Source organism: Molossus molossus, unplaced genomic scaffold (genome assembly GCF_014108415.1).
Source record: "Molossus molossus isolate mMolMol1 unplaced genomic scaffold, mMolMol1.p scaffold_m16_p_6, whole genome shotgun sequence".
Classification (NCBI taxonomy): Eukaryota; Metazoa; Chordata; class Mammalia; order Chiroptera; family Molossidae; genus Molossus; species Molossus molossus.
Window position 1 is genome coordinate 57358819 of NW_023425399.1, and position 144179 is coordinate 57502997.

At 40.8% G+C, this 144179-nt stretch overlaps 2 protein-coding genes across 2 annotated transcripts; one reads left to right on the plus strand and one right to left on the minus strand.

Annotated features, from left to right (window-relative positions):
- Window positions 1-24411: 24411 nt before the first annotated feature.
- Window positions 24412-72333, plus strand: SLC41A3 (solute carrier family 41 member 3). Its single transcript, XM_036245067.1, is given in 11 exon segments — window positions 24412-24487; window positions 24490-24590; window positions 32902-33009; window positions 39828-39899; window positions 43177-43321; window positions 46460-46606; window positions 48000-48144; window positions 49219-49298; window positions 51392-51526; window positions 69861-70009; window positions 71507-72333. Coding segments are annotated over 11 exon segments (1368 nt in total). The 3' UTR covers window positions 71717-72333.
- Window positions 33370-33773, minus strand: LOC118618668 (U6 snRNA-associated Sm-like protein LSm6). The gene has a single exon (XM_036245068.1). The coding sequence runs from the start codon at window positions 33745-33747 to the stop codon at window positions 33505-33507; it is 243 nt and encodes an 80-aa protein (XP_036100961.1). The 5' UTR covers window positions 33748-33773; the 3' UTR covers window positions 33370-33504.
- Window positions 72334-144179: the final 71846 nt, after the last annotated feature.

Here is a 144179-nt window from a genome sequence, read left to right on the forward strand (position 1 = left end):
GAGAGAACATCGATTGGCCGCCTCCTGCATGCACCCCACCGGGGGGTTTGATCCATGATCTGGGCATGTGCCCTGATGGGGAATCGAACCAGCGACTTCTTGGTGCATGGGTTGACGCTCAACCACTGGACCACACGGGTCAGGCCATGACCCTATAGTTGACATCTCATTGTCTGGTGCAAACAACTCTGCAGCAGCCACCATGCAGTCTTTCACAAACTCTCTCTCGACATGAGGCCTCAGCTTCTTTGCAGTTAGCTTGCTCACTACATAACTTGTTTGAATAACATTGTCTCTGTCACAGTGAAGCCTAGTGATAGCAGCTTGTTGTTATCCCAAACTCTGCTGAAGAGCATTCATTTTGTCCAGATGCATGTGGCCTCCCAATTCATTGCGTTTAGTATGTTTTGAGCTGTAATGACACTCCAGGTTGGCTTTTTTCATTACTGCTAGTACATTGCCACAAACTAGGCACACAGGTTAGACTTTGACTTCAACAAAAAAATAATTATTTATCTATTTCTCTTGGAATGATTGTCACTCTGCATCAGTTTTTCTTTTCTTTGTAGTCGCCATTTGTAGGATGTTATACCGCTTAAGTTTTTTTTTTTTTTTTAATCCTCACCTGATGACTTATTTCCTTTTTTTTTTTCAGACAGAGTGGGAGGGAGAGAGAGAGAGAGAAACATTGATGTGAAAGGGACACATCGAATGGTTGCCACCCACATGACCCAATCAGTGCTGGGGACAAACTGCAACGGAGGTACATGCCCTTAGCAGGAACTGAACCCGGGTCTTTCTGGACTGCAGGCCGATGCTCTAACCGCTGAGCCAAACCGGCCAGGGCGCATTTAAGTTTTAATAGTTATTCAGTGTGTGTGTTGCCAGCAATGTGATTATTTTGGTTTGAGTACTGTTCTAATCCTGAATCTTGGATTTGGGACATATCTAACATTCGTATCATTGACTCTTGAGGTCTTTTCTGTGTATTGTAATTTGCTTAATCTTCATCTGAGATTCAGTTCTTGTGAGGATTGTTGATTGTGGATGTGTGGATAGAGATTGGATTGGAGTTATCGTTTGTGTTGACAAAGAAGTCCACAACATTGTCGTCAATCATTGGAGACAAGGTCATCAATGTTGTGAGGAATCATCTCATAGTATCTTGGCTCATCAACTCTGGATTGCCATAGTGTCGCCACAGTGTGTTAGCACTTTCGCAACATACACACTCCCAGTCTACCTGGCACTGACTGCCCTCTAAGTCACCGAAATACAGGCAGATGGGTTGCAGGCAGCCAGCGAGAAGCATACACGTTTGTCCTGTCATGTACTTGTATGTGTCCTATTTATCCCATAATGGACATTCCTTGCTTGTCCCACAAAGTTTACATTACTATCATGATTCACTTAATATAAATTTATGTCTCTATGAAAGAACCTTCTAGATTTATGAAATTTTGAGTCACCCCTTTGGTTGCCTTGGCAGGGCCAGACCAAATGATTCTGTTGGCCTTATACGGCCCTTAGGCCACACACCCCATTCCTGTCTTACGAGTTTTTTTCTGTTCCTCTAACCTCCGTTACTGCCTTTTTTTTTTAATTGGATGGATATTTATCTAATGTATCATTTATCTAGTGTGTCATTTTTTTCTCTTGTCATTTAAAAAAAATAGGAAAAAACCATGTTCTGTTCTTAGTAGTTGCCCTGAGAATTACAATTAGCACCTTTGTTTATAACATTCTAATTGAAATTAATTGCAACTTAATTTTACTAGTATATAAAACTTTGTTTCTTTATGGCTCGGCACACTTTCCCTTGGTGCTCTTATTGTCATACAAATTGCATCTTTATAAATCTTCTGCAGATCAATGCTTATTTATAATTACTGTGTTATGCAGTTGTTTTTAAATCAGATACGAGAAAAAAAAATTAGTAACAAAAAAATCAGTTATACAGTTTTTTCCATTTGTCCATGTAGTTACTTTTATATTTCTTATGTAGATTTGAACTACTGTCTAGATTTTTTTTTTTTAATCTTCACCCAAGGATATTTTTTTCCCATTTATCTTCAGATAGGGTGGGAGGGAGGGAAGAAGGGAAATATCGATGTGAGAGAAACACATCAACTGGTTGCCTCCCACATAACCCCGATCAGGGTTGGGGACGAACTGCAACTGAGGTACGTGCCCTTGACTGGAATTGAGCTCGTGAGTCATTAGTCCGCGGACCAACACTCTAACCACTGAGTCAAACTGGCCAGGGTAGACCTTTTTATTTCAGACTGAAAGATATCTTTTGGTGTGTTAGTGGGAAATTCTCTCAGTTTTTGTTTATCTGGGAATCTCTTAATTTCTTCTTCATTTTTGAAGTGTATTTCTGCTGTTTATAGAATTTTGAGCTGACAGTATTGTTCTTTGAGCACTTTGCATATGTCATCCAACTGCCTTCTGGCCTCCATGGTTTATTATGAGAAAAGAGCTCTTAATCTTATTTAGGATCCCATGTACATTTCGAGTTATTTCTCCTTGCTTTCAAAGTTCTCTCTTTGTCTTTGCCTTTTGACAGTTAGGTAATTGAGTGTCTTATTTTGGATCTCTTTAAATTTATCCTTCTTAAAATTTGTTGGGCTTCTTGTATGTGAAAATTTTCTAATCAAATTTGGAAAGCTTTTGCCCATTATGTTTTCAAAAATGTTTTTGGACCTCTTTACTTTTCCTCTTTTGAGACTCCCATTTTGAGAGAGAGAGAAAGAGAGAAACAGTGATGTGAGAATCATCAATTGGTTGCCTTCCATATGCTCCTCAACCGGGGATTAGACCTGCATCCCAGGCATGTGCCGTGACCAGGAATCAACCAGTAACTCTCTGTGCCTAGGACAATGCTCAACCAAACCACTGAGTCATTCCGGCTGGGCAGGGCTAATTTTTATTAGTTGCCTTTTTCTTGATGTATGGGCCATACTTTAATGTTTTTTTGCCTGTCTGGACAGGCAAAAACTGGACATTTACAGGATATAATGTGACAACTCCTCTCTTAGGGTTTCTTGTTATTGCTGCTTGATATAGTTGCTATTTGTTTAGTGATGTTTCTGAACTAATTCATTAGTCTTTACTGTATGTGGTCACTGAAGTCTGCTTAGTAGTTAGGTAATGATCAGTTAGAGTTTCCTTGAACACCATACCTGGAACCAGTAAGTCTCCCAGTCTTTGCCAAGAGGCTCTGTTTGCATGTCAGGGCACACCTTTAACATTCATACAGGTAGTTACAACTCTCTATTAACCTTCACTTTCTGCCCATGCAGAGCCTCCAAATTAGCCAGGGGTGAGCATGCTTAGGGCCTTTTCAGGTATGTCCAGAACATATGCTCAGCTCAATATGGGTGGCCTTCTAGATTCCTAGAAATGTATAGGAATTTTTGAAGGTTGTATAGGCATCTCATTCCCTAGCTTTTCCTTTTAGGTTTTTGGTTAGTGTATTATTTATTCCAACTATTATCTACTGCTTTAGGCAGCCACAAAGTACCTATGATTGTTTTCAACAAATGTCCCCTAGGGAAAAGACTAAGCGAACTATAAGTCAGGTGAAATACGAACTGTCTACAAGTGGTATCTTCTAGTGAACCAACTGGTAGGTCAGGTCAAATAATGAAAATTCATCCATCAGCTTTTAGAGCTGCTGCAGAGGGAGAGCAGGGGATGGGACTAAGGCAAGTTAAAACATTATGGACATTACAAGTGTTGCTCTTCTAGTTGAGATTTCGCATTTGCTGTTGAATAAATCTCTGTTGCTGCAAGCCTTTTATTAATTTCCAGAGTTCTGAAAAAGTTACTTCTGACTTTTCCTGTTGCTTTTACAAAGGAGAAAATTTTAAGAGGTCCTTATACCACCTTATATGTGTGCATATTAAATAAAAAAGTTTGCAGTTGCAGAAGGCTATTTTGGAGCAGACACCAAGTGAAGGGCTGTGGAATGACCGGAATGATACCTGCCTCTGTTAGAAGGGCCTGAGGATTTACAGGGTATTAGCCCTACTGAGAGGTTAGGAACTCTGCCCTACCATCCCTGTTGCTTTTTGTCTCCCAGGTTAAGGTTCCCAGGGACTCAGCTGCTCACATGGATGGGACAGAGACCCGACAGCGGAGGCCAGAGGAGCTAGGGCTGCCACACACCTTCAGTACAGGAGGACTACCTGCAGCCTCAGAAGATAGACCTCTGAGTGTCCCTGAGAGCCAGTGGATGGCCACTAAACCACTGGGGACTGAACTCAATAGGGAGACTGCCTTATCCATTGGCTTTCAGGTGACAGTGCCCTTCATGTTTGCAGGCCTGGGACTGTCTGGGGCTGGCATACTTTTGAACTATTTCCAGGTAAGCAGGAACTAAATGGGGATAATGGTAAAGGGCATTGCCTAATGTCACCTTAAAGAATAGGCAGCTACATGTTGGGCCCAGCTTGAGGAATATGGGGCAGGGCTTGCTCTTCTCAAATACAACTTTTCTATAAATTGATACAGGTTCTTCTAGTTACTGGTGACAAAGACTAAATGTAACCTAGGTTAAGCTTTAAAAGTCAGTTTATTAGGTCATGTAATTGAAATATCTAAGAGGTTGTGTAATAGGCATCCCAGAGACACCAGAAAAAGTGTTACTGGACAGCCTCCTGAGTTGAAGGGAGAGGGCTGTCCCCTATTTGGTTCTTGTCAGGTTTGTATAAATGAATTTAAACAAGTGACTCCAGATGATTATGTTGTGATAAAACCAATTTATAAAAGCAATTAAAGAAAGCAAGCGAATTTATTAAAGAAGCAAGGCAAGCAAATCTATCATCCAGCATAATGTGTGGATGGGCTGTCAGCTAATCTGAATTCCTATTTTATCTTGAAAACATGGCAACTCTTGAAACATTAGACCCACATTCCCTCATTGCTGCAATCAGTAGTTGCTGCCACCCTAGGTGTCCGTGTTCTCTGGTTTGCCACAATTCCCACTACTCCCTCTTGTTAATACCACCTCACTTCACACTCTTACCTGGCTGGCCCTGTACCAACTGAGGTTCTCAGTGACCCTCCTAATACCCTAGCTGTCCAGTGCCTCATAACATCACAACACTAGTGACTGCCAGCTTCACTCCCAGGTTCCACCTGTACCTTGTCAGGCCCCAGGATGGCTGTCTCTCAAACTGGAATTCCTGTCCCAGTCTGATTTACTCCAATTCCCTATGTTTCATTTCTCTGTATCTCCAGACCCTTAGCCCTCTTCTTCCTCCTAGTGACCTGGTGCCCTCTATCCTCACACCTTTAATCTGTGGTCAGTCGTCACTATTAAACAGTGGGATGAGATAAGGCTGCAGTCAGCCTCAAGAGCACCTCAGCAACTGGCTTCCACATCCTAGGAGTTCCACATCCCAAAGATTTCCTCCCAAGGGGGTTTGTCCCTACCCCCTTGCCACTTCCCACTACCCTCACCACCAGCCTCCAGCCTGCTCACCTCCTTCCTTCTGCTCTCACTCCCTGTAGTCCATTCTCTGTACCAGTGATTTTCAAGAAATATATTTTTTTGAATTTCTATCAATATAGCACAATGAACACATAGCCTACATATGCATGTGTATCATGCACATTGATACACGTATATATCACATACATATGTACATTTACATATGCGTTGACATATGTGTTTATATGCACATTCATATATAAGTCCCCTATACACACATACATTAGTTTAGAAATCATACACACATAAGTTTATAAATTACATGTGGAGAGGTAGTATAATAGTATATTGTATTGCTTAAGAGCCCAGACTCGGGGGCTAACCTTATTGGGTTTGAGTTTGACCTTTGTCACTTAAACAGGTTGCTCTCTATTCCCCAGTTTTCTCTTCTGCAAACTAGAACTGCCCCTAAAAGGTTGTTAAGAGGACTGTAAAGTGATTGCAACAGTGCCTGGTATTAGAAAGCACCCAGTAAGGCTTAACTGCTGTTATTCTTGTTTATATTGGTATTTTATCACATGTAGTGCTGTACAGATTTTCAAGAGCTTATACAAAAGGATAAAAACTAGGCAGAAGTATCCATTCTAGTATTTCTTCCATGTGCCATTGTACTGTCTGCACCCCATTTGGGAATGGCTGCCAGAGTGCCATGTCGGGGATCTCCACGATATAAATCTCTGAGTTTTACAATCTCTGGTGATTTCTTGTACTGCCAGTGGGATAAAACACAGACTCCTAAACTTGATATCCAAGTGTCCTGGGTTCATGTCAGCTGTATCAGTTAGGATAGTTTTAGCTACAAATACCAGAATTATGAACAATAGTAGGTATTTAACCTTATTTAAAGAAGGAAATATGTCATTTCCCAAAAAGAGATTTCCAGGACAGGGTGATTCCTGGGTTGGCAAGTGATGTCTTCACTGATCAACGATACCTCCGACCCAGGATCTTTCCAAATTTCTGCCAAATCCGCTTTGTCCTCATGGCCGCATCATGTCCAGAGAGAGTGATGGACCACCTGCTCTGGTTCCTCCTTCTTCAGCATAAGGATGCTTCTCTAGGAGCTCCCAACAGAGTTCCTAACTTTTCACTGGCCAGATTTGAGGCATGTCCCACTTCAAACCCAAACACTGGCAAAAGGAATGAAATGCCACAATTGGCTTGGCCTGGTTGAGCTGAGCAGAGGAGGGGGTCACCTGTTCCACGAGAGGGTTCCTCTGTGCAGTTGGGTTCTGTTAAGAAGGATGAAAAGGAGCAGTGGTTCCCTACTGGCTCGGTGCTGGCATGGCTTCCATCCTGCAGTTTTACTCAGCCAGTGCTGGCTTTCCTCACTTGGGCTGCCCTTCCCTGGGTCTTCTTTCCTCCTAACCCTGAGTGGAGAGACCTTCTGCTGTCCTCCCTGACCCACTTCACATAGGCCTTTCATGGAGCCTTTGCTCAGATGCCAGCCCAACATTTGCATCATTTTTACAGCTGATAGGATATTTGCCATTTCCTGTGACCTTATGCATTGATCTGATGCTTTGCATGGTTTGAATGTGAACTGCCTGAGAATGGAGACTGTACTTTTGTAAAGTGTGTTTTTCTGAAAAAGGTAAAACATTCATGTGGCTTAGTGTTCAGAAGTTTCACAAGTGTGCACAGGGACAAGGCTCCCCAGTCTACCCAGAGATAACCAGTAGGCCCCAGGTGGTTGTGTTTTCTCCCGAAGATATTTTATGTATGTACCAGCCAGTATCTATCTATATCTGTTCATCTGTTCCTATATGTCTTTTCTCACCTTTCACCCAAGTGGTGGCATATACTGCTGAGTGCTATGCTTTTTTCACTTTACAACATATCTTGGAGATTATTCAGTAAAAGCTTTCTTTTTGTAATGGTTGTTCAGTATTCCATAGTATAGATATAGCAGAATGTACTTAACCATTTCCCTCTGATGTGCTTTTAAATTTAACAATGTAATTAGTTTGCTTAAGCTGCCATAACAAAGTACTACATACTTGAAGGTTTAAACACCAGAAACTTATTTTCTCACAGAGGCTGGAAGTCTAACTTGAAGGTATCAGCAGGGCTGGTTCCTTCCAAGGCCCCTCTCCATGGCATGAGATGGCTGTGTTCTCCCTGTGTCTTCCCATGGTCCTCCAAATCTATGACCGAATTCTCTTTTCTTAGAAGGACACCAAACATTTTGGATTAAGACCCACCATAATGACCTTGTTTTAATTTAATTACCTCTTTAAAGGCCTTATCTCTAGATACAGTCGTATTCTGAAGTACTGGAGGTTAGGACTTTAATTTTATGGGCAACACAATTCAGCATATAACAACAACTTAAAATAATATTTCTAACTTGCTGCAATGAATAAGCTTGACATTTTATGCACGAGTAGGATAAATTGTTGCAAATAGAATTGCTGGGTCAAAGGGTACATGCATTTGTTACTTTGATCACCTACCATGCGGGTGGGACCAGTTATACTTCCTCCAACACTATAGGGAAATGCCTGTTTCCCAGCACCCATCAGCATAGTCTATTTTCAGCCTCTTTGATCTTTAACAGTGTGATAGATGGGAAACTGAATTTCTTTGTATACTGTATTAGTTTTTATTGCTGTGTAACAAGTTATCCCCAAATTTAGCTGTATGAAACAGCACTCACTTATTATCTCCTAGTTGCAGTGGGGCCAAATCCAACTTAGCTGGGTTTTCTGATTCATTGTCTCTCATGAGGCTGCAGTCCTGGTGTTGCCATGGATTTAGTCATCCTCCCAGCTCACTCATATGGTATAGGCAGAACTCAGCTCCAGGGTGGGTTGTTGGGCTGCGCTCTCTTCACTGGTTGTTGCCCAGAGGCCACGTTCAGGTCTTTCTCCTATAGTAGATGTTTTCAATTCAACATGGCAGCTTGCTTCATCAAAATGTATGTTCTGAGAAGGAAATAGAAATCAAGACAGAAATCAGTATCTTTTGGAACTTAATCACAGAAGCAACATCTTTTTGTCTCTTGGCTAGAAGCAAGTCACTGAGCTCAGCCCACACTCAAGAGAAGAGGTTTCATAAGAGTGTCAGTACAGGAAGCAGGGATCATTGGGGCCATCGTTGAGGGCTGCCTACCTTGTCCATTACAGTGCATATTGCGGTTCTTTTATTATTATTATTATTATTTTATTTTATTTTTTATTAATTTGTTTTTGTTACAGATGTTTCTCCTTTTTTCCCCATTGCCACTCTCCTCCCCATTCCACCCACCCCATCCCCAGCTTTGTTGTCCATGTCCATCGATTATGCGTACATGCATATAAGTTCTGTGGTTTATCTCCCCCCCCCCCCGCCCCATTCTGAGGGTTGTTAGTCTGCACCCTACTTCCACTTCTCGGGGTCTACCCTGTTCCTCAGACTGTTATGTTCATTATATTCCACAAATAAATGAGATCATGTGATGTTTGTCTTTCTCTGCTTGGCTTCTTTCATTTAGCATAATACTCTCCTGGTCCCTCCATGACATCTCAAAGGATAAGAGATCTTTCTTTCTTACAGCTGCATAGTACGCCATTGTGTATATGTACCACAGCTTTCTTATCCATTCATCTACTGATGGATCCTTGAGCTGTTTCCAGATCTTAGCTATTGTAAATAGTGCTGTTATGAACATGGGGGTACATATATTCTTTCTGATTGGTGTTTCAGGCTTCTTAGGATATATTCCTAGATCACTGGGTCAAATGGCAGTTAAATTTTTAACTTTTTGAAGAAATGCCATAGTGTTTTCCACAGTGACTGCACCAGTGTGCATTTCCACCAGCAAGCAGTGTACTAGGGTCCCCTTTTCTCCACACCCCCGCCAATCATCATTATTTGATGATTTGTTGATGGCGGCCATTCTGACAGGTGTGAGGTGATACCTCATTGTTGTTTTAATTTGCATCTCTCTGATAATTAGTGATTTTAGCATTTCTTCATATGTCTCTTAGCCATTTGTATGTCCTGTTTGGAGAGATGTCTATTTAGTTCCTCTGTCCATTTTTTAATTGGGTTCTTTGTCCTTTTGTTGAGTTGTATGAGCACTCTGTATATTTTGGAAATTAACCCCTTATCTGATGTACATTGGCAATTACAGTCTCCCATATAATGGGTTCTCTTTCTATTTTAATGGTTTTTTTTTTTTTTTTCTCTCTGCAGAAGCTTTTTAGTATGAAGTAGTCCCATGTGTTTGTTCTTTTTCTTTGTTTCTGTTGCCTTAGGTGATGTATCAGTGAAAAATCTGCGGCGTATGATATCCGAAATTTTGTTGCCTACATTTTCTACTAGGATTTTTATGGATTCACGAGTCACATTTAAGTCTTTGATCCATTTTGAGTTTATTCTTGTATATGGTGTAAGTTGATGGTCTAGTATAATTTTTTAGCATGTAGCTGTCTCGTTTTCCCAACATCATTTATTAAAGAGGTTGTCTTTACTCCATTGTATGCTCTTACCATCTTTGTCAAATATTAATTGAGCATAATGTCTTGGGTCCATTTCTGAGTTCTCTGTTCTGTTCCACTGGTCTGTATGCCTGGTCTTGTGCCAGTACCAGGCTGTTTTGATAACAGTAGCTTTGTAGTATAGCCTGATATCCGGTATTGTGATCCCACCTACTTTGTCCTCTTTCAAGATTGCTGAGGCGATTTGGGGTCTTTTTTGGTCCCAAATGAACTTTTGAAGTATTTGTTCTACTTCTAAGAAATATGTTGTTGATATTTTGATGGGGATTGCATTGAATCTGTAGATTGCTTTGTGGAATATGGACATTTTAATGATGTTAATTCTTCCAATCCATGAACAAGGTTTGTGCTTCCACTTTTTTATATCTTCCTCCATTTCTTTTTTCAATGTCCTGTAGTTTTCTGCAAATAGGTACTTTACTACTTTGGTTAAGTTATTTCCTAGGTATCTTAATTTTGTTGCCCGACGGTAAATTGGATTGATTTTTTAGCTTCCCTTTTTGTGGTGTATAAGAATGCCGTTGATTTCTTGACGTTAATTTTGTATCCTACTACTTTGCCAAATTCATTTATTAAGTCTAATACATTTTTTGATGGAGTCTTTAGGGTTTTCTATGTATAATATGTCATCTGCAAATAATGACAGTTTCACTTCCTTTTTTCCAATTTGGATCACTTTTACTTTTTCTTCATATCTGATTGCTGTGGCTAAGACTTCCAGTACTATGTTAAATAAGAGTGGCGAAAGTGGACATCCATGTCTTGTTCCTGTTCTTAAGAGAAATGCTTTTAGTTTTTGTCCATTGAGTATGATGTTGGCTCTAGGTTTTTCATATATGGCCTTTAGTATGTCCAGATATGATCCCTCTATTCCCAGATTGCTGAGCGTTTTTATCAGAAATGGGTGCTGGATTTTGTCAAATGCTTATTTAGTGTCTATTGATATGATTATGTGGTTTTTATTCTTCATTTTGTTTTTGTGGTGTATCACATTTTTGATTTGTGAATATTGTACCAGCCTTGCAACCCTGGGATGAATTTCACCTGGTCATGTGAATAATTTTTTTGATGTGTTACTGGATCCGATTTGCTAGAATTTTGTTCATGATTTTGGCATCTGTGTTCATCAGGGATATTGACCTGTGGTTTTCTTTCTTTGTAGTATCTTTTTCTGGTTTTGAAATTAGAATTATGCTGGCCTCATTGAACAAGTTTGAAATTTTCCTTGTTCTGGAATTTCTTGAAATAGTTTGAGGAGAATGGGTGTTAGTTCTTTGAATGTTCGGTAAAATTCCCAAGTGAAGCCGTCCTGGCCTGGATTTTTGTTTGCTAGGAGAGTCTTGATTACATCTTCAATTTCTTTTGTTGTTATTGGTCCGTTCAAGTTTTCTGTCTCTTCCCTGTCCAGTTTTGGGAGACTATGTGTTTCTAGAAATTTGTTCATTTTGCTTAGATTATCAAATTTGTTGCCATATAATTACTCATAGTATTTGTTAATGATTTTTTGTAGTTCTGTGGTGTCAGTTGTTACTTCTTTTTCATTTCTGATTTTGTGTATTTGGGTTCTCTCTCTTTGTTCTTGGTGAGTCTAGCTGAGGGTCCATCAATCTTGTTTATCTTTTCAAAAACCAGCTCTTTGTTTTATTGATCTTGTGAATTGTAATTTTTGTCTCTATGCCATTTATTTCTGCTCTGGTCTTTACCTTTTTCCTTCCTTCTACTTGCTCTTGGGTTTTCTTTTTGTTTGCTTTCTAGTTCTTTAAGTTGTGAGGTTAGATAGTCTATTTGAAATTTTTCTTGTTTCTTGAGGTAGTCCTGTACTGCTATGAACCTACCTCTCAGAACTGCTTTTGCTGCATCCCATAGATTTTGTGTTGTTATGTGTTCATTTTCATTGGTTTCCGGGACATTTTTAATTTCTTCCTTGTTCTCGGTAACCCATCTATTGTTTAATAGCATTTCTAGTTGCATGCCATTGTTATCTGAGAAAATGCTTAATATGATTTCAATTCTCTTGAACTTGTAGAGACTTAGTTTGTGTACTAACATGTGCTCTATCTTTGAGAATGTCCCATGTGCACTTGAGAAGAATGTGAATTTTGTAGGTTTGGGGTGTAATTCTCTGTAGATATCTATTAAATCCATTTGGTCTAGCACTTCATTTAGAGTCTCTGTTTCCTTGCTAATTTTTTGTTTAGAGGATGTACCCAGTGATGTCAGTGGGGTATTGAAGTTCCTTGCTATGATTGCATTGCTGTCGATTTCTCCTTTGAAGTCCTCCAGAAGATTTTTAATATATTTTGGTGCTTGTATATTGGGTGCATGTATGTTTACCAAAGTTATATCTTCCTCTTGGATAGATCCTTTCAATATTGTGTAGTGGCCTTTTTTGTCTCTAGTTATGGCCTTCATTTTGAAATCTATTTGAACAAATATGAGTATTGCTACCCCAGGTTTTCTTTGCTTTCTGTTTGCTTGGAAGATTTTTTTCCTTCTCTTTACTTTCAACCTATGTGAGTCTTTTGTTTTGAGGTGGGTCTCTTGTAAACAGCATTTATATGAGTCATGCTTTCTTATCCAATCAGCTACTCTGTGTCTTTGTATCGGAGCATTCAACCCATTTACATTTAAAATGATTATTGGTATGTACTTATTTATTGCAATTTTTGTTTAATGTGGTTATATTTTATTCCTATTTCTTCTACTAATTACAGCAGTCCTTTTAACATTTCTTGCAGTACTGGTTTGGTGCTAATGTATTCCCTTAGCCTTTTTTTGTTTGGGAAGCTCTTTATTTGACCTTCTATTTTGAATGATAGCCTTGCTGGATAGAGTAGTCCTGTATTCAGATCTTTGTTTTTCATGACCTTGATTACTTCATTCCATTCCCTTCTGGCCTGTAGTGTTTCTGTTGAGAAGTCAGCTGAGAGCCTTGTGGGGTTTCTTTTGTAGGTAACCTGTTGCTTATCTCTTGCTGCCTTTAGGATTTTCTCTTTGTGTTTAATTTTTGGCATTTTAATTATGATGTGTCTTGGTGTGGGCCTGTTTGGTTTCTTCTTACTTGGGTCTCTCTGTGCTTTTTAAACTTAAATGCCTTCTTCCTTCACCAAATTAGGGAAGTTTTCTGTAACTGTTTCTTCAAATATATTCTTTAACCTTTGCTCATTTTCTTCTTCTTCGAGGACTCCTTGTGAATATTATTACATTTCCAGTTGTCCCATAGTTCTCTTAAGTTGTCTTTCTGTTTTATAATTGTTTTTTTTCTTTTCTTTTTTTGATTGGTTGATTTATTTTTGTGCCCTGTCTTCTAATTCACTCATCCGGTCCTTAGCTTCTTCTAGTCTGCTATTTAGTCCTTCAATGTGTTCTTTATTTCTGATATGTCAGTCTTCATTTCTTCTTGGTGGTTTTTCATTTCCTGTTGGTTGATTTTCAATGTTTCTATGTCTCTATTTATGGTGTTGAGGTCCTTACTCATGTTGTTGTTCTTCCTCAAGATCATGGCTCCCAATTCTGCTTCTGATAACTTGCTTAACTGCATTTAATTTATCACATCTTTGATAGAGTTCTCTTGTTCTTTCATTTGGGATTTGTTTCTTTGTTTCACCATTTTGGCTATCTCAGTGGGTTTTGGAACCTGCTACATTTTCCCTGTGGGTGTTGGTGTTCTGCTGTTTGTGCCTCCCTCTAATGGGTTTGGATGAGCATGAGGGGAACCACCTTAAACTCCACTGTCAAGTCTTACTTTCCTGGTTAGATTTGCAAGCCCAGGAAAGGTTCAGTTATCCTCTAGCTTTTTTCCTGGAAGCTATTGGTCTTGGTTATTGAAGAGCCTTGGTTTCTCAGTTGAATGAAAAATTCCCTCTGGTGTTAGGCATAAGAGGATTTCTGGAGGGTGGGACAGATGCTGGTTTTAATGAGCCTCAATTTGCATTTCAATGGCCCATCTGGGTAGGGTTTAATCTCTGAGGGAGAGGTCCCTGCCTCTCCCCAGAGCTCTGGGAAGGAATAAAATAGCCATCGCAGTGCATGGCAGCAACCCAGGGAAAGCTCTGGGCAGCTTCCAAATCCTGAGTGTTCACACACAGTTCCAGTCCTGTCCGCCCTTCTTTGCCAGAGCCCAAGGTGAGTGGCTGTGGCTATTTTAGCACTCTGTCCCAGTCCTGTGTGCTGTGGAACGGGTTTGGTATCTTAACCCCAAGGACGCTTCTCACAGCTATGACCGCTGTTGTCCGTGGGCTCCCAGCCCCCCTCTGGTGCCTCCGCAATCCTACCATGATCGATTCAGTGTCCCTGGTTATATGGTCCTCGCAAGCTGCTTTTCTGTTGCTTTTTTCTAACGATTTGTTTTTATTTTAGTTGTAATTCTAGTTTGGTCCTCGGATGGTCTGTGTAGCTTCCATTCATTCTTCTGCCATTTTGGAATCTCCCAGAAAAAAATTTTAAAAAAGAAGCAATGTTTGGAAATAAGGAAGCTGGAGACCTTCTTTATTAGATCTGGTTTAAACCTTTTACATACCTGGGTTAACAAGTATAAGTGAATCCAGGCCTCTCTACTAAAGTTGCAAATTTTTGGACTGTTTCTCCCTTTATCCTATTTGCTGAGGGTTGTTTTCTTACCTTCAGTAGGTCATCAAACCAAATTTCTATTATTCAGCAAGGATTGCAGCTAAATGTGATGTTTAGACTTCCTGATATGATTGTCCAGGAATGGGGAAACGATCTGATATCCTGGCAGGCTTTTCTAGCCTCCCTTGAGTCCATTGCAGCACAGAGGTGGCCGACTACAGTCGGGCCAGGCAAGGGTCAGGGTGCAGTGAATTCACCGGTGGTGCACCTTCCTTTCCATCGCAGGGGCCCAAAATTAGTGGCTTCTTCCCACCAGCTTCCAACAATGGTGGCTCAAGGGATCAGCGCAGCTGTTGGCTTCCAGGCCAGTGCACCAAATGTTATGGTAGAAATTCGGTCGGTGGGAAGAGACAGACTGCAGTGCACTCAGAGGATTAGAAAAGGACTGTTTCATGCGCACCGGTGCTGTCTCAGAGGAGTCACCTCCAAAGGCTGAGTCTAACTTGTGTTTCTTATCATGAGTGAGTGAGATTGAATATCTTCATATATCTCTATTTATAATCTTTGCTCATACTTCTATGGAGTGGGTATCCTTTTTCTTATCGATACCTAAATTCTCTTTATATTTTTGGGTAATTTGCCCTTTAATTGTGATATGGGTTGTAAATATGTTTCCTATTTTTTTACTTGTCTTTTGACTTTGCTTGGGTGGTTTTTTTGCTGTGCATATATTTTTAGGTAGGCAGATTAATACTCTGTCTTTTAAGGCTCTGAGCCTGTGTCCTCCTTAGAAACAGAAACTGCCTCTTCTACCATTCTCCAGCCCCTGAATGCCACACAGGCCAGCATATATTATGGGTTAGGGAATATGTTCATATGAAGATAGAACTCTACTCTGTTATGAGTCTGCTGTCCGTGTTACATATGTATACCAGACAGAACTCCACTCTGTTATGAGTCTGCTCTTTATGTTACATACGTATACCAGAAGTTTAAACTGGCAGTCCACATTGTGCTGGTCTACAGAGTGGTCAGGGTCTGATGTTGGTGGGGTGGAGATGATGTGGAGGGAGGATCCAGAGGATCACACCTTAGCAAAGATATGGAGCAGCCTAGAAAGGTAGGGAGGGCAAGTAGGCTGGCTGAGAGGAGAGGTAAGGGGATGGAGACTTATGTGAGAGAAGAAATTGTTAACTGAATTGGGTGATGCAGGGGATGAGGACAGCCTGTTGAGATTGCCTCTGCTTTACCCCTTTGTTAAGAGAGGATTCCCACCCTAGGCTTATGGGAGTAGTCTAACATATGGCATCCAACACTGGACAGTTGAAATCAATAGCAGTTATTAATCACATGTACTCACAGCCTGGAAGAGGGGAGTGCATGTCATGCAGGGCCCAAAGGAGGGTGCACTCGGGAGAAGAGTGAACCCACAGGGACTGTAGGGGGTACTATATGGTATCAAAAGGGTTGAAGAGCTCCTGGATTCTGCAGTAGAATGTGACTGGCTTGTTTATAGCCTGGCAGGTTACTAGAGCCCACTATGTACTCGGGGATAAGAAGGCAGAGTCTCCATGAAAAAAAGTGTTGTGGGAGGGGCTTTGTTCTTAGGCTATTTTCAGCTCACCTGCTTTTCCCTAGATGTCACAACAGCACAAAATATTACTGGAAAGGGGATTTGGCCCTTGGTGGGTCTACCAGGGCCAGCCAGTAATGTCTGGGTTCTTAACCTCATACAGGAAGTTTCACAACAGGGTCCAGGTGAATTTTAGAGGACATTTATTAAAGCCGGGGACAGCAAAACACAGCAGGGCTGGGGAAACGAGCCTAGGTTGGTCTGCTTCGGCTCATTAAGAAGTCAGAGAAAAGGGGACCTTGGGGACAAGTTTAGGGAGGTTGCCTGGGATGAACTGCCACTACCCATTGTTGCCCTGGTTGCAACCTTTTGGGTCCCTTAGAGTTTAGGAGATGCATGCCTGTGGGGAAAGGGGTGGGAGGTGCAGGGCGGTGGGTAGGGGAGTCATGGGCTTGTTCCTGGGAAGAAGATTGCATGCTGGACCTCTGTTTTGAGGGATTTTAAAGGCTGGGCATTTAGGGGAGGATCTCAATAGAATATTCATCAGCTTTATGCTGATGTGCCAAAATGAGATTTATTTCTTAACTTCATCTGTCTTTGGGTGTGGTTGGCAAATGGCATTGATTGGATTTCTGCTATTTATCTCCCTGCCTAGGTTTATTTAAGCTATTTACTCTCTGGTTGGGGAAGAGAAGTGCAAACCATTTACTCTTAAGTGTCCCTGGTTTAGGGAAGATAGAATTTCCTAGATGGCTGCAAAGTGCTGTTTAATTGTCTGTCTCAGTTTCCATATCCCACTTGTCTGGGCATACTGGCCTGTTTCAATAATACTAGTAGTTTTAGACCTTACAACACATTGATCCTCAATGCCATGATGCCAATTTAAACCTTGGTGGTGACTGGGACTTTAGGAAGCAGATAAAGTACCCCTTAGCAAGTGAAGCAGGCTCTTGACCAACGAGGATAGGGCTCCATGGTGAACTTACACAGGTTCTCCTTTGTGGCCAGAACTGCAGTTGAGGGACCTGTGGAGGTGGTGGTGCAAGGAGTGTGTATCTTCAGGGAGCATGAATCCACATTAATCAATGCCAGATTTATTAATTGCCTCAGTGGGGTCCACTTGCCACCTTGTAACTTAAATGAGTGCATGGACAAAAAGGGCTTCTATGGAAAGTATTTTCACAGGATGATCTGGTCCTAATTGGGCAGGTCATGGTGAGTAGTCATGCCCCAGGCATATAACTTTTAGTAAAAGGTTTATCTTTGCTTTAAGTGATCCCTGCCCACTGGTTTTGTGCATCTAGGTTAGCACACCTTTGAAATAAGCTGCAACCAACCTCAAGAGCGCACATACTCTTGTTAACTGTCCTGTAATCCAGTCTCACACCTTGCTTTCTCCCACCTTCATGTAACTTTTCTTTATTCCCTACTTAATTTATTTTCAAACTATAAGAGAAAATTTATTTAGAAAGTTACAGAGGTAGTAGAAGTGAACCGGCTGGGCTGCATAGGCTCAGGAAACAAATTTCAGAAGCAAATGAAGGGCCCTTTGAGCTAAGGAGAGACAAAGGCAAAGGTAACACAACTAGGGGGGAAAGGAGGGCGAAGGGAAAGGGAAAGGCTGGGGCCTGCTCTCAAGAGGGAGAGCAACCTGTTCCCTCCTTAATTTTAAATGAATAAAAGAAGCTGCAAAACTCTTATTCTCTGGAGCATTTGAGATCTGGCTCCCAGCATATGTGGTCAGTTTGGTTTAAATAAACTCTTAGAATAATTCTCTGCAGGTTTGGATGTTCTTATGTCGACAAAAAGGAGTTATTTGAGAAGTCCGTATGCCTCCCAATTCAGCTGGCTGCTCTGGGTGTGTGGGAGGTGGGAGTGTACTGAGTGCCTTCCTCTAGAGACCCATTGTGCATCCTGAGAAGTGAAATGGGGACCTAGGCCACTGTCGGTAATGTCAGAACTCCAAAGAAGGCAAGGAATATGCTGGTGAGGCCTTATATTGTGGCCTCAGTATATGTGGAGACATTTGTGATGACTGTGATTTGTATTTTGGGTGTCTCTGAGACAAGAGTTCCTACAGTTCCTAACCTTAAAAGGTACAACTCTTAAGCCACGGCCAAGCAGTTTGTAAAAGGAACAGACTGAGACATTTGCTGGCCACGGCTTCCAGTGCTAAGATGACTGTCTAATGTTTGGTCACCTGTGCTGACCATCAGGTGGATTGTGTCCTTTATCAGAGACGTCAACATTTCACTGCATTTCATCATGTAATACGATGGTAATACCAACCATAAAGTATACAAACTCTTGTTGCTGTGGGTGAAAAAAGGGGTTCTGTGGAAAGTAATCTCACAGGGTAATTGGATCATAAATTCCTAACTGGGCTGCCATGGTGGGTAGTCATGCCCCGGGCATACAACTTCTTTAGTGAAAGGTTTTCAGCCAGCCCTATTTATTGTTCTAGTGCATCTAGGTTAACGCACCTTTGAGATGCCCGAAGTAATAATAGCCCTGGGAGGGTGTTTTAACCCTCATGAGAGTATATAATTAATATTTTTCACACAAGACCTACTTAGTGAGGGTATGATTAGCACCACTGCTTCTCCTTTTAAAAGTCCTGACATAAACGGTACCCGAAGACACTTCACGTCAGGATATGGTCTGTTAACAATCGTTCTTGCCTTGGGAGCCAGGACAACAGTTTAGGGTGGGAGGAGATGACAGTGCCCAGGAGAGATGACCTAATGAGCAAGCAAATGCTGGCCAGCAATTAGTGGCTCCATCCCAGGTGGCCTTCATTGTGTCAGCAAAGAGCAAATAGTGAAAGCTGGTCGGTATCCTAGGTCAGGACTGGACTGTCCTGTTCACAATGCCAGCTGTTGTTTAGATCACCTCTTCTTCACGTAATTGGTGAGGGCAGGATTCCTGCCCTAGTGTTATGGAGTTGGCTGAACCCACCACTCCAGCACTGGACAGATGAGATCACTGAGCTTGCTATGTGTACTCACAGCCTGGTGGAGAAGGACAATGCCTACCATTAGAGCTACACAAGGGTTGTGCTTGGGAGCAGAGCAAATTGCCAGGGGCTATGGGAGGCAGGCTTTGTAGTAACAATAAGGTGAGGTGCCTGCTGGTTCCTGTGGGAGGGTAAGATTATCTTGTTTGAATAATTTCATGGGCTGGTGGGAACTGAAACTCACTCCAGGGATAATCAGGAACTGTGCCTGGCCACCCTGAGGAGAAGCATTGCTTAGTTAGGGTGCCTTATCCACTGGAGCAAAGAGGGGAGAGGAAGTTGCAGTTAGGCCATGGTTTCACCAGATGTCAAGGCAGCCATATTAATTTTAGGCTTTATACCACTCAGCTTTATGGAAGTCTGGCTGGGTTTCTTTTTGTTTCTATGATTCTGTTTGTTTATTCATTTACTCATTCATTCACTCATTCATGTAACATGTACATATGCCATGGGCCAGCATTGCGCTGGACGCTGTGGTGAACCCTGCTCTCATGGCCCCAAAATTGAGTGTGGAGAGAGACAGTAGATGCATAAAGTCAATTTAGATAGCAGTAAGGGGTATGAAGAAAATAAAGCTGGGTTATATGCGTTAGCCTTGGAGAGGAAGTCCAGAGAATGCCTTTTTGAGGAGGAAATGCTGGAGTGAGGTAAAGGTGCTACTTGGAGAAACTTCATGAGAGCAGATTGACAGGGGTAGGAGTGAGTAACTCAGTCTTTTTTAACTTGTGGGTGGGTTTGGCTAGCCAAATAAGAAACAGAAAATACAGAATAACTTGCCCTGTTATTGAAAATATAATTGGCCTGATTTCTGAGGATCTAACAGGAAGGGAAAGAATTCAGGCCTTTAAGAATGACCATTTGGCTCAGAATCAGCCAAGGCTCAAGGTGACCCATGAAAGGAATAGAAGGCCTGTTGGAAGGTGTACTCCTGGGAAAATAACCAGTTCCCACTGAAGAATAAGAAACGAAATCTAGGCATGGCGATATGTATTCCAGAGACCTCTGCAGACCCTCCCCTAACTGTGCTGCAATGACATACTCCCTAAAAATCAAGGGAAGTTGGAGTAGATGAGTGGTTCTGATGCCACAGGCCTGGGGATTTGATTCATTGGTCTGTGCTGGGGTTGGGCTGCATGTTTCAGGAGCTCCCAGGTAGTTCTGATGGCACTGTGGACTGAAAACTGCCGATGCAGTCCCACCACCTCTTGTTATAGGGCTGTGAGTGGGTTAGAGGCCCAAAAAGGGCAAGGGCTTGTTGCATGTCACCCAGAAAACCGCCTGATGCTTGACTCAGATTCCACTCTCTACCTGATACAGCCCTGGAATCCAGTTTAAGCTCTTTGAGATTTTCCACTTTGCTACTAAACTATTTTAAAAATCACATTCTTGATTTTTTTTGTATTATGACCCAATAAACTGTTTTGACATATTTTGTTCTCAAGTTGCAAGGAAAGTAATTTTTCTCACATAATTACATCTTTTATTTATTTTTGGTGGTTATAAAAGCAGATAATCACAATAGAATATACAGAAAATTATAAAATAAAGGTCTCTTATAATTCTACCACTCAGACGTTACCAATTTTAGCTTTTTGGTATATATCCTTCTGAACATTTTACTGCTTACTCTATGTGTGTGTGTATATGTGTGTTTATCTTAATTTCTCGTTTGACTTTTTTAAACAAAAATGAGAACCATTTTTGTAATGGTTTATAACTTGTTTAATCAGGAATCTTTCTAAATAAAATTATGCAGGTGATTATCTATTTCCATATCTTCTGTACTGATGAGAATGATTCAAGGTCCCAGTATGTATGATTACATATTGTATTATGATGTCTGATCACATTCAAAACTATAAAGAAATCGCAGGATTGCCGAAGTCAGAAGAAAGTGGTTTCTTGTTGTGGCCTCTCCAGCTGTGTGCCTTGGGAGTGGTGTGTGGTCAGTGTCTCAGGCCAGCCAAGAGGAGTTCTTCTGTTTTAAACCAGCTAGCTTCCTTAAACCAGTTAACTTCTGCAACTTTTTTCTCAGAAACACACTATTTCTCTCAGCCTCCTACTGGTTCAGACTTTTATTTGAACCAATAGACCCAAATGCAGATGGCAGACAGGAGAAGGGTTACAGGGTGTTCAGCAGGGGAGGCAGTGGAGGCAGTCTGCACTTGGAGTCCAGAGCTGAGGGAGGATCTTCGTCTCGCCTCTGATGCTAACTAGGGTGAACCTTTTAGGGCTTATGGAAGGCAGTACTTGCTGATAAACATCCTGGAAATATTTTGGGAGTCTGGTGTTTGATTTAACATGAAATAATTCCTTATTTACGGGCATTGAGAAGTACAGACTGTTACACAAAGGAAACTGAAGATCTATCATTCGTTCATTTGTTAATTCACATGCCGGTCATTGAGTGCTTCTGTGTAGTGGCCTCTGCTGTGTGCTCTCATCATTCCTTGGCTTTCCTTCAGAGCACTTGTCAAGGGTCATAATTACATTTTTGTTTTTATTATTTTCTACTGCGTTGGAAAGCTCTATACATATCTGTTCCACTAACGGATGCACCACATCTGTTAGATCAGAATCTGGCAAATACTAGGTCCTAAGTACTAATTTGTGGATTAAATTAATGACTAATTTGCTCTGCTGTGAAGATTATAGCAGTGAGTCAGCCAGACTCTATTCTCAAGAGGAGCACGGTCCGAGAAGGGAGAGTAGATTCATGTGCAGTTCATCCTTGCATTAAGTGGATTTACTTCAGACAGAAAAAGTACTTTGGGAATTCTGGGGAAGGAGATGTTAGTCTTTGGCAGGGTAGTCAGGGAAGCCTCAAAGATTAAAAGGTGCCTCAACTGACAATGAGGCCAGGCAGAAGCTTGTCCTGGGCCATGTGTGGAGCCTGCAGAAGGAGCCATGTGAACACAGGCATGGTCCATGGAAGGGTTCGCAGGAAGTTTCTTCTATAGTGTGCAGTATATGACCAGGGACTAGAAAGAAAGAAAGAGGGAACAAATGGATGCTTTTTTTCCCTCCCTCAAATTATAAAGAGCCTTGAATGCCTGGCCATACAATCTAAACTTTCTCAAGTAATAAGTTAACAGCTGATGATATTTGGGCAAGCAAGTGACTTGGAGATGTACTGTGGGATGTTAGTATGAAGAGCATGTGTACTGTCAGTGGCAGACAGGTTAGGAGGTAGTAGGGCTATGGTGAAGGTCGTGTGCATGAGCTGGAGAAGAGGGGCAGATGCAGGAGAGATTTGGGGACAGGCAGGTTGGATGTGAGGTTGAGGTAGTCAGGGAAGGGGCCATCAGAGTGAGGTTTGGATTTCTGGCAGAACTATTCATTGAGTCTGGAAGCTTGGAGAAAGATGTTTGGAAGAAATGATCATGGAAGACTGAGTTTGAAGTACTTGTCTTCATGATAGGGTTAAATACCATCTGAAAGCTCAGGGTAGAGGTCTGGGTTGGGGAGAGAGGTCTGGGAGTTGTTGGTTTATGTACAGTCAAGGGTGGGTATGAAGTACCCCAAAATGTCCCAGTTATCTACTGCTGTGCAACAAACCACACCAAAATTTTGTGGCTTATTTAAAGCCAGTCATTCAGTTTGATCATACATCTGTAGGGCTTTGGGTGGGTCTCAGTGAAAATGGCTGTCTGCTCAATGCAGCATCTGCAGGGGTGACTTGCTAGGCACTCTACCCAATTCAAGATAGTTCACATGATATGACAGTTGCAGCTGACTGTCAGCTGGAACCTCAGTTGGGGCTCTTGGCTAGAACCCCTATATGTGGCCTCTGCATGTGACTGCTTGGGCTTTCGCATAGCATGGTGGCTGGGTTTCAAGCATGAACATCTCAAGAGATGGGAAGTGGAAGCTGTCAGTTTCTCAAGATCTGATCCCAGAACCAGACTGACACAGTGTCTCTTCCACTGTGTTCTACTGGTCCAGCAGTCACAGATTGAAAAGGAGGAGACAGAACTCCAACTCTCAATGGAATGAATGCCAAAGAAATTTTGAGCTCATTATGTCTGGCTCCTGGGAGGGGCTTAAAAATATCTGTTGAATGAATGAGTAAATGAATGGTGTGAGGAAAGATTCAGTGAGAGGAGTATCTGGGACTTGAGGGAAACAATTATTGGAGATGTTTGGCTGGAATTGGTGAGGGGAGTGGATAGGCATGCAGCAGTTGCTAGGATCTAGACCTGTGAGGGCTATGAACATCAGGCTAAAGGGATGGAACTTGAGCATAGAATAGACAGGGGAACCAGTGCCCAAGAGGGCTGTGGTTTAAGAATAGGAGCAGAGGTGAGGCCTACATCAGGGTGAGGTCCCTGGGTCTGTAGTGAATGTGCACCTCATCCTTAGCTTTGGGCTTCTGTTGGCTATGGCCTTGATCTCTGATCCAGCCTGTGCTCAGCCTGGTTATTCTATCCCTGGCACCTGTGGAATGCACAGTGGACACATCCAACAATAATAGAATTCCTAGGAGTCAGAGTTGCCATCTCAGCCCCTTCTCCTGGGCTGGGTTGATCTTACCTTTGTAGCAGATGAGAATGTGGTCCCTTTGGAAGCATGTTTACAAATCTTCTGGGCCCTTGAAAGAACAGGGCTCTGATTCCTCTGAACACAGCTTCTTTGTGTGGCCATGAACCCCTGGACATCAAAATCAAGGTGACCACAGGTGTATCTTCTTTCTTGGTTACCTGCAGACCCTCAGAGGACTGTAAACCTGGACTGAGGAGTGGGTCCTTCATGCTGAGATTTCTCTGGGCCCTTATCTGCCACAAGTACAGGCTGCCCAGGGCACATTTGCAAAGGTGGGCAGGCCTCTGCATGGCACTTGCCAAGGCCTGGCGTCATGTGGCTCCATCTCTTGGTTCAGATTGAGCCAGCGTGGGCCAGAGGGCTGGATGCTGTCAAGGTCGTGCCGAGGGACAGTGAGCCTTCTTGTGGCAGGCTAGCTGAGGGAGGTGCTGGCTGACGTAGCAGCCACTCTGAAGAAAACCTTATCTGCAGAGATCAGATGGATAGCAGGAGCTGGCTTAGGCCTTGAATGACACTCTGCGTCACACTGGCCTTTTCTCTTTACTTGTTTGCTCTGGCCATCTGCTGAGGGGCATTTGGGGAACTCTTCCCAGGAGCGGGTACCTGGCCACTCTACCTGTGTGGACATCTTAGGAAATGTATCCTGGTGAAGACAAGGAGGACAGAGGACAGAGGGCTTCCTAGGCGTGGATATCTTGCCCCTGTGAATATGATCGACAGCCTGACCATGGTAGTCACCCAGCTGAATCTGGAGTTTTGCTTTCAGGGCAAGAAGCTGCGAGGCTTCAGCTGTGAGTTCACCCGGTGCCCCATGGAGTCTTCCCTGAGACTGCCTGCACCTTCACGTGGCAGATTGTGGTTCCCCCTCTGCTCTTGGGCCTGGGCCTATTGATGAACACCATCCAAGTGCGTACTGGGCATCTGAGGGGCAGTTTGGAGCCTGGGAAAGAAGGTACTGGAGTTCCAGGCATCACAAATAGGACAGGCAGGGGTGAGGGGGATGCAAGCAGCCCTGAGCCAGGTCTTGAGGTCTAGGAGTCCTGGTCTCAATGGTGCTGGCAGGTGGGTCCTCCACTGTCTGAGATTTACAGAAGCTTCTGATCACCCTCTCTGAAGGTCAGTGCACATGAGTTACATTAGCTCTGGGAGCTCAAACCTTTTTCCTTCCAGGGAATGCAGACTCATTTGGAAGGGACTGAGGGGTTCAAATCCTGGCTATGTCATTTGCTCACTTGTTAGTGTCCCCTGCTTAGTTTCCCCATCTGTAGATGGAACTAATAAACACACCCACCTCGCAGGCTTATGAGGATGGATAACCAAGTGCACCTTGTATTGTGGCCTGAGGGTGATGAGCATTAATCCCTCCAACCCCCAGAATCTTCATAGGGCTCTTCTGTGGGAAGACAAAGGACAGAGGTTGGGCTGGGGGTCTGGGCCAGCAAGGGGCTGTGGTGGTCTCCATCAGGTAGATGCAATTTGCTGGAAGCCTTGAGTGATCACATACTGGTGCTTGCTTCTCCTGGTCTGTTTATGCCCTTAGGTTGGCTCAGGTAACTGTCTGAATCACTGAAGTTTTTCTCTGTCTACTTAAACATTTCTTATACAGTTAGTGTGTTGTTTTAGAAAAATTAGAAAATGTACCTAAGTGAAGGATGGTGGATGCACATAATCTCTTCAACATTGTGCTGTGTATCTATCAAGAATATATAAACATAAATATATGGGATCATACTACATAATGTGTTTTTTACTCTGTGAAATTAGATTTAGTTTTTTAACCCATGAGACATCCCAGATAGCATTCCTTCTTCTTTAGTACACACAGCATCTCCTTATTAATGGCTACCCAACATTAATGGCAACTGTCTCTGAGTTGGAGAGGAGTGGTCAACACCCCCCCTGGCTGTTATGGTCTCTGAATGAGGCTCATGATGCCGCCAAGACAGCCTCTGCTTGCATACCTCAGTGGAGAGGACACTCACCCCTCCTGGGGTGGGGCAGCTATTGCATACTGGCCAACTTGCCATTAGAAAACTTGTGTTCATCTAGGCTTATGACCTGGATATCCACCTCTTCTGCCTTTGAGCTTCACTCCTAGAGCTGCTCCAAGATTTTGTCACCTGCCCTAAAACCCTCCTGCAGATACTGGGGAGAGAGACTGTCCATAGTCCTCTTTTTGACCTTCCATAGCGACCTCAGTTGGAGCACAGCTTGGAGCCTCTTCACCCCATTGCATGTACCTCAGTTGCTGCAGGAGAGCTTGCAGCAACTTATTTTTGGAGAGTTTGGCAGAATCTGGAAGATTTGGTGGGATGTCGGGGAGAGAGAGGGGGGCGGGGATTGTGCTTGACCATCAGCAGAGGTGGCACAGCAGGGCACACAGGAGGAAGACTAGCTGAATGGCAGAATACCTTCCTGGACTATGTGGTAATGCACCATCTGGGAGGCCAGTATGAAGAAAAAGGGGTGTCTTGGGAAGGCCATGTGCAAATTCAGTCATTGAGCCATTCATTTTTGGGAGGTTCAGCAGCTGGGAGAAACAAAATAGCTCTGGAAGTCACAGCCTGTTCCTTTTCCCCACATTGCAGACATGGTTCTATTACTCCAGTGTTCTGTGAGGCTCAAGGGCACTTGAGTTTCCCTGATTCCTGAGCCTCCACCACCACTTCTTTGCTCACTGCCTCTCAGCAGTGCAGAAAGCAGTCTTGGCAACACTACTCCTACGGGAAGCCCCGCAACGTGAGATGGGGTTCTGGCTCCTGGCTTCAACTGTACCTGGGCCGTTGCCCACCCAGAGTAACGGGAGGCTGCATGCTGGGGCCTCGGGCTTAAGAGCTTATATTAAGGATGACCTCCTGGCTTGGCAGGCACGCTTCATGGGCTGTCTCTGGTGCAGTCCTGAGACCAAGGGCACTGGTTGGGTTCTGACTTCACCTCCTCTCAATTTGGGGCCAGGGGTCTGTCTGTCTCTCTCTTTCTGTGGTCTGTGTTCAGTCTATGGTTGGGCCTGGGGATTAAGGCCTAATAAGTGGCTAGAGGACCAGTTTAGTGTTTTTCAAAAAACATTTTTCAGTTACACAAAGAAGGCATAAATATTTCTTTTTTAAAATAATATTGAGTTAAGGTTAAGCCCTTTTTGACCACAGCTCTCACTCTCAGTTTATTCCTGTATTATGAGGTTGTGCATGTCCTTCTAGACCTTTTGGGAGTTTATGTACACACATGTGTACCTGGAGACAGTAAGAGTGGTTTTTAGTGTTGTTAGAGGGTATGTGATCACTCTCCACTGAATTAGAGATAAATCAAATGGGATCCCTCTTTGAGTAGCTCATAGCCAAATGCAGAGTAGGATAAATGAATACATACATTCATCTGGTTCCTCCTTCATTCAGTCAGCACACTTTGTTGAACTCTGCATCCTACTCTTGGGCCCTGCAGGTGCAGTGGTGAGCAGAAGCAGACCAACCCCTGCCTTCCTGGCATTTGATGTCTAAGTGGGTGAGGCAGATGCTCATCAGATCATCCCACGAAGAACTGAGTGGAGGCAGACATTTGCCTGTAAAGGAAGAATGAAAAATCCATTCTTCCTAGAGGAGTCAGATATTCTAGAGTTAGCAGGACAGTTGGAGTTTGACTTTAAAGGATAATGTAGTAGTTTCCAGGACGATGTGAGGAATAGTAAACATCCCTGGCAAAGATATCAGTGTGTATATAGATATGGACAAATGAGTATGCATTTGTGAAGAGTGAGGAACATGAGTGGCCACTGTCATGGGGCTGGGGTGCTGGACAGGCAGCAAGGGGCAGTGTTAGCATTGCTTAGAAGTTTATAAACTGAGAGCAAAGGTGTTGTTGATTTTTTGTCATTCTTTTTTTTGTTAATCCTCACCTGAGGATATTTTTCCATGGATATTTTACATAGAGTGGAAGGGAGGAAGAGAGGGAAACATACATTGTTGTGAGACACATTGATTGGTTGCCTCCCCTGCGACCCTGACTGGGGCCTGGGATCGAACCTGAAACCCAGATATGTGCCCTTGACCAGAATTAGAACCCAAGACCCTTCAGACTGTGGGCTGACACTTTTATTGCTGAGCCAAACTGGCCAGAGTTTGTTGTCATTCTTCATTTTAATAGTAAAGCCTAGCCCTGTGTGGCTTAGCGGATTGAGCATCTTCTCATGGACTGAGAGAGAGGTCCCTGGACAATTCCCTGTAGGGTACATACCAGGTTTTCAGGCTCGATCCCCAGCAGGGGGCATGCAGGAGGCAGCTGATCAATGTTTCTCACATTGATGTTTCTGTCTCTCCCTTCCTCTCTAAAAAATCAATAAAAACATATTTAAAATAATAGTAATAAATATCATGTATTTGTTTTATTGAAATATAGCACAGAAGTGTAGAAAAATGTATAACTCGTGTGTACCGTTTGATGAACCATCTCAAGGTAAATGTACCTCAGTAATCACCACCTAGATCAAGAACACTCTCAGCCTTTCATGCTTGACCAAACCTAAACCACTTTTCTGACCTCTAATACTGTGTATTCTTTTTGGCTAGTCTCCAGGCATGATACTGCTAGGAACATTTTTGTATATGTTTTTTGGTCTGTGTTTTTTAGAGGGAGGCCAAAGGACTCGTATCTATTGGGTACGTGTCCAGGAGTGGAATTGGCAATGAAGGGTTATAAAGGGATGAGTGCCATAGTCATGTATGTGCAACAAAATCCTGGCAGCAGGGTCAGCGATGTCCTGGAGGGTGCAGCTCCAGGCCACAGGGGAAAGCTAGGAGGCTGTGGTAGTGATTCAGAGCCTTCCATGTGCAAGAATCAGTATTTCTGACTGATTTCAGCCTCCTCAGTGCCTTGGATAGATGTCTTTATTTTATTTTTTAGAGAGAGAGGAAGGGAGAGAGTAATAGAAACATCGATGTGAAAGGGATACATCAATCAGCTGTCTCCTCCATGCCCCTCACTGGAGATCGAGGCTGCAACCTAACCAGAAATCGAACCAGGACATCTCAGTCCGTGGGGTGATGCTCAATCCACTGAGCCACACCAGCCAGGCTGGATAGATGTCTTTAAAGTGTTGTTGGAGAGGAGAGGGCAGTGGCAGAATTTAAGACAGTCACGAAGATTTGGATGTCAGGATATTGGGGAACACAAGGAGTTCATTAAGTCCTGGTTGGCAGAGCAGGAGGGATGCTTGGAACTATGGTGGATGGAGCAGGACAAGGGGGACTGGGTGAGGAGGGTTGCATTTAGAATCCTGAGTTTGAAAGGGTTGTGGGATATCAGGGTTCAGTCAGCCATTGGGTCAGCAGGTATAAACATTCAGAAGGCAGATCTGAGCCAGTGACATCGCACACCACCAGCACAGAGCCCAAAGCATCAGTCTGGGTGCTCTGGCTGTGAGTAACAGAAAATGCAACTCAAAGCGACTAAACACATTTCTCATCCCTGCAAAGAAGTCTAGATCAGGCAGTTGTGGCGCTAGTTAACTCATTGGATTAGCAGTGTCACCCAGGATCCAGGGTCCTATTTTTCTGCTTTACCTTCCATGTTTGTTGACTTTGTTTCTGAATAGACCCCTCCTGGTTGATTGTATGATGCCTTGTGTCTAGATATGACTTCTCAAATCTCCTTGGCCATGGTGCTGTCCCAGCTGGTGCCCAGGCAACCCCTTGCAAGAAGGATGGGACAGCTGTACAGAGGTTCACATTTCCAGCTTTCACTTCCTTCGGGCTGCTTATTAATGGAGAGTGGGGTGGCTGTGGAAGGTAACTCCAGCCTTGGAAAGGAGAGAATGTGGACAGAAAGGGGAACTGAAGACAGAGTATGAAGGAAAGTCAGGATTATGTTAGTCTGCACCTTGGGTCTCCTGAACTCTGGGTTTTACTGTTGGTGGGAAGCAGACTTTGAATGGGCTAGGATGAATCCAGGGGTGGGAAAGATTGGTTAGGAGCCATGTGTGCTGGGAGTCAGCCAGTGGTTTGGTGGCAGCCTGATCTTCCCCTCAGCGTAGTTCAGTATGTCCTTTAATAGAGTTTCTCAGCTGTGGAATTAGAATCTTGACAAAGATTGACCTTGTGTTTTCTGGAGAAAGTGTGTTAGTTCTGGTCAAATCAGCCCACAAGATAGTCTTGTAACCTGAGGGCTGTCCAGAGTTGAAAGCCTGGGTTCATTTTAAATCAATGGTTGTTAGACTTGGGTGAAATTTCTAACTTTGTAACTTTCCTATCTGAAAAAAGGAAATAAAATTCTTTTTTTTTTTTTTAATCCTCACCCGAGGACATTTTTCCGTATTTTGTTCAGATAGAGTGGGAGGGGAGAGAGGGAGGGGGGGAGAGAGAGAGAGAGAGAGACATCGACGTGAAAGGGACACATCGAGTGGCTGCCATCCGCACGACCAACCAGGGCCAGGGACAAACTGCAACCGAGGTACGTGCCCTTAGCAGGAACTGAACCCGGGTCTCTCAGGACTGCAGGCCGATGCTCTAACCGCTGAGCCAAACTGGCCAGGATGGAAATAAAATTCTTTATTAATTTTTCTGTTGGTTAATCCTCACCTGAACATATTTTTCTATTGATTTTTAGATAGATTAGAAGGGACGGGAGGAGGGAGAGAGAAACACTAATTGGTTTACCCCTGAATGATCCACATGACCCTGACCAGGGCCCAAGATTGAACCTGCAACCCAGTTACATGCCCTGGACCAGGAATTGAACTGTGGCCCTTTGGTCTGCGGGCCGGCGCTCTAACTGCTGAACCAAACTGGCCAGGGCTTAATTAAATTTCTAAAAATGAAAAAAATTGTGAGGAGGAAGAGACGCAAGCCTTCAATGGAGGTCAAGATGAAATAATCAGAGAGGTCAGCATAGGGTATGTGGTTGGGGAACCAGTGTGGAGAGCTCAGGGGTGTGCCTGTCGCACAGCAGGAGTTGAGTACATGTTTAGGTGGGTGGGTGGGGGGTGGTTGAAGATGCCCTAGCACAGGGAGAGCAGCAGAATGGAGGAGAGAAGATCCAGTGGAGTCACCCATTTGTAAGTCACTGCTTCCTTTAAGGAGAGGAGTGTTGCTGTGGGGTGCAGTATTGTCAGAGCCTTGCACAGCATTTAATTTTGACAGTTGACAACAGGAACTCATTCAAAATTTAATAATGGTGAGGAAGAGAAGGGGAAGGCTTCCATGGCAGGGGAGGCTGAGAGAAGGGGTTTGTTTTTACTTTTGGGTTGGCAGGAACTCAGTGTTGTATGTAGGCAGGGAAAGAGTGTGCACAAGAGCGTGTCAACTTACAGCGCAGGTAGGAGGGAGTTTAGGGTGGGGGATGTTGCCTGCAGGCAGCCTATCCCTGTGAACTGAAGGGAGACCTCACTCTGCTGGATGGGGTGTGACAGCTTGTAGGACAGCTGCGCAGCTGCACAGGGGCCACATGCTTCGTGAGGACTGGGATCATGATAATGGCACACCTTCTTGCCTGGTGACTTGGTTTTCTCCTGAACTTTTAGGAGAGGGCAGACTCATAAATCCATCAGAGCTGGTAATGATTCTGAATTTCAATGGAGGTCATTGATGAAATAATCCTTACCTTAGCTTTGTAGATAAGGTAAAGGGAGAAACCAAGGAGTGAAGAAATCATAAACAATGGGTCTTCAAAGGGCCTGGCCCAGTCCCCTCATCTCCAGGCCTGGTGAGATGTCTTGTGCTGCCTTATAGATGACTCTCCAGGGCCTCAGAGGCCAGTGGATCCGCACACCTTTATATAGCTCTTGTCTCAGGGAATGGGGGTCCCCAGGCATCCTGTCTTCTAGCTGACAAGGTCAGATTTTTCCAGCTTTAGCATTGTAAAACCAGGGGCAGCTTCTAATATAGGGGTCACAGATATCTGTAGGGCCCATGAAGCTCAAATAAGTAAGTAGGATCATTACAAATTGATTGGGGAATAATCTAGTTGTATGTTAAACAGGTTGCAATAATTTCCACTTCACTACGTTATTTTCTCTTCTAGTTTTTTTGAAACATGTATCCCTTTAATCCTTTTTATTTATTTAAATTTAAAAATATACTTTCTTTACCATTTATCCCCTCTATGCCCTCTTTCACCTCTACCCATCCCCGTCTCCCTCTCACACTCACCACACTGTTGTCCATGTCCATTGGTTCTCTTTTATATTTCTCTCATTCTTTTTATTTTTAATTTTTATTTCTTTATGTTTGATACAGATCTGTATAGAGGCACATTCTATCTGTTTTGACATATCCAGAGCTCCCCCCCCCATGATACTCCGGGGCAACTTGTACTTGGCTTTGGTTCCTGGGAGCAGCCGAGCAGGCCTGGCACTGCCTGGGAGTCCCTGTCCCTGATAAAGCAGTGCCACTCTTCAGCACCGCTCTCCCAGTCCATGTGGATCTTCCCGCTTTGAAACTGGTGACTCATTCCTGTTTCTGCGAACACATTGTGCACACCTGACAAAGCATGTCTACAGGCTCGGCCCACTCTAGTCCCCAGTTCTCCCAGGTGCTGAGGACCAGAGAGAGAAAGGGTCTCTTCAGACCACTACTGCTATTCGCTGAATAGTATTGAGAAAATGTCAAGACTTAATCATTATTTTTTATTTAGTTTAGAGTCATTTAAGAAACTAGTTCGGTCCTGGCTAGTGTAGCTCAGTGGTTGATTGTCGACCCATGCACCAAGAGATTGCCGGTTCAATTCCTTGTCAGGGCACATACCCAGGTTGTGGGCCTGATCCCCAGTGGGGGGCATGCAGGAGGCAGCCATTCATTGTTCTCTCTCATCAATGTTTCTCTCTCTCTTTCCCTCTCCCTTCCTCTCTCTCTAAAGTCAGTAAAGAAAAAAAAAATTAAAAACCCAAATTATTTAGGCCCTGGCTGGTGTGGCTCAGTGCTTGAGTGTCATCCCATGCACCAAGAGGTCACTAGGTTGATTCCCTGTCAGGGCACATGCCAGGGTTGCAGGCTCAATCCCCAGTAGGAGGCATGCAGGAGGCAGCCGATGCATGTTTCTCTGTCATCGATGTTCCTGTCTCTCTCCTTTTCCCTTCCTCTCTCTAAAATCAATGAAAAAAAGAAACTATTTAGTCGTACTCATTTATTTTACAGGGAATGAGAAGTAACTTGTTGAAAGCTTCCCTCAAGAAAATCTGAGCTATGCCATTATGTGTGTATTATGGATTGAGCTTCTTATTCTGTCCCACCAGCACTGGCCTGTGTTTGTGGAGGTTAACGACCTGTTGACGCTGGTGCCACCCTTAGTGGGCCTGAAGGGGAACCTGGAGATGACACTGGCGTCACGACTTGCCACAGCTGTAAGTGGACATCTGGATATCTGGGCCACCTATCCCTCAGGGAGGGATATGTTTGCATCACCAAGTCTCCCCAAAGTAGCTTGTATGTGGGTGGGTTGGGCTCTCCAAAAAGAAGAGTATTGTTGAGTTTTGTTTTGTTCATGATGCTCTACTTGGTCACTCCTCCTAGCCTGTCATCTTGTTTTTCCATAGCCAAGGTGGACTGCCCAGGCCCAGCCCCTATGTGCATTGAGTTTCTCCTTTTTTTTTTTTTTTTCTTTTTCTTTTTTTATTCTCTTTGCATTCTGCACACTGACACAGAGGTAAAAGAAAATGACTGGAACTTAAATATGAAAGAACTCTTTACATTTAAATCCACAACTGTATACATTTACCTTACTCACATGTCAGTGAAACATCACCATTATGAAATTTGACAAATTATATCAAAAAACCCCAAAAAGATCTCATAAAAAAATATATCCAAGTCTGAAGAGTGCCGCAGGCTTGACTCCTTCACACCCTCCTCTTCTGCGTGCTGATGTACAACACATTGTTCCCGCGGATACATGCATCCCCATACTTATTCTTCAGTTGCCCATTTACATATTCTTCTGTCTGCTCCAAGGCTATATTCATGTAGCCATCCAGGCAAGCCAGGACCCCTCGATAATCCACTCCAGAATTTAATTTTACCACTACTGGTCGTCCAATGATTTGCTTTAAGAAGTCGCTGGGGGTTTGCTTCCGCAGACTCATTTTAACAATCCTGATCAGAAATCTCGTGGCTGGGTCCTGGAATCCCACTCTGGGTGCCCGAGTTTCTCCTTTAACCCAGTGTCATATAGGGCTCTGTGTCCCTGTGCCCATCCAGGTCTGTGTGATGCCCCTGCTCAGCTACCTGGACTTTGAGCCCAGCTCCACACATTTACACTGAAGCTATAATGAGCATGGCAGGCTCAATGGAGGATTTCATAGAGGAGACAGAGCATTAAATGCTATTAATGATGTCTGTGAGGAATTTTGTTCTCCCAAAGGGCTTCTTCAATGCCCCACAACCAGAATTGTTTTCCTGTGGGCTCTATCTAACAAGGTTCCTAGCTTTGCCCTCTTCTCACCCCTACCAACTCTCCCAGGAAGTGAAATTCTTTTCCTCTCTCTGATGCCCATTTGATATCCAGTATGTGACAAAGGCCTGTGGCAAGAGGAAGTGTGGTGTGTTCAAGAAACTGAGAGAATAGCGATAGACTTAGGTGGAGTGCAGAGGGCGAGGGGAGGGGGCAGACTTGGAATAGGAAGTGGGAAAGATAGGTAAGAGGTGGTTGGGTGAACAACAGCCCTCAAAGATGTATGGAGCCCTCGCCAGTTTGGCCCAGCAGTTAGAGCGTCACCCCGCGGATCAGAGAGTCCCGGGTTCAGTTCTGCTAGGGGCACGTACCTCGGTAGCAGTTTGTCCCTGGCCCCGGTTGGGGTCATGTGGGTGGCAACCAATTGATGTGTCACTTGCATCGATGTTTCTCTCTCTTCCTTCCTCTCTCCCTCCCATTTTATCTGAAGAGAAGGGCAAAAAAAAAATGTCCTCAGGGGAGGATAAAAAAAAAAGATGTGAGGAAAAAGTTTTGTCAGATGTAATTAAGTTAAGGACCTTAACATGGGAGAGCCACAGTGTCATCATAAGACTACTTATAAAGGGTAAGCAGAGAGAAGTTTCCGACAGAATAGAAGAAGGCCTATGAGAACAGCAGAGTCCCAGAGATGTTCTGTCACATTGAAGATGGAGCAGGAGCCACAAGCCAAAAAAATGTTGCTCTACCTGCTGGAAAAGAAAAAGGAACAGATTCTCCCCTAGAGCTTCTGCTATAACAAATTATTGCATATTTAGTGGCTTAAAACAACAGAAATTTATTCTCTTGCAGTTGTATTTTAGATTTCCTTTTACTCTGTATATCTGTGAATGCTTCCTTCTTTGGAATCTCCTCTGGTGATTGAGGGGAGAGTCAGAATGTGTTGCCTGGAGGTATATGCCACTAACTCGTCTTATGGATCTGGGGGCTCAGTGTCCCTCCAGTGGCCACTCTAGGCACTGTTCTGCCGTTTCTTATCCCAATAAACACTCTTACTACTTCCAGGTATCCCACTGTTGGCACAAATCAGTCAGGCAAGTGAAGAGACCAACCTCCTTAAACCTCCTGCTTTGCTTTCTGAACCAAATACTGTTTCAGTTTTCCCAGGCTCCCCTCTGCTCCATTGTCCCCAGGGCCACCTCTACTTTGGACCATAAGATTTTCCTGCTTTCATTTTCAGTTATGGGTTCTTCTATCAACCTAACTCAGATGAGCCTTCCATTGCTCAGAAATTCCTCTTAATCTGTGTTAAACTATAGATAACTCCTCTTGTTTTCCAGCACTCTTTTTCATTAAAAAACAAAACAAAACTGTCTCCTCAATGCTAGAATGAATCCTAGTGGATTGGAGGCAGAGATATAAGTATGAATTCATGTTTGTCTTAAAATATATTTAGACAGATAAAAAAATAAATATAAATGGGTGTGCATACATGTCCTAGCTCCATCTACTATGAGGACCTAGAAGCAATACCACCTCAATAGTGCCTAGTGCCCCTAGTGTCTAGACCTTGTTTCTGATGCCATTCTCTAATAAAAAGAACTGTCATCCTTGGGAAAATGGCTGATTCTGGGGCGGGGGCAGGGAAAATACAAGATGAATCTGGACTATCTGATAGTGCCAGAAAGTAAGGAAGCGCTAAAATGGAGATGGGGGGCATGTCAGAAAGAAGTAGGAACCAACGTGAAAAAATTCGAGTCGCCCGCAACTAGAACAATTTTAGCAACAAAATAAATAGTATTGTCTCATGACCTCAAGAATAAAATAACTACCCATGAGACCATACATACCATACAGATAAATGATTAAGTCAATAATTAAATGGGGGAGAAGGGACAACTCTATCTTAGAGGACAATTTAAATTTATAAATGTGGAAAGAAATACAAAATCACCACTAGAATACCATAGTGATCAGCCCAGCTGGTGTGGCTCAGTGGTTGAGTGGTGACCCATGCACCAAGAGGTAGCCAGTTTGATTCCCAGTCAGGGCACTTGCCCAGATTGTGGGCCTGATCCCCGGTGGGAGGCATGCAGGAGGCAGCCAGTTGATATTCTCTCTCATCGCTGTCTCTCTCTCCCTCTCCCTTCCTCTCTCTCTCTAAAATCAATAAAGAAATATTGTTAATAAGAATACCATGGTGATCACTGTAGGCAAAACTGTTGTTGAACTAGTGGGTGGTACTTTAAGGAGTAGTATCTTTACATAGCCTCAGAGTATCTCCCCACATATTTGTGAACTGCTATGGTAGTTTTAGCATATGTCCTCAAATCTTTGATATGCTGTCCTCTAGGAGCTGAAGTTCAGTTCCTCTCCCCTTGAGTATGTACTGGACTTAATGACTCACTTCCAACTAATAGAATATGGCAAAGGAAAAATAGTTAAGTTTGCACTAGAGCAGTGGTTCTCACTTGTGGGTCGCGACCCCTTTGGAGGTCGAACAACCCTTTCACAGGGGTCGCCTAAGACATAACAGTAGCAAAATTACAGTTATTAGGTAGCAACGAAAACAATTTTATGGTTGGGGGTCACCACAACATGAGGAACTGTATTAAAGGGTTGCAGCATTAGGAAGGTTGAGAACTAGAGATTCCTGTCAGATACACCTTTTCCAGTGATCAAGGTTAGCATCACCTATGATCAGCCTTGTTATCATACACCCTCAGATACCAAAGAGGAGGGCATGTCACCTCTGCAGTCTTCTCCCCCCAAACCCATAATCTCAGTTTAATCATGAGGAAACACCAGACAAAGCCAAGTTGAAGGACATTGTACAGAATATGTGATCAGTGCTCTTCAAAAGGGTCAGAGTCATGAAAGACAACAAAGGTGAGGAACTGTCACAGATTGGAGTAGACCAACGAGACAGTGATGACTAAATTCAGTGGTCGATCCTGATTAGTTACTGAAACAGAAAAAGGATATTAGTGGAAAAACTTGGGAAGTCCAAATACATTCTGTTATTTAGTCAATAGTGTCATACCAGTGTTAAGTGTTGATGTCTGTTAAGAGTTAATGATTGTCCTGTGCTATGTAAGATGTTAACATCAGGAGAAGCTGTGTGAAAGGTATTAACTTTGGAACAAATTAAAAGATTGTCTTTCCCTACTCTCTAATTTGGGCAGGGAGAATGATAGCAAAATTTACATTCAATCTCCATCTTAATCCAGTGAATATATGTATTTTTTGTGATTAGAAAAAAAATACACAAAGGAATGACAAATCATATTGTACTATGAATGGGCTAAATGTCCTTCTGAAGACATAACTTACTGAGTAAGTTAAGATCCTGATGGGAAAGAGGTGGCACACCCAGATTGGGGGTTGAGCAGAGTTTAATGAATTCATTCACCAAGTTATGGGCAGAGTTATGGGAAACCACAAAGGGATGGTGAAGCACCACAGGACTGGCAACAGTAGGAAGTAATGATTACTCAAGGCCTAAAGGGGCAGGAGATGAGGTTGTTTCCAGAACCTATGGCTATAGAAGGCCATCTTGCTGGAGTTGTGGGTCTGGGTGAAGGAACATAGCCACTGGCCAGTGGGAAAGACAGAGATATGCACACCCCAACCTCACTCTCTGCTGGCCCTCCAGTATCTTTTCATGGCTCTCTGCTGGCCAGAACCAAGCAGAAGCAGTAGAACAAGGGAGCTTGTACATGGAGCCACACAGATCAGCCTTCGAGGCACAACCCAGAGCTAGAGACTGGAGAAACTCATCACTTCATGGTACAATCAGTGAAAGTAGCCTGTTCGATGCAGACAATAAGGAAAGATTTAGACAATCTAGAATGAAAAAGGATCCCACAGGATTTCTCTTAGAAACCTATATTTATAAGATTAAAAGAGATTTAAAATATGTAAATATATGTGATCCAAATACATATTTAGGAAGGGCTTTCCCTAAACTCTTCCATTGAAGTGAATCTGGATTGGTCTCTCTAAAAGATGCTCCAACTTCACACAAATTTTCTCTTTGCAGTCTTAGCAAAAAGCTACTAAGCCTGTACTTGAGGCTGGCTTTGTTCCTCAGTCTCTTGACCTGGTTTCTCTAGGACCACCATGTCCCTCTACCTTGATGGAGACCTGCTCCCTGAGGACCTCTACCCATGGTGTATCCTGCTGGTCTGGCAGGTGTGCTGTACCCTCACCATCCTGCCCCACTTCCTTTTCTCCTTTGCCACTCAGTCAATCCCCCACAGTCCTGGAAAGTGGGCCCTCTAATGGTCTTCATCTCCACACCAAATCCCTATAGCAACCTGGATGATTTCAGCACGCACATGGATAATTCACTCAAAACCCAAGCTTCACATTTTTTGGACAGCTTTAGCTCCTGTGACCTTCACCACCATTCCACCCAACTGCCCATTCCCATCGTCTGCCCTAGAAATGCTTCTGGACATTCTGAAATCCTAATTCCTTAACATCCCACCTCTTCCCACTGTTTCTTTCCCTCTGGTACTCTTCTTCCCTCTTCTCTCCATCAGATCTCCAAGTTTCTTCAACCCTCTACTCCCTGTCCTGTAATATACCTGTGAGCACCAGCAGGCACCTTCACACAGAGAAAAATGGCTCCTGTGTGGGTTTTACAGGTAATAGATTTGTCTATTTTAATCATTTTACAGAGATGAAAATAAAATGTCTTGAGGAAGGAATACCTTTCAGAATCATATTCAAGGGTCATGGGTCAGCAGCAAGCCCCTTATTTGATAAGAGTAGCACTAGCCTTGGAATTGGTTGATTGATAGGAAACGTTGAGTCCTTGGAATGCACAGCACAGGTGTGGAGCAGAGAGGAGAGACCAGCCTGCTGGCCTTGTGTTTTGGGCATGTCTTGGGTTGTGCAGCTGTGTTCTGCTTCACCTTGTTCTCTTGTTCCCAGGAGGACCCCTGAGGTAGGTGTTTGTCTGTAGGAAGAGTTGACTGAGGCTCCATGACTGTTATGATATGTCCCAAATGTCCATCATGCTAAAGACAAAAAAGCTCCTCCCTTTATTGTACAAAGAAAAGTGATTATATATATATATTTTTTTCCCTTGGAGTTCAGGAACTTAATGAACTCAGCACAAAGGAGCTAGGAAAAGATATTTCCTTTGAAACTTTTTCTTATCTACATATTGAATTTTGCTGGCAAATGCTATGATATTCTGATCTGACTACCATTTTTAAAGGAGAAAAATCATCTTTCTGATCCTGGTTTTTTAATACTAAGAGAAGATGGACTTAACATGTGTTTCTGAAATGGGATGATTTGCAGAGAGGAAGTTGGGTGGTTGGTGGTCCTTTGAGATGTGATTCACTGGAGTGGAGATAAAGGAATTGAAGCTGTTCAGGAGAATGGGGCCAAAAATCTGGCAGAGGGCACAGGCCAGGTTCACAGAAGTGTCCTCCACTGTGGTCTGTGGGTGAACCTGGAAGTCAGGTGGCCCTAAAATTGTGGGTGACATTCATACCTGTGTATGCATATATGCATGCATACATGTGTGTGCATTTGCACACTTGGGTATGGGAGAGTTGGTTCATGACACCATCTGATTCTCCAAGGTACCTGTGTCTTTACCTTTCCACTTTTGAAAGTTGGCAAGAATAATTTGTTCTGACATCACTGAAGTGGTATTTGCTGATTTATTTCCTGAGACTACCCTTTTTCCAGGAAGGACTGACTTGGCTTTGGGCCTAGCCAGACTTACCCTTTGCCCTTTTCTCTCCATTCTAGGCCAACACTGGACAAATTGATGACCCCCGGGAGCAACACAGAGTCATTAACAGTAACCTCGCCCTCATTCAGGTGAATCTCCTCTTTGTCTGATTGATTGATCCCCTCCCCTCTTTTGAATCTGCAGCCAGGCAGGTGGGAAGAGTGATGACTAAGTGAGCCCTTGTTTCTGTGCTCTGGACTGCGCTTTGGGGAAGGAAGCCACTCATCCATTCATCCCACGCCCACCAGACCACACTCTTGCAGTAGTTGGAGGCTTCTTGAAAAGATTCCTCTGTACTTGCTTACTTCTCTCTCTCATAGAACTGGGGTGAAAACTGCCTTTTCTTCCTACTCTGTCCAAAGTGTACTTGCCAGGGTTGCTGCCATTGCCCTGTGATTGCCTTGATCATGTGATCATACTTATTCTTTCTGGGCATCTGCAGATCATTCCTACCTGGAAAGTCCTCCTTGTCCCCACTCCTGCCTCTCTGCCTATTTCTTCTTAGCCTTTGCAAAATCCTCCCTTTTGTCCCTTAAATGCTGCATGCTCTTTCAAACTTGTACCTTCTATTAGCAGACCCTAGTTGGACTAAGTGCTCGTCCTGGGATTCCCAGGGTAGGAAGCCCGAGGCTGGAGGATTCTGGGAAGAGATTGGCTTAGGGGCTTAGGAAAAGCTGGGGTGGGATCTAGACAGGAGGTGGCTCTATCCAGAACCTCCTGGGCTTCTCTGGCTGGGGGCAGACTGTTGCCACACAAAAACCTGGACTCTGAGATCAGACAGGCCTAGAGTTAAGGCCATTATTTATTAACTGGTGACACACAAACTTGATTAGCCCTATCTCCCTGTTCATCAAATTAGGAGGATACTGACTTTACCTATCACGTGGATTCCAGAACTCCTATCTGTAGCTCTCTACTGGGCCCCTTCATCTGCCTATCCCAAAAGTATCCTTGAAACAGCATAGCCAGATCTGGCCTTGTAAGCTTCCCTCCTCACTTGCACCTGCTCTGCAGTTCCCAACTCAGTCTATTTTGATGGTTGAAAGCTCACTCTGGGAGTCAACCAACTGAGGACCCTGAGGCAAGTGATTTTACCTTAACTGTAAGGTAGGATGTTGTGAAATATGGATTATAGGAGAGGCATGGAGTCTAGTTTGCACTTGATAATTAATCATGCTAGCTATGCCTAGTGAATAGTCTTATAATTTATTCAAGCTGGAAACTTAGTCACCATCAGCTTCTCTGTGTTTTATCCTTACATTCAGGTATCATCACATGGTTCTTTGACAAATGTTCAACTGTTTCCCTGGAAAATGCTTGATCATAAGGCACAGGGGTAATTTACATACACATTTTTCTCCAAAATTTTACCTCCATCAATGTATGAGACCAGTTTTCCACATATTTGTCAATATGTATTTTATATTATCAATCTTTCAAATTTTAATTTTACTTAGTCTGATGGGTAAAAATAGTGTATCCCATCTAGTCATAGATTCATTCATCCATTTATTTGGTGAGCAGAGATGAGGGTGATATCCAGCCTCTCTTCTCAGAGCTGAGGACACCAGCAGAAAATAAGGTTGTGTTTATCATGTAATAGAGGAAGACCAGCAGCAGTTACAAATACATACGATGTTTTCAAATTATGATTACATTTAAAATTTTCCTGATCATATTTTTGCATGTTTCATGGTCATTTGTATTTCTTTTTCTGTGAATTCCCTGTCCACATCTCTTGTGTATTTTTCTGTCAGGTTATCTTATTGTTGTTGATGATTTGTAAAATGGACTTCATTATTTTGGATACTAACCCATTATTATGTTGTTGGAAATATTTTCTCCAAGTATATCTTTGTCTTTGAATTTTGTGGTATGTTGTATCATATGGAAGTTATATTTGGACTTAAATAAAGTTTATCAATATTTTTCTTTATAGATTTTAAATGAAATATCTTTAGTAGAAGGACTCCCCTATCTGAAATCTGAAACATATTATTCTATATTTTTTTTATTTCACACTTTAGATTTTTTTTTTAATCCTCACCCAAGAATATTTTTCCATTTATCCTCAGATAGAGTGAGAGGGAGGGAGAGAAAGAGAAACATTGACATGAGAGGGACACATTGACTGGTTGCCTCCCACACGACCCCAGCCAGGGACTAACTGCAACCTGAGGTACATGCCCTTGACTGAAATCAAACCATGACTCATTGGTCCACAGGCTGATGCTCTAACCGCTGAGCCCAGTGGGCCAGGACCACACTTTAGATTTTTATGTTTAGGTGTGCACGTGTGTGAATGTTATAAAATAAGAATTTATTTTATTTTTCCCAAACAAATATCCAATCTCTCTTACCCTATTTATTTACTAGTCAAATATTTCATACAGATTTGCAATGCCACTTTTATCATACTAAATTTTTATATAATCATGATTTTATTCCTGGACTACATTCTGCTGCTGATCTGTTTTTCTTCCAGTACCCCCTGTTTTAATTACCATAGCTTTAAAATACATATTGATAATAAATATGCCAAAATTCTCTCTTGATTTTCTTTCTCAAAATTGTTATAGTTATTCTCACACATCTACTTATCTTTGTGAAATTTAAAGTGAGTTAAGTATTATGAAAAATCTTTTTGGGATCTTGATTGGAATTACATAGGTGAACTTGGAGAGCAATTTTCATCTTTAAAAGACTAACTCTCCTCATCCATATATATGGTAGAACTCTGTTTATTTAGCCTTCTTTAGTAACACAACATGTTTCCCTTGAGATGTTTTGGATTACTGAGAGCTTATGCTAGTATTGATACTCAGATCTGGGGTACATCCTAGCACTGGCCTGAGTGGGTACAGAGATGTGTCCTCATCTGTACGTGTCCCACTTGGATGAGATGGGAACTGCAGCTGGGGATAGGAGACAATGCAGAGAGCAGGGCACCAGCATGCAGGGCAAGTGCCAAGGGAAGAAAGGAAGAGAGAGAAATGGGAAGCGTGCTCAAAGGCCTCTGAGCTGTAGCTGCAGATCAGGGAGCATCTCTGTGAGAGGAAGTCCATGGTCTGTGCTGCTGAAGGTTATAAAACACTTGCCCAGAGCAGTGTGAGAGGAGCTGTGAACCAGAGGCTGGTACCCTTGACCAAGAGTTGAGAAGATGAACTACGTTCTGTGATTGAAGATGGCATGGAACAAGAAGCAGAGGGGAAAGTAGTAGTTTTTAGGGGAATTGAGTTGAAGGAAGGTGTTAGTCTTTGTTTTTCTCTGACCTCTCAAGGACAGAAAGGAGGTGTGGTGAAGAGCAAGGAGGAGCAGCAGTGGTCAGAGGGACCCTTCCTCATGTTTCTGATTTCTGCCCAACAGGTGCAGGCCACTGTATTGGGGCTCCTGGCTGCTGTGGTTGCCCTGCTGCTGGGAGCTGTGTCTAGGGGGGAGTTAGACTTTGCGAAAGTGGAGTTGCTGTGTGCCAGCAGTGTCATCACTGCCTTCCTTGCATCTTTTGCTCTAGGTGAGCTGTGCCTCAACCCCAGTATCCTTCCTCCTCCTGGCTGGCCACCATACTCCACTTCTCAGAGCTCCACTCTCAGCTCCTTGTGCTTTCAATTCCAAAAATCAGAGCACTAATGGTGGAGCTTTGGGCATCCTTCCAGGGAATGGGGAAGAGCCTTCCAGGTTATGACCAACTTTGTGGGCAGGTGAAGAGGACAGTGACCCCAACCTGGGTAGGATGTGTGTGCTGGGGTAGCTGCTATCTCCATTTCTCTTCTCTCAGCTTGTTTGAAGAACTGGCCTGTGCTGTGTAGATACATTCATCTGTTCATCTATTCATTCATTCATTTATTCAATCAGCCCTTAACCATTTCTTGAGCATGGCTTGCATATGAGCCTGTGGTGGGCTCTGCAGTCTGCAGTCATGGTGGAGAGCAAGGCTCCATTTTAGCTTGAAAAATTTTATCTCTTCAGAGAGGTGTTTTCTGACTACCCCTCACAAGTACTGTTTTCCTTCCTTCTCCCCTTCCCCATTGCTACCATGTTGTACTGTAATATGCCATTTTCCTTTTAGAACACTGGGGAAAATCTGAAATTATCTTGTTTCTTTGTTCATTTTCTGTCTCATCTTCCCACTATAATGTCAGCATCTCAGAGCGGGAGGCCCCCATGTCCCATTTTTCCATCTGCTGCTCCTATCATACTGCCTGCCACATAGCAGATGCTTCCTACATGTCTGTAGAAGGCAGAAAGATGGAGGCACTGGCAGATATAACCCCATACTTGGATCTCACACACGTCAATAGAGAACCAGTTGGCTGTGCAATTACAATCGAATGTCACTCATTCATTATTACTCAGTATTTACTGAGTGTTGGCTGCTGGCCAGGCACTGTTATGGTGCTAAAAATACACCAGTGAACAAAATGCACAGGGATCCTGTTTTGTGATGTTTATATTATAGTTCAGAGTGAGACATCAGTACAGGACATACAGATAATTCCAATTAAGTGTTAGTAACTCTTCCTTTCTGAGGCCTTTTCTGATCAGCTCTCTAGGGTAGCCCTGTTCCCAGTTGTGCTTTGTTTTTAGTATCCTATTTATATACTTCAAATGCTTGTTCATTTCGTTGTATACTGTCTGTTCCTACACCCGACAAGCATTTAAGTGGTGAGAGTATAGAGCCTGATAGTTACTTAAAACAGGCCCAGGCATGTAACCAGCTCCCAAATGTTTGCTGAATAAGTGAACTTTTTTTTTTTTTTTTTTTTGGTACGTGCCCCTAGCGGGAACCAAACCTGGGACTCTCTGGTCTGCAGGCTGATGCTCCAACCGCTGAGCCAAACTGGCCAGGGCGTGAATGAGTGAACTTTATTCTGGTTCTCTTGTGGGTTGTATGTTTATGTGTGTGTTGCAACATATGTAGGTGTAAGAAGCAACAAGTGATAACTTTATAAATTGGATTTGTATTTACACTTCTGTCTCGCCATCTGACTGCCTACAAAACACCTTTGAGCTCAACTCTCTGTAAATTAATGCAGCAGGTTATTTGATGATTTTTGATCCTGCCAGGCAATAGATATTTGGAATGGCTGCATTTGTATACTAGGGCCAATGATTGCGAGGAGAGGGAAGAGTGTAGAAGCCTAGGAGCAAATTCACAAGCTGTGCTTCCCAGGCAGGATGTTTGCATCTACCTGGTCACATACCTATCTATGCATGTGCATGGGGTAGGGTACAGTTAGTCTGGTCAAGGAAGGGCAGGGTGAGTATTCCAAACCTTCTGGAGAAATAGAGCCCAGGAGATACTTGGCATGAAGTCTTCTCTGAAAACAGTACAATCAAATGATTCAGAAGACCAGCCCTGTTCATCTGTGGCCTTGTACAGAATGCCATAGCTCCCCATTTTATAGATGAGAAAACTGAAGCCCAGATATGGGGTGAAGCTCAGCTGCATGGACATAATTGGGATCAACCAAAGATGTGTGGAAGGTCAGAAATGTTGCCAATGTCTCACAGTGTGGCCATAATATGACTGTGCCATAAAGCTAGGAGGTGTTGGTGGTTTTTACTAAGTGCTCTCAAACTGACGGTATCCCTCTATATGTATAGTCTCAGTGGGATTGTCACCAGACCACCAGTTTAGCCATGCCATTTAAGATTTATTTAGAACTGATATTTCAAAAGAGATTAAGTAGCTATGATCTGGTCACAAAATCAGCACAAACTGTAGCTCGAAACCTCAGGGTCAACCCAGCTTTAAGACGACATAAAGGTAAAGTGTTAAAACACCAATAGCCAAGATACAAAGTGTCTTCTTAAAGACCCACACGAGATGCTGTTGGTTAAGTCCTAAGGAGCGGATAGGGGCTAGAAGGCCACATGTGATGATCACCACAGAACAAAGTCAGAACAGAAAGTAGGATCTGGAGAGGCGAGGTGGCCACTAAAAGGTACCTCTCAGGTTTCCAGCTGCAGAGTAGGTCTTCAGTGCTGCACCCTAAAATCCATCAGTCCTGCAGTCACAGGCCAAATGCTGGCTCCACACAGTGGTAGCTGTTCAGGGCTCCTGAAATGGGCCTGTTCCCCAGAGACATGGACCCACTCTGTGTCTTTGGCTTGAGGGACAACCGTGCCAAGCTCTCCAGCACTGCACTGCAGTGTGCATGTGCTCTCCCTACTTTCCCTCTCTCCTGCTGCCGGGGCTGCCCTGTACCGCCACCCTTCCCATTTCCCTCACAGACTTTGCCCTTAACAAACTGCTCACTTGACTAATTTCACCCTGGCATCTGCTTCTCCAGGGATCCCAGCAGGCATGGGAAGCGATACTCAGCCCTTGGGCTCCCATTGCTCAGAGCAGGTTTGGAGCATCTTCCCTGCAGTGAGGGGCGTGAGCTTCATGTCTATAGTTCCTAGTTGTTTGGAAGCCCAGGAACGTCCTGTTTGCTATCTCCCCAATGGGTTTGAGTGTGTCATCAAAGCTTCCATGCTGCTTCTTAGCATCATGCCAGAAAGTCACAAAGCAGAATTCGACACTCCTGGCCTTCTCGAGTGGCCTGGCTTTAGTTCCTGAGTCCCTTCTCATCCTGTGCTGCTGAGCCTCTTTGGGGTCTGTTGAATTCCGGAGCTTTCAGTCTCTTCTCTCTCCTCTCTGCAGGACTGCTGATGGTCTGTATAGTGATTGGTGCTCGAAAGCTCGGGGTCAACCCAGACAACATTGCCACACCCATTGCAGCCAGCCTGGGAGACCTTATTACGTTGTCCATTCTGGCTTTCATTAGCAGCTTCTTCTATAAATATAAAGGTAGGGGGTCCCAAGGAGGAGGGGTCCACCAGCAGGACTGAGTTGGAATGTTTGCACCCAGCCTGCAATGTTCAAATCAGGCACCACAAGAAGGAACCTGCGAGGTCTGTCGTGGTGTCAGAGATCCTCCTTTTATAGAGGCAAAGCCTGAAGTCACTGAACAAGTCAAGGTATTATCCAGCAAGTGCCTCAAGCTCTCCCAACTGTGTTAGATGGGACATGCTCCTCAAGTCAGCAGACATATAGATTGTCCGTTTCCACCTTAGACCAGGGTATGAGAGGAGGCCAGGAAGGTCCTGAGACTGGTCTGGCCATTTTAGCACATTCTCACAGGTGACAGTGCCTCCTTGGGGAAGGTAGTTCACACTGGGCACATGTAAACTGCCCAAGAACTGACTCCTAAGGAGGAATTATCAGTCATGGGCAGCAGCAGTAGCAACACATGCTCTCCCTGTAGCTATGAGGCAGGGGAGGCCAGGGCTTCTCAGGAGGCGGCCTGGGAACCTGCTCAACAGCAGAGGGAGGAGTTCATACATCTTGTGTCAACAGGCCCTCACTCCTAATTTTATTTTTAGACCAAACCGAATGTAAATAAGATTTGTATATGGGTTAAACATGTTTGATTTGCAAAATAAATACGAGTCACAAGTGTTCCCAGACCCTTCCTCTTTGCCCCTGCAGTACCCCTACTGAAATTGTGTGTTTCAACTCGTGACTTATTAGATGTTGAGTAATTGTGGGATTGTCCATCTCTCCAATTAGACTGGGTTTCTCTTGAGTGCACTGGGCAGGAGGGTATGGGGTTGGTCACTGGGCCTGGCATGTATCACATAAATCTTCACTGACAAGATGTGAGCCATGGACTGCCACACCTGCCGATGTAGTCAGGCAGACAAGCCACGTGCAGGGGAATGGAAGTATTCACCATAAGACTGGGAGAATAGGAGGTGGAACCTCTTCTGAGGCTTATGAGAAGTTCTAGAAAAGTTGAAATAGGTGCAAAAATGTCCTGCAAGTAGGCACCCCTATAGGCTGCTGTCTCCGAGAGTGTTTGATACTTGCTTAGAGCTCACTGGGCTGAGAGGAGGCAGAGGAGGTTATGTCAGAAAAATACCAAACCAGAGAAGTGAAAGTGAAGGTGGTAGGACCTGAGGGGCAGAGAAGAGCTTTTCCAGTTGCTTAACAGGATGGAGAAAATTTTTTGGAAGGTATGGTAGGACAGTTGACCTGAAACTGATGAGGACAGAAGTGTCTCCTTAGACCTCTAGAGTCTTTAGTTCCCAGCCCACCTCTCATCTCCCTAAACCAGGCCACAGCCCACCATGCTGTGCTCTGTGCTTTGGCCCTGACCACACAGCTGCATGCATCCCTTTTTTCCTTGTTCTCTTTGCAGACAGTCGGTTTCTGACTCCCTTGGTCTGTATCGGCTTCATGGTCCTGACTCCGGTGTTGATCCTCATTGCAAAGCAGAACCCACCCATTGTGAAGATCCTAAAGTTTGGGTGGTTCCCGATTGTCCTAGCAATGGTGTTTAGCAGGTGAGCATGAGTGAGGGTCTTTGTCCTCTCTCTCCCTCCCTGTGCCATCCCCCCTGGCTTTGTGTTCAAGAGAGTGGCCTGAGAGCTAAGGAACCCCTAAGGAAAGTGAGGCTCACTGCCCTGTGCCTATGGTTGAGTGAACTGCAGCTGTGGATTCCTTCACTAATTTTCAGTGCTGATTGAGTCGTACCTCTTTACTCTTTTTTTTTTTTTTAATGTTTTTATTGATTTTTTTTTTTTAGAGAGAGAGGGGAAGGGGGAGAGATAGAAATATCAATTGGCTGCCTCCTGCATGCCCTCTACTGAGGATCAAGCCCGCAACCTGGGCATGTGTCCCGACTAGGAATCGAATGGGACTCGAACCGAGATGTCTCAGTCCATGGGATGGCGCTCAATCCACTGAGCCACACTGGCCAGACAATACCTCTTTACTCTTTATCTCTGTTTTTCTTACCAAGAACCCTACACTTGTTTGTTCTGAGAGGAAGGGAGTGCTGTTTACCTTTGCCAGAGCAACAGAGAGCCTGGAGAAGCCCAGCCTGCTTTCCTAACTTTGACTCTCAGAGAGGAGAGGTTATGGTGTAGGAATCTTTGCTCCTTGGTTCCTTATGCAAATTGATCTCACTTCTTCAGGGCTCTCGGGGTAGGACAGCCTTTGCTAAACAACAGGGACTTGTGGGAGTGAAGTCTTGTTGTAGCATCTTCCAAGAACAAGGGGCAGGAGAAGATACTCATGCAGCTTTGTTTTCTGCTAAGGAACAGCTCAGTTGCAGTTCAGGGGCTGTCATAAGATAGCCCAGCTAGCTTAGAGGCCTTGGAAAGGAGTTTGTTGTTTGTTTTTAGTGGGCAGACATTATCTAAAGGGTTTCCAGAATAGCTAAGACAAGACTAGAGATGAAAATGCATGTGTGAGGTGCAGGGTACACTGTGGAGACCAGGCGGCCCACAACAGACATATTGTATAAGGGTAAGGAAAGTGTTTGCTAAGCTGAAAAGACAGCTTGAGAAGGCAGTTTGCAAGGCCACTTAAAGCATAAACTCTAGTTATTTAACTGCCATCTGCTCTCTCCCCAGTTTTGGAGGGCTCATCTTGAACAAAACCATTTCCAAAGAGCAGTACAAAGGCATGGCCATATTTACTCCCATCATATGTGGTAGGTATTGGCAATCCCCATCACCTGGGGTCCCTGGGCTGGGTTGGCCCCCTGGGCCCGAGTGGTGGGACCTAAGCAACAGTAATGTCAGAGGTCTGGCCCCAGGCTCTCAGAGGCAGTCAGGAGGGTGAGCGGGCAGAGGCTACTGAGGCTGATTTTTCTCAGATAAAAGAAGACCTCAGGGGTTAAAGCATGCCCATTGCTCCACCAGATCACACCCTACTCCTCATAGGTGCCACTGAGATCTGATTTTCCCACAGAGCTACCTAAATTCCATGCCTTGAAGGTACTCACAATTTAACCCAGGATTTATTCATGCAGAATGAATGTGGCCTTCAGAACTAGAGTGTTGGCCTCTCATAGTTTTTCTTTTATTTTAACTTGGATTCACTCGTGACATTTAAAACTCAGACATTACACATAAAAATCTGGATTTCTGTCTTCTCATAAAGCAAGGCTATAACAATACTGGATTTACATTGAGACAGGACCTGTGTTATCCAATGTATTTCAATCCTCTCTGTTCCCTATTGTCTTTTACTCAACTCTTCACTGATTCATCTTTTAGGCTTAGACCCTGTGGGCATTTGTGTGAGGACCCCTCTTTTAACCAAAGCTTGGTATGTGTCTGGTTTCTGATAAAGCTCCATAAATGGGACCACTGGTCAGGGGAGGAACCAAATATGATAACTTATTGCAGTTTTCTTGGTGCCCATTCTCTGTCTTTCTGGGACTTCAGAAACAGGCTTCAGAGGTTCTTGGGCCAGCCTCCCATCAACACACACATTTCCATGGGAACTCAGGCCTGTGTTCCTTGAATGTCAGTATGCTACCCAGTAGGTCAGCACCTCAACAGTGTCCCATAGGGCCTTTTGCCAGCACAAGGGCTGGCCATTGTGAGTGAGGACAGCGATAGCTAAGTCAGGCCCTGATGGCCATCAGCTTGGAAAGATAGCCTTGGATAGCACTAACTCAGATACCTGTAGAAGCCAAGAAAGCAATTTGAATGAGTTAAGTAGGTAAGGCAATACCTAAGCAGTAAGGAGTGATGGGAAACAGGGCTTATGTTCCTGGTGTGAAGGGAGTAGTGCCTGTCCAGCTCTGGCCACTTACTGCCTGGTAGGAACTAAGGTATAGAGTTGCCTGAGCTGACATTAGGAGAAGCTGGGAATCTGGATTAAAGGCCTAATTTGTAAATGCTGCCAATTAATTTGAGTGATTTTATTTTTTTAATCATCTGTGGGCCAGACAAAATAGCTAGTCATCCTCTGCCCACAGACCATGTTTTGCATCTTCTGGAAGCCTGAGGCAGTTTTTCTTTGCCACTGGAGATCACTGGGACACATCTGATCCAGTGAGAGATTGTTATCTGTGGAGCTGAGGAATTAGAATGGGGGCAACCTGACTCAACCTCAAAAGGAGATGGTCACCATCGGTGGGCTCTGTTCTCTGCCAACCCTAAACTCTGCCCTGCAGAAGGAGCTCAGCTGGGCCCTCTGGCCCTGGCAGAGCTGGACACCATCAGCTCCCTGTGGAAGCCAGGAACTCAGCGTAAGCCCCAGCTCTGACATCATATGATCATCTCTCCTTCCTTACTGCTCTTACCCACTGTTCTCTTTCCTCTCCTTTGTACCTTGAGGTGAAAAAAAAAAATCCCTTTTGTTTCTCAGATATTCCAGTCTGTAGTCTGGTTCCTGTCACTTCCTATGGCTTTCAGTGGCTTTTCAAGATATCCTTTCATAGACCTCTCTGTTGACTCTCTCCTCCCTCTTTTACCCCCCCATTTCCTGAATTCCCTCTTTCCCTACCTCTCACTCTTCTAACCAACAAATATGTATTGAGAACCTACTTTGCAGCACTTCCTTTATTTTAACAGCTGTCAAGGTGATACAGTTACTACCTTGATACTTCACTAATGAGGTCCAGGCCACCCTTGTTTGGTGCTAAACAAGATCTGTGGTCAAGTTGGGAGGGAAGGAAAAGAAATCAAGTGCTGAATCAGAAGACTTCTGGAGAAAGTAAACTTAAAATAAGGGGTAGAACTCAGAAACTGGCATAAAGAAGGCGAAACCAGATTCTTTTTCTCCATACAGGTGTTGGTGGCAATCTGGTGGCCATTCAGACCAGCCGGATCTCTACCTACCTGCACATGTGGAGCACACCTGGGGTCCTACCCCTCTGGATGAAAAAATTCTGGCCTAACCCATGCTCCACTTTCTGCACATCAGGTGGGTCTGATGTCTTTCAGAGGCCATGTAGCCATTTCTTTAAACAAGGAAAAGTTAATGTCATTGGAGTCTGGTGTTTATAGCAATGATGTCTAAGATCAGTGCTGACCTCAGCACAGGTTATCTTCAAGACACCACATAGCTTCTTCTCCCAGAGACCTGACTTCCCAACCCTGCCTTTAATTGATTCATTCATTCAGTCAAATATTTATTGAACATCTACCCAGGTACTAGATGTCAGGTTACAGTGATGACAGAGAAAGCTGTTTTTTGCCCTCTGTGGTATACATGGTCTAGAACAGATAAACACACCAAAAAATGAACACATAATTACAAATTGTGATATATTCTAAAAGGCAAAAAACACAGGGTACAATGGAAAATAATTGTAGGAGATGCTCAGATTTGGGGTTAGAAAGTTCCTCTATGAAGTTGAGCATGGGTTGGTTGGGGAGGAGGCATGCTGGAGCAGGAGGAGCATTTGAGGCAGAGGGGACAGCCTGAGCAAAGGCCCAGGAAGGAGCTTGGCAAGTTTTAATAACTGAAAGGCTAGTGAGACCTGAGCAAAAGGAGCAAAGGATGGGGTGAAGGAAACTGAGGCCAGAAAGATAGGAAGGCATTGATCACATAGGGCCTGGAAGCTTGAGAAAGGAGACTTGGATTCTATTCTGGGAACCAGTGGAAATTACTGGAGGTGCTTTATCTTTTTGTTGCTTTTAAAAATTGGATCTTTTTTCCATTACATTTTCTTTTATCATTTCCTTTCTGTTTTAAGAACTACCTTTAGCCATTTTTGGGGGGGTGGATCTGCTGGCATATTCCTGAAGGATATTTTCACTGGATAGAAATTTTGGGCATAATAGTTCAACACTTGAAAAATGTGCCACTTCCTTCTGACCTTAATATTTTCTAATGAGAAATTGCTGTAATTTGAATTGCTTTTGCTGTATACATTAGGTGTCATTTCTCTTATTTTAATTAAGATTTTTTCTTTTTAAATATGTTTTTATTGATTTTCTTTTTTTAGAGAGAGAGGAAGGGAGATAGAAACATCAATGTGAGAGAGAAACACTGATCAGCTGCCTCCTGCATGCCCCCTATTGGGGATCGAGCCCAAAACCTAGGCATGTACCCTGACTGGGAATCAAACAGAGACCTCGCAGTCCATGGGACAATGCTCAGTCCACTGAGATACAGTGGCCGGACCAAGACTTTTTCTTTTTAGATTTAGGATTATGGTGTGCATTGGTGTGGGTTTCTTTGGAGTTATTCTACTTGGAGTTCACTCAGCTCCCTAGATACATAGATTAATCTTTTGCCAAATTTGGGAAATTTCCAGCCATTATTTTTTAAAGTACTTTTTCAGCCCCTTTCTCTTTTTCTTCTGGTGTTCTGATGGTGTGAATGTAGACTTTTTTTTGTTATAGTTTTACAAGTCCCTGAGATTCTCTTTAATTTTTTTCCCCCCAGTATATGCTACCCTCTGTTGTTTAGACTGGCTAATTTCTATAGTTGTTTTTTTTTTTTCCATCAAGTTCACTCATTCTTTCCTCTGTCCTCTCCATTCTGCTTTTGATTCATTCATTGAGTTGTTTAGATATTTTTGGCTATTTATATTTTCAGTTCTAAAATTCTCATATGGATTTTGTTATCTTCTACTTCTTTTCTGAGACTTTCTTTTTTCTTTTCTGAGATTTTCTATTTTTATCATTTGTTTCAAGTGCTTTATAATTGCTGGTTGAAACATTTTAAAAATAGATTCATTAAAATCTCTTTCATATAATTCTTCCATTTGTGTCATCTCAGTGTTAGTGTCTGTTGGTTGTCTTTTCTCATTAGGTTGAGATTTTTCTTACTGTAATGAGTGATTTTAGATTGAATCCTAGACATTTGGAGTATTATGTTATAAGACTCTGGATCTTATTAAAATATTCTGTTTTAGCTAGTTTCCTCTGACACTGCTTTCTTACTGCCAGGTTGGGGTAGAAGTTCAGATTCTGCCTCCTTCTCCATAACACCATAGGGGGAAAGGAGCACCTCCTTACAGTGGGCAGGGTAAGAGTCCATGTTCTTCAGACACTACTCTTGCTGGAAGGGAGAGGGGTGCCTTGTTATTGCTCTCCACATGGCCTTCACTGATACGGTATGTATGGAGGTCCTCATTGCAACTGTGCAGAGTACCACTTATTTTCCACTCAGCCGCATACCACCTCAGCCAAAAGTGATGAATACTACATTCCACCTGGATGAGAGCTGAAATCCAGGCTCCTCACTTGGCCTTTGCTGATCAAGGTGGGGCTGGTGTTTTTCCTGTGGTGTTTGACTAGAACAGAGCAGTTATTGTCTAAAAGTTTTCTGTTTTGCTATGCTGCCCCTATTCTGCACTTTTGGCTAGAGAAGCAAATTTTTGTTGAGTCTTTTTATGGTCAGTATTCATTGGCATTTCTGGGTCACTGAATTCTCCAGCACCCAATCTGGGATATATGAGGCCAGAAAAAACCAACTTGCAGAACTTACCACCATGTTGTTCCCTGGACCCTGAGGTCCCTACAGCTTGCCTTTTTCCTCCACTTTTTGAAAATCTTCTTATGGGAGAGATTCCAAAATGGTGGCAGAGTGAATGGAAGCTACACAGACCATCTCCCAGGACCAAACTGGAATTACAACTAAAATGAAGACAAATTGAAGGGAAAAAGCAACAAAAAAGCAGCTTGCGAGGATCATATAACCAGGGACACTGACTTGATCCTGGTAAGATTGCAGAGGTGTGAGAAGGGGGCTAGGAGCCCACAGACAGCAGTGGTTTTAGCTGTGAGCAGCATACTTGGGTTCAACTCTCAAGTACTCCACAGTGCAGAACCGGAACAGACGACAAAATAGCCACAGCCATTCATCTTGGGCTCTGGGAGAGGGAGGATGGACTGGATGGGGACTGTGTAGGGATACTTGGGATTTGGAGGGTGCTCAGAGCTTTTGATGAGTTGCAGCCACGCATGACAGTGGCCATCTTACCACTTCTCAGAGCTCCGGTGAGAGGCAGCAGCCCCTCCCTCAGAGACTAAACCCCACCCAGGTGGGCCATTGAAATGCAAATTGAGGTTCTCTAACAACCACCATCTGCCCTATCCTTGGGAAATCCTCTTATGCTGAGCACCTGAGGGAGTATCTCATTCAACTAAGAAGCCAAGGCTCTTCAAGTAACGGCTACTGATAGCCTCCAGGCAAAAAATTAGAGGATAACCGAACCATTCCTGGGCTAGCAACTCTAACCAGGAAAGTAAAATTTGACAGTGGTGTTTAACATGGGACCTTTCTCACTCATCCAAACCCAGGAGAGGGAGCCACAAACAGCAGAACACCAAGACCCACAGGGAAAATTTGGCAGGCTCCAAAGCCCACAGCCAAAAAACCAAATGCTAAGTGAAATAGCAGGAGACCTCTACCGAAGATGAGATAAATGTGGAGCAGTTAAGCAACGTAACAGAACAAGAAGTCAGGGCCATGATCTTGAGGAAGCTCAATAGCATGAGTAAAGACATAGAGATGTTGAAAATCAACCAGTTGGAAATTAAAAACCGCCAAGAAGAAATCAAGAATGACATATCAGAAATAAAGAACACATTGGAAGGTGTAAACAGCAGAGTAGAGGAAGTTGAGGACTGGATCAGTGTATTAGAAGATAGGGGAAAAAAAATCAACCAATCAGAAAATCAAAAGGAAAATACAATTAAAACACAGGAAGACAGCTTAAGAGAACTGTGGGACAACTGGAAACGTAACAATATTTGCATCATAGGAATCCCCGAAGAAGAAAATTAGCAAGAGTTAGAGGATATATTCGAAGAAATAGTGACAGAAAACTTACCTAATTTGGTGAAGGAAGAAGGCAATCAAGTTAAAGAAGCACAGAGAGCCCCAAGGAAGAAGAACCCAAACAGGCCCACACCAAGACACATAGTAATTAAAATGCCACAAATTAAAGACAAAGAGAGAATCCTAAAAGCAGTAAGAGATAACAGGTTGCCTACGAAGGAATCCCCATAAGGCTCTCAGCTGACTTCTCACAAGAAACACTACAGGCCAGAAGGGAATGGCATGAAGTGATCAAAGTCATGAAAAACAAGGATCTGAATCCAAGACTACTCTATCCAGCAAGGCCTTCATTCAAAATAGAAGGTGAAGTAAATAGCTTTCCAGACCAAAAAAAAAAAAAAAAAGGCTAAGGGAATATATTAGCAACAAACCAATACTGCAAGAAATGTTAAAAGGACTGCAGTGATTCGTAGAAGAAATAGGAAGAAAAATGGAACCAAACTAAACAAAAATGGCAATAAATGAGTACATATCAATAATCACCTTAAATGTAAATGGACTGAATGCTCCGATAAAAAGACACATAGTAGCTGATGGATCAGAAAGCATGACTCACATATATGTTGTTTACAAGGGACGCACCTCACAACAAAAAACTCACATGGGTTGAAAGTGAAGGGATGGAAAAAAATCTTACGAGCAAACGGAAAGGAATAAAAAGCTGGGATAGCAATACTCATATATGATAATATAGATTTCAAAATGAAGGCCATAATTAGAGACAAAGAAGGCCACTACATAATACTGAAAGGATCTATCCAACAGGAGGATATAACCTTGATAAACATATATGCACCCAGTATAGGAGAACGAGAATATATTAAAAATCTTCTGGAGGACTTCAAAAGAGAAGTTGACAGCAATATAGTCATAGCAGGGGACTTTAATACCCCACTGACACCACTGGATAGACCCTCTAGACAAAAAAATTAGCAAGGAAACAGAGACTCTAAATGAAGCACTAGACCAAATGGATTTAGTAGATATCTATAGAGAATTATACCCCAAAACTACAGAATTCACGTTCTTTTCAAGTGCACATGGGACATTCTCAAAGATAGACCACATGGTAGGACACAAACTAAGTCTCTACAAGTTCAAAAAGACTGCAATCCTATCAAGCATCTTTTCAGATCACAATGGCGTGAAACTAGAAATCAATTGCAACAAAAGCATGCAAAGACATTTGAACACATGGAGACTAAATAGCATGTTATTAAACAGTGAATGGGTTACCTAGAAGATCAAGGAAGAAATTAAAAAACTTCCTGGAAACCAATGAAAATGAACAGACAACAGAAAACCTATGGGATGCAGTGAAAGCTCTTCTGAGAGAGAATTTATAGCACTGCAGGCAAGAAACAAGAAAAATTTCTAATTGACGGACTAACGTCACAAATTAAAGAATTAGAAAGCAAACAAAAAGAAAACCCCAGAGCAAGTAGAAGGAGGGAAATAATAAAGATGAGAGCAGAAATAAATGACGTAGAGACCAAAAACACAATTCAAAGGTTAAATGAAACAGAGAGCTGGCTTTTTTGAAAAAATAAACAAAATTGATGGACCCTTAGCTAACTCACCAAGAAACAAAGAGAGAGAACCCAAATACAAAAAACCAGAAATACAAGAGAAGTAACAACTGACACCACAGAAATACAAAAGATTGTTAACAGCTACTATGAACAATTATATGGCAACAAATTCAACAATCTAAGCAAAATGGATAAATTTCTAGAAACACAGTCTCGCAAACCTGGATGGAGAAGAGATAGAAAACTTGAACAGACCAATAACAGCACAAGAAATTGAAGATGTAATCAAGACTCTCCCAGCAAACAAAACCCGAGGTCCAGATGACTTTACGGGGTAGTTTTACTGGATATTCAAAAAAGAATTAACAACCATTCTCCTCAAACTATTTCAAAAATTGTTTTATGAGGCCAGCATAATTCTAATTCCAAAACCAACAAAAGACACTACAAACAAAACTACCGGTCAATATCCCTGATGAACATAGATGCCAAAATCTTGAACAAAATACTAGCCAATAGAATCCAGCAATACATCAAAAAAATTATTCACCATGACCAAGTGGGATTCATCCCAGGGATGGAAGGCTAGTACAATATTCGCAAATCAGTAAATATGATACACCACATAAACAAAATGAATAAAAACCACATCATTATATCAATAGATGCTGAAAAAGCATTTGACAGAAGCCAGCATCCATTTCTGATAAAAACGCTCAGCAGTGTGGGAATAGAGGGATCATATCTCGACATAATAAAGGCCATATATGAAAGACCTACAGCAAACATCATACTCAATGGACAGAAACTAAAAGCATTTCCCTTAAGAAGAGGAACAATACAGGGATGCCCACTTTTGCCACTCTTATTTAACATAGTACTGGAAGTCTTATCAACAGTAATCAAACATGAAGAAAAAGTAAAAGGGATCCAAATTGGAAAGGAGGAAGTGAAACTGTCATTATTTGTACATGACATGATATTATACATAGGAAACCCTAAAAACTCCATCAAAAATCGAGTAGACTTGACCAGAAAAATGGCAGCGAAGGAACGAAAGCTACACAGACCGTATCCCAGAACCATACTGGAATTACAACTATAACACAGAAAAATTGATGAGAAAAAGCAACAGAAAAGCAGCTTGCGAGGACCATATAACTAGGGACACTGACTCGATCCTGGTAGACTTGCAAAGGCACGAGACAGGGGCTGAGAGCCCATGGTCGGCAACACGGCAGCGGCCTCAGCTGTGAGCAGCGCCCTCTGGTTACACTGCCAGGCAGCTCCACAGCCCAGAGCCGGGACAGAGGCTAAAAAAGCCACAGCCACTCACCTTGGGCTCCGGCAGAGGGAGGGCAGACTGGACTGGAACTGTGTGGGGACACTCGGGATTTGGAGGGCACTCAGAACTTTGGCTGAGTGCAGCCACGCAGGACGGTGGCCACATTGCTCCTTCCCAAGGCTCTAAGGAGTGGCACCAGCCCCTCCCTCGGAGATCCAACCCCACCCTGTGGGCCATTGAAGTGCTAATTGAGGCTCATTAACAACCAGCATCTGCCCCACCCTCATGAAAGCCCCTTGGCTGAGCATCAGAGGGAGTTTTTCAATCAACTGACAACCCAAAACTCTTCAAGTAACCTCGACTGCTAGCCTCCAGGCAAAAAGATGGAGTATAACAGTACCTTTCCTGGGCTAGCAACTTTAACTCGGAAATTAAGACTTGACAGTGGTGTTTACGGTGGGTCCTCCCTCACTCATCTAAACACAGGAGAGGGAGCCACAAACAGCAGAACACCAACACCCAAGGGAAAACTTGACAGGTTCCAAAGCCCACAGTGATAGCCAAAATGTTGAAACACAGAAACAGAAGTAAAATGAAAGAGCAAGAGCCCTCCACCGAAGATGAGATCAATGTGGAGCAATTAGGCATGTTAACAGAGCGAGAATTTAGAGCCATGATCTTGAGGAAGCTGAACAGCATGAGTAAAGACATAGAGACACTGAAAATAAGCCAATTGGAAATTAAAAACCATCAAGAAGAGATAAAAAATGACATATCAGAAATGAAAAACACATTGGAAGGTTTAAAAAGCAGAGTAGAGGAAGCTGAGGACCGCATCAGTGAAGTAGAAGACAGGGTAGAAAAAATCAACCAATCAGAAAAACAAAAGGAAAAACCTATTAAAAAACAGGAAGACAGCTTAAGAGAATTGTGGGACAACTGGAAACGTAATAATATTCGCATCATAGGAGTGCCCGAACAAGAAGAAAATGAGCAAGGGATAGAGAATATATTCAAAAAAATAGTGAGAGAAAACTTCCCTAATTTGGTGAAGGAAGAAGGCATTCAAGCTCAAGAAGCACAGAGAGTCCCAAGTAAGAAGAACCCAAACAGGCCCACACCAAGACACATAGTAATTAAAATGCCACAAATTAAAGACAAAGAGAGAATCCTAAAAGCAGCAAGAGATGAGCAACAGGTACCTACCAAGGAAACCCCATAAGGCTCTCAGCTGACTTCTCACAAGAAACACTACAGGCCAGAAGGGAATGGCATGAAGTAATCAAAGTCATGAAAAACAAGAATATGAATAAAAGACTACTCTACCCAGCAAGCCTATCATTCAAAATAGAAGGTCAAATAAAGAGCTTCCCAGACAAAAAAAGGCTAAGGGAATACATTAGCACCAAACCAGCACTGCAAGAAATGTTAATAAATAAGCACTGGAATAAATAAGTACATATCAATAATCACCTTAAATGTAAATGGATTGAATGCTCCCATAAAAAGACACAGAGTAGCTGATTGGAAAAGAAAGTATGACTCATCTATGTGTTGTTTCCAAGGGACCCACCTCACAACAAAAGACTCACATAGGTTGAAAGTGAAGGGATGGAAAAAAATTATCCAAGCAAATGGAAAGGAAAAAAAAGCTGGGGTAGCAATTCTCATATCTGATAAAATAGATTTCAAAATGAAGACCATAACTAGAGACAAAGACGGCCACTACATAATGTTGAAAGTATCTATCCAACAGGAAGATATAACCTTCATAAAAATATATGCACCCAATACAGGAGCACCAATATACATTAAAAATCTTTTGGAGGACTTCAAAGGAGAAATCAACAACAATACAATCATAGCAGGGGACTTCAACATCCCGCTCACATTAATGGATAGATCCTCTAGACAAAAAATTAGCAAGGAAACAGAGACTCTAAATGAAGCACTAGACCAAATGGATTTAATAGATATCTACAGATAATTACACCCCAAAACTACAGAATACACATTCTTCTCAAGTGCACATGGGACATTCTCAAAGACAGACCACATGTTAGGGCACAAACTAAATCTCTACAAGTTCAAGAAGATTGAAATCATATCAAGCATCTTCTCAGATCACAATGACATGAAAATAGAAATCAATTGCAAGAAGAACATGCAAATACATTTCAAAACATGGAGGCTAAATAGCATGTTATTAAACAATGAATGGGTCACCGAGGAGATCAAGGAAGAAATTAAAAACTTCCTGGAACCCAATGAAAATGAACACACAACAACACAAAATCTGTGGGATGCAGCAAAACAGTTCTGAGAGGGAAGTTCATAGCACTACAGGCCTACCTCAAAAAACAAGAAAAATTTCTAATTGACGGACTAACCTCACAACTTAAAGAATTAGAAAGCAAACAAAAGAAAACCCCAGAGCATGTAGAAGGAAGGAAATAGTAAAGATCAGAGCAGAAATAAATGACATAGAGACCAAAAAAAAAAAAAAAAAATTCGAAGGATCAATGAAACAAAGAGCTGGTTTTTCGAAAAGATAAACAAGATTGATGGATCCTTAGCTAGACTCACCAAGAACTAAAGAGAGAGAACCGAAATACACAAAATCAGAAATGAAAGAGGAGAAGTAACAACTGACACCACAGAAACACAAAAGATTGTTATCAAGTACTATGAACAACTATATGGCAACAAATTCAACAATCTAAGCGAAATTGACAAATTTCTAGAAAGACACAGTCTGCCAAAAGTGGACCGGGAAGAGATAGAAAACTTGAACAGACCAATAACAACTAAGGAAATTGAAGAGGTAATCAAGACTCTCCCAGCAAATAAAAGCCCAAGCCCAGATGGCTTCACGGGGGAGTTTTACCGAACATTCAAAAAAGAACTAAAACCCATTCTCCTCAAACTATTTCAAAAAGTTCCAGAAGAAGGAAGACTTCCAAACACGTTCTATGAGGCCAGCATAATACTAATTCCAAAACCAGAAAAAGACACTACGAAGAACGAAAACTACAGGCCAATATCCCTGATGAACATAGACTCCAAAATCCTGAATCAAAATATTAGCAAATCGGATCCAGAAATACATCAAAAAACTTATTCACCATGACCAAGTTGGATTCATTCCAGGGATGCAAGGCTGGTACAATATTCACAAATCAATAAATGTGATACACTACATAAATAAGATGAAGAATAAAAACCACATGATCACATCAATAGATGCTGAAAAAGCATTCGACAACATCCAGCATCCATTTCTGATAAAAATGCTCAGCAATGTGGGAATAGAGGGATCATATCTCGACATAATAAAGGCCATATATGAAAGACCTACAGCCAACATCATCCTCAATGGACAGAAATTAAAAACATTTCATTAAGAACAGGAACAAGACAGGGTTGTCCACTTTCGCCACTCTTATTTAACATTGTACTGGAAGTCTTAGCCACAGCAATCAGACATGATGAAAAAATAAAAGGGATCCAAATTGGAAAAGAGGAAGTGAAACTGTCATTATTTGCAGATGACATGATATTATACATAGAAAACCCTAAAGACTCAATACAAAACCTACTAGACATAATAAGTTAATTTGGCAAAGTAGCAGGATACAAAATTAACATCAAGAAATCGACGGCATTCTTGTACACCAATGATGAACTCACAGAAAGAGAAACTGAAAAAACAATCCCATTTACCATCACGCCAAAAAAATTATGATACCTAGGAATAAACTTAACCAAAGAAGTAAAGCACCTATTTGCAGAAAACTACAGGTCATTGAAAAAAGAAATATAGGAAGATATAAAAAAGTGTAAACACATTCCCTGTTCATGGTTTGGAAGAATTAACATCATTAAAATGTCCATACTACCCAAAGCAATCTATAGATTCAATGCAATCCCCATCATAGAACTAGAAAATATACTTCAAAAGTTCATATGGAACCAAAAAAGACCCCGAATAGCCACAGCAATCTTGAAAAAGAAGGACAAAGTAGGTGGGATCACAATACCAGATATCAGGTTATACTACAAAGGGATGGTAACCAAAACAGCCTGGTACTGGCACAAGAATAGGCATATAAACCAGTGGAACAGAACTGAAAACCTAGAAATGGACCCAAGGCAGTACACTCAATTAATATTTGACAAAGGTGGCAAGGGCATACAGTGGAGTAAAGACAGCCTCTTTAATAAATGGTGTTAGGAAAATTGGACAGCTACATGCAAAAAAATGAATCTAAACCATCAACTTACACCATACACAAAAATAAACTCAAAATGGACAAAAGACGTAAAAGTGACCCGTGAATCTATAAAAATTCTAGAAGAAAATATACGCAACAATATTTTGAACATCATACGGAGCAGAATTTTCACTGATACATCACCTCAGGCAACAGAAACAAAGGAGTAAATGAACACATGGGACTACATCAAACTAAAAAGCTGCACAGCAAAAGAAACAATCTTCAAAATGGAAAGGCAACCCTCTGTATGGAGAACATCATGGCCAATGATGTATCAGATAAGGGGTTAATTTCCAAAATATATAGAGTGATCATACAGCTCAACAAAAGAAGACAAAGAACCCAATTAAAAAATGGGCAGAGGAGCTGAATAGACATCTCTCCAAACAGGACATACAAATGGCCAAGAGACATATGAAGAAATGCTCAACATCACTTATCATCACAGAGATGCAAATTAAAACAACAATGAGGTATCACCTCACACCTGTCAGAATGGCCACCATCAACAAATCATCAAACAACAAGTGTTGGTGAGGGTGTGGAGAAAAGGGGACTCTAGTACACTGCTGGTGGGAATGCAGACTGGTGCAGCCACTATGGAAAACAATATGGTGTTACCTCAAAAATTAATAATTGAAATTCCATTTGACCCAGTGTTCCCACTTCTAGGAATATACCCTAAGAAGCCTGAAACACCAATCAGGAAGAATATATGTACCCCCATGTTCATAGCAGCACTATTTACAATAGCTAAAATCTGGAAACATCTCAAGTGTCCATCACTAGACAAATGGATAAAAATCTGTGATACATATACACAATGGAGTACTATGCAGCGGTCAGTAAGAAAGATCTCTTATCCTTTGAGACGACATGGAGGGACCTGGAAAGTATTATCCTATGTGATATACGCCAAGCAGAAAAAGACAAATACCACATGATCTCACTTATATTCGGAATATAATGAACATAACAGTCTGAGGAATACGGTAGACCCAGAAACATGGAAGTAGGGCACAGACTGACATCCCTCAGAAGAGGGGTTGGGGGGTGGGAAGAGATAAACCACAGAACTTATATGCATGTATGCATGACCAATGGACATGGACAACTAAGCCGGGGACGGGGCGGGAGTGGGTTTGGGTCAGGGGGTGCTAATGGGGTAAAAAAGGTGAAATATCTGTAACAAAAAAATAAATAAATAATTTAAAAAAATAATAAACTATATAAAATCCTTTTTATTTTCTAGGCAAATGTGCAAATAAAAATATTATCCCTTGGTCAAAAAAAATCTCCTAGACTTAATAAATGAATATGGCAAAGTAGCAGGATACAAAATTGTCATAAAATACACAGTATTCTTATACACCAATGATGAACTCACAGAAAGAGAAACTGAAAAAACTCTTCCATTTACCAACACAGCAAAAAAATGAAGATACCTTGGAATAAACGTAACCAAAGAAGTAAATGACCTATTTGCAGAAAACTACAGGACACTGAGAAAAGAAATAGAGGAAGATATATAAAAGTGGAAGCTCATACATACCTTGTTCATGGATTGGAAGAATTATCATTAAAACGTCCATACTACCCAAAGCAATCTATAGATTCAATGCAATCCCCATCAAAATTCTAATGACATATTTCACAGAACTAGAACAAGTACTTCAAAAGTTCATATGGAACCTAAAAAGACCTCTAATAGCCACAGCAATCTTGAAAAAGAACAAAGTAGGAGGGATCACATTACTGGACATCAGGTTATACTACAAAGTGACTGTAATCAAAACAGCCTGGTACTGGTACAAGAACTGGTATATAGACCTGTGGAACAGAATAGAGAAGCCAGAAATGGACCCAAGAAACTATACTCAATTAATATTTGACAAAGGTGGCAAGAGCATACAGTGGAGTAAAGACAGCCTTTTTAATAAATGGTGTTGGGAAAATTGGACAGCTACATACAAAAAACTGAAACTACACCATCAACTTACACCATATACAAAAATAAACTCAAAATGGATAAAAGACTTAAATGCGACCCGTGAATTCATAAAAATTCTAGAGGAATCTGTAGGCAACAAAATTTCAGACACATGCAGCAGAATTTTCAGATACATCGCGTAAGGCAACAGAAACAAAGGAAAAAAATGAACACATGGGACTACATCAAACTCAAAAGCTTCTGCACAGCAAAAGAAACAACCATCAAAATTTAAATGCAACCCACTGTATGGGAGAACATCATTGCCAATGATACATCAGATAAAGGGTTAATTTCCAAAATATATAGAGTACTCGGACAACTCAACAAAAGGAAGACAGAGAACCCAAATAAAAAATTAGCAGAGGAGCTGAATGGACACCTCTCCAAACAGGACATACAAATGACCAAGAGACATATGAAGAAATGCTCAACATCACTAATCATCACAGAGATGCAAATTAAAACAACAATGAGGTATCACCTCACACCTGTCAGAATGGTCACCATCAACAAATCTTCAAACAACAAGTGTTGGCGGGGTTGTGGAGAAAAGGTTCTCTAGTACACTACTGGTGGGAATGCAGACTGGTGCAGCCACTATGGAAAACACTATGATGTTACCTCAAACAATTAAATCTTGAACTTCCATTTGACCCAGTGTTCCCACTTCTAGGAACATATGCTAAGAAGCCTGAAACACCAATCAGAAAAAATATATGTATCCCCATGTTCATAGCAGCAGTATTTTCAATAGCTAAGATCTAGAAACAGCCCAAGTGTCCATCAGTAGACAAATGGATAAAAAAGCAGTGGTACATATACACAATGGAGTACTATGCAGCGGTAAGAAAGAAAGATCTCTTATCCTTTGAGAGGATATGGAAGGACCTGGAAAGTATTATCCTAAGTGAAACAAGCCAAGCAGAAAAAGACAAGTATCATATGATCCCACTTATTTGTGGAATATAATGAACATAACAGTATGTAGAGTAGGGTAGTCCCAGAAACATGGACAGACTGACAATCCTTAGAAGAGGGGGTGGTGGGGGGAGGGAAGAGATAAACCACAGAACTTATATGCATGTATGCATAACCAATGGGCATGGAGAACAAATCCAGGGATGTGGCGGGGGGATGGGGAGGAGGGTGTCAATGAGATAAAAAAAAAAAAAGAGAAATATCTGTGACAAAAATAAAATAGAAAAAAAAAATCTTCTTATGTTTGTTTTATATATAATGTCCAGGGTTTTTGTGTGTGTGTATTTAGTGAGAGGAATAGTAAGTATGTTTACCCCATCTTGTCTATAAGCAGAAGTCCCCATTTTCTGACTTATTTGTACATGGCAAAACTATTTACTTTCTATATAATTTATGTACCTGTCTTAATTTAAGCTGTTATAATAAAAACATAGACTGGGTGGCATATAAACAACAGAAATTTAGTTTTGATAGTTCTGGTAGCTGGAAGTCTAAGATCAAAGCACTAGAGGATCCATGTCTTGTGAGTCTTGCTTCCTGGTATATAAACAGCTATCATCCCACTGTGTCCTCATGTGGATGGAAGGGGTGAGAGAGCTCTCTGAGTTCTCTTTTATATGGGCAAAAATCCTATTCATGAAGAGAGGATACCACCCTCATTACCTAATCACTTCTCAAAGTCCGCACCTCCAAATATCATTATATTGTGGGTTAAGTTACAACATCGATTTGGGGGGAAAGCAGTTTATAGCAGCACATAAAATATTTTACTGAATTCTTTCTGTAGCTTCCTATAATTTTTTTTCAATTTTTAAATTTTTTAACTTATCCTTGTTGTTGAATGTATTACAAGTGTCCCCCCTTTTTTACCCCATTGACCCCCCTCCTCCCCAATCCTGTCCACCTCTTGCCTTCCCCACACTATTGTTTGTGTCCATTGGTTATGCATATACGCATAGAAAAGTTCTTTGGTTTATCTCTTTTCACCCTCCCTCCTCCCTTCCCTTTGATGTTCATCAGTCTAACAACCAGTTTGTACTTCTTAATTCCTTCATCTTTTTCAGCCATCCCTCCCGACACTGCCCCCCCCCCCCAATCTGGTAAACAACAAAAAGTTATCTTTATGAGTCTGATTCTATTCTGCTTGCTCATTTTGTTTGTAGGTTCGATTGTTGATAGATATCTATTAATTGCCATTTTATTGTTCATATTTTTGTTTTTCTCCTTCAAGAAGTCCCTTCAACATTTCATATAATACTGGTTTGATGGTGATGATCTCCTTTAGCTTTTTCTTGTCTGGGAAACTTTATACGTCCATCGATTCTAAATGATATCTTTGCAGTACAGAGTAAACTTGGTTGTAAGTTGTTGCTTTTCATTACTTTGGATATCTCTTGCCACTCCTTTCTGGCCTACAAAGTTTCTTTTGAGAAATCAGCTGACAGTCTTATGGAAGCTCCTTTGCAGGTAACAAACTGCTTTTCTTTTGCTGCTTTTAAGATTCTGTTTGTCTTTAACCTTTTGCATTTTGATGATGATGTGTCTTGGCGTGGACCTCTTTGGGTTCATCTTTTTTGGGACTCTGTGCTTCCTGGACTTATCTGCTTCCATCACCAAGTTGGGGAAGTTTTCTGTCATTATTTTTTCCAATAGGTTTTCAGTTTCTTGCCCTTTCTCTTCTTCTGGCACCCCCATGATGTGAATGTTGGCACACTTGAAGTTGTACCCAAAGCTCCTTACACTGTCCTCATTTTTTTTTTTATTCTTCTTTTTTTTTTTTTTTTGCTGTTCTAATTGGTTGTTTTTTGCTTCCTTACATTCCAAATCAATGGTTTGCTTCTTGCCTTTCCCTACTTTGCTATTGATTCTCTGTAAATTATTCTTTAGTTCAGTTAGTGCATCCTTCATTTCTGCCTGGTCTTTTTTTATGTTGATGTTATCACTAAGTTCCTTGAGCATTCTTATAACCAGTGTTTTGAATTCTGCATCTGATTGATTGCTTATCTCCATTTTGTTTAGTTCTTTTTCTGGAGTTTTGTTCTTTTCTTTCATTTGGGACATGTTTCTTTGTCTCCTCATTTTGGCTGTTTTCCTGTGATTGTATTAGGTAGAGTTACTTGTCTCCTAGGCTTCATAGGGTGGCCTATTGTTATAGGTGTCCTATAGGATCCAGTGGCATAGCCTCCCTGATCACACCAGCTAGGCCCTCAAGGTGCACCCCTAGTGTGGACTATACACCCTTCTGTTGTAATTGAGTCTTGATTGCTGTTGGCACATCAATGGGAGGTATTTGTTCAGGCCGATCAGCTGCAAGGAATGGCTGTGCCTACTGACCACTGGCCTCTGACTACCTTGTAGGATCAGCTATGTCGGGGCCCACCACACAGTGTAAGACTTACTTCACCAGGCCTCTGGTACCCACTGAGTCCACTCATTGAGTGTGTCATTTGTGGAGGTGTTTGGGTGATGGTGTTTTGATGTGGTCTGAAGCTGTCCACTGGATGTGCTGGTACTGGGCAAAGTCAGTCACTGCCTGTGTTCTACCCGGCATAAGCTACAAAGTAATCTGCCGATGGCTGCTTCTTACGCTGGGCTTGGAGGTGCCCAGGAAAAGCCAAGTTATGAACCAAGGCTGGCTGCTTTTATTTCCAGGCCTGGAGCCACTTAACAAGAAGTATGGGGCTTTCAGAGACCAGGTGCTGCTTGCTTGAGAGATTTTAGGAAAATCTGAAGCATGATCCAAGTCAGGCCAATCATATGGTAAAGCCATTGGGAACAGCTTGGGTGAGCCCAAAAGTTGGATGGGGCAGGGCCTCGGGGAATCACCAGGGTGGGGCAAACAGTGTGAGCTAGGTTGCTGGAGTCCGGATATGACAGCTGTCTTCTCCTCCGAGGAAGGGCTCACCAAAGGATTAATGGCCTCTGACAGCAAGTCTGTCCAAGAGAAAGCTGCCCCTCCAGCTCTTGCCCCAGTGCCAAACAACTCAGTTCTTCCTTTTCTGTCGCTGGTGCTTTTCCAGCTACCTCCCCCACAGTGGAGCCTGGAGGATGTGAGTTCAAGTAAGCAGTGCATGGGCCCTTTAAGAGGAGCTACCTGGGGCTCTAGCAGCCTCAGCCTCCCTCAGCCTCAGTTCCCCCTGGTTTTACAACCAGAAGTGATGGGGACTTCTGTTCCTGGCCCTGGAACCCTGAGCTTGGGGGCCTGGTGTGGGACGGGGACCCCTTACTCCTCAGGTAGCTAAGGTGTCCCTCCTGATTTTTATCCTTCACACATGGGTGTGGGACCAGCCAGTTGGCACCTCTGCCCATCCTACCAGTCTCCATGTGGCTTTGTTAATTTCATAATTGTAGGACTTCCATTCAGATTTATTTCAGGTGGTTCTGAATGGTGGTTGTTCTGTAATTTAGTTATAATTTTGATGTGGTTGTGGGAGCAGGTGAGTATTGCGTTTATCCACGTCGCCATCTTGACCAGAAGTTTTATAAATTTTCTTGAGTTTTTATGTCACCTTTCAGTAATAATTACTTTGCCTTCTCCTTTTTAAGTTTTTTAAAAAATAATCTAACCTTGTCTAATTTTTTATCATGAATAGGTTTTGTTGCTTTTGTATGTTTCTATTCTCTCTCTACCTGTTATTTTATAGTAGGCTTTTCATTTTCTAAGCTACATGTGATATTTCTTTTTCTTTATTAAGTTGGTAAAATACATTATATTAAGTCATATGCAAATGGAGACTTACTTTTCATTAATACTCTTTGTGTTTGAGAAGTCCATCATATTCACATTATAGTTTTAAAGAGATGGGCAGGGTAAATCACTCATAGAGCAATGGATCTTGAAGAAACTCACCAGTGTGCTGAAGGCCCCACGAGTGCACCACCCTCCCCAGTCACTAACACTGCACACTCAGCCTTTGTTTCTTGACTCCTGAGCTCTTTACACCTTAAGCCCCTTGTATATTTTCTGTCCTCTAGCCAGAATCTTTCCCCCCAGATTCAGATCTCAGCTTAAATGTTATCTCCGTGAGAGAGCTTCCAATCTCCAGTAGCTAATTTTCACTAATAAACACTTCATTCTCTACCATATTACCCTGGCTTATTTTCTTCCTACTACTTGTCACAATTTGAAATGACCTTTCTTATTTGTTTTTGCTACTTGATTCCAGTTTTTCTCTCTTCCCTAAAATGTCAGCTCCATGAATGAAGGGACAGGATTATATTCCCCTTCTGCTGAAGAATGCCTACCACATAGTCAACCAGGCCTGTATGAACTACCCTTTGGCACCTTCAGGAAGTAGTGGAATTAATGTGGATGCCTCACTAGAGACTGTCACATGCCAAAGTGGCTTCTGCTGCCAGGCAGGTCACACAACCTCTTTGGTTCTATTTCTTCCAGAAATTAATTCCATATCAGCTCGAGTTCTACTCTGTTTGGTGATTCCAAGCCATCTGATTTTCTTCTCTGTTATCTATCTGGTGGAGGGCCGTTCAGTTCCAAATGGCAAGACCTTTGTGGTATTCTATCTGCTAGCAGGCCTGATCCAGGTAAGGACAACTGTAACAGTAGCAAAGCAGCATTTATTCAATGGTTAGGCAGCCAGCAAACCTTGTTCACTGTCTTGGGAGAGATGCCGAGGAGGTGGAATTAGGGGTTCCTGGATATGCAGGGCACAGTCCCCATCTTCCAGGATTTAACTTGTTGAAGCCTAAGGACATGATACAGACCCAGCAGCACTTTCCACTCCTTACTGGACACTCCATTCTGCACTCTCCACATAGCATACCCCATGTTGCACAATGCACTGGCCACAATCCACACAGCACACTCATTACTCCACCTTTCACAAGGTACAGTCACAAGGCATACGGCTCACTCCTTACTCTTCACCAGAGGATCAGAGGAGCTGTCCTGAAAATGCAGCATGTTGTCATGAAACAAGCTGATGAACTGAGCCATCTGCATAACTCATTACAGGCAGGGTTGGTGTGCGGAGACCAGACCCCTGCTAGAGTGTTGCTAAAAGGCATGGGTGGACTTTAGTCAGAGTGGGATGGTGATATGGACATGAGATAGATTAAGCTGGTGGTTGCCTGCCCCAGGATAGTACAAAACAGACTATCCGCCAAGACTATAGCTGGCTGAAGTACTGGTGGGCCTGGCGCCTCTGCAAGGATTACTGTGGGTACTTGTGGGCAATTCTAAGGGACCAGCATTTAGGTTTTTTTTAGTTTTTTTTTCTTTGTTGATTTTAGAGAGAGATGAAGGGAAAGGGAGAAAGAGATAGAAACATCAGTGAGAGAGAACATTGATTGGCCACTCCTGCATGCCCCACACTGGGGATTTGGCCCACCACTTGGGCATGTCCCCTGACTGGGAATTGAACTGGCAACCTCTTGGTGTATGGGATAATGCTCAACCACTGATCCACACTGGCTGGGCAGGGACCAGCATTTTAAAATCTCCTTAAGATATGGCATTTGCAATCACAACATGTCCCTGACCCTGACAGATAGGCTGGGGAAGTCTGAGAAACTGCCCTGAGAAACAGCAGGAAAGGAGCTGGGGTCATCCTGCAACAAGGGACTGAGAAGCCCTGAGACCTGACCAGGGCTGTATAGAATGCTGTATGGCACCTTCAGGGAAAGCCAGCCATCCAAAGCTACCCATGAGAGGGCCTCCAGAAAACCCAAGCTGAAGTCCCAGCAAGATTCATATTCAAATTCCCAAGGATATTGAGTTGAGCTGGTGCATCAGAGAAGGTCAAGGCTAGTGAGCAGCAGCAAGTCTGTCTGGCACTTTAGGATGCCAGGAGCAGGGATCAACCACAGGGAGGGATGCTAGGCAAGTGTGGAAGAAGGTGGACTCTTTGGCCTCTGCATGAGCTCATGCTGGGCTTCAGCCCCCAAGTGAAGCTTGTGGAAGGGGACTGGGATTGACATGTCCACCTTGGTGTCTGCCCTTGAAATCTGCTAGTGTTTCTTGATAACACTTGGCTTTCTGACTTGGTCATTGTCTTTTGTGTCTGCTTGCTTTTATGACAGGTGACAATCCTGCTGTACTTGGCAGAAGTGATGGTTCGGCTGATATGGCACCAGGCCCTGGATCCTGACAATCACTGTATCCCCTACCTCACAGGGCTAGGGGACCTCCTAGGGACTGGCCTCCTAGCACTGTGCTTTCTTATCAGCTGGTTATTGAGAGAAGCAGAGCTGGATGGCATTTCAGAACCAGCATCTGGACCTCCCTACTGAGACCAGGCAGCTCCAGTTAGTCAGTAGAATGTTCCTTCACCCGAGTGAGGTACAGAATGCAGTTCCTCCCTAGCTGGGTCCTTAGGTCTCCCTGCCTCTCCAGTGACCCTTTGTCATTCTGCTAAGGAGATTCACACACACCTTGACCCTGGTATTGGAACCTGAATCCATGATGGAGCCTAAAATCAGAAGCACTGAGTGTGTGAATGTGACTGTATGTGCCCACATGCTGGATGAGTGTGTGAATGATTGCATGTATGAGTGGAAAGCAGGGTGCTCAGGCCTGAAGATTTGAAGGAGGAGGTGTGTCAGTGCACTTTGGGGATGTTTTGGCCCTCTTTCAATCCAATGCAGTGTGGATTGGGGTAGAGCAGGAAGGGGATCCGTTGTATGCCCAAGCCTCAGTACTCCCTGAGCCCTGGCTTAACTGATATATTCACTAGGTCCAGCTCCATGAGCCATTGTGTTGATGTGCAAAGCAAATGTGTACAGCCTTTCTTAGGATGAGGCCTTACACACACCCCCATCTGCTTTTGCCTTGTTTTCTTTCCTTTTCTCTCTCTCTCTCTCTTTTTTTAGTAAAAACCTCTCATCAGAGTAAAGTAAAATATAGAATATATTACATTTGGCATTTTGTGTCTTTATTTTTAAAATTTTTTCTTTATTGATTTTTAGAGAGAGAGATAGAAACATTGATGAGAGAGAACATTGATTGGCCGCCTCCTGCATGCCTCTCACTGGGGATCAGGCCCACAACCTGGGCATGTGCCCTGGCTGGGAATCAAACCAGTCACCTCTTGGTGCATGGGTTGATGCTCAACCACTGAGCCACATTGGCCGAGCTGGCTTTTGTGTTTTCAAAGATATTAATGCAACCATGAGACTTGGGGTCTATAAGTAACAAAAACAGCTGGCATTTCTCCAGTGAAATGTTTGTCATACTGGAGTCTCCAGCTTAGAAGCATCAACATCACCAGAGAACTTGTTAGAAATGCAAATTATTTATCTTCCCTTCCCCCAGGCTTGACAAATCAGAATGTCTTGGGGCCGAGCCCAACAGTCTGGGGTTTGATCAGCCCTCAACTTGGTTCTGATTCACTCTATCCAGAACCACTGCTCTAGAATTCTATCTTTAAAAAAATAAAATAAAAAATAATATATATTTCTTATTAGTTCATAACTTTAGCCATGATTTGGACTAAGAATTATTACCTCCTGTTGACCTTAAGAAGACAGTGAGGTATTTCTCCAGCAACGTGTTTTTTGGGAACAACGAATTACAATTTGGTACATGCAGTCTAATGGTGACCATGTGCAAGCCCAGGGAAACAAAGAAAAGGAATACTTTTATGGGTATGGGAAAGCTGTTATAAGTGAAGAGTCTATTGGAAGAAACTCAGAAGTTCAAAGTATAGTGAATTTTTATTGGCTGACTTATGGCAGTTTCCTATTGGCTGAGCTGTTAGTGGGCAAGAAGGGAGTCTTCCTCCTGCTGAGGTAGTCAAGTAGTATCACTGTCAGAGTTGCAAGGTATCTATCTCTCTGTTGGTGTCAGTAATATGCATTGAGTGACTTGGAATATAGTCCTCTCTTCTACCTTCCCAACTCTATTTTAAATGAGGTTTCCGTGTATTTTCATGCTTCATATGGTAAAAAAAAAAATCATTCAACACATATTGACAAAGAATCTGTTATATAAGTAGTGTCCCAGAAGGAAAGATATGGCAGCTAATAGGAGTAATGGGTAGGGTTTAAGGAGGAGACATTGACAGTTGCATTAGAACAGTGAGTGGTGAAGCCCCCAGGAACAGTGGGGACCTGCTGCCACCAGGCGTTCATTTGAACTAGAAAGAGGTTAGGAGTGGGTGCCTGAGAGCGGGTCTCTAGTTAAGAAATATAACCTCTACCAGCTGTGGCCTGGCAGCGAGAGAGCCATGAGAACAAATACCTCAACCTTATTATCTGCCCACCCTTTTACCTCCTGCCAGTGTCTTTCAACAATCAAACCCAACCAAAAGTAAAATGGTTAGGGGTGTCATTTATGGATGATTCATAGACATCTCAGTCTTCTGGGGCACAGAATCAGATGAGGGTAGAGAGTGGATCTCTAAGGACAAGTGGAGAATATCCAGCACACCTACAATGCTAAGCCCAGACTAGGTACTAGGGATGCTCTTGTGGGCAAAGTGCTCATCATTGCTATCTCAAGTGTCTACTGTGGAGATGGTTAATAATCACTACACCAATAAGTAGCAAGTTCCAGCCCCAGAAAGTCCTGCAAAAGAAGTACATAGTGCTGTAGAAGCATATAATAATGAGAACTAAGATCTGTTGAGCACTTACTGTGCCATGTTCTGAGCATTTTACATGTGTAAACTCCTTAATAACCTCACATCAATTTAATACAGTAAATACTGTTGTCCCGTTTATAGATTAGGAAAGTTGGGCATTATTGTAACAGAGAGAAAAGCTCACCTTCTCTAACTCCATCTTGTTCAAGCCTGCTTTAGTCCCATGGCCTTACATGCTAATCATCAGGAGGAATTCTGCTTACATCTTGAGTTTTACAAAAACCTCTCCTTACCAGAACTGCCTCTCCTGAGGAGATAAGGGAAGTATGTATGTACAAAAATAATGATTGTTTATCAAAGTTTGGCAGGAACCTCATGACTGGACTCATATCAACTAGAGTCAACAGACTATGAACAAATAAGTTTCACAATCTTCCTCAGACCCCTGCTGGTGCTGAGATGTATGTGGCCATCAGTCAACCTCGAACCCCTACCTTTTTCCCATCCCCTTGGCTGAATTAATAATGAAAAAAAGATTACAGGAGAAAATGGCGGCGAAGTGAATGGAGCGACACAGACCATCTCCCAAGACCAAACTGGATTTACAAGGAAAATAAAGGCAAATTGTCAGGAAAGGGCAGCCAAAGACATCTTGGAGGACCACTTAACCAGAAACACCCACTCAATCCTGGTAGGCTTGCGAGGACGCGAGAGGGGACCGAGAGCCCAGGGTCCGCAGTGGCCTGGGCAGGGGCCAGGGAACTCAGCTGGAAGTTACTGCTACCGCCTCCCTTTCCACCCTGCAAGGACCCTGGGAACTCTGTAGCCGGCTAAACTCTCCGCTGGAGCCGCACAGATTCGGGGGCCCCAGGGAACTCGGCGGGACCAGGGAACTCGGCAGGAAGTTAATCCTACAGTCTCCCTTGCCACCCTGCATGGGCCCTGATAACTCTGTAGCCGGCTAAACTCTCGGCTGGAGCCACACAGACTCGCAGAGACCAGGGGACTCGGCGGGACCAGGGAACTCGGCGGGAAGTTAATCCTACCGTCTCCCTTGCGACCGTGCATGGGCCCTGGGAACTCTGTAGCCTGCTAAGCTCTCGGCTGGAGCCGCACAGTCTACCAAAGACCAGGGGACCCGGCGGGGGCCAGGGAACTTGGCTGGAAGTTACTCCTACTGTCTCCCTTGCCACCCTGCATGGGCCCTGAGAACTCTGCAGCCTGCTAAACTCTCCGCTGGAGCTGCACAGACTCGCGGAGACCAGGGAACTCGGCGGGACCAGGGAACTCAGCGAGAAGTTAATCCTACCGCCTCCCTTGCCACCCTGCATGGGCCATGGGAACTCTGTAGCCTGATAAACTCTCCGCTGGACCCGCACAGACTCGCAGGCCTTAGGGAACTCGGCAGGACGAGGGAACTCAGCGGGAAGTTAATCCTACCGTCTCCCTTGCGACTCTGCAGGGCCCTGAGAACTCTGTAGCCTGCTAAGCTCTCGGCTGGAGCCGCACAGTCTCCCAAAGACCAGGGGACTTGGCGGGACCAGGGAACTCTGTGGGAAATTAATCCTACCGCCTCCCTTGCCACCCTGCATGGGCCCTGGGAACTCTGTAGCCTGCTAAAGTCTCGGCTGAGGCCCACAGACTCGCGGGCACCAGGGGACTCGGCGGGACCAGGGAACTCAGCGAGAAATTACTCCCACCGCCTCCCTTGCCACCCTGCATGGGCCCTGGGAACGCTGTAGCCTGCTAAGCTCTTGGCTGGAGCCACACAGATTCCCGGAGAACAGGGGACTTGGTGGGATTAAAGTGGGTCCTCCCTGGTGCATCCAAAACCAGGAGAGGGAGCCACAAACAGCAGAACACCAACACCCACTGGGAAAACTTGGCAGACTCCAAAGCCCACTGTGATAACCAAAATGGTGAGAAACAGAAACAAAAGCCAAATGAAAGAACAAGAGACCTCCACAGAAGATGAAATAAATGAGGTGCAGTTAAGCAAGTTAACAGAAGTAGAATTTAGAGCCATGATGTTGCGGAAGCTCAACAGCATGTGTAAGGACATGAGCAACATGAGTAAAGACATAGAAATGTTGAAAATAAACCAGCTGGAAATGAAAAACCAACAGGAAGAAATGAAGAATGACATATCAGAAATGAAAAACACACTGGAAAGTCTAAAAAGCAGAGTAGGGGAAGCTGAGGACCGGATCAGTGAATTAGAAGACAGGCTAGAAGAAATCAACCAATCAGAAAAACAAAAGGAAAAAACAGGAAGAGAGCTTAAGAGAACTGTGGGACAACTGGAAACGGAAAAATATTCGTATCATAGGAGTCCCTGAAGAAAAAGAAAGTAAGCGAGGGCTAGAGAATATATTCAGAGAAATAGTGACAGAAAACTTCCCCAATTTGGTGAAGGAAGAAGGCATTCAAGTTCAAGAAGCTCAGAGAGCCCCAAGTAAGAAGAACCCAAACAGGCCCACACCAAGACACATAGTAATCAAACTGCCACAAATTAAAGACAAAGAGAGAATCCTAAAAGCAGCAAGAGATAAGCAACAGGTTACCTACAAAGGAAACCCCATAAGGCTCTCAGCTAACTTTTCACAAGAAACACTACAGGCTAGAAGGAAATGGCATGAAGTAATCAAGGTCATGAAAAACAAGGATCTGAATCCAAGACTACTCTACCCAGCAAGGCTACCATTCAAAATAGAAGATCAAATAAAGAGCTTTCCATACAAAAAAAAAAGAAAAGAAAAAAGGCTAAGGGAATATATTAACACCAAACCAGCACTACAAGATATGCTAAAAGGACTGCTGTAATTAGTAGAAGAAATAGGAAGAAAATATAACCACACTAAACAAAAATGGCAATAAATAAGTACATATCAATAACCACCTTAAATGTAAATGGACTGAATGCTCCCATAAAAAGACACAAAGTAGCTGATTTGATAAGAAAGCATGACTCATCTATATGTTGTTTCCAAGAGACCCACCTCACAACAAACAACTCACATAGATTGAAAGTGAAGGGATGGAAAAAAATCTTTCAAGCAAATGGAAAAGAAAAAAAAGCTGGGGTAGCAATACTTATATCTGATAAAATAGACTTCAGATTGAAGGCCATACTAGAGACAAAGAAGGCCAGTACATAATATTGAAAGGATCTATCCAACAGGAAGATATAACCTTGATAAACATATATGCACCCAATATAGGAGCACCAAAATATTTTTCAAAACTTTTGGAGGACTTCAAAGGAGAAATCGATAGCAATACAATCATAGCAGGGGACTTCAACACCCCGCTCACATCACTGGATAGATCCTCTAGACAAAAAACTAGCAAGGAAACAGAGACTCTAAATGAAGCACTAGACCAAATGGATTTAATAGATATCTACAGAGAACTACACCCCAACACTACAGAATTCACATTCTTCTCAAGTGCACATGGAACATTCTCAAATTTAGACCACATGTTAGGGCACAAACTAAATCTCTACAAGTTCAAGAAGATTGAAATTATAACAATCATCTTCTCAGACTTCAATGGTATGAAACTAGAAATCAATTGCAAGAAGAACATACAAAGACATTTTAACACATGGAAGCTAAATAGAATGTTATTAAACAATGAATGGGTCACCGAGGAGATCAAGGCAGAAAACAAAAACTTCCTGGAATCCAATGAAAATGAGGACACAACAATACAAAATCTATGGGATGCAGCGAAAGCAGTTCTGAGAGGGACGTTCATAGCACTACAGGCCTACCTCAAAAGAGAAGAAAAATCTCTAATAGACTACCTAACCTCACAACTTAAAGAACTAGAGAGTAAACAAAAAGAAAACCCCAGAGCAAGTAGAAGGAAGGAAATAGTAAGGATCAGAGCAGAAATAAATGACATAGAGACCAAAAAAACAATTCAGAGGATCAATAAAGAGCTGGTTTTTCGAAAAGATAAACAAGATTGCTGGACCCTTAGCTAGACTCACCAAGAAACAAAGAGAGAGAACACAAATACATAAAATCAGAAATGAAAGAGGAGAGATAACAACTGACACCACAGAAATACAAAAGATCGTTAATAACTACTATGAACAATTATATGGCAACAAATTCGAAAATCTAAGCGAAATGGACAAATTTCTAGAAACACATAGTCTCCCAAAACTGGATCAAGAAGAGATTGACAACTTGAACAGAACAATAACAACAGAAGAAATTGCAGATGTAATCAAGACTCTCCCAGCAAACAAAAGCCCAGTCCTGGATGGCTTCACGGGGGAGTTTTACCGAACATTCAAAGAAGAACTAATACCCATTCTCCTCAAACTATTTCAAAAAATTCAAGAAGAAGGCAGACTTCCAAACTCGTTTTATGAAGCCAGCATAATTCTAATTCCAAAACCAGAAAAAGACACAAGAAAGAAAGAAAACTACAGGCCAATATCCCTGATGAACATAGATGCCAAAATCCTGAACAAAATACTAGCAAATCGAATCCAGCAATACATCAGAAAAATTATCCACCATGACCAAGTGGGATTCATCCCAGGGATGCAAGACTGGCACAATATTTGCAAATCCATACATGTGATACACCACATAAATAAAATGAAGAATAAAAACCACATGATCATATCAATAGATGCTGGAAAAGCCTTCGACAAAATCCAGCATCCATTTCTGATAAAAACGCTCAGCAGTGTGGGAATAGAGGGATCATATCTAGACATAACAAAAGCCATATATGAAAGACCTACAGCCAACATCATACTCAATGGGCAAAAACTAAAAGCATTTCCCTTAAGAACAGGAACAAGGCAAGGATGCCCACTTTCACCACTCCTATTTAACATAGTACTGGAAGTCTTAGCCACAGCAATCAGGAAGAAAAAATAAAAGGGATCCAAATTGGAAAGGAGGAAGTGAAATTGTCATTATTTGCAGATGACATGATACTGTACATAGAAAATCCCAAAGACTCCACCAAAATATTACTAGACTTAATAAATGAATTTGGCAAAGTAGCAGGATACAAAATTAACGTCAAGAAATCGATGGCATTCTTATACACCAATGATGAACTCACAGAAAGAGAAACTAAGCAAACAATCCCATTTACTATTGCGGCAAAAAAATTAAGATACCTAGGAATAAACTTAACCAAAGAAATAAAGGACCTATTCGCAGAAAACTATAGGTCTTTGAAAAAAGAAATAGAGCAAGATATAAAAAAGTGGAAGCACATACCCTGTTCATGGATTGGGAGAATTAACATCATTAAAATGTCCATATTACCCAAAGCAATATATAGATTCAACGCAATCTCCATCAAAATACCAACGGCATACTTCACTGAATTAGAACAATTACTTCAAAAGTTCATATAGAACCAAAGAAGGCCTCGAATAGCCACAGTAATCTTGAAAAGCAAGAATAAAGTTGGAGGAATCAGAATACCAGATTACAGGTTATACTACAAAGCCACTGTAATCAAAACAGCCTGGTACTGGCACAAAAATAGGTATATAGACCAGTGGAACAGAATAGAGAACCCAGAAATGGACCCAAGGCAATATGCTCAATTAATATTTGACAAAGGTGGCAAAAGCATACAGTGGAGTAAGGACAGCCTCTTTAATAAATGGTGCTGGGAAAATTGGACAGCTACTTGCAGAAAAATCAAACTAGACCATCAACTTACACCCTACACCAAAATAAAGTCAAAGTGGATAAAAGACTTAAATGTAACTCATGAATCCATAAAAATCCTAGAGGAGACTGTGGGCAACAAAATCTCAGACATCATACGCAGCAGAATTTTTACTGACACATCACCTAAGGCAGTAGAAACAAAGGAGAAAATGAACACGTGGGACTACATCAAACTCAAAAGCTTCTGCACAGAGAAAGATACAATCATCAAAACGGAAAGGCTACCCACTGTATGGGAGAGCATAATTGCTAATGATATATCAGATAAGGGCTTAATTTCCAATACATATAGAGTGCTCATAGAACTCCACAAAAGGAAGACAAAGAATCCAATTAAAAAATGGGCAGAGGAACTAAATAGACACCTCTCCAAACAGGACATACAAATGGCTGAGACATATGAAGAAATGCTCATCATCACTGATCATTAGAGAGATGCAAATCAAAACAACAATGAGGTAGTACCTCACACCTGTCAGAATGGCCGCCATCAACAAATCATCAAACAACAAGTGTTGGCGAGGGTGTGGAGAAAAGTGGACTCTAGTACACTGCTGGTGGGAATGCAGACTAGTTCAGCCACTATGGAAAACAGTATGGTGTCACCTCAAAAAATTAAAAATTGATCTTCCATTTGACCCAGTTATCCCACTTCTAGGAATATACCCTAAGAAGCATAAAACACCAATAAGAAAGAATATATGTACCCCCATCTTTGTAGCAGCACTATTTACAATTGCTAAGATCTGGAAACAGCCCAAGTGCCCATCAGTAGACGAATGGATCAAAAAGCTGTGGTACATATCCACAATGGAGTACTACTCAGCAGTAAGAAAGAAAGATCTCTTATCCTTTGAGACTACATGGAGGGACCTTGAAAGTATCATCCTAAGTGAAACAAGCCAAACAGAGAAAGACAAATTTCATATGATCTCACTTATTTGTGGAATATAAATGAACATAACAGTTTGAGAAATGGGGTAGTCCCAGAGACGCGGAAGCGGGGTACAGACTGACAATCACCTAAGGAGTGGGGAGGAGGGGGAGCTATGAACCACAGAACTTATACGCATGTATCCATGAACAGTGGACATGGACAACAATCTGGGGAAGGGGTAGAGAGGGTAGGGGGAGGGGAGAATCAGTGGGGGAAAAAAGAAAAATCATCTGTTACAAAAATTCATCAATAAATAAAAATGAAAAAAAGACTGAATTCTGTACTTAAGAATTCTTGAGGATACTAGTTCAACATTTCAGCTTGCTGGCTCTCCAAGTAAAGTCACTTTCCTTGCCCCAATATCTTGTAACTCATCTCACTGGCTATTGTACAGCATGCTATACAAGCTTGAACTCAGTTACATAATGAGGTTTCTTCCCTTTCCTATGGTCCTATGTCTAGTGAGTGGTGGAACTAGGATTTGAACCTAGGCAATCTGGTTCAGACCCACCTATGCAAGTAGTACAGAGGTTTGACCAAGACAAAAGTTCAGGAAAGTTTTTTTTTTTTTTTTTTTTCCAATCAGGAAGTACCATTTAAGCTGAGTTCCAAGGGTGAGTAGGCATTGATCAGGCAGTAAAGAGATTTGGGGGACGGGAGAGTGGAAGGTAAGCATTAAGGAAGATGGGGCTTTGAATAGGTAAAGAGGAAGCAGAGGAGGGCCCAGGAAACTTGAGTTCCTGCAACATTTAATGACCACTTAGAGAATGATCCTGTAATGCTGAGGCAGAGAGGAGATATCAAAGGAGGCAAAATATTAGGAGAGTACCATGTTCTTTCCCAAAGTGGGGAAGAGTGTTATAGAAGACGAAAATTGTAATCTTTTTCTAGTATTACTCAGATCCAAGGAATTCAAGGATTTAAAGACAAAAGGTCCTTGGTGAGATTTGTCAGATGATCTGGAAAAGAGGCTGGAGGCTTTAGCTAGAAATAAATGATAAAGATTTATTCAAGAGTCTTAGAGTTTTCAAAGTGGAACACAGCTAGCCAAAACCCCTCAGTCATGGGTGAGACATCTGTGAGACAGGTCAATACTGGAGATTAATACAGTTCCTTGTCTAAGGGCATCATCAGGTATATACCCTCCTGCTAGAATGAGGTCAGTTTCTGAAATGAATTTGTCTGCCAGGCTGAGGTCATTATTGGAAATGAGTTTCTCTATAGAGATTTAGGTAGTCTAGGATTGAACACAGCTTTTACATTGAAATCATCACAGATGAATCCATGTGCAGGTTTGAAATCATCACAGATAAATCCATGTGCAGGTTTGAGATCATCGAAGGTGAACCCGGTTGCAGAAATGAACTTATCATTGGGAATGATCCCTGATACAGGGCTGAGGTCAGCATCTGGGATGAATTTTTCTTTGAGTAAGATCATCATAGGTGATAAAGTCAGCTGCAGGACTGAAGGTCCATGACCCACTGTGGGTTCTTGGCTTTACACAGGAAAGAATTCAAAGATGAGCCAGCATAGAGTTTAAAGTGAAAGTAAGTTTATTAGTGAGGTAATGAGACAGAGAATGGGCTAATCCACAGACAGAGCAGTCCCTTTTAGCAGAATTTGCTTCTTTTATTGAGGTTCATTTAATGGGGATGGGGGTGGGGTATTCAATAAGGGGGAGGAATACTTAAAGTTCATATTCAGGAGTAAATATACTTGATCATCTGGAACAATAAGTGGATTTGAATTATGGACAAGATCATAGTAAATTTCAAATTTAGTATCCAAGTCAAGTTTATGTCTCAGTTTAATGTACAGACCCCTGGAATGCCTGCATCACCGTGGAGTTTTTGAGTGACCACATTCTACCTTCATCAACTTGTCAATTACAATTTGGGTTTACCTATCCCTTTAACAGTTCCATATGAGATTTCTGTTCAAGTATTACTGTTCCAATAAACTTGGTATTTCACTGTATTCACCTGACTGTCTCTCCAATATTGGAGGCAATGATTTGCACTGTGACCTCAGTTCTCTGATGGATCTAAGAAGGAGTTGTTTATTTTCAGTTTTTTTTTTAAATTGTTATTATATAGATAGATGGCAGTGAGCTTTCAAACTTCTTACATGCCATTGGAAAAGATTCATTCTTTGTTTTGATGCTAAAATTGTTCCAAATTTGGCCAGTGGTGGCCCATTCAATCTGTTTCCTGTTTCCTTTTTACCTATGCCTTATTTTTGTATTTTCTTACTTTCCAGCAAAAGATGCCCTAGACTAATCTCGTACTCTCCCCAAGCCCCCAACCTCAATCTTGTACCTACCTGCCTCAACAACCATTCCTTTAATAAAGAGACCTGGATTCTAGGAAATAAAATTTGGAAACCAAGATTTTGGTGGTAATGTGCTCATTGTTACTAGGCCCTTTAGTAGACAGAGCTAGGAAATACACACACACACACACACACATTGATATGCTAATAACTGTAATTTCAATTCAACACCCTGGAACTTATCCTCTCCTCCCACTTTATATTTCTGCATCTCCTTTCTCTATTACTGAAATACTTAGACTCCACAATCTCAAAATATTTAAACACATGCTCATATTTTACATAACAAAAATTTCAGAATTGCTATATCCATACCAGTGGAAAAAAAAAATTAACTGGTTAAGTAGACTTAACTGTTTTTTGCAATTACTGTTATCTTTTGCCTGATTGTATATAATAAAAGTATTATGTTAAAAAATTACTTGAATTGGTTGGTTTTATATATTTTGTGTGATTATTGTATTTGAAATACAATAAGGCTCATTTATTACTTTGTTTTCCATTTCAAAGGTTTTCATTCTAAGTTTAACTTTTGAATATACTAAAAACTCAAATTGAAACTATATAAATGATATATTCAGAAGTGTCACCCTTCTATCACTTTCAGTCTTTTTCCTCCCACTCCTGTAGTCAAACATTTCTTAATTTACTGGTTATCTTTCCTTCGATTATTTTTCAAAGCCAACAGATTTTCTGGCTCCACTTCTTACTGAAATCCTTTGTCTAATTTGTAGACACTCTTTTAAAAGGGCTAACCATGGAAGATGGCAGCAGACAGGACCGGAGGGAGGGTGTGTGTGAGAGAGTGACCAAGTGTGTGAGAGAGTGTTAGTGGACTTGAAGGTGGATGACCAAACCCAAGCAGTGCAGAGATGCAGAGCAGAAGGCTCCTGTGCTGTGGACTGAGCAGCCTGCTTCCATGGTAAGCGGCCCTTCAGGGATCTCCCTGCACTGCAAGGAGGTCCCACCATTGTGGAAGATTCCGGGTCTTCCCTGGGAGGAGGCAGTGGAGCGGCTAAGGCTCAGCAACCTGAGCCCACCAGCACGCCTGGCACCATCGGACCAGTGGACACTCTGTCAACACAGACCAGTGCACAGTAGTGGAGCTCCCAAGATGCTGGTTGTGGAAGCCACAGACAGCCCAAAGCCCAGCACTATCCCCCATAGTTGCAGACCGATTAGAGTTAAAATATACAACCAGCAACAGAGGCTGGGGAGCAGACATCCATCCCCAGGCAACAGACCAGCAGCTGAGAACCATCCCTAAAAACTACAACAAAAGCTGGGCAGGAGTTGAGCCCCACGGGGCAGCAGCACTCCCCAGCAGCCAGCTGCAAGACCTGGGGTTCCACAGAGGCCTTTGTGGTCCAGTAGCTCACAAAAGCAGTGGGATGCCAGAGCTGTAGAGAGACTGGTGTGATCCAGCTGCCTGCCTGTGGGACCTGCAGGGTGTGGGGGCACAACAGAGGTCTGTGCAACCCAGCAGGGACTGTGCTATCCACCAGAGAAGCCTGTATGACCCAGCAGAGACTGCCACCTAGTTACCCCCAGGACCTGCGATGTGCTGCAGCACCAGAGAGGCCTGTGTGACCCAGAAGAAACTGTGGATTTAGTTACCGATGTAGACTGTGGGGTGCTGAAGCACTAGAGAGACCTGCACGACCCAGCAGGGACTTTGCAATTGAGTTACCCATGGGACCAGTGGGGTGCTGAAGCACCAGAGAGGCGTGCATAACCCAGCAGTCACTGTCCCATCCAGTTACCCAGGGACCTGCCGGGAGCTGAAGCACCAGAGAGGCCTGTGCGACCCAGCAGCCCATAACATAGGCATAGAGCCAGGACCCAAAAGGGACTGTGCAATCCATTTACCTGTGAGACCTGCAGGGTGCTGGGGCTCCACAGAGTCCTGTGTGATCCAGCTGTGAACAAGACGGGCATAGAAGATGTGAAAAACAGAGGTGGAATGTATAGAAGCTATGCAGAAGATATCCCAGGACCAACAAGGAATTACAACTAAAACAAAGAAAAATCCTTGGAAAAAAACAGAAAAGCAGCAGGACAGAACCATATAACCAGGGACACTGGTAGGATCTGCAGAGGCATGAGAGGTTGGCAGGCTGGGAGCCCAGGGACAGCAGCAGACTTAGCAGTGAGCAGTGCCCTTAGGGAATAAAAACCAAACCCACTCAACAGTGCAGATAGCCAGAGCATAACGCTAAAATAGCCACAGCCACTCACCTGGAGGCTACAGCAGAGGGAGGGCACACTGGGCTGGAGCTCTGTGGGGACACCTTGGATTTGCAGGGCACTCAAAGTTTATGCTGAGTTGTGGCCGCAAAGGACGGTGGCCAGTGTACTCCTCCCCCAAGGTGTGGGGAAAAGCAGCACCCCCCCCCCCACACACACACACACACTTGGAGATTCAACCTTCCCCAGGTGAGGCAAAGAAATGCAAATTGAGACTCAGTAATAACCAGCATCTGTCCCACCCTCTGGAAATACTCTTATGCAGAACTTCCAAGGCACTAAGTAACTGAGACTACTAGCCACCAGAAAAAAGCTAGAGGATAACTGAACCTTTCCTAGGCTTGCAAATCAACCCAGGAAAGTAAGACTTGACAGTGGAATTTAACGTGGGCCGACCCAGGCTCATCCAAACCCAGTAGAGGGAGCCACAAAGAGCAGAACACCAACACCCACAGAAAAAATTTGACGGGCTCCAAAACCCACTGAGATAGCCAAAAATAATGAAACACTGATACAAATCCGAAATGAAAGAACAAGTGAACTCTATGGAAAATGAAATAAATGGAATGCAACTAAGCAAATTATGAGAGGTAGAGTTCAGAGTCATGATCTTGAGGAAGCTCAACAGCATGAGTAAGGACATCAGCACCATGAGTAAAGATCTGGAAACTTTGAAAAGCAACAAAGTGGAAATGAAGAATGACATACCAGAAGTTAAGAACACATTGGGAGGACTAACCAGCAGATTAGAGGTAGCTAAGGACCAGATCAGTGAATTAGAAGACAGGGTAGGAAAAAATCAACCAAACAGAAAAGCAAAAGGAAAAAACAATTAAAAAACAGGAAGACAGCTGAAGAGAACTGTGGGAAAACGGGAAACAATATCATTCGCATCATAGGAGTCCCAACAGAGAAAGAAAATGGGCAAGGGTTAGAGAATATATTTGAAGAAATAGTGACAGAAAACTTTCCTAAATTGGTGAAGGAAGAAGGCCAAAAATTAAAGACAAAGAGAATTTTAAAGGCAGTAAGAGATAAGCAACAGGTTACCTACAAAGGAAACATCTTTAGGCTTTCAGTGACTTCTCAACAAAAACACTACAGGCCAGAAGGGAGTGGCATGAAGTAATCAAGTTCATGGAAAACAAGCATCTGAATCCAAGACTATTCTATCCAGCAAGGCTATCATTCAAAATAGAAGGTCAAATAAAGAACTTTCCAGACCAAAAAAAGGCTAAGGAAATATATTAGCACCAAACCAGCACTACAAGAAATACTAAAAGGTCTGCTGTAATTACTAAAAGAAAGAGGAAGAAAATATAACCACACTAAACAAAAATGGCAATAAATAAGTACATATCAATTATCACATTAAATGTGAACGGTTTGAATGTTCCAATAAGAAGACACAGAGTAGCTGACTGGATAAGAAAGCATGACTCACATATATGGTGTTTACAAGAAACCCATCTCACAACAAAAGGCTCACATTGGTTAAATGTGAAGGGTTGGAAAAAAATAATTCAAACAAACAGAAAGCAAAAAGAAGCTGGGTACCAATACTCATATCTGAAAAAGTAGATTTCAAAATGAAGGCCATAACTAGAGACAAAGGAGGCCACTACATAATATTGAAAGGATCTATCCAACAGGAAGATATAACCTTGGTAAACATATATGCACCCAATTTAGGAGCACCAACATATATTAAAAATCTTTTGGAGGACTTCAAAGGAGAAATCGATAGCAATACAATCATAGCAGGAGACTGCAACACCCTGCTGACATCACTGGATAGATCTTCTAGACAAAAAATTTGCAAGGGAACAAAGACTCTAAAGGAAGCGCTAGATCAAATGGATTTAATAGATATCTATAGAGAATTAACACCCCAAAACCACAGAATTCACATTCTTCTCAAGTGCACATGGGACATTGTCAAAGAGAGTCCACATGTTAGGGCACAAAGCAAGTCTCTACAAGTTCAAAAAGATTGAAATTATATCAAGCATCTTCTGAGATCACAATGGCACGCAACTAGAAATCAATTGCAACAAGAATGTGCAAAGACATTTGAAAACATGGAGGCTAAATAGCATGTTATTGAACAATGAATGGGTTACCATGGAGATCAAGGAAGAAATAAAAAAACATCCTGGAATCCAATGAAAATGATCACAAAACAACACAAAATCTATGTGATGCAGCGAAAGCAGTTGTTAGAGGGAGATTCATAGCACTACAGGCCTACCTCAAGAAGCAAGAAAAATTTCTAATAGACTATTTATCCTCATAACTTAAAGAACTAAAAAGCAAACAAAAAGGAAACCCCAGAGCAAGTAGAAGGAAGGAAATAGTAAAGATCAGAGCAGAAATAAATGGCAGGGAGACGAAAAAACCATTGAAAGGGTCAATGAAACAAAGAGCAGGTTCTTTGAAAAGATAAACAATATTGATGGACCCTTAGCTAGACTCACCAAGAAACAAAGAGAAAGAACCCAAATACACAAAATCAGAAATGAAAGAGGAGAAATAATAACTGAAACCACAGAAATACAAAGGATTGTGAACAGATATTATGAACAATTATATGGCAACAAATTTGAAAATCTAAGCAAAATGGACAAATTGCTAAAAACACAATGTCCCAAAACTGAACTGGGAAGAGACAGAAAACTTGAAGAGACCAATAACAACAGAAGAAATTGAAGATGTAATCAAGACTCTCCTAGCAAACAAAAGTGCACTGGATGGCTTCACAGAGGAATTGTACTGAACGTTGAAGGAAAAACTAATACCCATTTTCCTCAAACTATTTCAGAAAATGTTAAAAGAAGGAAGACTTTCAAACTTGTTTTATGAGACCAGCATAATTCTAATTCCAAAACCAGAAAAAGACACTACAAATAAAGAAAACTACAGACCAATATCCCCGATGAACATAGATGCCAAAGTCCTGAACAAAGTACTAGCGAATAGAATTCATCAATACATCAAAAAAAATTATTCACCATGACCAACTGGGATTCATCCCAGGGATGCAAGGCTGGCAATATTCACAAATTAATACATGTGATACACCACATAAAGTAAATGAAAGATAAAAACCACATGATCATATCAATAGATGCTGAAAAAGGATTCGACAAAATCCAGCACCCATTTCTGATAAATACGCTCAGCAATATGGGAATAGAGAAATCATATCTCGACATAATAAAGGCTATATATGAAAGACCTACAGCCAACATCATACTCAGTGGTCAAAAATTAAAAACATTTTTCTTAACAACAGGAACAAGACAAGGATGCCCACTTTCATCACTCTTGTTTAACATAGTACTGGAAGTCTTAGCCAGAGTAATCAGACAGTAAGAAAAATTAAAAGGGATCCAAATGGGAAAGGAAGAAGTGAAACTGTCATTATTCGCAGATGACATGATACTATATGTAGAAAACCTCAAAGACTCCGTCAAAAATATCCTAGACTTAATAAATGAATTTGGCAAAGTAGCAGTATAGAAAATTAATGTTAAGAAATCAATGGCATTCTTATACACCGATGATGAACTCACAGAAAGAGAAACTAAAAAAACAATCAGATTTACCATTGTGGCAAAAAAAAAAAAAAAAAAGAGATACCTAGGAATAAACTTAACCAAAGAAATAAAGTACATATTTGCAGAAAAGTACAGGTCATTCAAAAACGATATAGGGGAACATATAAAAAAGTGGAATCACATACCTTGTTCATGGATTGGAAAATTTAACATCATTAAAATATCCATCTTACCCAAAGCAATCTATAGATTCAATGTAATCCCCATCAAAATACCAATGACATACTTCACAGAACTAGAACAAATGCTTCAAAAGTTCATATGGAATCAAAAAAGACCTCATGCCCTGGCCGGTTTGGCTCAGTGGTTAGAGCGTCAGCCTGCGGTCCACAGAGACCCGGGTTCGGTTCCCGCTAAGGGCATATACCTTGGCTGCAGTTTGTCCCCGGCCCTGGTTGGGTTGTGTGGGTGGCGGCCACTCGATGTGTCCATTTCACATCAATGTTTCTCTCTCTTCCTCTCTCTCCTTCCTGCTCTATCTGAGTAAAAAATGGAAAAATGTCCTCGGGTGAGGATGAAAAAAAAAAAAAAAAAGACCTTAAATAGCCACAGCAATTGTGAAAAAGAAGAACAAAGTAAGAGGGATCACATTACCAGATTTCAGATTATACTACAAAGCCACTGTAATTAAAATAGCCTGGTACTGGCACAAGAACAGGCATATAGACCAGTGGAACAGAACAGAGAAGCCAGAAATGGACCCAAGGCAATATGCTCAATTAATATTTGACAAAGAGAGCAAGAGCAGACAGTGGAGTAAAGATGGCCTCTTTAATAAATGGTGTTGGGAAAATTGGCCAGCTACATGCTAAAAAATTATACTAAGCCATCAACTTACACCATACACAAGAATAAACTGAAAATGGATGAAAGTCTTAAATGTGACACATGAATTCTTAAAAATCTTAGAAGAAATTGTAGACAACAAAATTTCAGACATCATACGCAGCAGAATTTTTACTTCACCTAAGGCAACAGAAACAAAGGAGAAAATAAACACATAGGACTACATCAAACTCAAAAGCTTCTGCACTGCAAAAGATACAATCATCAAAATGGAAAGGCAACCCCCTGTATGGGAGAGCATACTTGCCAATGATATATCAGATAAGGGGTTAATTTCCAATATATAGAGAGTGCTCATACAATTCAACAAAAGGAAGATAAAGAACCCAATTAAAAAATGGGCAGAGGAACTAAATGGACACCTCTCCAAACAGGACATACAAATAGCTAAGAAACATATGAAGAAATGCTCCACATCACTAATCATTAGAGAGATGCAAATTAAAACAACAATGAGGTATCACCTCACACCTGTCAGAATGGCTGCCATCAACAAATCATCAAACAACAAGTGTTGTCGAGGGTGTGGAGAAAAGGGGACTCTAGTACACTGCTGGTGGGAATGCAGACTGGTTCAGTCACTATGGAAAACAATATGGTGTTACCTCAAAAATTAAGTTTAAAAATTGTACTGCCATTTGACCCAGTGATCCCACTTCTAGGAATATACCCTAAGAAGCCTGAAACACCAATCAGAAAAGATATATGTACCCCCATGTTTGTAGCAGCACTATTTACAATAGCTAAGATCTGGAAACAGCCCAATTGTTTATCAGTAGACGAATAGATAAAAAAAAGTGTGGTATATATACACAGTGGAGTACTATGCAGCTGTAAGAAAGAAAGATCTCTTATCCTTTGAGATGACATGGAGAGACCTGGAAAGTGTCATCTTAAATGAAACAAGCCAAACAGAGAAAGACAAATACCACATGATCTTACTTATTTGTGGAACATAACATAACAGTCTGAAGAATAGGGTAGACTCAGAAACATTGCAAGTAGGGTAGAAACTGAGAAGCCTCAGAAGTGGGGGTGGTGGGGGGAGGGAAGAGATAAACCACAGAACTTATGTGCATGTATTCATAACCAATGGACATTGACAACAAATTCATGGATGGGGGGATGGGGAGAAGGGTGTCAAAGGGTTAAAAAGAAGAAACATTTGTAACTAAAATAAAATTTAAAAATAAATAAATTAATTAATTTTTTAAAAATGTGTCTGCACAGCAAAAGAAATCAGCATCATAATTAAGAGGGAACCCACTGTTTGGGAGAACATATCTGCCAATGATACATCTGATAAGGGGTTAATTTCCAAAATATATAAAGTACTCATAAAACTAAACAAAAGGAAGACAAACAATCCAATTAAAAAATGGGCAGAGGACCAAAATAGACATTTCTACAAACAGGGCATTTAAATGGCCTAAGTGTGTGGAACATTGTCCTATGCGCCAAGAGGTTATCTATTCAATTCCTGGTCAGGGCACATGTCTGGGTTTCAGGCTCAATCCCCAGTAGGTCGTGTACGGGAGGCAGCTGACAGCTATTCAACGTTCTGTCTCTCCCTCTTTGTTCCTCTCTATCTAAAGAATCAATAAAAACATATTTTTAAAAACATTGGGCAAAGGACCTGGATAGACACTTCTCCAAACAGGACACAGAAATGGCCAAGAAATATATGAACAAGTGCTCAGTCACTAATCATCAGAAAGATGTAAATTAAAATGACAATGAGGTATCACTTCAAACCTGCCAGACTGGCAACCATTTATAAATTAACAAACAAGTGCTGGCAAGGATGTGGAGAAAAGGAAACACTGCTGGTGGGGTTGCAGACTGTACAACTACTACAGAAAACAGTATGGAATTTCCTCAAACAAATTAAACATTCTATTATTGTTTGACCCAGTAACCCACTTCTAGGAATATATCCTAGGAAACTTGAAACACCATTCAGCTAGAATATATGCACCTCTACATTCATAGCAGCACTGTTCACAATAGCTAAGACTTGGAAACAGTCCAAGTGCCCACTGTGGTGTGAAAGAACTGAGAGACCACCAGAGCCAAATTAAAGCTAAATAGAAAACCAAGCTGGTTGGCGACTGATGCCTAGTTCTGGAAGATCAGCCCCGACTTTCAGCTACATTTTTGTTTTGTAGGGGGCTTGTTACAGATTTCTGCAACTGGCATTTCTTGTTGGCCTTGGAAGAGGGCAAGCAGTCAAGCAACTACAGAAATGGAGGCAGTTGGCAATAAGCAGGAGGCAACAGAGTTGGGAAGGAGCTGAGGTGGGAGGGAACTGCGTCAGCATACAGCTATGGTCAGGGTTGTCCTGCTATTCACTCTATTTTCTAAGTTCTAAAAAATAAGAAATTCACTTAGAGGACAAATTCACTTAGAAGAATGCCAGGCCAGCTGGTACTTCCTCAGTTTGCCTCTGAAATCTCCACAGTTGGCCTTTTGTATTTAATCAGGGCGAGGTGATATGAGCAGGCCAGCACACCCATCAGTAGATGAGTGGGTAAAACAGCTGTGGTACATCTACACAATGGAATACAATGCAGCTGTAAAAAAAAGAAAAAGAAAGAAAAAAAGAAAGATATATTACCCTTTGAGAGGACCTGGAGGGACCTGGAGAGTATTACCCTAAGTGTAATAAGCCATTCAGAGAAAGACAAGTATTACTTATATGTGGAATCTAATGAACAAAGTAAGCTGATGAACGAAATAGACCCAGAGACATGGAAGTGGGGAACAGACTGACAAATCTCAAAGACAAGAGGGGAGGGTTTGGGGGGAGAGATCAACCAAAGAACTTATATGCATTTATGCATTACCCTTGAACACAGACAATAAGGTGGTGAAGGCCTGGAGCAGGGTAGAAATGGGAGGATGGGGACAATGGGAGAAAAATGAGGGGAAACATTTGTAATACTCTCAACAATAAAAATTTTTAAAAAATTGAAAATATATTTATATAAATGGCTTAAATGCTCCAACCAAAGACATAGGGTAGCTGATTGGATAAGAAAACACGACCCATATATATGCTGTCTACAAGAAACTCACCTCACAACAAAAGACACACAGGATGAAAGTGAAGGGATGAAAAAAATGTTTCCAAGCAAATGGAAATGAAAAAAACCTGGTATAGCAATATTTATATCTGATAAGATAGACTTAAAAAGAAGGACAATAATAAGAGACAAAGAAGGTCACTACATAATATTAAAAGGATAATTTAACAAGAGGATATAACCCTGGTAAACATGTATGCACCAAATATGGAAGCACCAAATATGGAAGCACCAAATATGGGAGCACCAAAATAGATTTAAAAACTTCTGGAGGACTTCAAGGGAGAGATTAATAGCAATATGATAATAGTGGGTGACTTTAACACTCCACTGACACCACTGCATAGATCTTCTAGACAAAAAATTAACTAGTACATAGAGTCCTTAAATGACAAACTAGATCAGTTGGACCTAATTGATATTTAAAGAACATTTGACCCCATAGCTGCAAAATGTACATTCTTTTCAAGTGCACACAAGACATTCTCAAAGATAGATTGCATGTTAGGACACAAAGCTAGTCTCTACAAATTCAAGATTGAAATCATATGAAGCCTCTTCTCAGATCACAATGGCATGAAACTAGAACTCAACAAAAACACACAAAAACATTCAAACACTTGGAGGTTAAATAGCATGTTATTAAACAATGAATGGGTTACCAAGAGACCAAGGAAGAAATTAAAAAGTTCATGGAAACCAAGCAAAACAAAGACACAACAACACAAAATCTATGGGACACAGCAAAAGCAGTCCTGAGTGGGAAGTTCATAGCACTACAGGCCTACCTCAAGAAACAAGAAAATTTTCTAATTGCCTTTCTAACACTACAACTTAAAAAACTAGAAAGTAGCCCTGGCCGGTTTGGCTCAGCGATTAGAGCATCGGCCTGCGGTCCTGAGAGACCGGGGTTCGGTTCCCGCTAAGGGCGCGTACCTCGGTTGCAGTTTGTCCCCGGCCCTGGTCGGTTGTGCGGGTGGCAGCCACTCGATGTGTTCCTTTCACATCGATGTTTCTCTCTCTCTCTCTCTGTTCCTCTCTCTCCCTCCCACTCTACCTGAACAAAAAATGGAAAAATGTCCTCGGGTGAGAATAAAAAAAAACAAAAAACTAGAAAGTAAACAAAAATAAAACCCCAGAGCAAGTAGAAGAAAATAAATAGTAAATGTCAGAGCAGAAATAATGACATAGAGACTAAAAACAAACAAACACACACACACACACACACACACATACACACACACAAGCACACCAAAAAAAAAAAAAACCAAACAACAACAACAACAAAAAACAATTCAAAAGATCAATGAAACAAAAGGCTGGTTCTTTGTAAAGATAAACAAGATTGATAGACCTTTAGCCAGACTCACCAAGAAACCAAAAAAGAGGACCCAAATAAACAAAATCAGAAAGAAAAGATGAGAAGTAACAACTGACACCACAGAAGTACAAAAGAGCATTGAAACATATTATGAGCAATCATACACCAAAAAATTGGACAATCTAGGCAAAATGGACAAATTTCTAGAAACACAGTCTCCCAAAACTGAACCAAGAAGAGATAGAAAACTTGAACCAATAACAACAAAATAAATTGAAGATGTAATTAAGTAACTCCAGCAAACAAAAGCCCATACCTGGACTGCTTCATGGGGGTTTTAATGAACATTCAAAGAAGATTTAATACCAATTCTCCTCGAACTATTCAAAATAATCCAGGAAGATGGAAGACTTCCAAACTCATTATATGAGGCCAATATAATCATAATTCCAAAACTGGATAAAGATACTACAAAGAAAGAAAACTACAGGTAATATCCCTAATAAACACAGATGCCAAAATCTTTAACAAAATATTAGCAAATCAGATTCAGTAATATATCAAAAAAATTATTCATCATGACCAAGAGGGATTCATCCCAGGGATACAGGTATGGTATAATATTCATAAATCAATAAATGTAATACACCACATAAACAAAATAAAAGATCAAAACTATATGATTTTATTAATAGATAGTGAAAAAGCATTTGACAAAATCCAGTACCTATTTCTGATAAAAACACTCAGCAATGTGGGAATAGTAGAATCATATCTCAATATAATAAAGGCCATATATGAAAAACTTACAGCCAACATCATACACAATGGGCAAAAACTAACAACATTCCCCTAAGAAGTGGAACAAGACAGGGATATTCACTTTCACCACTCTTATTTGCCATAGTACTGGAAGTCTTAGCCACAGCAATGAGACATGAAGAAAAAATATAAGGGATCCAAATTGGAAAGGAGGAAGGGGAACTGTCATTATTCGCAGATGACATGATATTATACATAGAAAACCCTAAAGACTCCATCAGAAATCTATTAGACTTAATAAGTGAATTTGGCAAAGTAGCAAAATACAAAATTAATCTCAAGAAATTGATGGCATTTGTGGAAGGCAGCTATGCTCACTACTATACCATTGATGGTATTCTTATACATAAACAATGAACTCACAGAAAGAGAAACTAAAAAACAACTACTAATACACTGCTGGTGGGAATGCAGACTGGTGCAGCCGCTATGGAAAACAATATGGTGCTACCTCAAAAAAATTAAAAATTGAACTTCCATTTGACCCAGTGATCCCACTGCTGGGAATATACCCTAAGAAGCCTGAAACACCAATCAGGAAGAATATATGTACCCCCATGTTCATAGCAGCACTATTTACAATAGCTAAGATCTGGAAACAGCCCAAGTGTCCACCAGTAGATGAATGGATAAAAAAGCTGTGGTACATATACACGATGGAGTACTATGCAGCGATAAGAAAGAAAGATCTCTTATCCTTTGAGACGACATGGAGGGACCTGGAAAGTATTATCCTAAGTGAAAGAAGCCAAGCAGAAAAAGACAAATACCACATGATCTCACTTATGTACGGAATATAATGAACATAACAGTCTGAGGAATACAGTAGACCCAGACACATGGAAGTAGGGCACAGACTGACATCCCTCAGAAGAGGGGATGGGGGGTGGGGGGGTGGGAAGAGATAAACCACAGAACTTATATGCATGTATTCATGACCAATGGACATGTACAACTAAGCCGGGGATAGGGTGGAGGGGGGGTGGGGTAGGGGGTGCCAATGGGGTAAAAAGGTAAAATATCTGTAACAAAAAAATAAATAAATAAAAAATTCATAAAAAACAAACAAACAAACAAAAAAACAACTTTATTTACCATTGCACCAAAAAATTAAAATACCTAAGAATAAACTTACCCAAAGAAGTAAAGGACCTCTTCACAAAAAACTACAGGTCATTGAAAATAGAAATAGAGGAAGATATAAACAAGTGGAAGCATATAACATGTTTATAAATTGGAAGAATTAACATCGTTAAAATGTCCATACTACCCAAAGCAATCTATAGATTTAATGGAATCCCCATCAAAATACCAATTATATACTTCACAGAACTTCAAAAGTTTATATGGAACCAAAATAGACCTTGAATAGCCACTGTAATCTTGAAAAAGAACAAAGTAGGAGGGATCAATATACCAGATATCAGGTTATAGTACAAAGCCACTGTAATCAAAACAGCCTGGTACTGGCACAAGAACAGGCAGATAGATCAATGGAACAAAACAGAGAACCCAGAAATTGACCCAAGACAATATGCTCAATTAATATTTGACAAAGGTGGCAAGAGCATACAGTGGAGTAAAGACAGCCTCTTCAATAAATGGTGTTGGAAAAATTGGACAGGTACATGCAAAGAAATAAAGCTTACACCATACACAAGAATAAACTCAAAATGGATAAAAGACTTAAATGTTACTCATGAATCCATAAAAATCCTAGAAGAAAATGTAGGCAACAAATTTTCAGACATCATACACAGCAGAATTTTTACTTATACAATACTTAAGGCAAGAGAAGGGGAAAAAAATGAACACATGGGACTACATTAAACTAAGAAGTTTCTGTGCAGCAAAAGAAACAATCATCAAAATGGAAAAGGAACTCACTATATGGGAGAGCATAACTGCCAATGATACATAAGATAAGGGGTTAATCTTCAAAATATATAGAGTGCCCATACAACTCAACAAAAGGAAGACAAAGAACTCAATTAAAAAATGAGGAGAGGACCTAAATAGATATGTCTCCAAACAGGACATACAAATGGCCAAGAGACATATGAAAAATGCTCAATGTCACTAATCATCAGAGAGATGCAAATTAAAACAACAGTGAGGTATCGCCTCACACCTGTCAGAATGGCCACCATCAACAAGTCATCAAACAAGTGCTAGTGAGGGTGTGAGAAAAGGGGACTCTAGTACACTGCTGGTGGGAATGCAGACTGGTGCAGCCTCTGTGAAAAACAATATGATATTACCTCAAAAAATTAAAAATTGAACTGCCATTTGATCCCAGTGGTCCCACTTCTAGGAATATACCTCAAGAAACCTGAAACACCAATGAGAAAGAATATTTATACCCCTATGTTCATAGCAGCACTATTTACAATAGCTAAAATCTGAAAACAGCCTAGGTGTTCATCAGTACATGAGTGGATAAAAAAAGCTGTGACACATATACACCGTGAAATTCTATGCAGCTATAAGAAAGAAAGGTCTCTTATCCTTTGAGATGACATGGAGGAACCTGAAGAGTATTATGCTAAGTGAAATAAGCCAAGCAGGGATAGATAAATATCACATGCTCTCACTTATTTGTGGATGAACAAAATAGACCCAGAGACATAGAAGTAGTGTACAGAGTGACAAACCTCAGAAGAGGGGGTTGGGGAGAGGGAAGACATAAACCACAGAACTTACATGCATGCATGCATAACCATTGGACATAGACAACAAAGCTGGGAGTGGGCAGGGAGGGATGGGGAGGAAGGTGTCAATGGGGAAAAAGGAGAAACATCTGTAACAAAAATTAATACAAATAATTTTTGAAAAAATAAAAGAGATTGTTCACATTTTATGTGTCCACTGTGTCTAGGATAATAAACTGGATAGCAACAGGAAAACAGAAGATAAAAGAATATGGTTCTTGTTCTCAGGAAATTTATAGTGAAGTTGGTTTATATGCCATACACATATGAAAAAAAGACGAGGAAAGTTATTTAGCTATTTATAAGTAGAAATTGTTTTTCCTGACACACCATCTATAACGTGAGACACTGTTGCACATATTACACAATATACAATACTTACTGTGTGAAGAGAACTCCCATAGGAAACACAGGACATCCCATTGAGGAATGTGTGTACAGTCTTCAATTTTTTTTAACTACCTGAATGAATGCTGATTCTGGAGCTTCAGAGACTGACCAACCCACTGTTTGCCCTTCCCTGGAGACAGAGAATCTCAGCACAGGCTACCTTATGGGATCTTTTCTGGAACAATGTCCATGAAAAAGAAAATGACCTTCCCATTTCTTAAGTAATGACACCCCAGGCATATTCAGATTGCCAAAATGCAAATCCTCAAAAATTAAGATTGCCATCAAGTAGACTTATTATTGTCTCTTAAAATATCCTACTCTAACACATTTTATTTAAACTTCATAATGTCATACAGGAATTTAAGAACAGCTCTAAGAGGTGTTGGAAAGTAGACCCCTTTCCACTAAAAAGAAGTGATGCCAACTCAGAGGTAAGGGCACTCTAAGTGGCCATGTTCTTCTCCACAACCTGGACTGAGCTCAATACAACTCTTCTGTTTACTGAGGAAACAGGCTTTTGCCTGAAGTATCTCATCCCTGGTATGACCTGCCAAAGCTGCCACCTAGCATTTCTCTCTTGGCTGTTTGTCTCAAATTAAATATTTAAAAAATGAATATTGCTTAGGTAAAGACCAGATGTATGAGAATTTAGGAAGAAACACTGTCCCAGAAAATCAGAAGTGTCAGGCATACAAAAAAAAATTTGTGAGAAAATTGAGATATTGAGGTAAAGATTTTGAAGCACCATCCTTAAGTGGAACAGGAAATTCACTGGGAGCCCAAGTAAGGAAAGAAGACTATGCCTCCAATATCTCCTGTCTGTGGTGTGTATGTGTATGTGTGGGAGAGGAGTGGTGGGAGAAAAAAGAAACAGAAAAAAAAAGAAAATTAAAGTAAGATATTAAAGGGAAGGTAAAAGGCTTAAAGAGGAGCAAAAGTAAAATTTATGTAAAAGATAAGAGAAACTAAGATTAGTAAGTTTAATGTAGACAATTAAAAAACTCAGACATCATACGCAGCAGAATTTTTACTGACACATCACCTAAGGCAATAGAAACAAAGGAGAAAATGAACACATGGGACTACATCAAACTCAAAAGCTTCTGCACAGAGAAAGATACAATCATCAAAACGGAAAGGCTACCCACTGTATGGGAGAGCATAATTGCCAATGATATATCAGATAAGGGGTTAATTTCCAATACGTATAGAGTGCTCATACAACTCCACAAAAGGAAGACAAAGAATCCAATTAAAAAATGGGCAGAGGAACTAAATAGACACCTCTCCAAACAGGACATACAAATGGCCAAAAGACATATGAAGAAATGTTCATCATCACTAATCATCAGAGATATGCAAATCAAAACAACAATGAGGTATCACCTCACACCTGTCAGAATGGCCGCCATCAACAAATCATCAAACAACAAGTGTTGGCGAGGGTGTGGAGAAAAGGGAACTCTAGTACACTGCTGGTGGGAATGCAGACTGGTGCAGCCACTATGGAAAACAATATGGTGTCACCTCAAAAAATTAAAAATTGATCTTCCATTTGACCCAGTGATCCCACTTCTAGGAATATACCCTAAGAAGCACAAAACACCAATAAGAAAGAATATATGTACCCCCATCTTTGTAGCAGCACTATTTACAATCGCTAAGATCTGGAAACAGCCCAAGTGCCCATCAGTAGACAAATAGATCAAAAAGCTGTGGTACATATACACAATGGAGTACTACGCAGCGGTAAGAAAGAAAGATCTCTTATCCTTTGAGACTACATGGAGGGACCTGGAAAGTATCATCCTAAGTGAAACAAGCCAAACAGAGAAAGACAAATTTCATATGATCTCACTGATTTGTGGAATATAATGAACATAACAGTTTGAGGAATGGGGTAATCCCAGAGACGCGGAAGCGGGGTACAGACTGACAATCCCCTAAGGAGTGGGGATGTGGGGGAGGGATGAACCACAGAACTTACACGCATGTATGCATGAACAGTGGACATGGACAACTGGGGAAGGGGCCTGGAGGGAAGGGGGAGGGGGGGAATCAGTGGGGGAAAAAGGAGAATCATCTGTAACAAAAATTAATCAATAAAAAAAAATTTTAAAAATAAAAATAAAAATAAAAAACTCAATAATATTAAAAGTAAAATTTTGACAATTGAAACATGATTTAGTTATGAATTTTATATAGCATTAAAGTAATTTTTCTCCAAATTTGTTAAAAACAAAATTTTAAAGAGAAAAAATAAAAAGTAAGAATAAAGACTAAAAATGGACATATGAGTCAAAGTAAATAAATAAATACAAAATTGTTATTATCTAGCTAGGCAATAGAAAGTGGTAAAACTCTGCTAATTTCAAATAAATGAGATAGAATAAAGTTGTAGAAGCACCAAGACAAGATATTGTGGGGATGAAGAAGGGAACAAAACAGATTATTTGTGTGGTTTCGTTTTGCTATATTGGTATTCTGTGATGGCTGTGTTTTTTTAATAGAGTATATCAACCTATGAATCAAGAGTCTTGGCATAAGGCAATTTGACAGCTAGGTTTAGGGTTCATAACAACAGCTATTTGGTTCAGGGGAAAGAAACGCTCCCAACTTTTCAGTAAAATCAAAACTATTTGTCTCTCCAGGTGGATTGTATTGAATAACTTTTTTATTTCCATTTTCAATACTTAAATACACACAGGCATGCACAATTTCTTCATGTGGATTAGATAAATATTTTTTTTTCCAAATTAAAGTAGTTTTTTATTTGAAAAATAATTAATATAGTAGAAAAAAGGAAAGCCTTAAAATAAATCAAGATCATATACATTCTGTTAAATAGGGCTACTTGAGGTTATGTGCGAAATATGAGGGCTGAAGAGTCCCACACCTAACTGTGGAGATAAGATGTTCTCCTCTAAGATACATTTTGCCATGTTGTGTAATTTTTGGAGCCTGTGGACCAAATTTTGGGTGAGGGATTGATGCCATCAAGGTGCTTCCAAAGCTCATATGACTGGACAAAATATTCAACCTGTCTTCATTAGCTTTTTCAGCCTTAAGTGGTTGATCGTGGGATCACTGGGCCACTGAAGTCAGTGAGTGAATTGCAGGGTGCAAAGGAAGAAGTCTGACAGGGGCTGGGTGGGGGAGGTGGGTATTGAAGGAGAAATATCAGAGGAGTCAAGGGAGCCAGGAGGGAAGTCTGAGGTAATGAAAGGAGAAAAGAGGAGCAAAGGTGATAGGAAGGGAGAGATCTTAGAGCAGTGGTTCTTAACCTTCATGATGCTGTGACCCTTTAATACAGGTCCTCATGTTGTGGTGACCCCCAACCATAAAATTATTTTTGTTACTACTTCATAACTGTAATTTTGCTACTGTTATGAATCGCCATCAGAAATATGTGTTTTCTGATGATCTTAAGAGACTCCTGCGAAAGGGTCGTTTGACCTCCAAAGGGGTTGCGACTCACAGGTTGAGAACTGCTGCCTTAGAGGAACCAGGTTGGGAAGATTCCAAGTTTGCCAAAGAGCCTGTTGACAATGTAAATTGCCTTTGGTAAAATTTTGCCATTTCTGAAGATATTAAATGGAATCAGTGCTTTCATGGTGAAGCATGTAGTTAGCAGGAAAGAAGAGGATGGAGTGTTGGATAAAATTAAAATCACTAAAGCATTACCAATGTTAAGCCATTTCTGGAAAGAGAGGGACCCTCCTTCCATAATCCTCAAAATTGGAGAGCCAATAAAATTCTTCCCATGGAATTCACAAGTTGAGGAGCTAAGGAAGAACAATAGAGGACTCACAGGGAGGCAAATAGAAACCTCTCATAGAAAGACTCAGAAAGAACTTCTTAGCATACTACAAGGGACAGATAAGCACTGGATTAGATGAGGAGTTTGGGCTCACCACCATGAATCTTAATCTCCTCAGCCAGGAAGGACACAGGGGTCTAGAATCTGATATGAAACCTGAGGTGAAGACAGTGGGTCCGAGTCACACAAAGCAGATTCAGTAAAGAAGGACTTCATTAGAAAGGATTATAATAAGGGTTGGAAAGAATGATCACAATAGGGAGAAGCTCTGACCCTGAGACCTAAACAAAATGGATTTTTTTTTTTTTAATAGCAAGAAATGATTGGGTTTGGAAAAGTAGGATGAAAGGGAGAGATGTGGTCAGACAGCAAGTTAGAAATGGTTTTCCTCAAGGTCCACCTGTTCACAGGAAGGGCTGGTGCAGAGAAGCTATATGCTGGGTTCCAGGAGTGGCAACCAATGTTCAGGTTACTGAAGAGAGAAAAGAACCTTAACCAGGTTAATTAACAAGCATTTTGTTCTGATTGATCAGTGGGGACATGCAGTTCAACTAGTCATTTATGAGGCAAAGATGAGAATTTGGGAGGGTCACTGTGTGGCCTTGACCTAGGTAAATAAGGGGCATCCCTGAGTCCTAAGTCATACGGGAAAGATGCTTCTTTGCAGTAAACTGGTTCCAGGAACACAAAAGATGGGACAATTTTTTAATCTCCACTAATTTTCAGTATCACACGGTTCAGATAAAGTTCAATGCTATCAAAATATAAAGGTTGGCTGCTTGTACCTCTTTATGGTGGCAATAAATTCTTTATAGGATGAGAGTGAGCTGTGGACCCTTTTCTGGAATATGAGCCCTAAAATCTTGCAGTGCTGGTAGCTTTATGTACAACTCCTAAGTGTTTCAAAAATAATTTTTGCTTTCATTTCTCCTAGATTTGAAACCATGTTCTAAAGCAGCGGTTCTCAACCTGTGGGTCAAACAACCCTTTTACAGGGGTCACCTAAGACCATCAGAAAACACATATTTCTGATGGTGATTCATAACAGTGGTAAAATTACACTTATGAAGTAGCAATAAAAATAATTTTATGGTTGGGGGTCACCACAACATGAGGAACTGTATTAAAGGGTTGCAGCATTAGGAAGGTTGAGAACCATTTTAAATTACAAATTTAATTTTAAAGTCATGACGGCTATAGAAAAATTGCCATGTAGGAGGCTAAAGAATAGAGTAGAGTGATTATAAACATAATGCTGAATAAAAATGTTTTAAAACACAGAATTTAATATATAATCCAATAGCATTTTTTCTTAATCCTCACCTGAGGATATTTTTTCTATTTATCTTCAGATAAAGTGAGAGAGAGGGGCAGAGAGAAAGAGAGAGGGAGAGAGAGAAGTATCCATGTGAAAGAGACACATCAACTAGTTCCCTCCCACACGACCCTGACCAAGGCTGGGATGAACTGTAACTGAGGTATATGCCCTTGATAGGAATCAAACCTGCGACTCTTTGGTCCATGGGCTGACTTTCTAACCACTGAGCCAAATTGACCAAGGCTTTAAAAGAATTTTTATAAGTTAAAAATACCTGCACATACACAAAAGAATACATTTGATAAGCAGATATGAACAGAAAGACATTAGAATAGATTCCTACTTTGGGAAAGGGTAAAATAAAAGAATAATGGGGTTAAAATGGAAAAATAAATGTAAGTAATTAATCAAATGAATAGAGGAACTTTTATTATCCTGAATTTGAGTGATAAAAGAATAAAACATTTGAGTGGAAAACAAGAAATTGAACAGTCCCTTTCTCCCAAATTCAGGTCATGTGATCTGAGGGATGTATGAGTAAGGAGGAAGAAATAGTTTTATGATGCTTAAATTCTTAATTTGAATTATGTTGTTTTTAAATTTCTCTTTAAATAAAACTTATTTTATAACAAGTTCAATAATATATCCAAATCAATTCAATCTACAAAGGCAAGGAAACAAAAAGCAATATATTCAGCACTTAGAGCCTGGTTCATGCTCATCTTAGTTTTATTTCTATACTAGATTTGTTTCTTGACAAAAGAATGCCCTTCCATGACATTAATTGCTATAAGAGAATGTGAAATTATCTTCCTATACAAAAATTAATAAATTAATCTTGATTTTAAATATTCCTATAGGATTTTGGCCAATCAGTTCTATATTCACTTTCTTTTTTTAATTTAATTATTTAATTCATTTTTGTTACACAAGTTTCTCCTTTTTTCCTCACTGATACCCCCACTCTCCACCCTCCCCACCCTGTCTCCAGCTTTATTGTTCATGTCCATTGTTCATGCAAACATGCATATAAGTTCTGTGGTTTATCTCCCCCCACCCCCCATTCTGGGGATTGTCAGTATGTACTCCACTTCCACGTCTCTGGGACTACCCCGTTCCTCAGACTGTTATGTTCATTATATTCCACAAATAAGTGAGATCATGTGATATTTGTCTATCTCTGCTTGGCTTGTTGCGCTACGGAAAATACTGTCCAGGTCCCTCCCTGTCATCTCAAAGGATAAGAGACCTTTCTTTCTTATAGCTGCATAGTACTCCATTGTGTATATGTACCACTGCTTTTTTATCTATTCATCTACTAATGGACATTTGGGCTGTTTCAATATCTTAGCTATTGTAAATAGTGCTGCTATGTACATGGGGGTACATATAGCTTTTCTGATTGGTGTTTCAGGCTTCTTAGGGTATATTCCTAAAAGTGGGATCACTGGGTCAAATGGCAGTTCAATTTTTAATTTTTTGAGGTAACACCGTATTGTTTTTCATAGTGGCTGCACCAGTCTGCATTCCCACCAGCAGTGTACTAGAGTCCTCTTTTCTCCACAACTTCGCCAACACTTGTTGGATGATTTGTTGATGGCGGAGATTCTGACAGGTGTGAGATGATACCTCATTGTTGTTTTAATCTGCATCTCTCTAATGATTAGTGATGTTGAGCATTTCTTCATATGTCCCTTAGCCATTTGTATGTCCTGTTTGAAGAGGTGTCTATTTAGTTCCTCTGCCCATTTTTTAATGGGGTTCTTTGTCTTCCTTTTGTTGGTTTATATGAGCACTCTCTATATATTGGAAATTAACCCCATATCTGATGTATCATTGGTAATTATGCTCTCCCATACAGTGGATTGCCTTTCCATTTTGATGATTGTTTCTTTTGCTGTGCAGAATTTTTGAGTTTGATGTATTCCCATGTGTTCATTTTCTCCTTTGTTTCTGTTGCCTTAGGTGATATACCAGTGAAAATTCTGCTGCGTATGATGTCTGAAATTTTGTTGCCTACATTTTCTTCTAGGATTTTTATGGATTCATGAGTAACATTTAAGTCTTTTGTGCATTTTGAGTTTATTCTTGTGCATAGTGCATGTTTATGGTCTAGTTTCTTTCTTTCTTTCTTTCTTTTTTGCATGTAGCTGTCCAATTTTTTCAACACCATTTATTAAAGGGGCTGTCTTTACTCCACTGTATGCTCTTGCCACCTTTGTCAAATATTAATTGAGCATATTGTCTTTGGTCCATTTCTGGGTTCTCTATTCTGTTCCACTGGTTTTTGTGCCTGTACTTGTGCCAGTACCAGGTTGTTTTGGTTACCGTCGCTTTGTAGTATAACCTGAAATCTGGTAATGTGATCCTTCCAACTTTGTTCTTCTTTTTTCAATATTTCTGTGGCTATTTGGGGTCCTTTATGATTCCATATGAACTTTTGAAGTATTTGTTCTAGTTCTGTGAAATATATCATTGGTATTTTGATGGAGATTACATTGAATCTATAGATTGCTTTGGGTAGTATGGACATTTTAATGATGTTAATTCTTCCAATCCACGAACAAGGTATGTGTTTCCACTTTTTAATGTCTCCCTCTAATTCTTATTTTAATACTTGGTAGTTTTCTGTGAATAGGTCCTTTATTTCTTTGGTTAAGTTTATTCCTAGGTATCATAATTCTTTTGCTATGATGGTAAATGGGATTGCTTTTTCAGTTTCTTTTTCTGTGAGTTCATCATTGGTGTATAAGAATGCCATCGATTTTTCAACATTAATTTTGTATACTACTACTTTGCCAAATTCATTTATTAAGTCTGGTAAATTTTTCATGGAGTCTTTGTGGTTTTCTACGTATAGTATGTCATCTGTGAATAATGACAGTTTCCATTCCTCCTTTTCAATTTGAATCTCTTTTATTTTTTCTTCCTGTCTGATTGCTGTGGCTAAGGCTTCCAGTACTATGTTAAATAAGAGTGGCAAAAGTGGGCATCCTTGTCCTGTTCCTGTTCTTAAGGAAAATGCTTTTACTTTTTGCCCATTGTGTGTGAGGTTGGCTGTAGGTGTTTCATATATGGCCTTTATTATTTCAAAATATGATCCCTCTATTCCAAGATTGCTGAGTGTTTTTATCAGAAATGTATGCTGGATTTTGTCAAATGCTTTTTCAGCATCTATTGATATGATCATGTGACTTTTACCTTTCATTTTGTTTATGTGTTGTATCACATTTATTGATTTGTGAATATTGTACTTGCCTTGTACCCCTGGGATGAATTCCACTTGGTCATGCTGAATAATTTTTTTGATGTATTGCTGGATCCGATTTGCTAGTATTTTGTTCAAGATTTTGGTATCTATGTTCATCAGGGTTATTGGCCTGCAGTTTTCTTTTTTTGTAATGTCTTATTCTGGTTTTGGAATTAGAATTATGCTGGCCTCATAAAACAAGTTTGGAAGCCTTCCTTCTTCTGGAATGTTTTGAAATAGTTTGAGAATGGGTATTTTAGTTCTTCTTTGAATGTTTAGTAAAATTCCCCCATGAAGCCATCCAGGCCTAGGTATTTTTTGCTGGAAGAGTCTTGATTACATCTTCAATTTCTTTTGTTGTTATTGGTCTGTTCAAGTTTTCCATCTCTTCCCGGTTCAGCTTTGGGAGACTATGTGTTTCTAGAAATTTGTTCTTTTTGCTTAGATTGTCGAATTTGTTGCTGTATAATTGTTCATAACATTTGTTAACAATCCTTTGTATATCTGTGGTGTCAGTTATTATTTTTTCCCTTTCATTTCTGATTTTGTGTTTTTGTGTTCTCTCTCTTTGTTTCTAGGTGAGTCTCGCTAAGGGTCCATCAATCTTGTTTATCTTTTCAAAGAACCAACTTTCGTTGATCATTTGAATTGTGGTGTTTTTTTTTTTTTTTTGGTCTCCATGTCATCTATTTCTTCTCTGATCTTTACTATTTCCTTCCTTCTACTTGCTCTGGGGTTTTATTTTTGTTTGCTTCCTAGTTCTTTAAATTGTAAGATTAGATAGTCTATTAGAAATTTTTCTTGTTTCTTGAGGTAGGCCTGCAGTGCTATGAACTTCGTCTCAGAACTGCTTTCACAGCATCCCATTGATTTTGCGTTGCTGTGTGTTTATTTTCATTGAATTCCAGGAACTTTTTAATTTCCTTCTTGATCTCCATGGTTACCCATTCACCGTTCAATAACATGCTATTTAGCCTCCATGTTTTCAAATGTCCTTGCATGTTCTTGTTGCAATTGATTTCTAGTTTCATGCCGTTATGATCTGAGAAGATGCTTGATATGATTTCAACCTTCTTGAACTTGTAGGGATTTAGTTTGTGTCCTATCACATGGTCTATCTTTGAGAATGTCCCATGTGCACTTAAGAAGAATGTGAATTCTGCAGTTTTGAGGTGTAATTCTCTGAAGATATCTATGAAATCCATTTAATCTAGCACTTCATTTAGAGTCTGTGTTTCCTTGTTAATTTTTTGTGTGAAAAATCTATCCAGTGATGTGAGCAGGGTGTTGAAGTCCCCTGCTGTGATTGTATCGGTGTTGATTTCTCCTTTAAAGTCTTCCAAACGATTTTTAATATATGTTGGTGCTCCTTTATTTGGTGCATATATGTTTACCTTGGTAATATCTATATCTTTCTGTTGAATAGATCCTTTCAATATTATGTAATGGCCTTCTTTGTCTCTAGTTAGTCTTCATTTTGAAATCTACTTTATGAGATATGAGTATTGCTACCCCAGCTTTGTTTTGTTCTGTTTTGTTTTTTCTTTTTGTTTGCTTGAAAGAGTTTTTTCATCTCTTCACTTTCAACCTATGTGAGTCTTTTGTTGTGAGGTGGGTCTCCTGTAAACAACAAATATGTGAGTCATGCTTTTTAATCTAGTCAGCTACTCTGTGTCTTTTTATTGGAGCATCAAACCATTCATGTTTAAAGTGATAATTGATGTGTACTTATTTATTACCATTTTTGTTTAGTGTGGTTCTATTTTTCTTCCTATTTCTTCTACTAATTACAGCAGTTCTTCCAGCATATCTTGTAGTGCTGGTTTGGTATTAATATATTCCCTTAGCCCTTTTTTGTCTGGAAAGCTCTTTATTTGACCTTCTATTTTTCATAATAGCCTTGCTGGATAGAGTAGTCTTAGATTCAGATCCTTGTTATTCATGACCTTGATTCCTTCATGACACTCTCTTCTGGCCTGTAGAATTTCTGTTGAGAAGTCAACTGAGAGCTGTATGGGGTTTTCTTTGTAGGTAACCTGTTGCTTATCTCTTGCTGCCTTTAGAATTCTCTCTTTGTCTTTAATTTTTGGCATTTGAATGACTATGTGTCTTGGTGTGGGCCTGTTTGGGTTCTTCTTACTTGGGGCTCTCTGTGCTTCTTGAACTTGATTGCCTTCTTCCTTCACCAAATTAGGAAAGTTTTCTGTCACTATCTCTTCAAATATATTCTCCAATCCTTGCCCATTTTCTTTCTCTTTGGGGACTTCTATGATGCAAATGATACTACATTTCTAGTTGTCCCACAGTTCTCTTAAGCTATCTTCCTGTTTTTTAATTGTTTTTGGTTTTTTTTTTCATTTTGGTTTTCTAATTGGTTGATTTTGTCTACCCTGTCTTCTAATTCACTGATCTGGTCCTCATCTACCTCTACTCTGCTGGTTAGTCCTTCCAATGTGTTCTTTATTTCTGCTATGACATTCTTCATTTCCACTTGGTTGGTTTTCAATGTTTCTATATTTTTATTCATTGTGCTTATGTCCTTACTCATGCTGTTGAGCTTCCTCAAGATCATGACTCTGAACTCTACCTCTGATAATTTGCTTAGCTGCATTTCACTGATCTCACCTTTGATAGAGTTCTCTTGTTCTTTCATTTGGGATTTGTTTCTTTGTTTCACCATTTTGGCTATCTCAGTGGGTTTTGGAGCCTGCCAAATTTTCCTTGTGGGTGTTGGTGTTTTTCTGTTTGTGGCTTTCTCTACTGGGTTTAAATGAATCTGGGTAACCCCACGTTAAACACCACTGTCAAGTCTTACTCTCCTAGGTAGATTTGCAAACCCAGGAAAGGTTCAGTTATCCTCTAGCTTTTTCCTGAAGGTTAGTAGTCTCAGTTACTCAGTGCCTTGAAATGTAACCCTTGTGTTCTGCATAAGAGGATTTCCAGAGGGTGTGATAGATGCTGGTTGTTAATGAAACTCACTTTGAATTTTTTTGCCTCACCGGGGAAAGGCTCAATCTCCAAGGGGAGGTGGGCTGCTGCTTTTTCCCACAGCTCTGGAAAGGAGCACACTGGCCACCATCCTTTGTGGCCACAACTCAACAAAAACTCTGAGTGCCCTTTATATCCTGGTTGTCCTCAAAGAGTTTCAGCCCAGTCTGCCCTCCGTCTGCTGTAACCCCCAGTTGAGTGGCTGTGGCTGTTGTAGTAGTCTGTCATAGCTGTCTCTACTGTGAGCAGGCTTATTCTTTATTCCCCAAGGGTGCTGCTCATAGCTAAGCCCACTGTTGTTCCTGGGCTCCCAGCCTGCCACCCTCTCGTGCCTCTGCGGATCCTACATGTTTCCCTGGTTATATGGTCCTGTCCTGCTGCTTTTCTGTTGCTTTTTTCCAGGGCTTTTTCTTTGTTTTAGTTTTAATTTTTATTTTGTCCTGGGAGATAGTCTGTGTAGCTTCTATTCACTCCGCCTCCCTTTTCACATCCTCTATGCTTGTCTTGTGCACAGCTGCATTGCACAGGCCTCTCTGGTGCCCCAGCACCCTACAGGTACTGTGGGTAACTGAATCACACAGTTTTTTTGGGACCCAGCTCTATGCCTATATTATGGGCTGCTTGGTCGCACAGGCTTCTCTGATGCTTCATCACCCTGCAGGTCCTGCAGGTATTTGGATGGCACAGTCCCTGCTGGGTGGCACAGGCCTCTTTGGTGTTTTAGCACCCTTCAGGTCCCGTGGGTAACTAAATGGCACAGTCTCTGCTGGGTCGTACAGGCCTCTCTGTTGCCCCTGCACCCTGCATGTTTCGTGGGCGGACAGCTGGATTGCACAATTCTTTCTCGGGTTCTGACTTCCCACTGCTCTTGTGAGCTACTGGACCACACAGGCCTCTTTGGAGCCCCAGGTCCTGCTGCTGGCGACTGGGGAGTGCTACTGCCCTGTGGGGCTCAATTTCTGCTCAGCTTGTGCTGTAGTTTTTGGGTATGGGCCTCAGCTGCTGGTCTGTGCTTATGTTATCTGGGAATGGATGTCTGTTCCCCAGCCTCTGTTGCTGGGGTATATCTGGACTCTGATTGGGCTGCTACTCTGGGGGATGATGTTGGGCTCCTGGCTGTCCGTGGCTTCGCGACTGGCACCTTGTGAGCTCTACTACTGTGCACTGGTCTGTGTTGACACAGAGTGTCCACTGGTCCGATGGTGCCAGGTATGCTGGTGGGCTCAGGTTGCTGGGCCCTAGCAGCTCCCACTGCCTTCTCCCAGAGAAGGCCAGGGATCTTTCAAAATGGTGGGACCTCCCCATGTCACAGGGAAAAGTGCCCTGAAGATCTGCTTACTGCAGTAGCCAGCTGCTCCTGTCCATAGCACAGGAATCTTCTGCTCTGAGTCTGTGCACTGCATGGTTTTGGTCATCCATCCACCTTTATGTCTACTCACATGCTCTCACACACTAGCTCACTCTCACACACAGTCACCCTCCCTGAGGTCCTGTCCGCCGCCATCTTCCTGATTGTCTCTATCTTCATTTTCTATAAGTCTCCCTGCTACATAAATATGTGCATTGGACTACACTATTTTAACAGCAGAAAAACTTATGGAATTCTGCTTTTTGGAAGACACTGATATCATCTTGTTTAATTTTGTATTTCTTGAAGCATCTATCCCAGTGTGTTTCATGTTCTAACTACCTAAGCAAGATATTAAATTAAATATATTTTAATTACAACAAATAATATTTCAATTAAGTCTGGGAATATATTTCAGATGTAATAAGCATTTACTTGAAATATGAGTTTCTTAAGCAAGCTCTTTTTCCTGTTTAATTTGTTGAGGTCTCTATCTGTAGCTTACTAAAGTTTTAATGCTTTAAGAAGTTCTAGTTGTTCTTACACATTTTTGTGGAAGTTAAATTAACAAAGGGGTTCACCAAACTGAAATAGAATGATATATTTTAAAAAGGGAGATACTGCCCTGGCCAGTTTGGCTCAGCGGTTAGAGCGTCGGCCTGCGGTCCGGAGAGACCCGGGTTCGGTTCCCGCTAAGGGCACGTACTTCGGTTGCAGTTTGTCCCCGACCCGGGTTGGTCGTGCGGGTGGCAGCCACTCGATGTGTCCCTTCACGTCGATGTTTCTCTCTCTCTCTCTCTCCCTCCCACTCTATCTGTACAAAAAATGGAAAAATATCCTCGGGTGAGGAAAAAAATAAAAATAAAAAATAAAAAATAAAAAAAATAAAAAGGGAGATACTGGTTATAAATAAAGACTACTTTAGCTCTTAAACATAGTTATTGTTACTACTAAACTTAGGCCTTATGGCTTAAACAATAGAGGAAAATACTTGTTGATGAGTTTTCAAACTTTTATAGTTCTGTTTTCTTCAGTACATATCTTGGCAGAATCGTCTGGGTATAAAACTATTAGAATGACAAATCTTCATGCGGACATACATAAAATAGAACAAAATGATCAGAGAAAGAAGTTAAGAAAAAAAACGCAAGTTTTTCCAGTTCGCAGTTCAGGATTTGTCCTCGATAATTCTGACATCAAGATCAAGAATATTAATAAAACAGCTGTTTCGAAACAATGTACAAAATATTAAAAATGCAAAATTTGGAAGATATTTTAAATAGGCATTTGTTGATATATAATGATATACAATTTCCTCCCCCTTCTTTTTCTTTCTGACAGTTGCAGAAATGGTGTGTGTGTGTGGGGGCGGGGAGGCAAAATTTTACCCTAACCTAAGCCTAAAAGATTGTGTGGTTTATGACGTCACCAACCTTTGTAAGATTTAAGAGCACATTTTTAGCATCAACCCACCCCCAAATCCAATTATAAATGAGCAAAGGACTTGAATAAACATTTCTCCAAAGAAGACTTACAAATGACCAAAAGACATATGATAAGATGCTCAACATCCCTAATCACCAGAGAAATGCAAATTAAAATCACAATGTGACCTCACACCCGTCAGAATGGCTGTCATCAGTAAGTCAGAAAACAAGTTTTGCTGAGAATATACAGAAAAAGGAACACTTGTGAGCTGTTTTAATTTGGGGGGAGTACATAAGTGAATATTAATTTTTTTATACTTCATTCTTATTTTCTTATTCAACTTTTTCAATTACAGTTGACATTCATTATTATTTTGTATTAGTTTGAGATGTACAGTATACTGGTTAGATAATCATATACTTTAGAAAGTATTCTCCCTTATATTTAAACTACCCACCTGACACCATACACAATTATTAAAATATTGACTATAGTCCCTATGCTAAACTTTGGATCCCATGACTATTTTGTACTTCTATCAATTTGTACTTCTTAATCCCTTTACTTTTTTCACCCAGTCCTGCAACTCTCCTCCCTTTGCCAACCATTAGTCTGTTATCTGTATCTATGAGTCTGTTTCAACGTTATTTGTTTATTTTGTTCATTAAATTCAACATGTAAGTGAAACCATATGGCATTTTTCGTTCTCTGTCTGACTTATTTTACTTAGCATAATACCCTCTAGGTCTGTTTATGTTGTTGCAGATGGTAAAATTTTATTAATTTTTTCACGGCTGAACCATATTCTATTAAATATAAGCACCACTTCTTTATTCATCATCTTTTGATTGACACTTAGGTTGCTTCCATCTCTTGGCTATTGTAAATAATGGTACACTAAACACATGGATGCATATGTCTTTTTAAATTAGTGATTTGCATTTCTTCAGATAAATACTCAGAAGTAGAATTCCTGGGTCCTTTCTCTCTTCTTATAGCCTTTCTTTTAAAGTCTATTTTATCTGGTATAAGTATTGCTACCCCAGCTTTGACTTTTGTTTCCATTTTTGTGAAATGTCCTTTTCTATCCCTTTACTTTAAGTCTGCATGTGTTTTGTTTTGTTTTTTTCCGTTTATTTTTATTAATTAATTTTTGTTACAGATGTTTCTCCTTTTTCCCCCACTGATTCCCCCCACCCCCTCCCTTCCTGCCCTTTTCCCAGTTTGGTGACCATGTCCACTGTTCATGCATACATGCATATAAGTTCTGTGGTTTATCTCTCCGCGACCACGCCCTCTTCTGGGGATTGTCAGTCTGTACCCCGCTTCCACGTCTCTGGGACTACCCCATACCTGAGACGTTTATGTTCATTATATTCCACATATAAGTGAGATCATATGATACTTGTCTTTCTCTGTTTGGCTTGTTTCACTTAGAATAATACTTTCCAAGTCCCTCCAGGTAGTCTCAAAAGATAAAAGATCTTTCTTTCTTACAGCTGCATAGTACTCCATTGTGTATATGTACCACTGCTTTTTTATCCATTCATCTACTGATGGACACTTGGGCTGTTTCCAGATCTTAGCTATTGTAAATAGTGATGCTACAAACATGGGGGTACATATGTTCTTTCTGATTGGTGTTTCAGGCATCTTAGGATATATTCCTAAAAATGGGATCACTGGGTCAAATAGAAGTTCAATTTTTAATTTTTTGAGGTAACACCATATTGTTTTCCATAGTCTGCATTCCCACCAGCAGTGAACTAGAGTCCCCTTTTCTCCACACCCTCGACAACACTTGTTGTTTTATGATTTGTTGATGGCAGCCATTCTGACAGGTGTGAGGTGATGCCTCATTGTTGTTTTAATTTGCATCTCCCTGATGATTAGTGATGATGAACATTTCTTCATATGTTTCTTAGCCATTTGTATGTCCTGTTTGGAGAGGTGTCTATTTAGTTCCTCTGCCCATTTTTTAATTGGGTTCTTTGACTTCCTTCTGTGTAGTTGTATGAGCACTCTATATGTATTGGAAATTAACCCCTTATCTGATATATCATTGGCAATTATGCTCTCCCATACAGTGGGTAGCCTTTCCGTTTTGATGATTGTATCTTTCTCTGTGCAGAAGCTTTTGAGTTTGATGAAGTCCCATGTGTTCATTCTCTCCTTTGTTTCTATTGCCTTAGGTGATGTGTCAGTAAAAATTCTGCTGCGCATGATGTCTGAAATTTTGTTGCCTACAGTTTCTTCTAAGATTTTTATGTATTCATTAGTCACATTTAAGTCTTTTATCCACTTTCAGTTTATTTTTGTGTAGGGTATAAGTTGATAGTCTAGTTTCATTTTTCTGCATGTAGCTGTCCAATTTTCCCAGCACCATTTATTAAAGAGGCTGTCCTTATTCCGCTGCATGCTCTTGCCACCTTTGTCAAATATTATTTGAGCATATTGCTTGGGTCCATTTCTGGGTTCTCTGTTCTGTTCCACTGGTCTATACGCCTGTTCTTGTGCCAGTACCAGGCTGTTTTGATTGCACTGGCTTTGTAGTATAACCTGAAATCTGTTAATGTAATCCCTCCAACTTTGTTCTTCCTTTTCAAGATTGCTGTGGCTATTCGAGGTCTTTTTTGGTTCCATATGAACTTTTGAAGTACTTGCCATTGTTGTTTTGATGGGGATTGCATTGAATCTATAGATTGCTTTGGGTAATATGGACATTTTAATTATGTTAATTCCCCCCAATCCATGAACAGGGTATGTGCTTCTACTTTTTTATATCTTCCTCTATTTCTTTCTTCAATGACCTGTAATTTTCTGCAAATGGGTCCTTTACTTCTTTGGTTAAATTTATTCCTAGGTATCTTAAATTTTTGCCACAATGTTAAATGGGATTGTTTTCTTAGTTTTTATTTCTGTGAGTTCATCATTGGTGTATAAGAATGCCATCGATTTCTTGACGAGAATTTTGTATCCTGCTACTTTGCCAAATTCATTTATTAAGTCTAGTAAACCTTTGATGGAGTCTTTGGGATTTTCTACGTATAGGATCATGTCATCTGCAAATAAAGACAATTTCACTTCCTACTTTCCAATTTGGATCCCTTTTATTTTTTCTTTCTGTCTGATTGCTGAAGCTAAGACTTCCAGTACTATGTTAAATAAGAGTGATGAAAGTGGGCATCCCTGTCTTGTTCCTGTTCTTAAGGGAAATGCTTTTAGTTTTTGTCCATTGAGTATGATGTTGGCTGTAGGTCTTTCATATATGGCCTTTATTATGTAAAGATATGATCCCTGTATTCCCACATTGCTGAGAGTTTTTATCAGAAATGGATGATAGATTTTGTCAAAGGCTTTTTCGGCATCTATTGATATGATCATGTGGTTTTTATTCTTCATTTTATTCATGTGGTGTATCATGTTTATTGATTTGTGAATATTGTACCAGCCTTGAATCCCTGGGATGAATCCCACTTGGTCATGGTGGATAATTGTATTGCTGAATCCGATTTGCTAGTATTTTGTTCAGGATTTTGGCATCTATGTTCATCAGGCATATTGGCCTGTACTTTTCTTTCTTTGTTGTGTCCTTTTCTGGTTTTGGAATTAGAATTATGCCGGCTTCATAAAATGAGTTTGGAAGTCTTCCATCTTCTTGAATTTTTTAAAATAGTTTGAGGAGAAAGGGTATTAGTTCTTCTTTGAATGTTCAGTTAAACTCCCCCATGAAGCCATCCGGGCCTGGATTTTTTTTTGCTGGGAGTGTATAGATTACATCTTCAATTTCTTCTGTTGTTATTGGTCTGTTAAAGTTTTCTATCTCTTCCTGACCCAGTTTTGAGAGACTACGTGTTTCTAGAAATTTGTTCATTTTGCTTAGATTGTTTAATTTGTTGCCATATAATTGTTCATAGTAGTTGTTAACGATCTTTTGTATTTCTGTGGTGTCAGTTGTTACCTTTCCTCTTTCATTTCTGATTTTGTGTATTTGGGTTCTCTCTCTTTGTTTCTTGGTGAGTCTAGCTAAGGGTCCATCAATCTTGTTTATCTTTTCAAAAAACCAGGTCTTTGTTTCACTGATTTTTTGAATTGTTTTTTTGGTCTCTATGTCATTTACTTCTGCTCTGATCTTTACTATTTCCTTCCTTCTACTTGCTCTGGGGTTTTCTTTTTGTTTGCTTTCGAATTCTTTAAGTTGTGAGGTTAGACAGTCAATTAGAAATTTTTCTTGTTTTGTCAGGTAGGCCTTAGTGCTATGAACTTCCCTCTCAGAACTGCTTTCGCTGCATCCCATAGATTTTGTGTTGTTGTATGTTCATTTTCTTTCATTGGTTTCCAGGAAGTTTTAATTTCTTCCTTGATCTCCTCGGTGACCCATTCATTGCTTAATAACATGCTATTTAGCCTCCATGTGTTGAAATGTCTTTGCATGTTCTTCTTGCAATTGATTTCTAGTTTCATGCCATTGTGATCTGAGAAGATGCTTGATATGATTTCAATCTTCTTGAACTTGTAGAGATTTAGTTTGTGTCCTATCATGTGGTCTATCTTTGAGAATGTCCCATGTGCACTTGAGAAGAAGGTGTATTCTGTAGTTTTGGGGTGTAATTCTCTGTAGATATCTATTAAATCCATTTGGTCTAGTGCTTCATTTAGAGTCTCTGTTTCCTTGCTAATTTTTTGCCTGGAGGATCTATCCAGTGCTGTCAACGGGGTGTTGAAGTCCCCTGCTATGATTGTATTGCTATCGATTTCTCCATTGAAGTCCTCTAGAAGATTTTTAATATATTTTGGCGCTCCTATATTGGGTGCATATATGTTTATCAAGGTTATATCCTCCTGTTGGATCGATCCTTTCAATATTATGTAGTGGCCGTCTTTGTCTCTAGTTATGACCTTCATTTTGAAATCTCTTTTATCAGATATGAGTATTGCTCCCCAGGTTTTTTTTTCCTTTTTGTTTGCTTTGAAGATTTTTTCCATCCCTTCATTTTCAACCTATGTTAGTCTTTTGTTGTGATGTGAGTCTCTCGTAAACAACATATAGATGAGTCATGCTTTCTTATCCAATCAGCAACTCTGTGTCTTTTTATGGTAGCATTCAATCCATTTACATTTAAGGTGATTATTGATATATACTTATTTATTGCCATTTTTGTTTATTGTGGTTCTATTTTCTTCCCAGTTCTCCTGGTAATTACAGCAGTCCTTTTAACATTTCTTGCAGTGGTAGTTTGGTGCTAATGTATTCCCTTAGCCTTTTTTTGTCTGGGAAGCTCTTTATTTGTCCTTCTATTTTGAATGATTGCCTTGCTGGGTACAGTAGTCTTGGATTCAGATCCTTGGTTTTCATGACTTTGACTACTTTATGCCATTCCCTGCTGGCCTGTAGTGTTTCTTGTGAGAAGTCAGCTGAGAGCCTTATGGGGTTTCCTTTGTAGGTAACCTGTTGCTTATCTCTTGCTGCTTTTAGGATTCTCTCTTTGTCTTTAAATTTTGGCAGTTTGATTACTATGTTTCTTTGTGTGGGCCTGTTTGGGTTCTTACTTGCGGCTCTCTGTGCTTCTTAAACCTGAATGACTTCTTCCTTCACCAAATTTGGAAAGTTTTCTGTCACTATTTTTTTGAATATATTCTCTAACACTTGCTCATTTTCTTCTTCTTCGGGGACTCCTATGATGTGAATATTATTACGCTTATAGTTGTCCCACAGTTCTCTTAAGCTGTCTTCCTGTTTTTTAATCGTTTTTTCTTTTTGTTTTTCTGATTGGTTGATTTTTTTTACCCTGTCTTCTACTTCACTGATCCGGTCCTCAGCTTCCTCTACTCTGCTTTTTACACCTCCCAATGTGTTTTTCATTTCTGATATGTCATTCTTCATTTCTTCTTGGTGGTTTTAATTTTCAACTGGTTGATGTTCAACATTTCTATGTCTTTACTCATGGAGCTCATGTCCTTACACCTGCTGTTGAGCTTCCTCAACATCATGGCTCTAAATTCTAGTTCTGTTAACTTGCTTAACTGCATCTCATTTATCTCATCTTCGATAGAGGTCTCTTGTTTTTTCATTTGGCTTTTGTTTCTGTTTTTCACCATTTTGGCTATCACAGTGGGCTTTGGAGTCTGCCAAACTTTCCCTGTGGGTGTTGGTGTTCTGCTGTTTGTGGCTCCCTCTCCTGGGTTTGGATGAGGCAGGGAGGACCCACTTTAAACACCAATGTCAAGTCTTAACTTTCCTGGTTAGAGTTGCTTGCCCAGGAAATGGTAGTTATCCTCTATCTTTTTTTTTGCCTGGAGGCTATTAGTAGAGGTCACCCGAAGAACCTTGGTTTCTGAGTTGCCTGAAAAACTCCCTCAGGTATTCAGTGTAAGAGGATTTGCTGAGGGTGTGGCAGCTGATGGTTGTTAATGGGCCTCAATTAGCATTTCAATGGGCACCGCGTGGGGTTGAATCTCTGAGAGAGGGGCCGCCACCTCTCCCCATGTCCCTGGGAAGGAGTAAGATGACTACAGTCCTGCGTGGCTGCACTCAGCAAAAGCTCTGAGCACCCTCCAAAATCTGAGTGTCTCCACACGGTTCCAGTCCAGTCTGCCTTTCCTCTGCTGGAGCCCAAGATGAATAGCTGCTGCCAATTTAGCCTCTGTGCAGACTCTGCGTCATGGAGCCGCCTGGAACTGTTAACCAGAGGGCGCTGCTTCCAGCCAAGGGCAGCTGCTGCTGTGGCACCAGCCGAGGGCATAGCCTTCTGTGGAGTTCGCAGGACTCCACCGAGGGTATAGCACTTAGCCAAAGACACAGGACTCAGCCATGGTAGTGGCACGCAGCGGAGGTGGCAGCAGCTTCCCGCCGAGTCCCCTGGTCTCAGCTGAGTCCATGCAGCACCAGCTGAGGGCTTAGCACGCAGCTGGCGCAGCTGAGGTGGCAGCAGCTTCCAGCCGAGTCCTCTGATCTCTGCCGAGTCCGTTGGTCCCAGCCCAGGTCACTGTGGACCGTGGGCTCCCGGCCCCCTCTCGCGTCCTCGCAAGCCTACCAGGATTGAGTCTGTGTCCCTGGTTATGTGGTCCTCCAAGGTGTCTTTCAGTTGCCCCTTCCTGACGATTTGTCTTTATTTTTTTTGTAAATCCAGTTTGGTCCTGGGAGATGGTCTGTGTAGCTTCCATTCACTCCGTCGCCATTTTTTTCTCCCAAAAGTTTGCATGTGTCTTTTGATCTGAAGTGAACCTCTTGTAGGCAGCATTATGTAAGGGTCTCATTTTCTTATCCACTTAACCACCTTATATCTCTCTTTCTCTCTCCTTTTGTATTTGGAGTTTTAGTACAGCAATTTTTTCTTTCATAATGTAAACTGTGTTCCCACTAGGGGATGCATGTTGTTGCCTAAAATATAATGTATAATAATTCCATTCTAAATAGTATGAGAAAACTGTAGAACTGTCTACTTTTAGTATTCAATCTACTGCAAATTTTAAAAACATGCATGTTTGTTCCTTTGTTTTTATTTTTCTTTGTCTACTGCTTCTTAAAGCAAGCCCATTGACCTTTTTTGTAATACTTGTTTGGCAGTAACAAATTCCTTTAACTTTTTCTTGTCTGGGAAACTCTTTATTTCTCCTTCAATTGTAAGTGATAGCCTTGCTGGTAGCCTTGATTGTAGGTCCTTGTTTTTCATCACTTTGAATATTTTATGCCAATCCCTTTTGGCCTGAAATGCTTCTGTTGATAAGTCAGCTGACAGTCTTATGGGAGCTCCCTTGTAGGTAATGGCCTTTCTTGAGTGGCTTTTAACATTTTCTTTTTGTCTTTAACCATTGTCATTTTAATTGTAATGTGTCTTGGTGTGGGCCTCTTTGGGTCCATTTTATCTAGGACCCTGTGCTTTGTGGACTTGTATGTCTTTTACTTTCACCAGGCTAGGAAAGTTTTCAGACATTATTTCTTCAAACAGGTTCTCAATCACTTGTTCTTCTCCTTTTGATAACCTTATCACACAGATGTTGCTTCATGTGGGGGATGGTGCTGGGCTCCTGGCCATTTGCAGCTTCTGCAGCAGGCACCTTGACAGCTCTGCTACTGTGCACTGGTCTGTGTTGATACAGGGGATCCCCTGTTCTGATGGTGCCAGGTGCACTGTTTGGCTCAGGTTGCTGGGCCCTAGCCGCTCCCACTGCCTCCTCCCAGTAAAGACCAGGGATCTTCCAAAATGGCGAGGCCTCCCCACTGCACAGGGAGAAGCTCCCTGAAGAGCTGCTTATCTCAGTGGCCAGCTGCTCCCTGTCTACAGCACAGGAACCTTCTGCTCTGCGTTTCTGTACTGCACCAGTTTGGTCATCCACATTTACGTCCACTCACACGCTCTCTCACACTTGCTCACTCTTATATGCACTCATCCTCCTTCCAGTCCTGCCTGCCGCCATCTTCTTCCAAGGCACCTCTCTCTTTAAAAAGAAGTCAAGGTTTTGATAAAATTTTTCGGCTGGGCCCTGGCTGGTTTGGCTCAGTGGTTAGAGCATCAGCCTGCAGTCCAGAGAGACCCGAGTTTGGCTTCCACTAAGGTCATGTACCTTGGTTGCAGTTTGTCCCCAGCCCTGGTTGGGTTGTGTGGGTAGCAACCACTATATGTGTCCCTTTCACATCGATGTTTCTCTCTCTCTCCCTTCCACTCTATTTTATTTATTTATTTTTTTTGACATTTTATTTTATTTATTTTTTATTTTTTATTTTTTTATATGAATTTTTATTTATTTTTTTGTTACAGATATTTTACCTTTTTACCCCATTGGCACCCCCCACCCTACCCCCCCTCCACCCTGTCCCCGGCTTAGTTGTCCATGTCCATTGGTCATGCATACATGCATACAAGTTCTGTGGTTTATCTCTTCCCACCCCCCAAACCCCCATCCCCTATTCTGAGGGATGTCAGTCTGTGCCCTACTTCCATGTGTCTGGGTCTACAGTATTCCTCAGACTGTTATGTTCATTATATTCCGTACATAAGTGAGATCATGTGGTATTTGTCTTTTTCTGCTTGGCTTCTTTCACTTAGGATAATACTTTCCAGGTCCCTCCATGTCATCTCAAAGGATAAGAGATCTTTCTTTCTTACAGCTGCATAGTACTCCATTGTGGTGTTTCAGGCTTCTTAGGGTATATTCCCAGCAGTGGGATCACTGGGTCAAATGGCAGTTCAATTTTTAATTTTTTGAGGTAGCACCATATTGTTTTCCATAGCAGCTGCACCAGTCTGCATTCCCACCAGCAGTGTATTAGAGTCCCCTTTTCTCCACACCCTCGCCAACACTTGTTGTTTGATGATTTGTTGATGGCGGCCATTCTGACAGGTGTGAGGTGATACCTCATTGTTGTTTTAATTTGCATCTCTCTGATGATTAGTGATGTTGAGCATTTCTTCATATGTCTCCTGGCCATTTGTATGTCCTGTTTGGAGAGGTGTCTATTCAGCTCCTCTGCCCACTTTTTAATTGGGTTCTTTGTCTTCCTTTTGTGGACTTGTATGAGCACTCTATATATATTGGAAATTAACCCCTTATCTGATACATCATTGGCAATGATGTTCTCCCATACAGTGGGTTACCTTTCCATTTTGATGATTGTTTCTTTTGCTGTGCAGAAGCTTTTTAGTTTGATGTAGTCCCATGTGTTCATTTTCTCCTTTATTTCTGTTGCCTTAGGTGATGTATCAGTGAAAATTCTGCTCCGTATGATGTCCGAAATTTTGTTGCCTACATTTTCTTCTAGAATTTTTATGGATTCAGGGGTCACATTTAAGTCTTTTATCCATTTTGAGTTTATTCTTGTGTATGGTGTAAGCTTTATTTCTTTGCATGTACCTGTCCAATTTTTCCAACACCATTTATTGAAGAGGCTGTCTTTACTCCACTGTATGCTCTTGCCACCTTTGTCAAATATTAATTGAGCGTATTGCCTTGGGTCCATTTCTGGGTTTTCAGTTCTGTTCCACTGGTCTATATGCCTGTTCTTGTGCCAGTACCAGGCTGTTTTGGTTACAGTCGCTTTGTAGTATAACCTGATATCTGGTATTGTGATCCCACCTACTTTGTTCTTCTTTTTCAAGATTGCTGTGGCTATTCGGGATCTTTTTTGGTTCCATATGAACTTTTGAAGTATTTGTTCTAGTTCTATGAAATATGTCATTGGTATTTTGATGGGGATTGCATTGAATCTATAGATTGCTTTGGGTAGTATGGACATTTTAATTATGTTAATTCTTCCAATCCATGAACAGGGTATGTGCTTCCACGTTTTTATATCTTCCTCTATTTCTTTTTTCAATGACCTGTAGTTTTCTGCAAATAGGTCTTTTACTTCTTTGGTTAAGTTTATTTCTAGGTATCATAATTTTTTTAGCGCAATGGTAAATGGGATTGTTTTTTCAGTTTCTCTTTCTGTGAGTTCATCATTGATGTACAAGAATGCCGTTGATTTCTTGACGTTAATTTTGTATCCTGCTACTTTGCCAAATTCATTTATTAAGTCTAATAGATTTTTGATGGAGTCTTTAGGGTTTTCTATGTACAATATCATGTCATCTGCAAATAATGACAGTTTCACTTCCTCCTTTCCAATTTGGATCCCTTTTATTTTTTCTTCATGTCTGATTGCTGTGGCTAAGACTTCCAGTACAATGTTAAATAAGAGTGGTGAAAGTGGACATCCCTGTCTTGTTCCTGTTCTTAATGGAAATGTTTTTAGTTTCTGTCCATTGAGTATGATGTTGGCTGTAGGTTTTTCATATATGGCCTTTATTATGTCAAGATATGATCCCTCTATTCCTACATTGCTGAGCGTTTTTATCAGAAATGGATGCTGGATTTTGTCGAATGCTTTTTCAGCATCTATTGATATGATCATGTGGTTTTTATTCTTCATTTTGTTGATGTGGTGTATCACGTTTATTGATTTGCGAATATTGTACCAGCCTTGCATCCCTGGAATGAATCCCACTTGGTCATGGTGAATAATTTTTTTGATGTATTTCTGGATCCGATTTGCTAATATTTTGTTCAGGATTGTGGCGTCTATGTTCATCAGGGATATTGGCCTGTAGTTTTCTTTCTTCGTAGTGTCTTTTTCTGGTTTTGGAATTAGAATTATGCTGGCCTCATAGAACGTGTTTGGAAGTCTTCCTTCTTGAATTTTTTGAAATAGTTTGAGGAGAATGGGTGTTAGTTCTTTTTTGAATGTTCGGTAAAACTCCCCCGTGAAACCATCTGGGCCTGGGCTTTTGTTTGCTGGGAGAGTCTTGATTACCTCTTCAATTTCCTTAGTTGTTATTGGTCTGTTCAAGTTTTCTATCTCTTCCGGGAATAGTTTTGGGAGACTGTGTGTTTCTAGAAATTTGTCCATTTTGCTTAGATTGTCGAATTTGTTGCCATATAGTTGTTCATAGTAGTTGTTAACAATCTTTTGTATTTCTATGGTGTTGGTTGTTACGTCTCCTCTTTCATTTCTGATTTTGTGTATTCGGGTTCTCTCTCTTTGTTTCTTGATGAGTCTAGCTAAGGGTCCATCAATCTTGTTTATCTTTTCGAAAAACCAGCTCTTTGTTTCATTGATCCTTTGAATTGTTTTTTTGGTCTCTATGTCATTTATTTCTGCTCTGATCTTTACTATTTCCTTCCTTCTACTTGCTCTGGGGTTTTCTTTTTGTTTGCTTTCTATTTCTTTAAGTTGTGAGGTTAGACAGTCAATTAGAAATTTTTCTTGTTTTTTGACGTAGGCCTGTAGTGCTATGAACTTCCTTCTCAGAACTGCTTTCGCTGCATCCCATAGATTTTGTGTTGTTGTGTGTTCATTTTCATTGGTTTCCAGGAAGTTTTTAATTTCTTCCTTGATCTCCTCGGTGACCCATTCAATGTTTAATAACATGCTATTTAGCCTTCATGTGTTGAAATGTCTTTGCATGTTTTTGTTGCAATTGATTTCTAGTTTCATGCCATTGTGATCTGAGAAGATGCTTGATATGATTTCAATCTTCTTGAACTTGTAGAGATTTAGTTTGTGTCCTATCATGTGGTCTATCTTTGAGAATGTCCCATGTGCACTTGAGAAGAATGTGTATTCTGTAGTTTTGGGGTGTAATTCTCTGTAGATATCTATTAAATCCATTTGGTCTAGTGCTTCATTTAGAGTCTCTGTTTCCTTGCTAATTTTTTGCCTAGAGGATCTATCCAGTGCTGTCAACGGGGTGTTGAAGTCCCCTGCTATGATTGTATTGTTGTCGATTTCTCCTTGGAAGTCCTCCAGAAGATTTTTAATATATTTTGGCGCTCCTATATTGGGTGCATATATGTTTATCAAGGTTATATCTTCCTGTTGGATAGATCCTTTCAATATTATGTAGTGGCCGTCTTTGTCTCTAGTCACGGTCTTCATTTTGAAATCTATTTTATCAGATATGAGAATTGCTACCCCAGCTTTTTTTTGCTTTCCATTTGCTTGGAAAATTTTTTTCCATCCCTTCACTTTCAACCTATGTGAGTCTTTTGTTGAGAGGTGGGTCTCTTGTAAACAACATATAGATGGGTCATGCTTTCTTATCCAATCAGCTACTCTGTGTCTCTATATGGGAGCATTCAATCCATTAACGTTTAAGGTGATTATTGATATGTACTTATTTATTGCCATTTTTGTTTAGTGTGGTTCTATTTTTCTTCCCATTTCTACTGCTAATTACAGCAGTCCTTTTAACATTTCTTGCAGTGCTGGTTTGGTGCTAATGTATTCCCTTAGCCTTTTTTTTTGTCTGGGAAGCTCTTTATTTGATCTTCTATTTTGAATGATAGCCTTGCTGGGTAGAGTAGTCTTGGATTCAGATTCTTGTTTTTCATGACTTTGATTACTTCATGCCATTCTCTTCTGGCCTGTAGTGTTTCTTGTGAGAAGTCAGCTGAGAGCCTTATGGGGTTCCCTTTGTAGGTAACCTGTTGCTTATCTCTTGCTGCTTTTAGGATTCTCTCTTTGTCTTTAATTTGTGGCATTTTAATTACTATGTGTCTTGGTGTGGGCCTGTTTGGGTTCTTCTTACTTGGGACTCTCTGTGCTTCTTGAACTTGAATGCCTTCTTCCTTCACCAAATTAGGGAAGTTTTCTCTCACTATTTTGTTTTTTTTTTTTTTGAATATATTCTCTATCCCTTGCTCCTTTTCTTCTTCTTCGGGGACTCCTATGATGCGAATATTATTACGTTTCCAGTTGTCCCATAGTTCTCTTAAGCTGTCTTCCTGTTTTTTAATAGTTTTTTCCTTTTGTTTTTCTGATTGGTTGATTTTTTCTACCCTGTCTTCTAATTCACTGATCCGGTCCTCAGCTTCCCCTACTCTGCTTTTTAAACCTTCCAATGTGTTTTTCATTTCTGATATGTCGTTTTTTATCTCTTCTTGTTGGTTTTTAATTTCCAAGTGGCTTATTTTCAGTGTCTCTATGTCCTTACTCATGCTGTTCAGCTTCCTCAAGATCATGGCTCTGAATTCTAGCTCTGTTAACATGCCTAATTGCTCCGCATTGATCTCATCTTCGGTGAAGGTGTCTTGCTCTTTCATTTGGCTTCTGTTTCTGTGTTTCACCATTTTGGCTATCACTGTGGGCTTTGGAGCCTGTCAAGTTCTCCCTGTCGGTGTTGGTGTTCTGCTGTTTGTGGCTCCCTCTCCTGTGTTTAGATGAGTGAGGGAGGACCCACGTTGAACACCACTGTCAAGTCTTACTTTCCTGGTTAAAGTTGCCAGCCCAGGAAACGTACTGTTATCCTCTAGTTTTTTGCCTGGAGGCTAGCAGTCTAGGTTAATTGATGAGTTTTGGGTTGTCAGTTGATTGAAAAACTCCCTCTGGTGCTCAGCCAAGGGGCTTTCACGAGGGTGGGGCAGATGCTGGTTGTTAGTGAGCCTCAATTAACACTTCAATGGCCCACAGGGTGGGGTAGGATCTCCGAGGGAGGGGCTGCTGCCTCTCTCAGAGCCCTGGGAAGGAGCAATAAGGCCACCGTCCTGAGTGGCTGCACTCAGCCAAAGCTCTGAGCGCCCTCCAAACCCCGAGTGTCCCGACTCAGTTCCAGTCCAGTCCGCCCTCCCCCCGCCGGAGCCCAAGGTGAGTGGCTGTGGCTGTTTCAGCCTCTGTCCCGGCTCTGCGCTGTGGAGCCTCCGGGGAGTGTGACCCGAGGGCGCTGCTCCCAGCTAAGGCCGCTGCCGAGCTGCCGACCGCAGGCTCCCAGCCCCTGACTCGCGCCTTCGCAAGCCTACCGGGATCGAGTCGGTGTCCCTTGTTGTATGGTCCTCGCAAGCTGCTTTTCTGTTGGTTTTTCCGACGATTTGTCTGTGTTATAGTTGTAATTCCAGTTTGGTTCTGGGAGACGGTCTGTGTAGCTCCGTTCACTCCGCCGCCATTTTTCCTCAATCCCTTCCACTCTATTTTAAAAAAATATGAAAAAAATGTCCTCAGGTGAGGATGAAAAACAAAAAACATTTTTCAGCTGATAGCGTACCAGAAGCTACTGCATACATTTAATGAAGAATGGTTGTTAAGAATCTTGTATTTTCATTTTCCAGCTGTTCCTCAGTTTATCCATGCCTAAGAGGCTGTATCAGGAAACAACTAGTTTTTCTAGACATAAAAGATAAAAAAACAGATTTCAAAACTCAACAGTTGTATGGTTGCCTTACCTATGGACATAGTCAGAATACAAGTCATTACAAAATTCAGTTTTTTAGGTGGTGCCCAAGTAAACCAGGGAGAGCTTCATTTAGAAACAGTGCTGCACCACCAGTTGTTTCTGAACACAAGTGTTTCCTAGGGTTCCATTTACATGTGTGTCAATATCACACACATTATATTTATAGTAACAGTCTTGTTACTATGATTGTGACACTCTGGAGAGCATATAAACAAGAATAATGAAGTACTAATACATATTTTGTTACCAAAAATAAATACATTAATTAATTAAAGGGATAGGTTAAAAAAATCTGTTATCTATGAAGAAAAACTATAACCCAGGAAGGCATAGTTCAAAGTGTATCTGCCTCTCACTGCCTCCATCCTCAATGAAGTGGATGATCTATTTTATGTGGGTATCCTGTTAGGTTCCTGCTCCATAGAGGTGCACAGTGCCTGACCCAAGACTCAGAGAAACTGGAGAACAAGGTCCAAATGGAGATAGAGAAGTAGCAGGTGTGGCTGTTGCTCCATACCATCAAGGTGAGCAGATCAGTGACAATATGTGTATGATACAGGAATTCTTGGTGTCCTATAACCTATTTCAGTGCCTGATAGGTGCTGCTTCATTTCCACCTTCTAAGTCTCTTGTGGTCATTCTATCTTATAATCATACAAGGGAGAGCATTCTGAGAACACTTCCACTTAGCTGAAATGTCTTCAAGAAGACACAGAACTATATCTGGGTCACTGACTTAACCTATATGCAACATCCTGAAGGACAATGCTCCAGTCTTGCAGGATGACATATCTAAGATTGTACTTACAATAAACATTTTATCATTCTGTTAGGACAGCAGATTCTGGATGGTGCTGCATTTGGTGGAAGATATGATAGGAGAAGGAGGAACTATAGCAGCAGAAGTGGATGCCATGCATGGGTCCAACAGCATAGCCCCCCCCCCCCTTTTTTATATGGTAAATTGCCATACTATCTCCTTTGCTCTAAAAATTCCCTGGTCCATAGTTAATGTTATGCACATTCTAATGTTGGTACGTCAGATACTTTATGATTCATCTGGTGGTGATGCTGGCTGAGTTTCTGCAGACAGAAAAGGCAAACCCATATCCAGAATATACATCAATCCTGGTCAGGATAAAATTTTTTCTTTTCGGTCTGGAAGGGGTGTAATGCAGTCTCATTGAGAGATGGGGTCATATTATAGGTCAACATGGTCTCTGAAAGGTTAATCATTCAAAGGTAGCAGTAGTTAGAACAGCCCTATTAAGATGGATCTCTTTCTGTTGGATATGTGTATAACTTTCATCTGTGATTAGTCTATGTACTGATTATTGACTAGTTCAAGCACTGGGGTGACTAAGAACATCTACTGGCTGTATTATACTATCCAGTAGTTTTGCACCTCTTCTACAGTAGATGATCTTTAGTGAGCTTTGACATTTCCTACAAAACCTTGTAATTTGTGTTCACTCCCATAGTTCCATCCACATACCTCTTCCTCAGATCTGCTTTCCTCCAATATTACCATCCTGCTCCTTCCAGGCCCTTATGAACCAGCAAACCATTCACCACTGCTCATGAGTCTCTGTTCGTCTTTTTTTTCTTCACCCATTTTTCTTTCTACACCAAGTGGAAGCCTATTTTCACTTTCCAAACTTTTGCCTACTGGAGGGACTTTCCCTTAACACTGTCTCTTTAGGGTTACTCCTACATGAGGCTATAGTTTAGTGGATGCCTACTTTCTGCTTGGATAAAATCAATTTTGTTTTTTTTTTCCCCTGTTCTATCAGCCAGTCATAAGGAACTCTCTTACCCCTACCATGAGGTTCTAGGTCATAGGTGAGGAAATACATTGCTTTAATAGTGGTAGATGAGTCTGGCCAGTGTGGCTTACTGGTTGAACATCAACCCATGCACCAGGATGTCACCAGTTTGATTCCCGGTCAGGGCACATGCCCAGGTTATGGGCCCAATGTCCATTGGGGGCATGCAGAAGGAAGCCAAACAATGTTCTCTCTCATTGATGTTTCCATCTCTCTCACTCTCTCCCTTCTCTATAAAATCAATAAAGAAACACATATTTTAAAAAAAAATAGTAGATGACCTAGGGGTCTGAGACTACCACTTTATGCAGGTTATCTGTGCTCTCTGGATCTACTTAAGCCCAAGGCTGCACGTACCATTTTCATTTTACAATGGATATCTGCTAGGCCTGCTCAAGTTTCTGACTTGGTGAATGTAACATACACAGATCATTATGGGTAGCTCTAACCACATGGTTACCTGATATTCCACAGCCTGACATTCTATCTCTTTCAGAACCTAGTAACATTTGAGGGCTTTCTTTTAAAATGAAATATTGTTTTCTTCTGTAGGCAATATGGACTTATCAACAACCTTAAGAGTTTCTACTATAGCTCTCCTATTGGAGCTTGCCAAAAATTCAGCACAACATTGTTCTTTACCACAGATGCCTCTAATACTATAGGATCTACTGGTGTGTACGGTGCTGTGGTCCAACAACAGCTGATTTTATTTTACCTTGAACCTGCTATAGAGTCCTCTATCACTTGGGGCCTCATACAAAACCAGTAGTCTTCTGTGTCAACAAGTAAATAGGTTGTTCAATGCAGAATATCTGTTTTCAAATCCAAAATGTATTTTTTCATTAGTGATAGAATATATGAAATGTAATAAGTTATCTTGTAATAAGTTGAAATGTTTATCATGTCCAAACAACTGGATCCCTAAGGACTTTGCTAATTTGACAGATTTCTAAGTCTTTGTGGAACTTTTCTCCAACTATCTGGAATACATTCATTTACCAAGACATCTAAAATGCTTACATTTCCATGTCCGTCATGTTCGTTTCAAACGTTGTCATAAATGTAATAAACCAATGTGATGTTCTTTAGAATGTCTACATGGTCCAGATCCCTTCTAACTCTATTCTGGCAGAAAGCTAAAGAAATAACATGGTCAGAGAGAAAACTGAATTGCTTGCTTTTGATACTATTTTCTGGTGGGTTTTGAGAATGCATTTGCCAAACAAATAGCTGGATATCACATACCAGTGAATGTATTAATCTTCTCTAGCAGCTGCAACTGGGGTCCTACTTGGTTAAGTCTTCAGCTGCCACATACCATCAATACTACACTTGCCACCGGTGTTGGGGTCCTCTCTGAATCCAGCCACTGGTTACCCAGAACCAGAAATCCAGCCTTAGACTCATCTTCCTAAGATAACTTCTGACTCCAAGTGTCCGAGGTCAGTTTCCCTAGAAGCAGAGCCTAAGACAGGGATTCTTATTCAAATGATTAAGGGAGAGCTCTCAGGACAGGGAATTGAGAGAAGGAGCCAAAGACAGAGGGAAAAAGCTAACCAAGTATAGGGTTTCAGCTATAAACTTACTTAATTCTGATCCCAGGGAAGCTCTAAATTACAACTGTACCAAAAGTTGGTCTCACCTTAAAGCCCTTTGCATCCTTCTGTCAGTTATTCATGATCTGTAGGCTCCATCCAGTGTGTGGGAGGGTGGGTGTTAACATAAGCCCAGGGACTCCTTCTGGGCCAAGATCAATTGTCTGGAGAAGAGTGCCACTGTGAGCTAATAGCAGCCCACAGTCACAGCAGCTGAAGAATGAACACACAAATAAAGGGGACCTGGGCAGGGCACCCACATTGTCCTCTGTAGTTATAAGTACCAGCCATGGAGTTGAACTCAGTGGTGTTCAACACTTAGATTCTGGCTCTAACACACTCTTTCCATCTGTGATTTTACATTCTGCTTGGCGATTAATCACTGTCATTGTTCTAAGAAAGTCTTTGACTTATTTTCAGTTGGTGGTGTATTTTATGAACAATTTAATAAAAATAACTAAGTTTGGGAATGTATCTATTCAGTGTTCTTGTTGTAACCCAGGAGATCGACCACACTCAGACTCAGTTTTTCAGTTTTTGGGGATGCTTTATTACCTGCGCAGGGACTGCAGCCAACCTACATAGAGGAGAACTGCAGCCCCGAGCTCAGGGGGAGGGTTGCTTATATAGGGCAAGGGTCATTCAAGAGTTTAGCAGAGCAAGCAAGCTGCTTGTACAGAAGTGGAGGCAGTTAGTGATAAGCAGGAGGGAACGGAGGTGGGAGGGAGCTGAGGCGAAAGGGAACTGGGTGAACTGGGTCAGCATACATCTATCCTGCTATTCATTCCATTATCCAAGTTTTAAAAACTAACAAATTCGAGACGGATATCAGCGGTCAGTCAGGTGCAATATACACATGTTTAACAATTACAGTTTTATGGGGTAAAGGGAGCTTCAGTTTCTCCCTATCAGTTTCTTTACAGAGCATGCAGGACACTCTGGCCTTGGGGCCATTTCTGTCCTCCCTTTTCCTGAAGGATGTTGCTTTTCAAATTCCCAGTGAAGGTCAAACTCTGGTTAATTTTTATGGGGCTAAAGCCGGCTATAACATTCCCCATTGTTCATCTTGCTGTCTCTGAGGTTGTTAATTAGGGCAGCTCAAAGACAAGTTGGATTCTAAGGACAGTGAGCTACAACAGTTCTAAACAAGAATTTATCCCAATTGTCCTTATAGAAATATATAAATTCTGTGTACTGGTAATAAATATTCATCAGCAGCATAAATTCTATTTTTCCAGAGCTGCATGAATTTACTACACTCCTGTCAACATTGGTAATTTTAGGAGTGTGGTGTTTTTTCACTACTTTTGTATTCCAAAATTTGAGTAGGATCAGTGGCATATTTACCTTTCTAAACTTCCACTATCAAAATTCTCATTAGTTATTTAAGGGTGCATATTCAATAAAAAAATTTAGTTTAAATAAATTGAAAAAAATGTAACAAATGATGAAAGACAAAAACACAACAAAGTACCTAACAAAATAAATAATTTAAATAATACAAATTTATTAGCAGTAAGCAATTTATTACCATTGTCTAAATAACTTCATTAAAAACTATCAAATGTAGCTACCATGAGAAGCAAAAAAAAAAAAAAAAAATGCAAGACAGGTGGATGCTTCTAACATTTTTGAAAGAGAAAAAATATCTCACTTTCAACCTTTTGAATCTTATTGCCTTCCTAGCCCATTTGCAGATCTAGAATAAATCAAAAGTAGCAGGAACATGTTTTTCAGTGTCTTAGAGTTTATTGTAGTGATGAATTAATATTAATCTGCACAGCCATATCTCTTTAGATTGCAATAAGGTACCTAGAAATAAAGATTAGTATTTATATAAAATGGTTAGGAAAAGTAATCTAATTAGATTAAACAAATAATTGGTATGCTGGAGCATTTCAAAAATGTATTTTAATTATGCATTGTTTTATTAAATTTAACTTCCCTCCATCAATAGAATATGTGTCTTCCTGCGAGCATAATGAATACTCAGGATGTTGGACAATGTTGAATTGGAAGCAAGGAGAGTCATTAGTTAGAGAAAGATGTTTATTTAGTGCAGTTTCTGTTTGTTAACTGTATGTAGGGCCCACTCAGAAGAGAATCATTCTGGCTAACCCCTTCAGCATGGCAAAATATTGCTTACAGTTGTGAGTTGAGTTCATTCAGTCCCAGTAACTATCTACAACATTACTGGCATGAATTCTTTATGACACTCAAAGAATGTAATTAAGAATGTTTGAACCAAGACTGAGAAGTGCACACTATTCAAAATTCATTATATTGTTAATTTAAGTATATTTACTTATGACAACCTAAGTAATATCTACTAAGGTTCTCATGTTTTTTTTTAAAAAAACCTAATTGAATTTTAGAGAGAGAGGAAAAGAGAGAATGCCATTTGTTGTTCCACTTATTTATGCATTCATTGGTTGATTCTTATATGTGCCCTGTCTGAGATTGAACCTGTAACCATGGTGTACGGGGATGGCACTCTAAGCAACTGAGTTACCTGATCAGATAGGGTTCTCCTGTTAATTTCCTTCTGCTCTAGAGGTTGGAGAAACACAAAGTCTGGTGTAGCTAAGAGAATCACCTTTGATTTCGTATTTTCTAGATTTCTTTTCTGTTTTCTAAGTTGTGTTCTGTGGCCTCCACCTTTTCCATGTCACATCCTGGAACTGGAATGATTTCGCCTCGCCTCGCCTCGCCTCTTCTTTATTAATACTCACCTGAGGATATTTTGCTATTGATTTTTAGATAGAGTGGAAAGAAGGGAGGGAGAGAAAGAGAAAGAAAGTTCAATGTCAGAGATACATCGATTGGCTGCCTCCTGCACAATCCTGACCAGGGCTGGGGATGGAACCTACAACCCAGGTGCATGTCCTTGACCGGAAATTGAACTTGAGACCTTTTGGTCCATGGGTTGATGTTCCAACCTCTGAGCCAAACCAGCCAGGGCTGAAATGATAACTTCTTATATCGGGACACTTATACCTTTCTTGCTTTGGGACACTGGCAGAAACACTCATTCTGCTACTGTTCCAAATTTATTCTAAGAACAGAGAGCTCAAATCACTAACAACTTTCTCTCCTTTACTGTGACTTACATAATGCCTGCTTCCTGTCACTCACTTACTGGGATTGGTCTTCATTCTAGCTCTGGCTTTTGATATGAAGAGGAAGTACCAGATCAAGTTCAAGCCTAAAATGGATTTTCACACTGGCATAAGCATCATATTTTCTGTTCAGTAGTATACTCTTCTTATTTATACAACTTCAGAATTTTTTTCATTCTTCCATTTTCATAATTATGTTCAGGTTACTTACACCAAGGATACAGAAAAGAAAGCTCTCAAATTGCATAGCTCCTTCATTTGTTCCTCCTGCACTCTTCCATGCTGACGTCCAGGCATTCAGGCATACAAGTAATGATGTACATGTGGGCATGTCTGTGTCTCCCGTTCGTCAAGGGCAGGGATCTGTGTGTTAATCTCTGCAACATCCAGCACTGAGGGAAATTTTCAGCACAGGGCAGCTCATCAATAAATGTATGTCGAATTAATACATAAATCAATAAGATGACTAAAAATTCACATCTGCAATGGTAATTGAAGTTTGGTGTTGAGGATAAGTAAATAGCTATAAAGAAATACCTAGACTACTTACTATGTAGCAGGCCCAGGTGCTTAAGAATTTTGAACATCTTTTTAAATGGATGACTACAAGTATGGGCTTATGCGTGAATGCTGAACTGATTAATTCTAAGAGGCAGTGTCCTGGATCAGTGTGTTTCCTCCCAGGGGCCTTTCAGGTATTCATTAACTCTCAGGACTGGAGCTTCAGATGCAGTCTTACAGAACACAAATGATGACAAACAGCCTAAAAGTTAAGGTCACTGCTGTGACAAACAGCCCAATGTGCAAATATATTTACCTAGAGAAATCTGAGGAAGAATCATTTTGATTTTAATTTCGCACAAATAAATGACTTGAACATTTTTTCCTAGCCTAATTTGCTTGTTTCTAACCTTGAAAAAAGACTCCAAAATATTCTTCACAGATGATTTTCAAGATACTTAGCACACACACTGAAGAAAAAAGTAAGTGCATCAAAGATTACTTTCAGAAAATGCCTCCATTTGAATGAATTAACCAGGCTTTCACTACAAGGTTTCTTCAAAGGCATTTATTGTTGATATCAGAGAAATATAGCAGGGAAATGTCACCCTAATTTGATTTTCTTTGGAAGAATCACATCTTGTCTTTGGTCTCAAATTGCAAATTATTATAGGCAAAATTCATTTTTCCACTACTGTCCTGTGGAGACACCTTTGAAATGACTGTAACTGTGTCAGGTACAGAATATGAGGGAAGCTACTTACTTGGTCATGTATGAATTATTTTGTCCTGGCTTTATTTATTTCTAAAAATTCTCAATATCTAATTCAGAAAATTCATTGTGAAAGGAAGCAACTGTGAAGTAGCTGTTTTATGGTTGTGCACTTATCTCATTGATCGAAACACACAGAAGGGCTTGTTTACATCGAATTCTTAAGGAACTGGAGAGATATTTGTCAGTGTCCATTCCATTAATCTTGCAAGCTAAAACCACTGGGTTAATATCAGTTTAAGTTGGGTTCATTAATATTCACCTTCCTCCAGAAGCATTTTTCAGCATGTTCTTAGTTCACAGAAATCATTGGTACAAATCCAGATCTCTGAATGATACAGATGTTTGCCAGCTTTTTATTCTCTATTCATCATTCCTGGCAGATACTTGCCTTCCATTATTTAGCCAAGGTCATAGAAATAATGTTAATATTTAACCCAACTTTGGTCTCATTAGCCTGTAACACATTAATTTCTCTTACTACTAAGTATAATTACTTCCTCTTTCTTGCATTTTTATACACTAATAAAAAACTATCATAAAGAGAAATTAAGAAAATCTCATTTACAATTGCATCATTAAAATAAAATAAAAATAAAAACCATCCTGGCCAACTGGCTCAGTTGGTTGGAGAGTCATCTTGTGCACCAAAAAGTTGCAGGTTTGATTCCCATTCAGAGCACTTATTCAGGTTGTGGATTTAGTCCCCAGTTGGGGTGCACACAGCAGGCAACTGATGGAAGTTTCCCTCTTTGTCTTTCTCTCTCTTCCCCCCGCTTCCTCTCTCTAGTATCAATAAACATATCCTTGAGTGAGGATTAAAAACAAAACAAAACAAAAAACTAAGAAATAAATTTAACCAAGGAGGTAAAAGACTTATAGAAGACCTCAGAAAATAATAAAACATTGAAGAAAGACATTGAAGATGATACAAATAAATGGGTGCATAGACCATGCTCATAGACAGGAAGAATCGTCATTGTTAAAATGTCTGTACTACCCAAAGCAATCTGTAGATTTAATGCAATTCTTATCAAAATACATATGACATTTTTTCACAGAACTAGAACAAATAATTCTAAAATTTATATGGAATCACAAAAGATTCCAAATAGTCACAACAATCTTAAGAAAGAAGAATAAAGTTGGAGGTATCATGTTACCTGATATTAAACTATACTACAAGGCTATAGTAATCAAAATGTCATAGTACTGGCATAAAAATAGAATAGAGAAGCTTTGAAATAAATCCACACCTATATGTTCAAATAATTTATGATAAAGAAGGCAAGAATATACACTGGAGCAAAAAGTCTATTCGATAAATGGTGTTGGCAAAACTGGACAGAAACATGCAAAAAAATTAAATTAGACTTCCTTCTTACACCATACACAAGAATAAATTCAAAATGGATAAAAAACTTAAATGTTAGACTTGAAACCATAAAAATCCTTGAAGAAACATAGGCAGTAAAATCTTCTCTTCAATTTTATTTTGGAAACTTTATTTTTTAAACCATTACTTTATAATATAATATATAAAATAGTGTGTATGTTATGATACTACTAAAAGTACATGCACATGGGGTAAAAAAGACCAAAAGTATATATTCTTAACCATTAATGGTTTTTATTTTCATGTAGTAGGTTTGTGGAAATTTTTTGTTTTCTTCCTTGCTTATCTACCATAGGTACTGGGGTGAAATTAAAAAAGAGCACGAAGAGATACAGAATTTAGCATCATCTCCTTCCTTGCAAAGCAAATTGCCCTTTATTGTAAGACTCAAAGTGCTTGCATAATTCATTTCCATTGCTATTAACATACACATTTTATGTCAGCATAGTGCCTGGTATAATAGGAGAAAATTTGGAAAATATAAATTAATAACTGACTAAAATGTATAGATGGCTGATATATGGTGGATGGATAGCTAGATTGGTACCTGAGTAAATGGTACTAAATATGTTGCTTATTCTATTTAAAGATAATTATAAAATTGAACATTGGCCACATTTTATGTATTCATTTATAAAATTAAAATACAGTTTTTGATCTTGATTTTTTTTTCTCTCTATTTGGTACGTCACCCAAGAGACATAAATCAGAGTAGTGATCTTCTTAATAATATTCATGAATAATGATGAGAAAATACAAGTATTTTTCTTTTTATAGAATACACTGTCAAAAAAATCAGAAAAAAAATGTTTCTGATACGATTAATTCTAACATTTTTACTCAAAAAATACTCTCACATTATTTTAAGAGAATTTTCACCATAAAAATTCATATGTCTTGGGTAAGTTGAAGACTTGGAGATCATACTGAAAATTTCATTTTCTTGGGGTACTAGTTGAAGTCAAAGCCCAGGGAGACAAATCAAAGCATCTCCTGATCTATGTACTTTGATTCTAAGTGGCATGCAACTTGGCAGAGAATATAAATGCATATTTTTCTAGTGTTCACAGGTGATTCAATGTGTAGCCAATAGGGTAAAGTACCTTTGCTAAATGCAATGCAGGGGCTTGGGAAGGGACAGAAAGACAGAAAGGTGGAAGACCTACACTTGGAAATAAAATGAGAAACTCATTCTTCATAAATAAAAGTAAAAGAAGACAATAAGTGAATCAATTTTAGAAAAAAATACATCCATTTCATAGAAAAAAGTAACAAGTTACACATCAAATGGCTGACAGTTTTACCTCTGAGAACAGGACCAAAGGTGAAGGTCAAGATTAAATGGGGGAAGAGTAATTTTGAAATGTCATTCAGATGCAAGGAAAAAAAATGCAAAAAAAACCCTGCAGCTTAAATGACATAAAAGTTTATTTTTCTCTTACATAACAATAAAGGTAGGCAGTGAGATCTCTTATGGTGAACTCTGTGGTATAGTAATTCAGAGTCCTTTAATCTCAATGTTCCAGGATGCATAATCGCTACTCTCAAATTCACCTCATGCCTCAAGATGGCTGCTTCAACTCCAGCCATCACATCCAAATGCTAGACAACAGGAAGAAGAGAAAAGGGTGGAAAGACATCCCACTACCATTCTCATAACTTCCTATAGGTTGCACAGACAACTTCCACTTAAATCTCCTGACCAGAATTTAGTCACTTGGCTACTCCCAGATGTCAGCCTCTATCCTGGTTGGCTATATGACTAATAAATATTTTGGGTCCAATTACTGAGAAAGAAGGTGAGAAAGACATTTCTGCTCATGGAAAACACATTTTATCATGTTCTTACTTATTCTGTGAAACCTTTATAAATATGTATTCACATATTACTTATATAATAAAAATAAATAAACATAAAAATTTGGCTGAAGAGTTAAAGGAATTTAAGCCTGGTCTTTATTTTTTTATGGATAAGATAAGGTTGATAACAAGAGAGTGTATGTCAGATAGGAATTTGAATAGCAGGAGAAAAGTATGGAAGAACTTTATGGGGTCAGTGCAGGAGAAGGTGTCTCAAATGATGCTCTCATAGAACATTCGTGTTCTCTGTGATGAATCAAATATGCTTCTGCTAAAACCAAAAAATAATTTTTAAATGGTGGCCTCTTCTTAATACTTAGAATATATCCAGTTGTTATTTATAACTTTTGTAACCCTAAGGTTTTTCCAATAAGTAGAGCCTTTGGTGCCTGCTACCACTTGCTCTTTGGCACATCTTTTGTTTTCTTTTATATTACAGGAAAATAATTGAAGAAACAAAACAGAACTATCTTGAAATAATCAGCTATGCTTAGTTCTCTTTCTTTTTTCGTGGAACATGTTGCTGTGGATGCCAAATTATATTGCATTTGTTATAATATATTGTTATGGTCTGCTAGTAAAATTGTTCCCAAGATATTTGATAGAATTAAATATTCCAACATTTCCTAACATTATGCAAAGAGCATGGTATGTGGGGGAGACTATCATGGCATTAGAGTCAGTCAACAGAGGGCAATATAAAGATTTCCCAAAAGTGGGTAGGCTTTTCATCAAAGGCTGGAAAGCACAGGTTTGTACATGATCCAATCAGAAGCTGGACATTCCCAGTAAAGTTTAGTGCAGCCCCAAAAAAGAACAAGAGGCATTGTGTCATAAGAAGTCACTCTTACTTTCCATCAACTTACTTGCTATGAGAACCCCAGTTCGTTTAAGGAGATAATTCCTCTTCTAGGAGAAACCCAGTTTCCAACAGAGATGTATCTAATTATATAGTTTGAACCAGTAGAAGGCAGGTTGCCCAGTTCTGCACAATGGGATGTGAATGACTTTCTGCTGTGGAGCTTCTTTAAAAAGTGTCTTTGCTCCTAAAATGGAGACATTTAGACAACATCATCACTGGCAGTAGTGTTGGGAACTTATAAGGCAGTCTGTGAGGAAGAGGGACCTGCTTGTAGATAAAGTAAATACTTTAGTGGAGAACCCGAAATAACTACACCTTGTAGGAAATTGTGGATCTGATTAATTAACCAGTTCTATAACTAGCCTATCTCTAGACGGCTCAAAGAAGCCTAATGAAACTTTGGAAAGCAGAAATAAAGAAAACAGAAAGAGGAAGTGAAATATCACTCTGTAGATTGGTCATGTCAGAGGATGTTAAGGATCAGCACTAAATCTTCTAAGATATTTCTGCTTATTTTTTAAAAATTATTTTCTCTTTTCTGCCTTCAGAAACTGTTAAAAACAGACTGCACAACGGTGTCCACAGTATAAAAGCTGTCTTGCTTAGCCAGGAGGTTCAAAACTCTAAATAGGGCGGTTATAGCTGCGGCCCATTCTTTCCTTACAGCAAAACTATCTTTTGCTTAGACTGCAAAAATCGAACCCATCACTACATTTCATCAGTTTGGAAATTAGTTCAGTTCCTCCACTTTCCAGAATCCCCAGGCTGCAACTTTTTTTTTTTTTTTTTTTTTATCCTCACCCGAGGACATTTTTCCATTTTTTGTTCAGGTAGAGTGGGAGGGAGAGAGAGGAACAGAGAGAGAGAAACATCGACGTGAAAGGAACACATCGAGTGGCTGCCACCCGCACAACCGACCAGGGCCGGGGACAAACTGCAACCGAGGTACATGCCCTTAGCGGGAACCGAACCCGGGTCTCTCAGGACCGCAGGCCGACGCTCTAACTGCTGAGCCAAACCGGCCAGGGCAAGGCTGCAACTTTATAAAGATTCTTGCTCTCTGAGTCTCTATGGCACACTAATGTATAATAAATTTGATTTTCAGTAGAATCTCCATTCACTACCAGGAAAAAAGATTACCACTCAAGCCATAAAATAGATTTTCACAATACTACATGATTTTAGTTAAAAATACTGTCAGTGTTTTCTTTTTATTATTTAATTTTTTTATTGATTTATTTTTTTTACAGATGTTTCTTGTTTTATCCCCATTGACACCCTCGTTCCTATCCGCCCATCCTGTACCCAGCTTTGTTGTCCATATTCATCAGTTATGCATACATGCATATAAGTTTTTTGGTTTATCTCTTCCTTCCTGCCACCACTGCCTTTTCTGAGGGTTGTCAGTTTGTATCCCACTTCCACATCTCTGGGTCTACCCTATTTCTCAGACTGTTATGTTCAATATATTCCACAAATAAGTGAGATATGTCTTTCTCTCCATGGCTTGTTTCGCATAGGATAATACTTGCTAGGTCCCTCAATGTTGCCTCAAAGGATAAGAGGTCTTTCTTTCTTACAGCTGCATAGTACTCCATTGTGTATATGTACCACAGTTTTTTCATCCATTCATTTACTGATAGACACTTGGGCAGTTTCCAAATCTTAGCAACTGTAAATAGTGCTGTTATGAACATGGATATATTCTTTCTGATTGCTGTTTAAGGCTTCTTAGGGTATATTCCTAGTAGTGGGATCACTGGGTCAAATGGCAATTCAATTTTTAATTTTTTGAGGTAACACCATAGTGTTTTTCATAGTGGCTGCACCAGTCTGCATTCCTACCAGCAGTGTACTAGAGTCCCCTTTTCTCCACAACCTTGCCAACACTTGTTGTTGGATGATTTGTTGATGGTGGCCATTCTGACAGGTTTGAGGTGATACCTCATTGTTGTTTTAATTTATATCTCTGATGATTACTGATGTTGAGCATTTCTTCATATGTGTCTTGGCCATTTGTATGTCCTCTTTGGAGAGGTGTCTATTTAGCTCCTCTGCTATTTTTTTTTATATGTTCTTTCTCTTTCTTTTGTTGTATTGTATGAACACTCTATATATTTTGGAAATTAATCCCTTATCTGATATATCATTGGCAATTATGCTCTCCCATAGTGTGCGTTGCTGTTCCATTTTTATGCTTATTTTGTTTTGTTTTGGTTTTGTTTTTTGCTGTGCACAGCTTTTTAGTTTGATATACTCCCATGTGTTCAATTCTTTCTTTGTTTCTGTTGCCTTAGGTGATGTATCAGTCAAAATTCTGCTGTATATGATGTCTGAAATATTGTTGCCTACATTAACTCTACGATTTTTATGTATTCACAGGTCATATTTAAGTATTTTATGCATTTAGAGTTTATTCTTGTGTATGGTGTAAGATGATGGTCTAGTTTCATTTTATTTTTGCATATAGCTGTATAATTTTCCCAACACCATTTAGTAAAGAGCTATCTTAACTTCACTGTATGCTTGTGCCTCCTTTGTCAAATATTAATTAAGCATATGTCTTAGTTCCATTTCTGGGTTCTCTGTTCTGTTTCACCAGTCTATATGCCTGTTCTTATGCCAGTACCAGGCTGTTTTGATTACAATAGCTTTGTAGTATAACTTGATATCCGATATTGTGATCCCACCTACTTTGTCCTTCTTTTTCAAGATTTCTGTGGCTACTCGAAGTCTTCTTTGGTTCCATATGAACTTTAGAAGTATTTGTTCTAGTTCTGTAAAATATGTCATTGGTATTTTGATGGGGATTGCATTGAATTTATAGGTTGCTTTGAGTAATATAAAAATTTTAATGATGTTAATTCTTCCAATACATGAACAAGGTATGGGGTTCCAATTTTTACATCTTTCTGTGTTTCTTTTTTCAATGTCCAGTAGTTTTCTGCAAATAGGTGCTTTACTTTTTTGGTCAAGTTTATTCCTAAGTATCTTAATATTTTTTGCTGTGATGGTAAATGGGATTGTATTTTATTTCTCTTTCTGTGTCTTCATCATTGGTGTATAAGTACTCTGTTGATTTCTTGACATTAATTTGGTATCCTGCTACTTTGCCAAATTCATTTATTAAGTCTAGATTTTTGATGGAGTCTTTAGGGTTTTCTATATGTAATATCATGTCATCTGCAAATAATAACAGTTTCACTTCCTCCTTTCCAGTTTGGATCCCTTTTATTTATTCTTCCTGTCTGATTGCTGAAGCTAAGACTTACAGTCCTATATTAAATAAGAGTGGTGAAAGTGGGGATTCCTATGTTGTTCCTGTTCTTAAGGGAAATGCTTTCAGTTTTTGCCCATTGAGTATGATGTTGGCTGTAGGTCTTTTAAATATGGCCTTTATTATCTTGAGATATAATCCCTCTATTCCAGCATTGTGGAGTGTTTTTATCAGAAATGGGTGCTGGATTTTGTCGAATTCTTTTTCAGCATCTATTGATATGACCATGTGGTTTTTAGTCTTCATTTTATTTATGTGGTGTATCACATTTATTGATTTACAAATATTGTACCCACCTTGCATTCCTGGGATGAATCCTACTTGGTCATGATGAATAATTTTTTTGATGTGTTGTTGAATCTGATTTGCTAGTATTTTGTTCAAAATTTGGCATTTATGTTCATCAGGGACATTGGCCTGTAGTCTTCTTTGTTTACAGTGTCTTTTTCTGGTTTTGGAATTAGAATTATGCTGGCCTCATAAAACAAACTTGGAAGTCTTCCTTCTTCTTAAATTTTTTTGAAATAGTTTGAAGAGAATGGGTGTTTTTTTGTTTTTTTTTAATGTTTGGAAAAACTCTCTCATGAAGCCATCCGGGCCTGGGCTTTTGTTTGCTGGGAGAGTCTTGATTACCTCTTCAATTTCCTTAATTGTTATTGGTCTGTTTAAGTTTTCTATCTCTTCCCGGTTAAGTTTTGGGAGACTGTGTGTTTCTAGAAATTTGTCCATTTCTCTTAGATTGTCGAATTTGTTGCCATATTATTGTTCATTGTATTTGTTAAAGATCCTTTGTATTTCTGTGGTGTCAGTTGTTACTTCTCCTTTTTCATTTCTTTTTTTTTTTTTTTTTTTTATCCTCACCCGAGGACATTTTTCTATTTTTTGTACAGATAGAGTGGGAGGGAGAGAGAGGAAGGGAGAGAGAGTGAGAAACATCGATGTGAAGGGACACATCGAATGGCTGCCACCCGCACGACCAACCAGGGCTGGGGACAAACTGCAACCGAGGTACGTGCCCTTAGCGGGAACCGAACCCGGGTCTCTCCGGACCGCAGGCCGACGCTCTAACCGCTGAGCCAAACTGGCCAGGGCTCCTTTTTCATTTCTGATTTTGTATATTTGGGTTCTCTCTCTTGTTTCTTGGTGAGTCTAGCTAAGGGTCCATCAATCTTGTTTATCTTCTCGAAAAACCAGCTCTTTGTTTCATTGACCATTTCAATTTTTTTTTTGGGGGGGGTCTCTATGCCATTTATTTCTGCTCTTTACTATTTCCTTGCTTCTACTTGCTCTGGGATTTTCTTTTTGTTTGCTTTCTAGTTCTTTAGGTTGTGAGGTTTGATAGTCTATTAGAAATTTTTCTTGTTTCTTGAGGTAGGCCTGTAGTGCTATGAACTGCCCTCTCAGGATGGCTTTTGCTGAATTTCATAGATTTTGTGTTGTTGTGTGTTCATTTTCTTTGGTTTCCAGGAAGTTTTTAATTTCTTCCTTGATCTCCTTGGTAACCCATCCATTATTTAATAACATGCTATTTAGCATGCATGTGTTCACATGTCTTTGCATGTTCTTGTAGCAATTGATTTCTAGTTTCATGACATTGTGATCTGAGAAGATGCTTAATATGATTTCAATTTTCTTGAACTTGTAGAGACTTAGTCTGTGTCCTAACATGTAATCTGTCTTTGAGAATATCCCATGTGCACTTGAAAAGAATGTGAGTTCTGTTATTTGGGGATGTAGTTTTCTGTAGATATTTATTAAATCCATTTGGTCTAGTGTTTCATTTAGAGTCTTTGTTTCCTTGCTAATTTTTGTCTAGAGGATCTATCCAGTTATGCTAGCAGGGTGTTGACGTTTCCTGCTATGACTATATTGCTGTCCATTTCTTTTTTGAAGTCTTCCAGAAGATTTTTAATATACTTTGATGCTCCTATATTGGCTGCATATATGTTTACCAAGGTTATATCTTCCTGTTGGATAGATCCTTTCAACATTATGTACTGACCTTCTTTGTCTCTAATTATGGCCTTCATTTTGAAATCTATTTTTTTTCAGATATGA

Bases quoted from the DNA above. Each gene is read 5' to 3' on its own strand.
- LOC118618668 (XM_036245068.1), bottom strand. From the start codon at position 33,747: ATGAGTCTGCGGAAGCAAACCCCCAGCGACTTCTTAAAGCAAATCATT.